Genomic DNA, 135,597 nt, shown 5'->3' on the forward strand with positions numbered 1-135,597 from the left:
TTTCCACTTGCAAATTTGTCCCTCCAGCCGACTCCAAACTTATTAAAACCTTTGGAGTCAACCTTAATTCCTGTCTTTCTCTCACACCTTAAATCCAGTCCATCGGCAAATCCCTGAAGGGATTTAGATTAAAATAATTCCAGAACAGGCTGGGCACGGTGGCTCACACCTGTAATCCCAACACTCTGGGAGGCAGAGGCAGGTGGATCATGAGGTCGGGAGTTCGAGACCAGCCTGGCCAACATGGCGAAACCCCATCTCTACTAAAAATACAAAAATTAGCCAGGCATGGTGGCATGCACCTGTAGTCCCAGTTACTCAGGAGGCTGAGGCAGGAGAATTGCTTGAACAGGGAGGTGGAGACTGCAATGAGCTGAGATCGCGCCACTGCACTCCAGCCTGAGCAACAGAGCGAGACTCTGTCTAAAAAAAAAAACAAAAACAAAAACAAAAACAAAAAAAACCTTCCAGAACACATATTATCTCCTGCACTGCCAAGTGCCCAAGCCACCAAACCCATTGCCTGACTCACTGAAGTAGCTTCCTAACTGTCCTCCTTGCCTTCCCTTAGTCTGCACATAGTAGCCAGTGCTCTTTCAAAAGGTTAAGTCTCGGCTGGGCATGGTGGCTCATGCCTGTAATCCCAGCACTTTTGGAGGGCAAGGTGGGCAGACTGCCTGAGGTCAGGAGTTTGAGACCAGACTGGCCAAAGTGGCAAAACTCTGTCCCTACTAAACATACAAAAAAATTAGCCAGACATGGTGGTGCACACCTGTGATCCCAGCTACCTGGGAGGCTGAGACACAAAAATTGCTTGAACCCGGGAGGTGGAGGTTGCACTGAGCTGAGATCGTGCCACTGCACTCCAGCCTGGGTGACAGAGCAAGACTCTGTCTCAAAAAAAAAAAAAAGTTAAGTCTGGTCATGTCTCTCTCCTCTGCTTCCCCAAATGACTCCCTATCTCTCACAGTAAGAGCCAAAGAGCCAACACCTTTAAAATAGCCTACCAGGCCCTCCATGATCTGGCCCTACTCATCTCTCTCTGACCCCACCTGCTCAAGTTGCATTGACATCCCTGTGGTTCCTTCTGCCAAGAATGCCCCTCCCTCAGATGCCCCCATGGCTCACTCTCTTACTTCCTTCAGGTCTCTGCTCAAATGTCACCTTATCACAGCATCTTCTCTGCCCACCCCAAATAGCAACCCTATCCCTGGCCCACCCCTTCCTATCTCCTAATTCTTTTTCTCTCCATACAACTTACATGTTCATCACCTCTCTCTACTGAGGACAAGGATATTGTTCTGCTTACTGTTCCATTCCCAGAATCTAGTACAGTGTCCCTGGTGTGTTGTAAGCACTTGATATTTATTGAATGAATGAATGAATGAATGAATGAATGAACGTTCAATGAAAACTTGTTAAATAAAGGCATGTGGAAATCAGGATGTTACTTTTTTGGAACATCAGAGTGAGACTTAATCCCTCAATCCACAAACCAAATCCATTTTCCTAGATGTATCAGAGAAAGGAGATTAGTTTGGTACATCACATTCACAAAAGAACGTCAAATATCCCAATGAGGGACCCTAATGTTAAAGTTGGGCCAATTAGGTCTGAGCAGAGTAATTTTTAACTTCAAGATTCATGTTTTGAGGAAGATTTTGCTGAGATGTAGATAACTTACAACTTATTCCCACAAATCTGGAATGCCTAAACTTTCATGCAAGTTGGATTTTGAGTTACTAGGTCATTGGAACTTTGTGCTTTTCAATACTTACACCCTCCTAACACCTTCATATGAAAAGAATACGTATCATCATTCTCTGGTGACTGCTGCACTAATATACAGCACTAAGTAAATAACCAGAGCGCTGGCTTGAAAAACAAACTAAAAGGGATTTAAAGGCTTAAGAACTCGCCTTAATTCAAAGAACATGTTAAGCCCATGTTAAGCCCACTTAACATGAACTTGAATAGCTCACTACTTAATTACAATAGCTCCACTCCTCTACAGCTTTTATTTTATTTTTGAGACGGAGTCTCGCTCTGTTGCCCAGGCTGGAGTGCAGTGGCGCAATCTTGGCTCACTGCAAGCTCCGCCTCCTGGGTTCACACCATTCTCCTGCCTCAGCCTCTGAGCAGCTGGGACTACAGGCGCCAGCCACCACGCCCGGCTAATTTTTTGTATTTTTAGTAGAGACGGGGTTTCACCGCGTTAGCCAGGATGGTCTCGATCTCCTGACCTTGTGTTCCGCCCGCCTCGGCCTCCCAAAGTGCTGGGATTAAAGGCGTGAGCCACCGTGCCCGGCCCAGTTTTAATTTTTTTAAAGGTGAGCCAAAACATTAGTTGTGGAGGTGAAAGCGGGGTGGTACCTTTACAACCAGAAGCTTAAATTTTGGTCCTGGAATCCCTGAGGCCCTTTTAGGAAATCTGAGGTCAAAATTATTTACATGGTACTAAAACATTACAGGTTGAGGGTCCCTAATCTGAAATGCTTCAAAATCCAGAACTTTTTGAGCACTGACATGAGGAGCAAAGGACATGCTCATTGGAGCAGTTTGGCTTTTAGGATTATGGAAGCTGAACTGATAAGCATGTAATGCAAATCTTTCAAAATCTAAAAAAAATCTGAGATCCGAAACACTTCTGGTCCCAAGCATTTCATATAAGGAATATTCAACCTGTAGTTGCCTTTTTCACATTCATTCTCCCAAGTGTACAAAAGTTTGCCAGAGACCACACAATATGCGATATCCCAGAGACTGAATGCAGAAACATATGAGAATCTGTCTTCTAATTAAGCCAAACATTAAAAAAGATTTGCAAAAAGGTAGAACAATGCCACTCTTCTATTTTTTGTTTTGGAAAAGCTATTTTTCATTCAAAAATTTTGTTAGCTTGTAATGAGTTTTTAAATATTTAAAAAAATCTTAGTTTTAATTTCTAACATGGTAAATATTTATATCCTTTTGGAGATTATAACAAAACCTTTTGGGTCCTGAATTTGTCAGTGTAAAGGAAGTGCTTACAAAAAGTTTGAGAATTTCTGCCTTAGATATACTAAATAGTGTACCTTCTGTCACCATTATCAGGAAATATCTGTCACAGCTTCTAGAACTGTGATAAGGTATTTTGCTCCCTTGCTTTAACCACAGCCTTCAGATGTCACTAAATCCACACCAAACCAATGACCAGCAGAGGACTCCCACTACTACTTAAGCTTAGGGTTTTTCTAGTAAACACCCTTCCCCTCTCCCCCAAGTACAAATCACCTATTTGTTGAAGCCCACATCCCATTATCATGAATCAACCACAGCCAGCGCAGTTTTAGTAAATAGTATAAATGTATTTTGTAATTTAAACAAAAGCTTCTGTTAACATTATTGCTAACATGGCTAGACACTGTCACTAAATTTGGTGGCTCTGCTCAGGATGGTCTGAACACATGCAACATTCTTTTTGGAGCCACCTGAAAAACAAGGATTCATCATCCAGCTGAAACCGAAGACAGATTTTTTTTTTACCAAACTGGAGGGAATTTTGAAATGGCTGACCAAATCTGTGGGATACAGAATGTACAAAATTCTCTTTTAGGGTTGCTGGGGTGACAGGGCAGCTCAAAGAGGTAACCATCTATAACATCTGAAACTGAGGTATGAGACCTGTATTACAACTGATAACAAAAAAAAAAAAAAAAAACCGCCATATATTTAAAATGCTGGAGATGGTGAAGACACACACTCGTTTCAAATATTACACCCCCTCCCTCCAACTGAAGCAGCCCATTCCAAGCTGCTTACTTGAAACTGCATGTAACATGTCTTAGGATGAATAGCACCAGCAGGGGCTTATTTAGTGATGGTTAATAACTCTCTCAAACAATAGAGGGCAGGCCAGCTAGTTTATTCAAATTGAATCTAAACCTTAGATCTCTGGCTTAACAATAACAAGAGAAACCTTTATAGACACAATATATCTTGCATTAAATCAGAGACGGTTTAAATCAGTCTTGTAACTTCTAATATTCTGGGCTGGCAACTACAGCATGACAAATGTTTAGTGCAGTTACAAAATCACATTTTACTTTCCTTGGCTAGCAAACCTTAAACAAATCTGAAAAATGCACTGTTTTACAAAGGCTTTTACCATATACCCACTGCTGCCAGTCTCAAGTAATTATGGTTTCTTCATCCCCCAGGAACATTTCTAAATAAGGGGGATTTTTCTTTGATCTGCTCGCCTTGAAGTGTATGTAAGAACTCAAGAGAGTAAGTTGAAAGAATGAAGATTAACTGAGATGCCAAGAAAAGTTTTTATTGCAAGCACAGTGAGCAGAAAGAGATGTCTTCTCACACAAAGTGGCCACAAGGTCTGCCATTAACTAAATCTCTTTGACAAGCCTTCATTGGTTTAAAGCATATGAATTAGCTTCTTGCTATCAGGTGTACATCATTTCTGCCATGTGGGACATTTTCTTGGGAATATACAAGTAATACTCCATGTAGCCTGACAGGTCCTCAATGGTCACATCATCCACGAAGACTCGAGCTTGCTCAGAACAGGATCGGGGAGAGCCAGACAGAGTTCTGGCGTGCAGCGACTGAGAGTAGTCCTCAAGTGTGGATCTTCGTTCTGGAGCCAAGGGAGGGACACTCTGCAGGCCTGAAAAGGAATACACTTCCATATCATGCCATCTCTTACACTGGCATTCCTTGCCTATGCATGTGCATGGCTTGCCCTGGTTTAGCTTGGAAACTGATTGAAAGTCAGAGAGATCACTGGCTTTGAGACTTGCTTGGGGGACTTGGGTAGCGTCAGAGGAGTCTTCCTTCTTACTCTCTGATGGGAGCCTTGGAACAGAAGTTCTCAAAGGCTCAACGACTGCCCCTGTGTGATTAGCATCGAGAGAAGTAGAGCTTTCTCCTGCACTGAACTCTTTAGGGGATGAAATTCCCAGCCCACTGCTGCCATCAGGTGAGTCAGTCTGGCTTTTGTGCTTGAGTTGACTGCTGGAAGAAGACGCTATTGTACTGCAATGTATAAACTTTGGAGGATGAAGGACAGGAGACTTAGAACGTCGACGACGCTGAGTTCTCACTGCTCCTCGTGAAGACTTCCTTGTAGACCTAAAGAGGAAAAAAAATATACAAGAAGATGTTGGGATATGGAGCTGTCCTAAACAGATTCTTTATGACAGTAGGAAATTTACCTTCCCTCAGCTTTATGAGTCTAAGCTCATAAATTTCCTGCAAGAGATGCACCTTCCTCCATTTTCATGCTGCCTAAGTCTTTGTGTCTCAACAACTTCAACATCATCTTATTAGCAAGCTATAGAACGAGGTGAGATAATGGTATTTTTTAACTGAATCACCTGGGCCAAACATTTGGGACAGAACACCTGCCCTGTTCCAACTCTAAGCTTGGGAGCCTTTGACCAGTGGGTCTGAGGGAAGCACCTCAAACATACAACTGAAACCGATCCTGTGAAGCCTAAATATTGTGCCCTAAACCTGAATATAGCAGCTTCAGAACCACTGTGAGGCTAACGTTACAAATGACCATTATGCCATTACTATTAAATAGATTTCTGATTCATTTCTATCATTGGTAACAGCCAATCAATCAAAACCAAAAAACTAACAATATTTACAACCCCTGAGGTTTTCAGATACTGGGAATTACTGGACACACTATGTAAGATAACTATTTATAAAATATTTAAATAGCCAGGCGCGGTGGCTCACGCCTGTAATCCCAGCACTTTGGGAGGCCGAGGCAGGTGGATCACGAGGTCAGGAGATTGAGACCATCCTGGCTAAAGCGGTGAAACCCCGTCTCTACTAAAAATACAAAAAATTAGCCGGGCGTGGTGGTGGGCGCCTGTAGTCCCAGATACTTGGGAGGCTGAGGCAGGAGAATGGCGTGAATCTGGGAGGCAGAGCTTGCAGTGAGCTGAGATCACGCCACTGTACTCCAGCCTGGGCAACAGAGCGAGACTCCGTCTCAAAAATAAATAAATAAATAAATAAAATAAAATAAAATTAAATAAAGAACTGAATGAAAAGAAAAGATACTCAAAACTGCTAAGTGAATTAGAGACAAGAACCAAACAAGACACTAAAAAGCTAAACAGAACACAGTAATCCCATCTTATCCATGGTTTCGCTTTCTACAGTTTCAGTTACCTGCAGTCAACCATGGTCTGAAAATATTAAATAAAAAATTCCAGAAATAAACAATTCATAAGTTTTACATTGCGCCCCACTGTGAGTGGCATGACAAAATCTTGCACCATCCTGCTCCGTCCCACCTGGGATGTGAATCATCCCTTCGTCCAGGGTATCCACACTGTATATGCTACCTACCCATTAGTCATTTAGTAGCCATCTTGGTTATTAGATCAACTACCATGGTACTGCAGTGCTTGTGTTCAAGTAACTCTTATTTTACTTAACAATGGCCCCACAGTATAACAGTAGTGATGCTAGCAGTTTGGGTATACCAAGAAAAGCCACGAAGTGCTTCTGCTGTGGTTAGAATGTGTCACCCAAAAGTTCATGTGTTGTCAACTTGGTCCCGAATGCATCAGTGCTGAGACCTTTGGGGGTGATTGGGTCACAAAAGGACTCTGCCTTCAAGAATGGATTAATCCATCCACAGATTAATGAATTAAAGGGTTATTGAGGGACAGGGATAGTTATCACAAGAACGGCTCTGTTATAAAAGCCGGTTTGGCTACTTCTCACGAGCCCCCTTGCCACGTGATATCCTTCCCCATGTTATGATGCAGCAATGATACACTCACTAGATGCTGGTGCCATGCTCTTACACTTCCCAGCCTCCCGAAATGTAAGAAATAAGTCTCTTTAAAAATTACCCAGTCTCAGGTATTCAGTTACAGCAACAGAAAATGAACTAAGACAGCTTTCTTTAAGTAAAAAGGTGAAAGTTCTTGACTTAATAAGGAAAGGAAAAAAATAAATCGTATACTGAGGTTGCTAAGATCTACGGTAAGAACGAATCTCCTATGTGAAAAATTGTGAAGAAGGAAAAACAAATTTGTGATAGACTTGCTGTTGCACTTCAAATGTGAAAGTTACAGCCACAGTGCATGTAAGTCCTTAGTTAAGATGGAAAAGGCATTAAATGTGTGGGTGGAAGACATGAACAAAAACGTGCTCTGACTGATGGCAAATGGGTTTGATATTGTCTGCAGTTTCAGGCGTCCACTGGGGTTCTTGGAACATATCCCCTATGGATAAGAGGGGACTTGTACACACAGCTAAAGAAAGAATGACTGACGGGAAAATAAATCTGAATTATTTGTAACAGGGGCCAGCAAATTACAGCCTGTGGGTCAGATCTGGCTCCCTGCCTGTTTTTGTACAGCTTGTGGACACTGCTCCAGTGGGCTAGCACTGTGAGCCACAGACCAGGCTAGGGGATCCTCCCCTGTCCCTATTCTCCCTGCCCGCCTTCCTGGCCAGTAGACAAGCTGCACCACTGTCCAGCGCCCGCACTAGCTAACATCTACATGTTGGGTCTCTACTGTTGGCAACTGCTGATCATTGAGAGGCAGAATCTCAGTTCAAGACTCCAACCAATGCTGGGATCTCTGGAGGAGAAAAGAGCATGCTGAGATCTGAGCCTCACTGGGACAGAAAGTAGAACTGACCCTGGCACTACCTGCTACCCACCCATTCCACAAGGTTCTCCTTTCAGGCTAGTCACTCTATCCTGCGACTGTCTCAGCAACTGAAGACAGAATGTGTCCACCAGCCAGGACGGCCAACCCCAGGCAAACAGGGTAGAGTAGGAGTTTTCTCTCTTATTTAAGCACTTATTAATATCCTTGAATTTTTGCTTCTTGGCCTCCAACGGCTAAAAAATTTACCATACGGTGCTTTACAAAAAAAGTTTGTCAACCTCTGACCTAAAAGGCAGTACAGAGACAAGGATTTGGAAAAAATGTAAAAGTTAAGAGAGATGACAGAGTAAGTCTGGAATTTCTGAAGAAACGAATACAGAGAACAGAGGACAAGTGATTTTTATAGACATAATGACCAAGAAATTTTCTGAATTGATAAGAGAATCTATGAACACAGGAAATACACTGGAGCAGGATAAAAAGAAATCCACATAAGAGACACTCTGTAGCAAAACTATAGAATAGCAAAGACAACAGGAAGATCTTAAAAGCAGCCAGAGACTAGAAAGATTATTTCCAAATTAATAACAATTGGATTGAAGGTATGCTTTTCAATACCAATGTAACGAAACCAGAAGACAATGAACTGTACCTAATTTAAGTGCTAAGAGAAAATAACTGTCAATCTAGAAATATAATGTCAACTATATCAACTCTATCTTTCAAAACCAAGGAAGAAATAAAGACATTTTCAGATAAATGAAAGCAAAGTACAGTCTTCTGTATCCACGGATTCTACACTTGTGGATTCAACCAGCAGCAGACTGAAAATACCCCTTCCACCAAGTTCCAAAAAGCAAACCTTGAATTTGCTGTGCTCTAAGCACTATGCTGAGTCTGTGTGAGTGAAGTGCTGTGTAAGCATTGTGGTAGGTATTATAAGTACTCTAGAGATGGTTTAAAGTATACAGGAGAATGAGCATAGGTTGTATGCAAACACTATACCATTCTGTCTAACAGACATAAGCATCCTCAGATTTTGGTATTGAGAGGGGCGTGTGAGTGGGGAGGACCTGGAATTGATCCCCCATGGATACAGATGATTGTTATTTACCAATAGGACCTGATGGTATTTAACATCGGGGGCCCTTTCAAATGTATTTATATGGAGTTATACAATGCAGAGGTCCTATTTACTAATAATAAACCTTCACTAAAGAAACTACTTTAGGAAAAAAGTAAGTGATTGTATATGGGAGGTCTGAGGTGAAAGCATGGTGAGGAAAGAAGATATAAGCAAACAGAAAAATCTAAATAAACACTGTCTGCTTAAATAATAATAAAACCTAGTCTGTGAGATTAAGTAACGACTAAAATATTGGGCAACTATATCATGGAAGTCAGGAGATCAGAGGAAAGGGTTTCTAAGGAGAAGGGCTAAATTACCATTAATTTTTGTCTTTGTTAAAAGCATGCATGGTAAAATCAAGGCTAACAACTACTGAAAGAATAGAAACAAAGTGTGCCATTTCCAAACCACTAGAGGAAAAGAACAAACAAAATCCTTGAAAACAATTGTGTTTAAACAATTGGAAAGGAAAGGAGGAGAGGTAAGGTGGGAAAAAAATAGAAAAAAGCAGGACAAATAAAGTAAAATGACAGAATCACTTCTGAAGATACCAATAATCAAATAAATGTAAATGCACTAAACTCAGCAGTTAAAAACAAACTGATCACATTGAATAAAACAGAAAAAAATAAAACCTAGTCATATGCTATTTATATGAAACACAGCTAAAATACAAGAACACAGAACGCTTGAAAGACTAGTAGGCTGGGTGTGGTGGCTCACACCTGTAATCCTAGCACTTTGGGAAGCCGAGGTGGGTGGATCACCTGAGGTCAGGGGTTTGAGACCAGCTTGGCCAACATGATGAAATTCTGTCTCTACTAAAAATACTAAAATTACCCGGGCATGGTGGCGGGCACCTGCGTAACCCCAGGTACCTGGGAGGCCAAGGCAGAACTGCTTAAACCGGGGAGGCGGAGGGTGCAGTGAGCTGAGATTGTGACACTGCACTCCAGTCTGTGTGACAGAGCAAGAACAAGATTCCATCTTAAGAAAAAAAAAAGAATAGAAAAAGACACACAAGCGAAACACTAACTAGAAGAAAACTTTAAGACAAAAGCCATTATGAGGGATTAAGAATGTCACTACATAATAAAAGTTTCAATTCACCAGAAAGAAAACATTCTAAACCTATGCTATATAAATCCAACAAAATAACCTCAAGATACATAAAGCAAAAACATAGAATTTAAAGGGAAAATAGACAAATACACTTCCATGGGGTAGATTTCAACATACATCTCTATTATTTGTAAGTCAAGTTGACCAAAAAATTGAAAAAAAGGTTCCAATAACACATTTAAAAGCCTGACTTAATGGACAGAGAACCCAAGAATAATTAGAGAAGTCCCAATCTTCTCAAACAGACATAGAATATTTGTAAAAATTGACTATGGACCAGGCCAAAAAAAAGTCTCAGCAAATTCAGCAAAAGAAGGAATAGGTCCTCATCTAATCATTGGGTCTTAGGTTCTATATCATAACCTAACTCTTTTCTGGACACTCAGAAAGGAAAATCCAATACTATTATAATATTGGAATAAAAATCATCTCAATAAGAAGCTCTTACCCGTGCCAACTGTCTTTAGATGCACATGTGGTTTTAGGTTTGGTATCATCTGTTGCTGTTCTGACTGGTGCTCTGACACCTGTGCCTTCTCCAACAGACAGAGATGCTACAGACCTGAAGACAAGAACAAAGTTTACAGCTACAAAAAACTGTAAAATGAGGAGAACATATTGTTCTCACTAGCTCAAATACAACTTTTATCAATACATTTTTTTTTCTAGTTTGGGTTTCTCAAAAATTGCTCAGCTTTTAATGTAAATTTTCCTTCAAAACCAAATCTAGAGTATCCCTAAAAGCCCATGGCTGCAAAATCATAAGCCAAAGAATGACTGGTAAGTGTACCCAGCAGCAGGATATAAATAGACTTTCAGGCTGTTTCCCTGGGGCAGATCAGGCCTTATGGCCAGAGAATGCTAATGACACTGACCATTTATCTTATGCGGGCAAACCAGAGTCATGGAACTAAACTTAGTTTAGGAGACTCCATCTAACTTAACACTGAATACATTTTCAAATATTATGCAACTTTTAGAAAAATATTCTAACTTTTGCAACAAATGAACTTGAAATATTACTCAGAGTTAAATCCTTGCGGTTTAAAATTATACAGATAATATGGGTTCCCAGTAAAGAACGTGAAAAAATCTAAAAGCAAGAAAAACAGAATCATCCATACCTCACAACCCAGAGACTACCAACATCAAACATTGGTGGAAATCCTTCCAGACTTTTTTCACACACACACACACACACACACACACACACACACACCCCTCCTACTATACATGCTATGGTGTTGACAAAAATTCTTTAGAAAGCGACATTAATCTACTAAAATGAAAGGATGTTCAACAAAACATAATTGAAAGTAAAAAGTAACTGGGAATAACCTAAATATCTAATAGAAAAAAAATACTGTATTTCTAAATTATGGCATATCTATATGGCAAAATGTTGGGAAATTATTAGAAATTAAGTGTACAAAGAACTTTTAATGATATGGGGGAATGCTTATAAGGAGAAAGCAGCATGGTTAAACACCTATACATATATTATGATCTCAACTATGTAAAATAAGTATAGGCTATCATGAACCAGTGGTCTAGATGTTAACAGTGGTTACGGTAAACTGTGATTTTTACTTCTGTTTTTATCCTGTTTTGTTTTTGTAAATTTTTCTATAATAAGCATGTATTATGTTACAATCAGATAAATAGGATATTGTTTTGTAATAAATATATAGAGATTTGTCCTAATAAGACAAATACCACTAAGGAAAACCTGTTGAACAGGATCATGCTAAATTCCTGGCAAGGCCTGGTTAGTTTATGAGTCAATCCTCAGATATCCCATTTGTAAACTGGCAACAATATAAAACAACTAGAATGTATGATACACTACTACACAAGTCTTATTCTGCTTAGTCATGCTAATGACTCACCCCTTCTCTTATTTCATTTTCTCAAATATTCTCCTTCCCTTCTTATAATTTTACTCAAGGCAGAATATATGCTACAAATATAATTTTACTCAAGGCAGAATACATGCTACAAATATATAATTTTTTTTCATTTCAGCTTTTACTTTAGATACAGGTGGTACATACACAGGATTGTTCATGGGTATACTGGACCCAGGTAGTGAACACAGTACCCTATAGGTAGGTTTTCCACCCACATTCCGCTCCTGCCCTCCCCACGCCAGTAGTCAGCGGTGTCTATTGTTCCCATGTCCACGTGTGTTCAATGTTTAGCCCCCACTTCTAAGTGAGAACATGCAGCATGTGGTTTTACAAATACATAATTTTTGACCATATATTTTGAAAAATTTTTAAATAATGTTCCAAGTAATTTTTAGGGATACCAAAATGGCTTAATTTTACTTTTTTTTTTTTTGAGACAGGGTCTCGCTCTGTTGCGCAGGCCGGAGTGCAGTGGCATGATCTCAGCTCACTCCAACGTCCAGCTCCCGGGCTCAAGTGATCCTCCTACCTCAGCCTACAGAGCAGCTGGGACTACAGGCACGCACCACCATGCCTAGCTAATTCTTTGTTTTTTTGCAGACGGGTTTCACCATGTTGCCGAGGCTGGTCTCAAACTCCTGAGCTCAAGTGATGTGCTCACCTTGGCCTCCCAAAGTGCTGGAATTACAAGCATGAGCCATCATGCCCGGCCTGGCTTTATTTTACATTTCAACTTCTTAAAACATCAGGAAAGAAGTCCGTGTATCAAGAGTTACTTATACAAAATTACACACTAAGAGATTTGTATGTATAATTGTGGGTACACATTCCTAGTATTTTCCTGATATAAAAAAATTATTCCTATATAAGAAATCACAAAGGATACACTGCAGCCACAATCTGGAACTCTCTGCTTCTCTGCTTTGCTTCTGTTTCCCAAGACAATTTATCAAAGTACTGATATGAACTGGCAAGTTGACCATATTAGAAAACCATCAGGAGGAAAGATATGTTTTTGAAGTAACATGGAAGCAAATATGAGCACCTATAACATCTACTGTGCAAATCTATCAGCATAAATCTTCTCATTTGATAGCCCAAAAATAGTACTAGCAATAGGCAGGTGGCTGTAACAACAACTAACATCTAGTTTTCACTTTGTGCTAGGTACTGCATGCATTTCTTCCTATCGCCTTCAAGGTACCACATAAAGGATGGTTAAGAGCAGAGGTTCTGGGCCAGACGCAGTGGCTCTCGCCTGTAATCCCAGCACTTTGGGAGGCCGAGGTGGGTGGATCACCAGGTCAGGAGATCAAGACCATCCTGGCTAACACAGTGAAACCCCGTCTCTACTAAAAATACAAAAAATCAGCCAGGTGTGGTTGTGGCCGCCTGTAGTCCCAGCTACTCGGGAGGCTGAGGCAGGAGAATGGCGTGAACCCGGGAGGCGGAGCTTGCAGTGAGCTGAGATTGCGCCACTGCACTCCAGCCTGGGCGACAGGGCCAGAATCCGTCTCAAAAAAAAAAAAAAAAAAAAAAAAGAGCAGAGGTTCTGGAGACAGGCTATCTAGGTTCAAATCCTGGCTCTGCAACGTCCTACCAATGTGACTTTTAGCAAGTAATTTAATTTGTGTGAGTCTCATCTGTAAACTGAAATGACAGTAGTACCCATGTCCTAAGGTGTAGTGAGAATTAAATAATGCGCACAAAGTACTTAACCCAGTGTTGAGGGCACAGGAAGTGAATAATAAACTTTAATGATGATGATTATTACTTGTGGGTGTTCTACTCTGAGCTTCCAGTGTTTAGTTTCCATTTATGAAAAGAAATTCTTATATCCATTAAAAATGTTGATTTATTTTGGCCTGGGAGAAAGAATTGGTGTGAGAAGAGTCTTACACAGAACATTTTGCAAAGGGTGAAATACTAACATTCAGAGAGCAGCTGGTATGCAGGTGCTCTAATTAGTTTGGCCAAAGGGTCCAAGGTTATTGATCTCAGTGACAGAACCCTCCTGAATAGAGGTTTCCATAGTGATAGACTGAGCAATCACAGACCATGAAATCTACAATGTCTTCATAGATTTCCACTGAGCCAACCCACTTTTAGTGAAAAATACTGTGATTCCCTTGAGATGTATGATAAAATCCCTAGTGGGACACCGCTTGATAATCTTTGATTAAAAAGAAGTGGGGGGGAAGCCCTCCTCAAAGTGAACGAAACCAAAACACCCAACCTGGGAGGGCAAATGAACTGCTACTTTTCAAATTTAACCAAAGGGTTTTCTTTTTAAACTAAAACAATACTGTGCAGAATCTGGAAGAATGTCGCACTATTAGCATTTATATCTTCTTTCAATAATGAGAAATATTAAAAGAGGAAGAGCTTTTTAGGGAAAAGGGACTATTTAAAATAAGTAAACAAATAATTCCAAATAATATATTACATATTTAATTACCCTGATGCATCCACTCTTAATTTTTTGAAAGCAGTCTGTAGACTCTCCTCCTCTCCATCCTTGGCTTCGGATTTCATTGTGCAAGTTTTTACACTACTTATCGATGTTCCTGTTTACACTAAAAAAGAAAATAAAGTGAGCAAAGTAAAAACAGGTGGGATCAAAAGTATACCTGTTACCATTACTGTTAGAAAAAAAAAGCAAATTTTTATTTCAAAAAGGAAGTTTCAGTGTAGATAACTGGAGACTATAGGTTTTATTTCTTAAAGGGAAACAAATGAAATGATACCAAAAATGGATATGTACTATGACAGAATATAAACTGTTCACATACTTGATGCCAAAATCCTATTACACAATTTTGGAAACTAGATGATCTAAAATCTATGTTTCAGTATACATACTTTTTAACGGGAATCTCCCCAGTTGGTCTAGAAACCTATGAACAAAATGACATCAGAAATAAAAGGGAATAGCTAAAATTATAGCACTCTGATTCTTTAAAATGACACTGAGTATTTGTCTGGCCTAACCCTAGTTAAGTATAACTTTCATGACACATGATAGCATTTCTCTAGAGCAGTCCTGACCCAGACAGCTATGTTCACAGGAAGACACGTTTTAGAGAACAAGACGTTACCACTGTGAAAGCAGAATTAGAAATGCACTCTACCAGTAAGGTTGATACTTCCATTTGTGTTTTTCTTCATAGCCTGGAATAGTGTAATTAATTGTTAAACAAGAAAGAAAATAAATGAACTATACACTTGCAACCCCCTAAAAACTTCATTGTGCACATGAGTGGAAAAAGAAAAGAAAACAAACAAACTTCTCTTTAGCCTAAAGAAAGGTTGAAAGTAAAGAAAAAAAACAGAAATGACTATTGTGTAGACGCACCACTAAATGATCTCTTAACTAGTTTGATTAATCAAAGTCCTCCATATTTTCCACCTGATTTTTATATTTAAACAGAGAAAGGTAGATGAAGAACCAACCAAAGCAACAAGAAACACAACAGAGAAGTCTGTTAATAAACCCTTGAATCTAGTCTCCAAATTATTTTTTCACTCAGGGTTATTAGTACCAAATTTTGAATACAAATTAAGCAAACCAGCATCTATGAACATATCAGAGAGAATCAGAAGAAAAGTACCACAAAAAAAATAGAAATAGAGAATATTTGAAGCAAAAGGTTCACTTCACCTCTTTATTTCTAAGCCTTTACCCGCCCCCCCCCGCCCCCACCCCTCTTGGGCATTCTCAGAGGGAGCAGTGCCTCTCCAACGGCCCTTGGGTCCTCTCTGATTCATATCTGCTCGTTTCTCAAGGTGGCTCCGAAGTTATTGTGAGACCTCTAATATTCCAAAGGTCAAGGTGTCATAATGTTTGATATAAAGTAACCATTATATTATTGTAGTACCAGCGCAAAATAAAGAGGCAAGGAATCAGGACTTTTCACTTTACTTATTTGCGGAAGTTAAGGTATTTTAGGCAGAGCTCTCTGGGGAACACTGAAAACAGTCTCAAAAGAATTCAGCTACTAAAAAAAAAAAAAAAAATTCAGCCAGCCTGCACCTCAACTTCTTAGGACAAAAAAATAATTTAGATACATTCTCGACGTATATTTTGCTGGTTTATTTAAGTACATAAACATGAAGAAACATTATCCACACAATCCCATGCTTCACTAGTCTCTAATTCTCAGTTTAGGGTAGGATCCCCCAAATACACAATCAATTCCTATATACCTGGGGGGAGAGGTGAGCAATCACTTATTTCAATATTTTCAAAGCTTCACATCATCTAAAAGAGTACTATTGCAGGTTGTAAACAAATCCTTCCTGCTGGTAGAACTAAATTGAAGTTTGACTTACAATGTTCCTCAATTACCTTATGATCCGTTAGTCAATGTTCAGCTCTTACCGAGTTCATAAATCATCTGAGCCAATCTCCCCAACCCGCAGACCGCCCCCCAAGTCCTCTTTAGCCCTCTCTGGAAATCAGTCAGCATTTACGTACACATCACATTTAAGTATACACTGCTGAACCCTACAGGCAGAAATTCATTTCTTTCACAAATATTTACAGAATTCCTACCACGTGCATGGCACTAGAATGAATGCTAGGGATAGAAGCCCAAACTCCATTTCCGTAAGGACTAGAATCTCATTCCTGCCCTCCAAGAGCTTACAATGTAACACTGTGCTAAGAGGCTCTGAACCTACATATGTAACTTTTAATTATACCATGCTGACTTAATAGCATGGCAGGTGATCACCCTAGATGTTAATACAAACTTTACATTCCTGTTGACACACTAAAAGATCTATCATCTAAAAACCAAAACAGGCCAGAATTAAAATCTGGCTACAGACTAAAACTTCAGGAATGAAGTTCTGTCTAAACCATTTTCAGACTTCCAGCATTTTTTTACTACTCACTTTTTTTCTCAGTTATTTTAGCCAAGAGCAAATGAGCGTTAGGCATAACCTTAAGAGCTAGAGAAGAGCATGTTTGTAATTATAAAAGGCTCATTATGCTCCTCTGCATCCCCAGATCCCCATTCAAAGAAAGGGCTGTACAACTAACTCCGGACAACAGATATAATTGGCTTGCCTTTCTTCATTAATATTAAATTTGTGGGAGACAGTCTTGGCGTTTTCACTGCAGTGAACTCGTGAAGTTGAACAATCTCCAAAGAGATGAAACTTTAAAAAGCCTATTCGAAGTTAAAGTCAAATCACACCAGGCAATTTAACTTTGCCTCGGATTTTCCACAACCTTACAAAAATTACAAAGTTCTTCTAAGTTCCTCCATCAAAAGGCCAAATTCCTGGTTTTTTCTTTCAACAAAATGGATGCGTCACAATCTTATTTACATCTTGCCGTTTTAACCAAGACCTCCTTGAATCCCAAGCCTAGGTCTACACTTCCAGGCCCCTGAGAAGACCTAAGAACGATCAAGAAGGGATGCGCGGGTAAGCGTTGTCATCACAACATTAAAGATTTCGAAACTCCCAGACCACCAGAAAGCGTAGAGTATGGGGAAGAAAACCAAACCCAGCAACTCTAAGAGGCAAACTAGACCGGGAGGAAACAATCGGCCCCCAGGACAAAAAGCACATTCACACCTCTCCGTGCAACCCACTCATCCCTTTATACTCGCAGCGCTGCAGCCAAAGCACAAAGTTCTTTCTTTTCACCCAGAGTCTGTGCCTGTCGCGGTTAAACATGAACGGAGGAAAATTCCTAGTCAGAACCCAGAGGGGTAGGACGGGGCTTGGAGTGTGGGGACAACGCCAAGCAGGGAGCTGTCCAGGGGCACTGCCCGCCCGGGGTCTCCAGCTGTGAAGTTGCGCTCCTCGGGAGATTCCTGGGGTCAGAACGAGAGGCTGGAGTCGGAGCGAGGCACAAGGGATGCGGGAGAAGAAAGGAGTGGGGCCGAAGAGGTAGCCAAAGAGAATGGGGCTCCGAGGCGAGAGAGAAAGGACTGGAAGGGGCAAAGGGCGGCCAAGGAGGGCGAAAAGGGGAAGCTGCCGCTGGGCGGGAGACGGCGGAGGAGCGAGACGGGGCGGGGGACCGCGGGAGGACGGGAAGGCGGGAAGGGGAGAGAGCGTGGAGCTCGGAGCTCCAGCAGGCACAGGCCGCGGCAGATAAGGGGGCGCGGAGAGGCCCAGGCCCGGCCCAGGCAGGAGGCGTCGGGAGACGACGCGACCCAAGGCGGGCGGGCCCGGGGAAAACCGCCCGCGGCCAGACCGGCAGTGGAAGCTGAGACGCAGTGCTGCGGCCCCTCCCCGTCACGTCAGGGCACTTACCTCCTCGCAGCTGGGACGCTCCGGTGATGCGGGGCAGTCAGTTCAGAGCGTCTCTCCCAAATCTCGGCACCCGACTGACCCGGATCCAAACCAGCCAAGGGGGCGGCCCGCGCCTCGGGAGTCGCGTTGCGCCTGCGCACTCCGGCATGCACCCCTCCCCCTGCTTATGCTCCTCCCACCCCAGTGACTCGGCAGCGCGGCAGCCGACGACTGCGCAGACGCAGGGCGGCGGCCGCGCCTCTCCAACGCCCCGCACCCGCCCCCCTCAGAAGCACGTGCGCCTTACGTAATTTCCTGTTATTCTTCGGTTTGCCTCCTCCCAGTGGCGTGGATTTGCTCCCGACCCGCTTTTGGGGCGTGCCTGCTTCCTCCTCTCTGTTAGGTGAGTGAGTAGGCGTCATTCTTCACAGTAGTCCTCTGCCTCCACCGCCCCGGGATCTCCTTGCGCTCGGTCCTCTACGTGGAGTCACCTATGCAGAGGAATTCCACGGGGCGGGGGCGAGGACAGGGTGCGGGGGTCTTTATGGCAGACAATCCCCGGCTGAGCGCTTGGCCAGAGTTTCTGTGATGCTAGAATCTGGACTGCCTGCGACCTCTCCGGGACTCGGACACCAGCCCTCGCCTCCTGGTGATCTTTTAGGTCCTGCAGAGAAGTGAAGAGGTATTGGACGTGGCCAGGGTCAATAGTGTGAAGCCAGAATTAGAATTGAATTGAAATGCCTTCGGTTTTGATATCTCTGCTGTTTGTCTTGAGGCAACTGCTTTTCCTCCTTTGGGCCTCTCAGTTTTCCATCTAGTAAGTGAGGAAGTTGAACCTTATCGGTGAATCTCGTGTTTTCAGGCGTAGACTCCTTTGAGAATCTGGTGAGAACTGTAGATCCTCTTGCCAAAGAAATGCACCTACACACCAAATTTTGCAAAAAGATTTAGGCAGTTCACCAAAGGAGATGAATTTTAGGATTCTTTACATTTTTCTGATTCTGAATGTTGCTCAGATGGTAGGCGGGAAAAGGTGATCTGTGCAACAGCTGCCACCCGCTCCATCACCAGGACTGGTTCTGCTGATCTAGCTGTGCCTCTCCTCGCCTGCCAATCTCCAGCTCCACGTCTGCACTGCTCAAAGCTTCGTGAGAACAGATGATTTTGCGCAATTGAGTTGGATGGCGTTGATTGTGGCCCACCCCTAGAGTGAGGGTTTTTCCCTGAACCAAAACTGGCCCCATCCACCGTCATTCCCCAATACCTTAGTTGTAGTCAACTAGATAGGCTGCCGAAGATGGTTTAACTGTGTCCAGCTTAACTACAGCCAGGCTTTGGAATGCCTGGCCTATGTCTGTAAATGAAATCTAACAATTTATTGTATAACGTTGTTAAACATGAAGCATGATGTTGGCCCTGGATAAAACATTTTAAATTCTCGTCGTTCATACCAGAGGCTCAGTAACTGACCGGTTGAAAGAAAACTGTTCATTGTAACCTAATGATGCTAGTTAGATAGCATTAGATTATGTTAGAGATCAGATAACTTGTTCTAGCTGCCTTTGTCCTGTCTCACAGTGCTAGTAAGTCAGGATTTAAACTGCCCTTCTCAACATCTCTTGGACAAGAAAAAGCGGGAAATATGATGTATTTATTTTCTCAGACCTTGCCAAGTGAAATGTATCAAAACCAAACATGTCTTTTTAAGCTGCCACTTCAAAATATAACTTAAGATAAAATCTCATATATCCTTGAGAAGGCCTGGCACGGTAGCTCATGCCTATAATCCCAGCACTTTGGGAGGCCGAGGCGGGTGGATCACTTGAGGTCAGGAGTTTGAGACCAGCCTGGCCAACATGGCGAAACCCTTTCTCTACTAAAAATATGAAAAATTGGCTGGGCATGGTGGCGCATGCACCTATAATCCCAGCTACCCGGGAGGCTGAGGCAGGAGAATCTCTGAAGCCGGGAGGCGGAGGTTGCAGTGAGCCGAGATTGCGCCACTGCACTCCAGCCTGGGCCAACAGAGCAAAACTGTCTCAAAAAAAAAAAAAAAATCTCATATATCCTTGAGGGGAAAGAATTGTCTGGATCGTGATTGAATTCCCAGGGCTTAGCACACTTCCTGGGGATTAGTAGATGCTCAATACAGTTTTGGTGAATTCTCATTTTACCTGCTTTCCATCCCTAATTATATTAAATACCAAAAACTAAAAAGTTACAGTATTTCATTTTATGTAAGCACATCTCCATCATAAAGAGTTAGATGCTTTCCAAGAATGTGACTCATTACTCGGGGAGTACTTGGAAGGTGGGAACCTCTTGTGAATGCTGAAGCCTGTTAACTCACACACCTGACGTGGCCTGAAGTTTTAAGTCATTATACATAGGACTGGCTCACGGTGTGATACATCATGACTTGGAAAGAGATAGAAAAGCTACAAAATGGGATGGATCTGAGTGAACAAAAAGCCAGATCGGTGTCCTATACCAGCAATTCCAAGTCTTTTTAACCATGGGAAAAAAACCTGAATTTGTGTGTGGACTTTATATTGAAGAAATCAACTTTGTATTAATGCACATGGTAATGCCATTTAATTAAAAAGCTGTGGTAGATGTAAAATTCCTCTAACAGTGCTTCTTTCTTGCTACAAGTGTCTTGTACATGCTTTAGTAAGAGAGACTTAATTCCATGAATTTATACTGCAAGAACAATTTATATAGGAAGATAATAGTTTCTCTTAAAAAATAACTTTGGAGAAGCCAAGTCCAAAGTAATAAAGAAAATTATTTGCCTAACCATGTGGCTGCCATCCTACCAGTTGGTAATCTGGAAAATATTCTGTTCTTATGTTTTAAGACTCAAATTAATTTATTTCTTACCTCGATATACTTTTTTAAATGACTTAGGGTAGGCCAGGCGTGGTGGCTCACGCCTGTAATCCCAACACTTTGGGAGGCTGAGGCAGGTGGATCACCTGAAGTCAAGAGTTCGAGACCAGCCTGGCTAACATGGTGAAACCCCATCTCTACTGAAAAATAAATAAATAAATATACAAAAATTAGCTGGGAGTGGTGGGCACACACCTGTAATCCTAGCTACTTGGAGGCTGAGGCATGAGAAGCCCTTGAACCCAGGAGGTGGAGGTTGCAGTGAGCTGAGATCATGCCACGGCACTCCAGCCTGGGCTACAGAGCAAGACCTTGTCTCAAAAAAAAAAATAAAATTAAATTAAAATGACTTTGGGATAGAAGATAGTGATAATGATTATTTGTCTTGATTTACAAGATGTTAGCTCATGTAATCTTCATAACCAATTTGTGAAATGTACTTCTATGATGTCTGTTTTACAGCTGAGGAAACTAGGCTCAGAATAGTTAGATAACTTGTCCAAGGTTACATAGTTTGTAAGTGGTAGAACGGGGATTCCAATCTAGGCAGTCTGACTATAGCACCCTGCTGACCGCTGAGTTACACTGCTTTCCTTAGCCTCCCCACCTTCACCTCCTGTATGTACCCAGCTAGACCAGGGATACCTGCTTTCACCTGGAAAATACCACTGGGTTTGAGGAAATTGGCTGCCCAGGGCCTAGGACTGTTCCAGCCACTCTTTCTTTGCATATATTTGAACCCAGCAGGCATATTTCCCTCTCAGGTCTTTTGTATGTATTTCCCCTCCTGGAGCATTGTTTACTCACAGTTCATCTTGTCATTCAAAGTCTCTGCTCATATCAGCTCCCCAGGGGGGTCTTCCTTGGCTTCCCCAGCACCCCCTTCACTGTGTATCCCTTTACCCTGCTTTATCATAGCACTTGTCACTACCTGACAATGTATAGTTATTTTTTGGTCCCCTCACTAGAATAGAAGCTACCCGAGGACAGGGACTTTGTGTCTTTTTTTTAGTCACTATTTTTTTTAATCAAAGATGCACATTTTCCCACAATTTATTAATAGCGGTTAGAAAATCTGAATGTGTCTTATAATCGCCAGTGTGTCCTGGTTTAATTGGTAGTATTTTTTTCTTTCTTACTTGTTCCTACAGTAAGTGGTGAGTCTTTAAAATGATGGTGTCTTAGAATTGATGAAAATACAGTGTATCCCCAAGGCCTGAACTCTATGTGGCACATAGTTGGCTCTCAATAATTACTTGTTAAAGGAAGGCATTGAGTGTTGTGTGCCAGAAACTATTGAAACCTTTTTTTTTTTTTTGAGATCTCGCTCTGTCACCCAGGCTGGAGTGAAATGGCACAATCTTGGCTCACTGTAACCTCCGCCCCCAGGTTCGACTGATTCTCGTGCCTCAGCCTCCTCAGTAGCTGGGATTACAGGTGAGCACCACCATGCTCTGCTAATTTTTGTATTTTTAGTAGCAATTTATATCATTCCAGCAGACTCTTAGAAAGTAGATGGGGAGGGTGGGGAATGTAAGAGAGACCAGTTAGAAGACACTCGAAATAATCTGAGGGAAGACCAGAATGGGAACCATGGCTGAAGGATGGTGAGACCAGCAGGGCTCGGCAGCCTGCTGAGCAGATGTCTGGCCTGAGCCGTGCCAGTAGGTGGCCCCCTTCACTAAGGAAGGGAATCCAAGAAGACTAGGTTTGGGGAGTGTGAGACGGTTTGGTTTTGAACATAAAAGTTTCAAGTGCAGATGAAAGGAGGAATCAGGTCCCAAAGGCTGCAGCAAGGGACTTATCCTGAGGTTTCTCCTTCTGAGAACTGTAGGAGCTATGGAAAGAAATGACCAAATTTATTTTAGAAAGATGACTGGTTTCAGCGTGAGCCGGCATGGTGATCCAGGCCTGAGATGATGGTGATCGAAGGGGCAGGTGGCCCTAAGTATGGAGAACAAGTGAGCCGATTGGAAAGTTGCGTAGATCAGGCCTTGGGGAGAGATTGACTACGAACAGGATGGGCAGTGAGAGAAAGCTGACAATGATACTTTGCTTTCCAGTTTGAGCAACTGAATGGATATTGGTGCCCATCTCAATTAAACTCTGTTGAACCCAGCTGACAGTGAGCAGAGGAAGAACATTTAAATGGAGAATCATAGTAACAGCTAATACTTTCTTTTATTTCTTTCCTTTTCTTTTCTTTTTTTTGAGACAGAGTCTTGCTCTGTTGCCCAGGCTGGGGTGCAGTGGTGCAATCTTGGCTCACTGCAACCTCTGCTTCCCTAATTCAAGTGATTCTCCTGCCTTAGTCACCCACGTGTGCCACCATGCCTGGCTAATTTTTGTTTGTTTGTTTGTTTGTGGAGACAGCGTTTTGCCATGTTGGCCAGGCTGCTCTCGGACTCCTGGCCTCAAGTGATCTGCCTGCCTCAGCCTCCCAAAGTGCTGGGACTGCAGGCATGAGCTACCATGCCCAGCCTATGAGGGCTAATACTTTCATAGCTCTTCCTATGCATCAGAAGACTCATTTTAATTCTCACCACAATTCTATGAGATTACCATTATCACACTCATCTTCCAGATGAGGAAACTGAAGCAAAGAGAAGTTAAGTAACTCACCAAGGTCACACAGCTAACAAGTGGCAGAGCTAGAATTTGAACCTAGGCAGCTTGGTAGAGTCTGTGCTGTCACTGCCTCTCTGTGCTGATATATCTCTAAATTAGTTCAGTTTGGACAGAGTGAACCTGAGAGATCCGTGGGGCAGCCGCGTGGAGGTGTCTAGCAGGCATGCAGATATATGGTTCTGAAGCTCACATGGGAGGTGGGGACTGGAAATAAAGACTGTGGAGTCTGCATACAGGTGGCCATTGAAGCCACAGGAAAGGTCAGGACCCTTAAGGAGAGGGTGGGAGATAATCAGAGGAAAGAAACAAGGGAGCCCTGGAAGGCAAACACAAGCATTCCAGTTGTGGGAAGGACATAGTCCTTTCTGCAAATGAATACACTGCACCTGGCTTATAGATCTTCAGTCAACAGATAGTCCATCCCGCAGAATTTGTTTGGCTCTGGGTACCCTGACAAAATGGAGTTCCTGGAGCCACAGCCCTAAGGACCTGCCTCAATGGTGGTGATCCTCCCCACTTTCTTCTACCATGAGAGTCCACTGGGGGCCTGTTGGCTTCTCTGGGCATCTGTTTTTTGCCCCTCCCTACAACTGAAGAGCCTCCAGCTCCTCTGTCTACCACCCGTCCACTTCGTCAGCTCAGGTCCCCTCCCTGTCTCTACGACCACAGTAACATTTCACCTGGAGCTTCTTCAGGTCCCTCCTGAACTTATTTTCAGCCCTTTACCCGTACATTTCTTGTATCTCCTGCTAGATTCTAAATTTCTGGAGGGCAAGAAAAACCTATTATGTTGACTTTCCCTCCCTCAACTCCTGCTCCCCTGTGTGTGTTAAATGGCCCGACCCCGTTGTCCCATGGGACTTCGCATGCAGTCCACCAGAATAGGAGCTGTACCTACCACAGGAGCCAGTGAGTCCATCAGTCAGTCAGTCATCTCAGCAAATAATTCCAGTTGTCTACTGGCTTTCTGGAAACATGACTGGGGACTGTTGATGCCTTTGACAGTTGATTCAAGCAGCAGGACCTTTCACAACAGCCTCCTGTTTTTGTGGATGGGGAATAGGCAAGGGTTGGGAAGCGGGAATTCGCCGCTCTTTCTTGTCATTCTCTTCATAGCCCCCAAGCTACTGTGGTCTATTGTTTTGATAGTTGCTTTCCCGAAATGTTAACAGGATGGAGAGTAAAGGAGGTAAAGGAGGACTCTGATGCCTCAGCCATGCGCCTGTGTGCCGATTCCCATTAAGCCTGCACCAATTTGATTTCCAAGACTCCAGTCAATCCTCAGAGCTCCAGGAGGGGAGGGGCAGCTTTTCCTGGTAGCTGCTGATCACCAGCAGAGGGAGCCCTAGGACTGCAGGGCCTCTTTCCTTACCGTTGGTGAAGCCCTTCACTGTGGCTTCAAAACTGTGGAAGACCCGGGATTTGTGGATCACTTGCCTTTAGAATAGAATCAAGAAATAAAGCTGCAGAAGAAAGAATCTCCATGTGGTAAGGATTGGAAGGGAGTGTTGAGAGGGGCTTTTGGGGTGCTGGTAATATTGTTCTTTGACCCGATGTTGGTTATAGGAGTGTGTGCTATAATGTGGTATATGTACATTTTTCTGTGCGTATAACTAAACTTCAGTTAAAAGTTTTTAAAACTTAAACATCTCTATGTATACCACAAAATAGGTATCAGGTTAGGGTGAGCGGTTTTTTTCCCTACAATTCTTAACCTTATCTGAGTCACAAGACAGCCCTCCCTCCCTTCCTCCGAGAAAGCCACAGACCACTGGTTAAGGACTTCTCCTGCAGCAGCCGAATAGAGAAAGTGAGCAAAGGACATGAGCAGACGGTTCACAGCAAAAGAAATACAAATAGCACTTAAACTTATGAAAAAATGCTCAATCTCAATCTTCAAAGAGAAGTGCTTATAAAAAGTATGCGGAGATACCATTTTTAACCTGTCAGATTGGCAGAAATCCCAAAGCTTGACAGCATGCCCTGTGGATGGGGCTGGAGGTGGGGGAGTCGGGAGAATAAATAGCAGGACTTTTAATACATTACCAGTGGGATTGTGAAATTGACAGCCCTGTTGATTTGGGCAATATCTACCAAAATTACAAGTCTAAGAGTCTACCCTGTAGATGACATTTGTACCTATATGTAATAATTTATGTAAAAGATGATCCATTGCAACATTGGCTGCAATAGCAAAAGATCAGAAACAACTGAAGTGTATGTACAGGACTGGTGCATCCACAAAGCAAAATACTATATAACTGGGAAAAAGTTTGAGGAAGCTGTGTGTGCGCTGAGGAAAGATCTCTAAGATATAGGTGAAAAAAAGCACGACGTACAGCTAAGAATATATGTTTGTATTGCTTCTATCTTCATAAAGAAAAACTGATAAGCTAGACAAGTAACTAAGAAGTGTTTCAGGAAGTGGTTGGGGGCCAGCAGGAGGGGCCGGGCTTCTGAGTGTATACCTTGTGTTCTGATTTTTGAATCATGTCAGTGTATAACCTGTGCAAAACAAAACAAAGTTTAGAGTTCCTGCTCTAAAGCTGCTGAGCTAAGCCTTTAGGAATTCATAAATTATTATATCTGCCCAATTAAAGAATAGGTGGGTTTGGTTTTTCAGTTTGAACTGAGCTGTGTCTTGGTGAGAGTCTTCAGCTTACTCCACATTTGAACACAGTTCAGGAAAGTGTATTGCAGTTTCCTGGCTCAGCCTAACTCTCAAGAATTCTTTCTTTACCCTCCATATGCTCAAAACCAATCTTGCCCCTCAAGTGTTGACACTCAGCTAGCTATCATTTTTCAAAGTATTTCATTTTCAGCTTATGTATTCATGAGCATCTAACTCTGCCTGAGGGGGAGAAGAGAAGTTTTCACCAGAAAAGTATATCTGTGTTTTCAGAAACCAATAGATATGAAATCTTGCTCTCCATCCCTTATCTTTGCCTGTCTCTATAGCCATCCTTTCTCCTTTCCCTCCTCCTAGCTAAAACCAATCCCAGCTCTCCTCCCTTCTCAGGAAACTCACTTTCTTCTGTATATGCAAACACACATCATGTCTTCTGTCATAGTAAAACCAAAAACAAAAAAAGCAAACCCCAAACCCACAAAGCCCCCTTCTACCCAGGTTCCCCACAGAGCTCCTGTCCTTTTCTCCCTGTTGGAGCCTTAGCCAGTGGCTCTACTTCTTCCCCTCTCCACCCACCCCCCTTCTCTCTCTCTCTGGGTCGGTCTCTCTCTGTCTCTCTCTCTCTCTCAGTGGCTGTACTTCTTCCCCTCTCCACCCACCCCCCTTCTCTCTCTGTGTGTGTGTGTGTGTGTGTGTGTGTGTGTCTCTGTGTCTCTGTCTCACCACCCTTTCTTCAATCTACTGCAACCAGACTTCTATCTCACCAAAACGTTCCTTGCCAAGGTCATGGATAACCTCCTTGTTGCTGAATACAGTGGCCCTAGTCTCATTCTCATGTTGCTTGAGTTTTGAGCCCTGCCTGACGCTGAACACAGCCGCCTCCTCCACTCGCTCTCCTTTCAGTCCCTGTGGCCACTGCTCACAGGGGCACCCTCTCAGCCTCACCTTTTCTATCTCCTCTGCAGGCTCCTCTTTTCTTGCCGGTCTGCTGACCCTCAGGGGCCATGCCTTGGCTGTCTTCTCATCTCACATTCACTTCCAGGATGATGCCGGGTTGGAGAATATGGAAAACAAATCTGACTTGCTCGAGTGAAAAAGGAATCCACTAGAAGAATGTCAGAAAGCTCACTCAACAAAAGGAAAAGCTAAACAGCTAGGCCTTATCAGCCTGGGAGCCAGACCGAGCCCTTCCCAGGTGCCAGGAATCTCTGAGCATTGCCTCAGGCGATTCAGTTCCACACATCTTTGTTCCTGATACATCTCTCCGTACAAGATTCAAATTCCCAGGAAAGAAACTGATTGGCTTTCATGGCAGGGTCATATTTGACCCACTCCTACTCACAGGGGCAAAAACTGTAACTTCCTTTGTATTTTTTCTTTTTCTTTTCTTTTTTTTTTTTTGAGATGGCGTCTCGCTCTGTCGCCCAGGCTGGAGTGCAGTGGCACGATCTCGGCTCACTGTAACTTCCACCTCCCAGGTTCAAGCTATCCTCCTGCCTCAGCCTCCCGAGTAACCGGGACCGCAGGCATGCGCCACCATTCCTGGCTAATTTTTGCATTTTTAGCAGAGACGGGTGTTTTACTATGTTGGCCAGGCTGGTCTCGAACCCTGACCTCAAGTGATCTGCCCGCCTGGACCTCCCAAAGTGCTAGGATTACAGGCACGAGCCACCACACCCAGCCCTGTATTTTCATCTAATCTCATTTTCATCTCAAACTTCCATTCTCCCAACTTGAGGGGATATTTCCTTCTCTTCTGGTTTACAGCGCTCTGTTTTGCACAGATATTCAGTGTTCAGGATCCTCCTCTCTCCTGTGTGCTCCCATCCTCCCGGCGTGGCATCTGGGTATAAGGGGGCAGTGGGTAAGCTTTATGGCTCAGATGCCATTCCCTGCCTGTTGCTGGTCTTCACTCCCACGTGGTCGCTCGGAATTTGTCCCCGGGCATTACGGATTATGGTGGAACCTACCAAAATGGGGTGAACCTGATTTAGTTCCTGAGCAGTACACGGACCTGCTTAGAAAATTGCCTGTCTGTAGCCATGAGGTCCTCATGTGCCACAACCCTCGCAGCTTGTCACCTGGCCTCTCTTTGTCCCTCAGTCCACTTAGCACATCACTGGGACATGTGGACACATCTGGATTACCACCTACATGGCACCCACAGGTCAAGGGGACAACGGGCTGCTGTTACCACAGCTTCGGTGCCAGCTTAGTGCTGTCACGTGGTCAGTGGGGGGCATCTCTCCCTGGGCTGTGCTTGGGAAAGTGGGATCCTACTGTCCCCCAAACCTGTCCAGATGCTTCTTAGTCCTACATAGGAGTTTTCCTTCGAGGAGGGTAGACACTTGCACCTGAACTCTTGTCCTGCTTTTTTTTTTTCCTTGGCAGCACCAGAAGGCTTTTGCCCTGCTTGCTGTACAGGAACTTGTCTGAACCTTATACTGTGTCATCTCCACACTATGGCCTATAGAAAATCTCTATCCTCTCATCCCCAGGTTGTCCTCTTGCTCTGTAAAGGGAATATTTTGAAAGTTAGGAAAACTGTTTCTGCCTCAACGAAGTCACATTTTAACACTAATGTCCACAGACTCAAGAAATCTAATTTAAAACAGAGCCAGGCAATGGCTCCCATTGATTCAGTGGCTGGAGGGAGCTGCAGGCTAACTAGGAATTAGGAATTAGCCACAACAGAAGTGCATTTGGTTTCATCTCAAGAAATATCCTCCTTTACACCTGTCTTGGCAGATGTGCCCACTGCTTGGGTGGCAGGACACTTTGATTGTCTCACCAAGACTGTGTGGAAAGGGGTGGGGTACTTCTCCAAAGGGAAAAGTGGGCTGCTGTCACCCATAAAAGGGGTAGAGGGAAAGGGCAGGCAGAAACAGTAAATGTCTTCCATAGCTTCAGGTCACATCTGCCTGCTGCTGATACCACATTCATATCTGCAGCCCATGTGTCTCCTCGATGCCACACCTCTGTGTCCACAGTCTTCCTATTCAGTCGCCTATGTGGATGTCCCTCTGACACCTGGTGAAACATGATGTGTTTCTAATTGAGCAGGTTATCTTTCCCCCTAAGCCTGGTCTCCTGGCCTTTCCCCAGTCCCTTCCAGTTTAATTGAATCAAATCGAATGTGATTCATCTCCTCCCATCCGTCTGGCTCCTGGGTTATTTAATACCCCCCCAAACTTTGGAAATATTTTAATGTGTTAATATATTATTTTTTAATAAAAAATAATTTTAACAAAAGAAAAATATACCTTTATAGAAAATTTAGAAAATATAAAGACTCAGGCACCTTATCATTTTTATCTCCTGGTTAGCCCTGGGAGGCAGGTACTATTATTTATCCCCATTTTACAGATGAGGAAACTGAGGCTCAGAGAGGAAAATAGCTTGCTGCTTTCACACAGGTCAGAAGGATCTATGCCGGATTTGAGCCCAGGTCTTTCTGATTGCAAGCTGAAGGCGGTCTTGTCTTTGGGATACTCAGTTGAGGGGCTTGGCCTTTGCCTCAGAAGCATTCGACTTGGCCCCTGTCCTTGAGGATGTCCCCTGGCAGCATTTGGTAAAGGTGTTGCGGAGCGCCTAGGAGCCACACTGCCTCTGAGAAGCCCTGCCTCAGATGCCCACCCCTCTGTGTGGCCTTGGGCACACTGCCCAAGCCCCTGTGCCCAGTTTACTCCTCTGAAAAATGGGGATGATGATAGTAATCGTAGGACTTCCCTTAGAGGGCTAGGAGAGGATGAAATGACTAATGTGGTAGAACACTGCCCGGCTCATAGCATCTGATATGGCTTAGATATTTGTCCCCTCCAAATCTCAGGTCAAACTGTGACCCCCAGTGTTGGAGGTGGGGCCTGATGGGAGGTGTTTGGGTCATGGGGGTGGATCCCTCAGGAATGGCATGGTGCCCTCCCATGGTAATGAGTTCACCCCAGGCCCATTTGTTAGAGCCTGGTACCTCCTGCCTCCTCCCTCTTGCTTCCCTCTCTGGCCGTGTTATCTGTGCAGGCCGGCTCCGCTTCACCTCCTGCCATGAGTGGAAGCAGCCTGAGACACTCACTAGAAGCCAGGCAGATGCTGGTGCCATGCAGAACTGTGACCCAAGCAAACTTCTTTTCTGTATACATTACCCAGTCTCAGCTATTCCTTTATAGCATCGCAAAACAGACTAATATAGCATCCAACAACATTAGCCACTGCTACTATTATCATTAGTATTTTAAGTGTGTGCATTTTAATTGCTGGTACACTGTGTGAACTGGCTTGGATGTTTGTCCCCTCCAAATCTCATGTCGAACTGTAATCTCCAGTGTTGGAGGTGGGGCCTGGTGGGAGGTGTTTGGATCATGGGGGCATATTCCTCATGCTTGGCTTAGCGCCATCCTGTGGTGATGAGTGAGCTAATGGGAGATCTGATTGTTTAAAGGTGTGCGGCACCTCCCCTCTCTCTTGTTCCTGCTCTTGCTATGTGACACACAGGCTCCCCTTTGCCTTCCACCATGACTGTAAATTCCCTATGGCCTCACCAGAAGCAGATGCCAGCACCCCACTTCCTATACAGCTTGCAGAACCAAGAACAAATTAAACTTGTTTTCTTTATAAAGACAGACTCAGGCATTTATTTGTATCAGTGCACAAACAGCCTCATACACTGGGCATACGTGTTATATCCTGCTTTCCTTCAATTTACTATTAGCGTTTTTATGTCACAAACTATTCCTCAAAACATTATTTTAATGACTGTATAATAGTCCATCATTTAAATATATTCATAACTTATTCTGTAGTTAACCATCCACCCGTTTCTGGACAATTAGGGGTGTGTGTGGGTGTTTGTTGTAATAAAAAACTCTAAACCAAAAATCCTTGTCTGATTATTTTCTTAGAATTTTACACCTGGAACTCCTGGGTGGGAAGGTATAAACCGTTTAAAGTCTCCGGCAACACACTAATAAATTGCTTCAAAGGAAAGTTCTCAACCGTTACTCTCAGCAGTGTGTGTATTAGGGCCATCCTCACCACACCCTTTCAGGTAGCGAGGTGAGCTTTTTCAAAGTCCACCTTTGTTGCTATTTCTTTACAAGGCAGGTTTTACTACATGTCCTTGGGTTGGTGGGGGTTGGTCCCATGCTCAAGGTGCTTCTACCTATGCTGCCTGTTACAATGTTCTTAAATTAGCTAACAGTCCCATAAACCCTGAGTGGACATATTCACCCTGTTTCCTGCCTGGTCTGTTCTCCTGCGGGTGGAAATATAATTTTCAGTGCTGGAAATTTTTTTTTTTTTTTTTGAGACGGAGTCTTGCTGTGTCACCCAAACTGGAGTGCAGTGGCACCATCTCGGCTCACTGCAATCCCCGCCTCCAGGGTTCAAGCGAGTCTCCTGCCTCAGCGCCCCGAGTAGCTGGAATTACAAGCTCACACCACCACGTCCAGCTAATCTTTTTTGTATTTTTTGTAGAGACAGGGTTTCACCATATTGGCCAGGCTGGTATCAAACTCCTGACCTCAAGTGATCCACCCACCGTGGCCTCTGAAAGTGTTGGGATTACAGGTGTGAGCCACCGTGCCTAGCCAATTCACTGGTTTCTCTGTTTCTCTGTCGCCCCTGCTTTAAGATGTTTAGCATGTGGCCTCGCTCCCTGGTGACAGCACAGTCCCAAAGCCCAGTAATATATTTTAAAGAAGTCTATTAAAGGTACGAGCTTAGCTGGACTGACCCATTATCTGAAATCTGTGTGTGGCCTTCCCAACTTACATTGCCAATACTTGTGCCTGTTTCAACTTGAGATTCCTGTTCGGTGTACTCTCCCTTTAAGTTACCCTACTGCTGGTATCCTAACCTCCCAGAAAGAGAGCTAGAGTTTTATTTTGTTAAAGTAAAATCAGTATTCCCCAGTGCTCTGTATTTTACAAAATGCATTCACACATGACTGCCTTGATCCTCAGAATGATTCTGGGAGTTACTGTGTTTATCTCCATTTTGCAGATGAGCCCCAGAGAGGCGAAGCCACTTGAGCTCGTGAGTGACAGTCAGATGTCAAGCCCTGCTCTTTCTAAAGCGTGCTGCCTTCAGAAAAGAAGAGCCAGAAGGATGGAAATTACTTCAGAAAGATGAATACCAGCTTTGAAGGAATAAAAGCTGACGAGGAATTGAAGGAGTTGAGGCACGAGCTTGAACAGGGTTGCATGTTTGGCCCTTGATTGTAAATGCCCATTGCTGCACCTGTTCCTGTTACTTGGGGAGTTGCAGCAGAAGGAACAGCGGCCTGGGACTCCAGAGAACTGGGTTCCCTCTCATCCCTCCAGGGCCACCACTTCTTGTGGGCCCTTGGGCAAGTCACTGTACTTTCTGAGTCTCAGTTTCCCCATTTGCAGAATGGAAATAACTACCCCGGTCTACCAACTTAGAAGAATTGCTTTGAGGATCTGATAAGGTGGTGTGGATGATGCTGCCTTGGGGGCTTTACAGTCTGGAGCTCAAGGGACCCCTTAAGTTGGGCTTACTTAGTAACTCCAGGGGTGGGCAGAACAGGACTCCAATGAGGGTTTTTTTCTTTTTCCCTTTTTTTTCTTTTCCTATCTCTTAACTTTTATCTTTATTATTTTACAATGCCCTTGTAAGATGAAACAAGTGATGCTGAAATATCTTTTTCTTTTTTAACCTTTATTTTAGAATTGGGGTACATGTGCAGGTTTGTTACATAGGTACAGTGTGGGCTGCTGAGGTTTGGGAGTACGAATGAATTAGTCACCCCAGTGGTGAGCATAGTGCCCGATAAGTGGTTTTTTCAACCCTTACTCCCATCCCTCTCCATTCTTGTGTTCCCCAGTGTCTGCTGTTCCCATTTTTATGACCATGTGTACTCAATGTTTAGCTCCCACTTAGAAGTAAGAACATGCCCAGCACTTTGGGAGGCCGAGGTGGGTGGATCATGAGGTCAAGAGATCGAGACCATCTTGGCTAACAAAGTGAAACCCTGTCTCTACTAAAAACATAAAAAATTGGCCGGGTGTGGTGGTGGGCACCTGTAGTCCTAGCTACTCGGGAGGCTGAGACAGGAGAATCGCCTGAACCGGGGAGGTGGAGGTTGCAGTGAGCTGAGATTGTACCACTGCACTCCAGCCTGGGTGACAGAGTGAGACTCCATCTCAAAAAAATAAAAATAAAAAAATAAAAAGAATGTGGTGTATGATTTTGTTTTCTGTTTCTATGTTAATCCACTTAGGATAATGGCCTCCAGCTACATCCACGTTGTTACAAAAGACACGATTTCATTCTCTTATATGGCTGCCTAATATTCCACGGTGTATATGTACCATATTTTCTTTATCACATCCACTGTTGATCCACACCTGGGTTGATTCCATGTCTGTGCTATTGTGAATAGCACTGCAGTGAACATGTGGGTGCGTGTGTCTTTGTGGTAGAACGATTTCTTTTCCTTTGAGTATAATATATCCATTAATGGGATGGGGCTGACATACTTAAAGTAGAAACGAAAATTGTCATGTGCTCCCCCACGCCCCTCCATTCTACTCTGCAGAGAGACAGCTGCCTGCTGTTTGTGGTTTAGTACACCTCCTTCCAGGCTTTAAATAAACTAAACCCATGCATATTTCTCTGTGTATACTTTTTCAGTACATGTACACGTGCACTTGTTTGTACAGTTTGTTCTTTAAATTTTATAAAAATGTCCCCTATACTGCATCTTGATTTATCCTCCTCATGATTTTAAGACCTTGCTACATCAGAGCTACTTTTCTATTCTAGAAAGAAAGACATGGCCAGGCGCGGTGGCTCACACCTGTAATCCCAGCACTTTGGGAGGCCGAGGCGGGTGGATCACCTGAGGTCAGGAGTTCGAGACCAGCCTGGCCAACATGGTGAAATCCCGTCTCTACTAAAAATACAAAAATTAGCCGGGCATGGTGGCACGTGCCTGTAATCCCAGCTACTCAGGAGGCTGAGGCAGGAGAATCACTTGAATCCGGGAGGCGGAGGTTGCAGTGAGCCAAGATCTCACCATTGCATTCCAGCCTGGGCAACAAGAGTGAAATTCCGTCTTAGAAAAAAAAAAAAAAAAGACAGACACAGAAACTCTTTTCAATGTCTCTTTTCAATGTCTGGGCATTTTACAGGTATGTATATTTAATGTATTATTTAATTTGGGTTATTACCAATTTTTATTATTTTATTTATTTATTTATTTATTTAGAGACAGAGTCTCACTGTCTCCCAGGCTGGAGTGCAGTGGTGCGATCTCGACTCACTGCAACTTCCGCCTCCTGGGTTCAAGTGATTCTCCTGCCTCAGCCTCCCGAGTAGCTGGGATTACAGGCATGCGCCACCATACCTGGCTAATTTTTGTATTTTTAGTAGAGATGGGTTTTCAACATGTTGGCCAGGCTGGTCTCAAACCCCTGACTTCAGGTGATCCACCTGTTTCAGCCTCCCAAAGTGCTGGGATTACAGGTGTGAGCCACCACACCTGGCCTGGTTATTACCAATGTTTAAAATATTACCAATGGTGCTGCATTAAAATGCTTGTCAAACAAGTTTGTCCTCTTGTAAATGTATTTTGAAGTGAAGTTGCTGGTAACACAGATTGTAATATTTGATGAACAGGCAGAATTCCTGGATTCCACTCCCACCAGTGGTGTTTGGGGCACCCATTGGCCTACGGTAGTTCTCAGCCAGAGATGCTTCTTCCTCTGAGGTTCTGCCCCTGAGGGGACATTTGGCAATGCCTGGAGATATTTTTGGCTGTCACAACTTGGGGGATGGTGACGGAGATGCTACTGATATCTAGTGGACAGAAGGCAGGGATGCTGCTTGACACCTTACAATAAACAGGAGAGTCCCCCACAACAAAGAGTTATGTCAATAGTTCCAAGGATGAGAAACCCTGGCCTCCACCAAGATTGCCAGTGGGGGACAGTGTCATTCTTTCCAATCTTGCCAATCTGGTAGTTTGCAAAATGATAATTTATTCTATACCTTTTCAGGATAATAGAGATATCTTTATTTCTTCCTTTATATATTACTTGAATTTGATATAATGAACATGTATGATTTCTATAATTCTTTTGAAAGGCCATTAAGGATTTTTTATTTATTTATTTATTTTTGAGACGGAGTATCCCTCTGTTGCTCATGCTGGGGTGCAATGGCGCAATCTCGGTTCACTGCAACATCTACCTCCCGGGTTCAAGCAACTCTCCTGCCTCAGCCTTCTGAGTAACTGGGACTACAGGCACCCACCACCACGACCGGCTAATTTTTGTATTTTTAGTAGAGATGGGGTTTCACCATGTTGGCCAGGCTGGTCTCGAACTCCTGACCTCGTGATCCACCCACCTCAGCCTCCCAAAGTGCTGGGATTACAGGAGTGAGTCACTGCACTCGGCGCCATCAAGGGGTTTTTTTAAAGGTCTCTACCTCTTGGACCATTAACTGTTGACTGATGTTGCAGTGTGTTCCTAAGACTTAATTGTGTACGTGCCTGTGTGTTTTTCCTTGATGAGGTATAGAAGGAAGTCCTCAGTGCGGGCCTTGAGAATCCATCCGTGCTTCAGGTTCCAGTCTCCCATCCTCTGGCCATCAGAATTCCTCTATTGCTCTTCCAAACCATTTTCACCTGGTTGACACCCAGGCCCAGGGGCCATCTCCAAGAATCACCTTGGCCCAGAGAGACTCGTTACCACTGAGCAGACCTCCAAAACAAAATGTACCTTGCGGCTGACCCTGGGAAACCCAGCACATACACCATGGACTCATCTGCCCAGGGGCACATTTCATGCCCACGTTCATTTCCCAGCTTTGAAACCTGAGATCTATTTGCCCAGTGAAATTCCAGGGCTGTCAGAGCTGAGCCAAGCCCCCTGGTGCTGCTGCGGAGCTGGAGCTGGAGCTGCTGGCATAGGCTCTGGTGGGGCTCACATTCCCTCCTCATCTCCACTATGTCCCGTCAGAGTGGAAATGGAGTGGAGCCCAGTCTCACCCACTCCCACCCCCCACCCCCCCACCCGGCATGGCAAGGACTCCTGGAGCAGTACCGCACTCCTTCCACTTGGTGCAGAGTCAGCCAGAGTCAGCCTGGACGAAGTGTCCACGGGGAACTTGTTGGTATCACTTGGATATTCCCAAGAAAATTTCCCACGTGGTAGAAGTAGCGTAGACTTGCCTGCAGCCCTTGTGAATCGTGTGGAGTGGGCTCCTCCAATAGCCGACGTTCAGAGTGGGCAGACAGCTCCTGGCCCTGGTGCCGGGCACAGGACTTCTGCCAGCAGTTCTGTGTGTTTGATCTGCAGCCCAGTGTGGTTTTCCAGTAAAGCAAAGGTGTATGTGGAGGTTGCGTGGTCTAACGTCTCCACTCTCTAGAATCCACACCAGTCATGTCAGGGGCATGGAGTGTCCAAGCTGTGAGGCCATGAATGCCGGAGACACCTGAGCATTGCTGACGTGGAGAGATGGCAGTAATCGGGAGGGGAGGAGAGGACATAAGGAGATGGGCCTGAGTTCTCAGCCTGCCCTGCTGCCCATCCTGGGCAGATAAATCACTGGACCTCTTGGGCCTCAGCTTCCTCATTAACTGGTTATTGGAAGCATTCACCCTTTTTCAATCTGAAGTTTCCTCAAAAACACTGCCAATTAGAGAAAGCTGGCTAAAATGAACTAGAGATTTAAAGTAGAGTTTAGAGTAAGTCCAGCTCCTGTCTCTTATTCAAAAGTAACCAATGCTCAGAATAGGAAGGAAAAAAAAGAAATACAGCCAAGCAAAAAGTAGCTCCTAAAGAACACCCATGATTCCACCCACCCAAAGGCCGTGGCATCCTGGTGGAAGCCTTCTAGATACGTGGTTCTTTTCCTTTTGTTTTATTGAAATGTAGTCTCACTCTGTCACCTAGGCTGGAGTGCTGTGGTGAAATCTGGGCTCACTACAACCGCCGCCTCTCCTGTTCAAGCAATTCTCCTGCCTCAGCCTCCTGGGTAGCTGGGATTACAGGAGCCCCCGACCATATCCGGCTAATTTTTTGTATTTTTAGTAGAAATGGAGTGTCACCATGTTGGCCAGGTTGGTCTCGAACTCCTGACCTCAAGTGATCTGCCGGCCTCGGCCTCCCAAGGTGCTGGAATTACAGGCGTGAGTCACAACACTTGGTCAATATGTGATTCTTAACCCGGATTAGTAGCCTGCTTTTGGGGAAGGGAGCCCCTGAATTCACTAAAGTTGTGTGTTTGGGTTCAAGTTTCTACCTCTCATTCAATTCACAGAGAGGTTCTTGACTCATTGAAACAAGAACCAGTGTTTTAAGTATTTTCTTTGCATACATATCAAAAATACCTTTAATGAGATCTGACCACACAGGCTATTTTGCAATTTGCTGTTGTCCCTTACTAATATACTGAGCTTAATTTAACAAACCGTCTTTTGTGGGCCCTTTAGGATATTCTAGTTGTGTTGCTGTTACAACGAGTGCAGTGCACATATAAGTTGGGTGAAGAAGAATTAGAGCATAAAGAGAAATCAAGGAAAAAAAAACCATAAAATTTGAACAGCTGACAAAAGTGCTCAAAAGGGCACGAAAGGATGTCAAATTATCCTACAGTGATAAAAATTATCAATAAGAAACACGCAAGGGGCCGGGTGCAGTGGCTCATGCCTGTAATCCCAGCACTTCGGGAGGCTGAGGTGGGCGGATCACCTGAAGTCAGGAGTTCGAGACCAGCCTGGCCAACACGGTGAAACCCTGTCTCTATTAAAAATATAAAAATGTGGCAGGTGTGGCGGACGCCTGTAATCCCAGCTACTGGGGAGGCTATGGCAGGAGAGTTGCTTGAACCTAGGAGGCAAAGGTTACAGTGAGCCGAGATCCCGGCATTGCACTCCAGCCTGGGTGACAAGAGAGAAACTCTGTCTCAAAAAAAAAAAAAAAAAACACAAGGGGCCGGGAGTGGTGGCTCACGCCTGTAATCCCAGCACTTTGGGAGGCTGAGGCAGGCAGATCACTTGAGGTCAGGAGTTCGAGACCAGCCTGGCCAACATGGTGAAACCCTGTCTCTACTAAAAATACAAAAAGTCAGGTATGGTGGCATGCACCTGTAGTCCCAGCTACTTGGGAGGTTGAGGCGGGAGAATCACTTGAACCCAGGAGGCAGAGGTTGCAGTCAACTGAGATCACGCCGCTGCACTCCAGCCCGGGCAACAGAATGAGACTGTCTCAAAATAAAAACAAACAAGGGACTAATATTTTCAACCAATTATATTGAAGTCAACAAATATTTATTGGGCAGATGCTATGAATATTATCTGCCGGACCCTCTGCCAGGTGCTGCAGACTCAACAGGTAGCCGCCACTGACCTTACTGAGCTTACAAACTAGCAGAGACCAACATGGAAGTTATTTCACACTCAGACAGTTTGTGTTTAACCAAACTGCCTTCATGCCCCATGACCTTGGCCACAGCTCTCTCATTATGGAAACTGTCAGGAGGTCTGGGCATAGGCGCGGTTTGATGAATCAACGTTGGCAGGGAGAGACACAGAGGAATCCTGAATCATCTCGCTCCCCATGCTCTTCTCGCGCCATGACCCGGCCTCCCTGCCTTTGGGGAGGCTGCATGTTCCAGCCCTGAGTGGAGGCCCCCTCCAAGCTCACACCCAACCCACAGGTTCTCCCTGAAAGAAGGTCATTCAACCCCTGCATGTTCTTTTCAGAAACAGGATGTTCACTGCCCTCTGCCTCAGCCCCTTCCTGCTTGTTTGAACCTTTTCCTTATATTGAACTGCAACAGCGCTCCCTATAACTTCCTCTGATTGGTCCCAGAACCTCACAGAACAAGTCTGTCATTTTCTCCAACCTGCAGATCTAAAGACCTTTAGATCTTCCTTGGGTGAAGCATGCAATCCCATAGTCTGCTCCTTGAGTGGATGCCGAGGGTCTGTGATGCCCTTCCCTGGCAGGAAGGGCCTGCAAACCCCTGCTGATTCACCAAACTGCACATGCCCAGACCTTCTGACAGGGTATTCATGAGCAGATGGCCACAGCAGGGGGCAGCAAGGGCCAGACACTTGGGGGCCAGCTATGCTGATGACACTGAAAAAACTTTCGCAGCTTCAAGAGCTGGGTGGGGAAGGACGAGAAGATGGGCCAGCCCTGATTGGAGGACCTAATCGGCTGTCCTCCCAAAAGGAGCCTGTGTGCCTTACAGCAGAGCTTCTCACAATTAAAGTGCATGCCAATCTCCTGGAAGTCTGCTAAACTGTGGGCTTAGGGTAGGGCCTGAGACTCTGCATTTCTTACAAGCTCCCAGTGCTGTGCTGATGCTTTAGACTATGCTTTGAGTAGCAAGACCCTGGGGCAGAGGGGAGGATCACAGTCCTCTATGAGAGCTTTAAAAATAGGGAAAGCGGCTGGGCACGGTGGGTCATGCCTATAATCCCAGCACTTTGGGAGGCTGAGGCGGGCAAATGACCTGAGGTCAGGAGTTCAAGACTAGCCTGGCCAACACGGTGAAACCCTATCTCTACTAAAAATACAAAAATTAGCTGGGCGTGGTGGTGGGTGCCTGTAGTCCCATCTACATGGGAGCCTGAGAGAGGAGAATCGCTTGAACCCAGGAGGCAGAGGTTGCAGAGAACCAAGATCATGCCACTGCACTCCAGCCTGGCGACACAGCAAGACTCTGTCTCAAAAATAAGTAAATAGGCTGGGCGCCTAATTATTTATTTATATTTATATATTTTTTATATTTATATTTTTTAAATAAATTTATTTTTATAAATTTATTTTATAAATAAATAGGCTGTGCACCTATTTATTTTTATTTATATATATTTTTTATTTATATTTTATTTATATTTATATTTATATTTATTATTTATTTATTTTATTACAGGCTCTCGCCTGTAGTCCCAACACTTTGGGAAGCCAAGGCGGGTGGATCACTTGAGGTCAGGAGTTTGAGACCAACCTGGCTAACATGGTGAAACCCTGTCTCTACTAAAAATACAAAAATTAACTGGTTGTTGTGGCAGGCATAAGCCCAGCTACTCGGGAAGGCTGAGGCAGGAGAATCACTTAAACCCGAGAGGCAGAGGTTGCAGTGAGCTAAGATCATGCCACTGCACTCCAGTCTTGGCAACAGAGTGAGACTCCATCTTAAAAATAAATAATAAATAAATAAATAAATAAATAAATGTGGATTCCCAGGCCATACCATAAACCAATTAAATCAGAATCTCTAGGGCTGGATTCCTGGCATTGCTACTTTATAAAAGGCCTTAGTTAGTTCTAATGTGCACACAGGGTAAAAAATCAGTGATTGACACCCCTCCACTCCCCGCCACCTTCTCTTTCACTGCTTCAGCTTGAAATCTCTACTGGGTGAGACTGATGACCAGCCCAGTTTGGTTTGGAGCAGAAGCAGTGGTTTTCAGGATCACCTGGGAGCTTTATAAAATGTCCATGTCAGGGCTCCTGCCCCAGACCAACTGAATCAGAATTGCTAGGTGTCAGGGCCAAGAGATTCTTGTTTCACAAAGCTACCCAGATGGTGCTAAGGTTCAGCCACCAGTGTAGAGCCTAATATAAGAACCATCTAGGATTACCACATTCTTCCGCTGAACATTCAGATTCAAAGTCTGGGGTGAGGACCAGGAACCTGTATGTTTAACAAGTGCCATAGGTGATTCTCATGAGATGCAAGGTTGAGAAACACAGATGGAGGAAAGATCCCTGGATTGGAGTCAGTAAGACAGGGCTCCTGGCTGTGTGACTTCTCACAGGTCACTTACCCTCTCTGAGATTCATGTCTTCATCTGTAAAATAGAGATGATGATAATAACTGCGTGAGGCAGAGATGGATCTCTGCCCCCAGAGACCTGTGTTCTCAGTCCATAGGACGCAGTAGGTGTTGGAAAGAGGCTGCCACTCACCAGGGACTGCATTTCCCAGCTCCACTTTGCATTGAGGTGGGGCGACCACATGACTGAGTTGTGGCCAATGAATGTGGGCAGAAGTGAGGAATGCTGCTGCCCATAAAACCCCCATGATCCGCCACTCTCTCTGCCCATCTGCCCATTGGATATCAATGCCTGGGGTAGCTTCAAAGCCCCAAGGGAAAGTTGATAGAACTCTTTGTTCCTCCCCACACCGCTGCCAACTGGACTTTATATGAGTGAAAAATAAACGTCCATGTGTTTAGCTACTGTGACTTGTATCTGTTAAAGTAATGAGTGCTATGTTACCAAACATACTGCCTCTGGGAGTGTGGCAAAAATTAAATGCTCTAATGCAGAGGTTGCAAACAGACAAGGTGTGGGCTTGGATCCACCCTGTAGATATGTTCTGTTATGCCTGCCCCAGTGTTCTTTTTTATATAAATTTATCAATAAATTTTTATTTTTATTTTTTATGAGATGGAGTCTTGCTCTGTTGCCCAGGCTGGAGTGCAGTGGCGCCATCTTGGCTCACTGCAACCTCTGCCTCCCAGGTTAAAGCGATTCTCCTGCCTCAGCCTCCCAAGTAGCTGGGATTACAGCCGCACAGCACCATGCCCAGCTAATTTTGTATTAAGAGATGGGGCTTCGTCATATTGGCCAGGCTTGTCTCGAACTCCTGACCTCAGGTGATCCACCTGCCTTGGTCTCCCAAAGTGCTGGGATTACAGGCGGGAGCCACTGCACCCAGTCGAATTTATTAATACATTTTTAAATGAGCAAATTCACACAAACCTCTGGATTTCCAGGTTCGTGAAAACCCAGAATCGCTGGCACCTGGGTTTGCATTCCAGTGGCTGGACGAGGAGCGGCTGTCCTGTTGAGCGGAACTTGTGCTCCCCAGTTTGCCACAGTCTCCACCACACAGCATTGCTTTATGCCTGGCTTGCCTCACATTCATGACACTTCTCCCATATGCCTACAGCTTCTCGAGTCAGTGAACCCTGATGCAATAGATGTAGAAGTTACGCGTTAGCTGTTAAGATTTTTCACAGCAAAATTCAAGTGACTTCTTGCTCTCAGGAAAGCCATTCTTGCCCAGAATTTGGAAGCAAAATCTTCTGGGTACTCCTTACGGGCTGAAAGATGTTCCCCACCCCGACCCTACCCATATCTGTGGCCATTTCAGCATCCGCTACATGGAGGCAGAGGTAAGAGATGGGACAAGCTCAACTGGATTTGGGGGTCAGATAGACCTGGGTCCCAACGCCAGCTATGCTTGCTTCCTAGCTGGGGATTTGGGGCCAGGCATTTCTTGTTTTCTTTCTTTCTCTCTCTCTTTTTTTCTTGCTCACTTTTCTCTCTCTCTTTCTTTCTTGCTCACTTTTCTCTCTCTCTCTCTATCTCTCGCTCTTTCTTTTTTTTGAGATGCAGTTTCTCTCTTGTCACCCAGGCTGGAGTGCGATGGCACAATCTCAGCTCACTGCAACCTCTGCCTCCCAGGTTCAAGCAATTCTTCTGCCTCAGCCTCCCAAGTAGCTGGGATTACAGGCACCCACAACCATGCCCAGCTAATTTTTGTATTTTTAGTAGAGACGGGGTTTCACCATGTTGGTCAGGCTGGCCTCGACCTCCTGACCTCCGGTGATTCGCCCGCCTCGGCCTCCCAAAGTGCTGGGATTACAGGTGTGAGCCACAGCCCTGGTCAGCATTTACTGTTTTCTGAGTTGCTGTTTCCATCTGTCAAATGTGGACATTAATGCCCTTTCCATGAGATTTTGGTAACAGGTCTAGCTCAGAAGGACACTCAGACGATGTGAATTCCCTTCCCTTTTCCTGCAGTGTGAGGACCAGGATTGGCTTGCCCTCAGTGGTCACGGGGAAATCAAGCAATATCTTTTTTTTTTTCCTAAACAACTTTGATTTAAAAAATTAAAAAAATATATGGAATAATGCATGTCTACAATAGGTATATTAGTCAGCTTGGGCTGCCATAACAAAATATCACACCCCAGGTGGCTTACACATCAGAAACTAAATGAAAGAAGTAGACCAAAAAAAAAAAAAAATCAGAAACTCATTTTCTCATAGTTGTGGAAGCTGCAAGTCCAAGATCAAGGTGCCAGCAGGGTTGGTTTCTGTTGAGGCCTCCCTTGCTGACTTGCAGACGGCAACCGTCTCACTGTGTCCTCACAGGGCCTTTCTTCTGTGAGCACTCCTGTGTCTCTTCCTCTTAGAAGAACAAGAGTCTTGTTGAATTAGGGCTTTGCCCTTATGACCTAATCTAACCTTTATTGTGTCCTCAAAGGCCCTATTTTCATATATAACCACATTAGGGATTACTTCATCATATCAATTTTCGGATGCACAATTAAGTCCATAACAGAAGGAAAATCAGAAACTCCAATTAAGAAAAATAAACAACAGGCCAGGTGCAGTGGCTCATGCCTGTAATCCCAGCACTTTGGGAGGCCAAGGAGGGTGGGTCATTTGAGGTCAGGAGTTCAAGACCAGCCTGGCCAACATGGTGAAACTCTGTCTCTACTAAAAATACAAAAATTAGCCAGGTGTGGTGACACGTGCTTGTAATCCCAGCTACTTGGGAGACTGAGGCAGGAGAATTGCTTGAACCCAGGAGGTGGAGGTTGCAGTGAGCCGAGATTGTGCCACTGTACTCCAGGCTGGGTGACAGAATAAGACTCCATTCAAAAAAAAAAAAAGAAAGAAAAATAAACAACAACAAAAAAGCCCACTCATGATCTCTTCTTACCCTTGTCTCCAATCTCAATATAACCACATGACTACTATTAGACTTTTATTGACTGCCCTTCTACAATTTATATGTCTTAAAAAATTGAATTGTACATACTTTTTTGGTAACCCTTTTTTTTCCTCTTTACATTTTAAAGATTGTAATAACCTAAGCTAAATAGAATTTTTAAAACACCTTACATAATCAATACCTGTTCTTAAAATTTAAACGTATCATGAAATCCTTCCTTATATTTAGTGGATATAAATTATTCCATGGCCAGGCATGATGACTCACACCTATAATCTCAACAATTTGGGACACCTAGATGGGCAGATTGCTTGAGCTCAGGAGTTCAAGACCAGCCTGGGCAACATGATGAAACCCCATCTCTATGAAAAGTACAAAAGTTAGCTGGGCATGGTGGCACAAGACTGTTGTCCCAGCTACTCAGGAGGCTGAAGTGGGAGGATCACCTGAGCTCGTGGAGGTCGAGGCTGTAGTGAGCCATGATTGCATCACTGCACTCCAGCCTGGGCAACAGAGTGAGACCCTGTCTCAATCAATCAATTCATCCAACCATGTTATAGATATACTCTAATTTTTAAATCAAATCCCCTATTGTCTGGACACTTCAAAGTCCATTTTCTATGGACTTAGTGTTCATTAGCTCTTGACTTTAGGCTACTAATATTCATATCCAGATGAGTGTCAGTTTCCCGATGTATATTATAAGGATGATAACAATATCTATCTCAATTACAATAACGTCTATAAAGTGCTTAGCACACTGTCTGACACATGGAAACCCTCATGACTGTTATTATGATTATTATAAATCTGTAGAACCTTGTATACCTAGCCAATGGTTTCTATATGATAAATTCGTAAAAGGTAAGTATATTTGACAGATTTTTGTTAAATTTCACCAAATTTTCTTCCTGAGAGGCTAGGCAAATCCACAATCTGTTATCTGGAATGAATTTTTGAATTTGGCTTTTGTGAGATTTTAGAAAGGTAATGTAGTACTATACTATATATTATGTGAAATTCCCAGTGGGGGCTGGGGCAGCACCTCATAATCAAATACATTAATGTTTCTTTAGAGAGAGATAAATAAAGATCATAGTCTCATATCAGTTCAGTGCAGATGTTGTCACTAAATGAGTTTGTCTTTTTTTTTTTTTTTTTTTTTTTTTGAGACGGAGTCTCGCTCTGTCGCCCAGGCTGGAGTGCAGTGGCGCGATCTCGGCTCACTGCAAGCTCCGCCTCCCGGGTTCACGCCATTCTCCTGCCTCAGCCTCCCGCGCAGCTGGGACTACAGGCGCCCGCCACCACGCCCGGCTAATTTTTTTGTGTTTTTTAGTAGATACGGGGTTTCACTGTGTTAGCCAGGATGGTCTCGATCTCCTGACCTCGTGATCCGCCCGCCTTGGCCTCCCAAAGTGCTGGGATTACAGGCGTGAGCCACCACGCCCGGCCATGAGCTTGTCTTAAACTTGTAACTTGTAGTTGGGATAGAGAGAGAAAACTTTTGATTTTATAACGTTGGACTTTAAAATTGCAGTCAGGGAATTATTGACTTTCATAATTGGCAAGTTTAGTAGGCTGGAGCGGTAGGGTTACTTAAGATAGCAACTCAGTTATTTCATCCAGAGGCCATTTGCTTCCACCTCAGTACCCTGTCACTTGGTGTCCGCTTCATTCAAGTCTGGTTCCCCTCAAGAATGGCTGCCGGGAACAGTGGAGGCTACAGGCTTCCTGGCTGATGTCTAGCAGCCACATCCCATGGCCCGGCGCAGTGGCTCATGCCTGTAATCCCAGCACTTTGGGAGGCCAAGGTGGGCAGATCACCTGAGGTCAGGAGTTCAAAACCAGCCTGGCCAACATGGTGTAACACCGTCTCTACTAAAAATACAAAAGTTAGCCAGGTGTGGTGGTGCATGCCTGTAATCCCAGACACTTGGAGACTGAGGCAGGAGAAACACTTGAACCCAGGAGGCGGAGGTTGCAGTGAGTCAAGATCACACCTCTGCACTCTAACCTGGGCAACAGAGTGAGACTCTGTCTCAAAAAAAAAAAAAAAAAAAAAAAAAAAGAGCAGACACATCCCACAAGCACTGCACAAAAACCTGAGCTTTGCATTAACAGGACCACCAGCGAAATGCTCTGGGCTGACTGGCTCACGTATTAGAAACAATCACTGGAACAAGGGAGGATGGGATCAACCTGATTGGCTTTGACCACTGGGACAGGAGTCAAGGTAAGCTCCACCCCACTCCCTTGGCAGCAAGGCAGCAACATGATGGGGTGGGGTGAGGGGAGGTAGATGTATGTAGAATAGATGTTGGACAGATAACCACAGTGTCCACTGCAGATTTTAGTATGAATTGCTTGTTTCTAATTTTCATTACTACTTATTGATTTGTAGGAGCTCTTTATATATGATGAATATTATGCCTTGATATGGTTTGGCTGTGTCCCCACCCAACTCTCTTCTTGAATTGTAGCTCCCATAATCCCTACATGTTGTGGGAGGAACCTGGTGGGAGGTCATTGAATCATGGGGGCGGGTTTTCATGTGCTGTTCTCATGATAATGAATAAGGCTCATGAGATCTGATGGTTTTATAAAGGGCAGTTCCCCTGCACACACTCTCTTGCCTGCTGCCAAGAGAGTACATGTAAGACATGTCCTTGCTCCTCCTTCACCTTCCACTGTGATTGTGAGGCCTCCTCAGCCATTAAACCTCTTTTTCTTTGTAAATTATCCAGTCTCAGGTATTTCTTCATAGCAGTATGGAAATGGACTAATACATATTTTTATGTAAATTGTGAATATTTCTCCCAGTCTATTGCTTATCCTTTAACTTTATTTTATAATTTTTGTGGTACAAAATTTTTTAAGCTTTGTGTATCAAATCTGTCAGCCCTTCCCCTACTCTTTTAGTCCAAGCAGGATTTGAAGTGTTTTGGGGCGGAAGGGAAAATGATGGGGAGCAGCAGTGCCCTTCAAGACCTTGGAAATAATGTCACCTCTCGGAATTAAAATGACACCCAGTGAATGCAATTAGTGTTCTGGAAAAGAGAATTGAGAGACTGTGTAAAAGTGTGGAACGGAGACTTTAGGGTCACAGCAAACTTCCGTCAGGCTGAGCAGAGGTCATCACCAGGCGCAGGCCAGGGGGCATTCATTGATTGACTTGTTTATTTAATACTGGACACCTACTCTGTGTCAGGCTCTGGGCCGGGAGCTGAAGGCAGAGGTGAACATTACCAAGTCCTTACTCTTATGGAGCTTATATCCCTATCAGAGAGATAAATAATAACTGCATGGCAGGCCAGGTGTGGTGGCTCACATTTGTAATTCCAGCACTTTGTGAGGCTGAGGCAGGTGGATCCCTTGAGGTCAGGAGTTTGCGACCAGCCTGACCAACATGGGGAAACCCCATCTTTACTGAAAATACAAAATTAGCCAGGGGAGGTGGCGCACACCTGTAATCCCAGCTATTTGGGAGGCTGAGGCAGGAGAATCGTTTGATCCTGGGAGGCGGAGGTTGCAGTGAGCCGATATCAAGCCATTGCGCTCCAGCCTGGGTGACAAGAGTGAAGCTCCATCTCAAAACAAACAAACAAAAAAACAAACAAAAAAACCCTGCATGCAGACCCCCTGTTGGTAAGTGCTATGGAGAAAAACAAAGTCATATAAAGGAGTGCTGGGTCAGAGTAGCTACCTCTTTTACATGGGCAGTCAGGAAAGGTTTAGCTAATCCTAAGGTGGCATTCACATGAGCAGAGATATGAAGGTGGTGAGGGAGAGAGCTTGGGGAAAAAAAAAAGAAGAAGAGCATGGCAGGCAGTGGGAACAGCAAGTGAAGAGACCCTCAGCAAAGTTCGGGGCGGCACCCTCTGCCTCTAGGGAAGAGTCAGGAGGCCAATGGGCTGGGGCAGCAGGCAAGGGAGGGCAGAAAGAGATGGGGAGGTGTGATGGGGACCAGACGGGGCCAGATCAGGACCAGACGGGGCCAGATCGGGCAGCACCTTTAAGTCATTAGGACTTCAGCTTTCCTCTGTGTGAGATAAGACACCACTGGAGGATTGACTGTGAGTCACTAAACACCCCTGAGATCTTTGTATTAAACCCTGCCTGGAGAAAGACAGGAGACAGAGACAGTCAGTAAAAAAACTTGGAAAGGCGGCCCCAGAGAGCCAGAAGTCAGCCATGTGTCCTAGCCATGTTCAGGGAGGAGAGACACTGGCTGGGAAATCCCAGAATGGGCCAACTGAACCATCCATCCCCACATCAAGGTGATAACAGTATCCACCTTATTGAGATAATGACAGTGTGGTGCTTAGCGAGGTATTGAGCACATGGAACATCCTCCTGGCTGTTTTATGTCATGATAACATATGATCATATGTGTAATCAGACATTTTTAGTATACAGTCTGCCAGTATAGCTCTGGGTGAGATGTTCCTCAGGCACCCCATCTCATTGTGCCCTGGGTTCACATTCAATGGCAACCACTTGGTGGCTGAGTCCATTACTTACAGAAGGAGGGGAGGAGTAGTCCCACCCTGTGAGGAATACATACTTCAGGCCTTTTCGGATTTCTGACACCCAAACTGGACAATAATTTCACCACTTAAAACTCTCTAGGGGGCCGGGCATGGTGGCTGACACCTGTAATCCCAGCACTTTGGGAGGCCGAGACAGGTGGATCACCTGAGGTCAGGAGTTCAAGACCAGCCTGGCCAACATGGTGAAACCCCATCTCTACTAAAAATACAAAATTAGCCAGGCATGGTGGAGCATGCCTGTAATCCCAGCTATTCGTAGGTTGAGGCAGGAGCATTGCTTGAACCCAGGAGGTGGAGGTTGCAGTGAACCGAGATGGCACCATTGCACTCCAGCCTGGGCGACAGAGCGAGACTCCATCTCAAAAACAAAACAAAAACAAAACAAAAAACAAAACAAAACAAAACACTCTTCAGGGACTCCCCAGTGCCCTCGGCACAATGTGATGACTCCTGCAGGTGGCCTAAGTGGCCTGACAGTACCATTCAGCCTCATGTCTCCACTTTGCCCCCAGCAGATGAGTGGGCATCAGCCGGTCAAGCACTCTACTCTTGTCCCACCTCTGGGCCTGTGTCTCTACCTGGAGCATGCATCCTTTCCACCTTCTTCTCCCCAGCTGGCTATGTCCCCCTCATCCCACAAGCCTCTGCTTCAAGTCCCTGAGCAGATGCTGATGATGACTGCCTGTATGCCCCACTCTTCCCACTCAATGCACATCAGCTGACCCCTAGCTGGCAACACCCATGTTTATTGCCCGAGGGCTTTCTGTGCCACTGGGACCCACTCTGCCAACTGCAGGGCAGGCCTGAAGTGCCAGGGAATTAAAACTTCTCTCAAGAAGCAGCCCTCAAACAAAGACTGACAGGACCTGGTGTATAAATACCCCAGCTCTCTCCCTCCTTGGGCAGGGTAATGCTGAGGAACTTCATGCGGCTCTCAGAATTTTCCTTTGGAATTAAGCCCTGGTCACCCACAGTAGTAACTTGATTGGCAATACACCTTCTTTGGCTGTCTTTCCTGTCTTCCCCACTTGCCTCCCAGGATGTCCTTTTTCTCCAAAGTTAATGATGTGCCCTTGAATACTTGTCTCAGGGTCTGCTTGGCAGGAACCCATACTGAAAGCCATTGCCTCTGAAAAGCCTTCCCTGGCATCACCAGTGCTTAGACGGGGGATCCAGATGTCCCCTTCTGGCTCTACCACACCCCTTTCCCATCCCAGTCACAGCACGTATCACACAGTCCTATCACTGTCCAGGTCCCTATGGAAACACAGATGATTCACTAGGAAAGAAGTTAAATTGGCTTTTATTTGTTTGTTTGTTTTGAGACAGGGTCTTACTCCAGTTGTCCAAGCTGGAGTGCAGTAGCGCGATCTCAGCTCACTGCAATCCTCCCATCTCAGCCTCCCGAGTAGCTGGGACTACAGGTGCATGACACAACACCCGGCTAATATTTTGTATTTTTACTAGAAACGGGGTTTTGCCATGTTTCCCAGGCTGGTCTTGAACTCCTGGACTCAAAGAATCCACCCACCTCGGCCTCCAGAAGTGCTGGGATTACAGGTGTGAGCCACCACACCCAGCCTGGTTTTTAAACAGTTAAAGGAATGGTGAACTTCACTCATAATTAATGAAATTCACATAAAGAATGCCAGCTGACAAATGCAAACAAAAGGACAAAATTAGAAAATCACCATTTTCTAACGATAGTAACTGATTCAGTCAAAGACCATCAATGAATGAGGAACTGGACACCCACAAGGTGCTGGTCAGAAGAGGAGAAATGAATATTTACCTAGAGAGGAGTGGTCACCACCTGAACCCCATGATCAAGCTTGGCATTATTAGTAGTAGGACAGTTAGACACCAGGTAAGGTGAAATGGAGCATATAGCACCACTCGTGAAATATAATTACTTTCTCATCCCCAGAATGTTCCACCTAAATCTAATCCATCCATTGGATCTAAATACTAGTTTTGGGGAAATATAGGAGAGAGTACAGGAAGTTAAAGGACACCACAGTGAAGCAACGTGACAGATCCCAGAGAGGAACATTGTCCAAAACAACTGGCCCAGTCTCTTCATGAGTCAATGCCATTGGGAGTCAAAAAAAAAAAAAAAAAGAGTGAGGACCATATTAGATTAAAATAGACTTAAGACTGCAGGAACAAAATCCATTACATGGTCCTTGATTGGATCCTGGTTGAAACTACCTGTAAAGACATTTCTGGCAAAACTGGAGAAATTTGAATATAAATATATTTTTTGAGACAGGGTCTCACTCTGTTGCCCAGGCTGGAGTGCAGTGGTATGATCTCAGCTCACTACAACGTCCATCTCCCAGGCTCAAACGATTCCCCCCGCCTCAACCTCCTGAGTAGCTGGGACTACAGGCACATGCTACCACGCCTGGCTAATTTTTGTATTTTTTGTAGAGATGGGGCTTCACCATGTCACCCAGGGTGGCCTCAAACTCTTGGACTCAAGTGATACACCTGCCTCGGCCTCCCAATGTGCTGGGATTACAGGCATGAGCCACCATGCCTGGCCTTCATATTGCTAATTTCTTAATATGAAAATTGTATTTTATGTAAGAAAATGACCTATGTTAGATACAAATTATGTTGATACTTTATAAATATCTACTACTGATGTATTTAGTTGGAGAAATATCATGATGCCTGTAATTTATTTCAAAATACTTCACTCCCCAATTAAACACATATGGCAAGATTTTCACAATACTTATATCTAGGTGATAGATATATGGATGTTCATTGAGTTACTTTCATATGTTTGAAATTGTTTTGTAATAAGAAGAAAAAAATAAAAGCAAACTAAAGACATACCATTTTCTACCCATAGATTCACAAAGAAAAAGTTTTAAAATAGGCTGCGTTGGCAAGGGTGTAGGGAAATGGGCACTTTGGTACAACCTCTTTGAAGTGATGTTTGGCAAAGCCATGCCCTTCCATCCAGCAATTCCGCTTCTAGGAATTTAGCATACAGAGTATATAGAAATATGGGCAAATATATATAAATAAGGATATTCACTGCAGCTTTATCTTTATTATAAAAGATGAGAAACAACATATATGTCCATCAATAGAAGTTGTTAAGTAAATTTTTTGTGGTCTATTCATGTAGTACAGAGTCCTACAAAGTATAGGGTAGACGTGTTGTGCTGATAGGAAACTCTTTCCAAGATGTCTTGCTAAGTGAACAAGCCGAAGAGCAGGCCAGTGTCTGTCTGTCTGTCTTATTGCTGTATCTCTGGTGCCTAGCAACGCACCTGGCACACAGTGGGTCCACAATTAATATTAGTTGAGGGAACGAACACACATCTGAGCATGACTGCTGTGAGTCAGGCTCCCTAAATGCCACCAGTTTCAAGTCACTGATAGGGGCCAGATTTTCCACCGCCATCAAATTTCCATCCAACAGGATGGGCACTCCTGGTCCAACTGCTGGCATGCAAACCCGGGTGCCAGCTATTCTGGGTTTTCTTGAACCTGGAAATCCAGATATTTGTGTGAAATTGCTCATTTTAAAATTTGTCAATAAAATAACACTGGGTCAGGCATAACAGAACATATCTGCAGGGTGGGTCCAAGCCAACACATTGTCAGTTTGCAACTTCTGCATTAGCGCATTTAATTTTTGCCACACTCCCGGAGGCAGTATGTTCAGTAACATAGCACTTGCTGCTATAACAGATACAAACCTCAGTGGCTTCACACAATAGAAGTTTATTTTTCACTCATATAAAGTCCAGCTGGCAGCAGGTGTGGGGAGGAACAAGGAGTTTTATCAACCTTCCCTTGGGGCTTTCAAGTTCCTCCAGGCATTGATATTCAATAGGCGGATGGGAAGAGAGAGTGAAGAATCATGGGGATTTTATGGGCAGCAGCATTCCTCACTTCTGCCCACATTCATTGGCCACAAGTCAGTCATGTTGTCACCTCACCTCAATGCAAAGTGGAGCAGTCCCTGGTGAGTGGCAGCCACTTTCCAGCAACTACTGTGTCCTATGGACTGAGAACACAGATCTCTGGGTGACAGTGATCCATCTCTGCCTCATGCAGTTATCATTATCTCTATTTCACAGATGATGAGCCGAATCTCAGGGAGGGTAAGTGACCTGTGAGAAGTCACACAGCCAGGAGCCCTATCTTACTGCCTCCAATCCAGGGATCTTTCCTCTAGCTCAGTGTTTCCCAGCTGTGTTAGACCATTCTCACATTGTGATAAAGAAATACCCGAGACTGGGTAATTTATAAAGAAAAGAGGTTTAACTGGGTAATTTATAAAGAAAAGAGGTTTAATTGGCTCGTGGTTCTGCAGGCTGTACAGGAAGCATGGCACTGGCACCTGCTTGGCTTCTGGTGAGGCCTCAGAAAGCTTCCAATCACGGTGGAAGGCAAAGGGGAAGCTGGCATATCACATGGTGAGAAAGGAAGCAAGACAGAGTAGGGGAAGATGTGCCACATACTTATTTATTTATTTATTTATTTTTGCTTTCTTAATCTGTTCCTGACCACATACTTTTAAACAACCAGATCTCACAAGAACTCACTGACTATTGCAAGGACAGCACCAAGCCAAGAGGGGTCCACCCCCATGATCCAATCACCTCCTACCAGGCCCCACCTCCAGCACTGGGGACTACATTTCAACATGAAATTTGGTGGAGACACAGATGCAAACAGTATCACCAACCTTGCATCTCATGAGAATCACCTATGGCACTTGTTAAACCTACCAGATTGTGACCCTGGGAGCATACAGGATTGAATTTTCCTTCAAGACATACCATGCCCTTTTTTGCAAAATTGAACAGTGAACAACATCAAAAATTTCACAAGAGTGACAAAAAAAGTATGCTGAACCAGGGAGGCTAATGTAGCAACTGAGACTTGATAGAAAATGTAGCTACAGGCTTTGTGGCAGCCAAGGCAAAAAGGGAAACCCAGGGACCACAGAGCATCTGTTATCTGGTAGAAGGAGGTTCACCGGTTCCTTATGAGCCAGGCTTACAGCCTGGGGGATGAGGTACCCAGGAGTCCTTAGCAGCATGATGGATGGGGGTGGGCGGTCGGGGGTGAGAGGGAGGACTGAGCTTATCTTCCTAGTACATCTATTTGCATCTGTTGTCCCAGGGTCTGCTTCTGTATTTCCTCAATGGTAAATAAATTAAAACACAGTATTTATAGTAACGGAAGTATAGGTGTATTAAGGAACTTTGCTGAAGTTCTTATGTATGTTTAGGGCAGACTTTGTGACAGCAAAGGCATTATGGGCTTTCTTTGGGCTCATCTGGTTGTGCCTTGGTAGAAGATGCAACCTTGAACAAATGACTTGACATTTCTGAGCCTCGCCTTCCTCATCCGTGAAAAATGATTATTGTGCAGATGAAATGAGATGATGCATGTAAGGGGCTCAGGTTGATAAATGGTTGCTGTGCCATTGTTTATATTCTTACCATATTATCATGACCTTATGGCTAGGAGCACAGACTCTGGAGCCAGACTGCCTGTGTTCACATCAGCTCCACCACCTACCAGCTCGATGACCTTGGGCAAGGTCACTTAGCCTCTCTGTGCCTCAGTTTCCTTCTCTGTAAAATGAAGCTAATAGGACTATTGTGAGAGCTAAATGGGCTGATAGTTGTAAAGCTCTTAGAACAGTGCCTGGGCATACAGTAAGTGCTATGTAAGTGTCTGTTAAATAAATCATAGTCTGTTCCCTCTGCCCTTCGAGGCCCTTCAGGGGAAAAGTTAGAAGATAACAGCTTCAAAGCGAGACAAGTAATTTCCAGACACTAATTTCTAAAGGAATAGCTCTCTAGAATCCCAGTTAAGAAGTATTTGCCCCTTAGAAGACTGAGAGGCAGGAAAGCGTTGATGAGGGTGGAATCTTTGGCAGGTGCCTGGCCCAATACACTGAGCTGTTTGGGGGGCACGACCCACTTCCTCGGGCTCCTTCCACCCTTGCAGGGAGCCTGACACTGAGGGCTGGCGGCTTTTCTGGCGCGGGCCAGGGGGAGGAGGAGAAAGGAGCTCCCGGGATCCCCTCGCCCCCTCCCCCAACTGCCCGGTGAGTAATGACATTCACGGAGCGGGGAGGGAGGGAGGAGAGGGGCAGGCTCGGCGAGGCCATGTGATGCTGGGCGAGAGAGAGCCGCCGCGCCGGAGCCTCCTTCTTTCCTGCCTCTGATTCCGGGCTGTCATGGCGACCCCCAACAATCTGACCCCCACCAACTGCAGCTGGTGGCCCATCTCCGCGCTGGAGAGCGATGCGGCCAAGCCAGCGGAGGCCCCCGACGCTCCCGAGGCGGCCAGCCCCGCCCATTGGCCCAGGGAGAGCCTGGTTCTGTACCACTGGACCCAGTCCTTCAGCTCGCAGAAGGTAGAGCCGGGCCGGGAGCCGCCTGCGCCGGTGGCCAGGAAGCTTGGGGAGGGGAGCCCCAGGGCTTGAGGGATCTGAGGGCGGCGAAAGACTGGAGGGGGGAACCTGGGGTTTGGGGGTCCCGGAGGTCGGGGGACGCAAGGGTTCCTTCCAGGACTGCTCACCTGGGAAGCGACAGGCCCTGTCTGGGCCCCAGGAGCACAGTTCTCAATTTTAGGAGCATCCATTCTGCCTCTTTCCCTCCCAGAAACAGCCGGTCTGTTGGGGTGCGGGGCGGGTTGGGGGGGCTGAGAAAAGAGACAAAGGCGAGGGGAAGGGAATGGGCACTGCTGGGAAGGCGGCTTGGTGGGGTGGGAGGTGCTGCTGCTGCGGGGAGGGAGAAGAAGCGCTACTTGGGGTCCAGCCTCGGTAGCCCCCTCTCAGTCGCTCCCTGCACGCTGCCGTCCCGGACACTGCAGGCCCCCAGGTCACAGCTCCTCTGCCCCTCTGTCTGCGGGCCGCCTTCTGGCTAGGGCTTGGAGGGTCTGTCCCCAGTCGTCGCCCACCCCCCACTCCGTGTCTTGAGCTGAGAAGGAAGGAGTTAAACCATCCCCTCACACCAGCTCGGCTCAGCCCATCAGGTCTGTTTTGCTCTTAAAGGCACAGAGTGGCCCCAGCCCCTAAAATGCTTCTAGGACCTAGGGGACCTGAGGGGCAGTTGGAAATCCAACTGGATTCTCAGGGTTCCCGCTTCCTGGGGGTAAGGCTGTGAACTGCACCCCTCAGACAGGGGCGCCTCTAGGGGCGCAATCTCCCACCCTGGGCGGTTGTCCCGTCTCTGGGCCACGGATTCAGCACCATGGCCAGGGCCCAGAGGCAGGTCCTGCAGGGGCCTAAGCGGCACCACTGCCTGACCTTCTGACTCCTCTTCTTCCTGGAAGATCCTTTTGTTCCATTCGTTCATTTTCCAGATGGAAAAACAGAATCCATGAAGAGAAAGGGCCTTGGAACTCAAAGACTTAGATTTGAGTCTTGGTCCAGGCTCATTTCATCATCTGGAAAGCGGGATAGTGATACAACAATAGCCACTTCCAATCCCAACCCCTTCTCAGGGTTGCTGATATGGTTGTTGAAGAAGGGATATAACTTAGGAACTTAGTGTTATAGACTGGGACTACTCAAACTTGAGCGTGCATTAGAGTCCCTGGATGATCCTGGTTAAAACCCAGACTGCTGGATTCTACCCCAAGGATCCTGATTCAGTGGGTCTGGAATGGGGTCCAAGATGCTGCCTTTCCAACAAGCGACCAGGTGATGCTGATGAAGCTGGTCCACCAATCATATTGCCCACTGACTCACTGTGGAGCTGTGGACAGGTCCCTTTGCCTGTCCAAAGCCTCAGCTTTATAATCTGTAAAATGGGGTGAATGCAGTAACTTCCTCAGAGGGCTATTATGAGAGTGAAATGTGATATGATGCACAAAAGTACTGATGATGGCAGTGCCTGGCGAGAGGTCAAGACTCTGTTGATAATGAGTGTTATGATTTTTTTTTTTTTTTGAGACAGAGTCTTGCTCTGTTGCCCAGGCTGGAGGGCAGTGGCATGATTTTGGCTCACTGCAACTTCCGCCTCCTGGGTTCAAGTGATTCTCCTGTCTCAGCCTCCTGAGTAGCTGGGACTACAGGCATATGCCACCACACCCGGCTAATTTTTTTATATTTTTGGTAGAGACAGGGTTTCACCATGTTTGCCAGACTTGTCTCAAACTCCTGATCTCAAGTGATCCACTCACTTTGGCCTCCCAAAGTGCTAGTATTACAGGTGTGAGCCACCAGGAGCGGCCGTTATGATGTTATTAAGGCACTAGGTAAAGGAGGGGCCAGAGTTAATCAAGGTCATACTGGAGTCATCCACAAATTCTGCACATGCTTGCACGTGCCAGGCCTCATTCAAGGAGCCTGGGGATGGGGGCTTTGGAGATGAATCAGACTGCCCTTCAGAGTCTAGAACTTCCTCCCCGCTAGAACCTCAGGAAGTGGGCCCCAGCGGCTGGGACCAGACAGGGGGCAGGGAGGTGGCATCTCCCACAACCATATCATGAGGGAGCCTCCTGTTCTTTGCCTCATGAAATATTTCCTATGTAGCGTGAGCTCAGGGCTGAGGTGGCCCCTGAGTCAGGATGAGACCATCTGCTGCAGCCCCACTTTTGACCAAGTCTCTGGCCAAGCTAACCTGGGCATCCTTCTGTCTCCCATACCAGGGCCTTCCCCCTACCCAGGGGCCCATGGTGGATTCTAGAAGCAGTGTAGCTTGGCAGAAAGGGCATGGGCTCTGCAGTCATATAGTCCTGGGTTCTATTCTCGTCTTGGCTACTTACTGGCTGAGTGACCTTGGACAAGTCACTTTACCTCTCTGTGCCTCAATGTCCCTATCTGGAAAAGAGGATTTTACATCCTACCCTGCAGAATTCCTTTAGAAGACATAGGCATATGTTAACTTCCTGGCATGTAGTAGGAGCTTAGCAGATGAGTTTTCTTCCTTCTCTCCAATCCTGAAGGGCCTTAATTATATAAAGAGGGCAGTCCCCCATTGTCAAGCATCTAAATAGCCTGTCTTTAATGGCACATGAAATATGAATGGAAAAAAATAGTCCACCTCTAGGAGTGATGGTGGCTCCATTGGGCATTTGGAGATCATTCCAGACCCAGAGGGCAACAGGACAGTGTGTGGGTCCAGGCCCAGGCTCTATGACCAGACTGCCTGGGCTTCCATCTCAGCTCTACCACTGACCAGCTGGGTAATCCCGTGCAAGCTGCTTAACCTCTCATGCCCCAGTTATATCCACACCTGTAAATTGAGAATATTAATGGTGCCTCCCCAACAGGGTCGTTGTAAGGATTCAGCAAATGTATCCATGTCAATCACCTAGAATAGCACGTGGCACATAGAAAGTGCTCAGTTAAGTGCTGGGTGCTGTTATAAAGGCATGGATTTTGGAATCAGCCAGACATGCGGTCAAACCCCAACTCTGCCATTCCCAGCTATGTGACTTTGTACAAGTGTCTTCTTTGCCTGTCTAAGTCAGCTTTCTCATATATTTGGGGGAGAGGGTTGAGGAGATTGAGTGATATCATGCATGTTCACACACTTAGCACAATGCCTTAAACAATTGCCTGTTAAGAGTGAGCTTTCAAGCACTATCATAGGTCATTGCTTGGGGCCACAGGGTTTGAAGGAGGCTCTAAATGCCTAAGGTCAATGTTAGGATGCTTCTGAGGCTGTTCCTGCCCCCAGCCTCCTCCTCCTTTGTGGGGAAGAATGAGGCCAGGAGGGGCAAAAAAGCATAGAGTCAGGAGACCAAGGTTCTAGTGCTGCCAGTCCCACTAACTGGCTGTGTGACCTGACCCTCTCTGGTCCTCAGTTTTCTCAGCAGGGAAATGAACCAGATGTTTGATACAACGTGCCTCCCTCCTCCTTCACCAGGCAGGAAGAACTGCCCTACCTCTCGGTGCCCGTTGACTTTGGGGCATCCATCTGTCCTCACAACTGCCCCTTTTCAAAAACCAAGACTGCTACTTCCTAGCTGTGTGACTGGGCAAGTTACTTACAATCTCTGTGCCTGCTTCCTTTTCTTAAAAGTGAGGGTACTGGGAGGTACTAGTACCAATTTCATTGGAATTCATAGGGATTAAGATCTAATGCATGTAAAGCTCTACAATAGTGCCTGGCACAGAGGAGGTGATAATAAGAGTTGGCTGTTGTTACTGCTGTTATTTCCACCAGAGTGAGTCTCTGAGGGTCGTCTCTGGCTCCCTGCAGCAAGCCTGGTTCATGGTTCCCTTACTGCCTCCTCTCAGGGTCTGCCCTGTCTTGGATGTACCTCTGGAGGGCCCCTGGCCCAGCCTTCAGATCCCAGGGGCAAGAGACCCAAGTCTGGGGCCTGCCAGAGGCCAGTTCAGACACCCAGGCATGGCAGGAGAGAAGCAAGGGGGTGAAGGATGAGTTCTCTTTCCCACCCTGCCCTTGCCTTTCAAACTCTTAGGGCTGACCCTCCAACTTGTCCATGCTGCACTTGACCGTGTACCGCCTCCCTTCACCTAAGAGGAGCCCCAGAGAGGAAAGCTGATGGGGGCAGCAACGAGATGCATCTCCCTGCTTCTCTGCTCAGAAGCCTGCAGTGGCTCCCCAGGTCCCTCAGGAAAACTCCAGAGTCCTCTCAATGGCCTCAGGCCCTCCTGCAGGGTCCTAACCTTGCTTGAGTCAAGACCTAAGTTGGGGGAAGCTTATGGGCCCTTCTCAGAATAATGTTTTTAATTGAATAAAATAAAATGTATAGGATTTTTAGATTAGAACGAAAACCAATCGTATTGAAGTACGGCGTTATATAATAATATTTATGTTTCTTTATTAACCCCTTATATAACACGGTCTGGTGGCCGGTCTCATAACAACTGTCATGTTGGAGTCGTGATGAGTGCGCATGATATTTTGAGACAACTGCAACAACTGTGAAGTGATGAAAATATCTGATTCCTAGTGGTGACAATATTGCAGGCACTGCTAAACGCTACCCTACTTTATCGCCTACATTCATAATTGAAGAAAATGCTAACTGTCAGTTTGAGATTACTGAAAATAAACATGTAATTTTCCCATCCTAGTTCAAGGAGCCCCTGAATTAATTCATGGACCCCTTGGCCTGGGAGTGTGGATTAAAAGATCCTGTGCACAACCCGGCCAGGCGTGGTGGCTCACACCTGTAATCCCAGCACTGTGGGAGGCCAAGGTGGGTGGATCACCTGAGGTCAGGAGTTTGAGACCAGTCTGGCCAACAGGTGAAACCCTGTCTCTCCTAAAAATACAGGCTGGGCGTGGTGGCTCGCGCCTGTAATCCCAGCACTTTGGGAGGCCAAGGCAGGCGGATCACCTGAAGTTAGGAGGTTGAGACCAGCCTGACCAACATGGTGAAATCCCGTCTCTACTAAAAATACAAAAATTAGCTGGGCGTGGTGGTGTGCACCTGTGATCCCAGCTACTCGGGAGGCTGAGACAAGAGAATCGCTTGAACCTGGGAGGCGGAGGTTGCAGTCAGCCGAGATTGCACCACTGCACTCCAGCTTGGGTAACAAGAGCGAAACTCAAGCTCAAAACAAACAAACAAACAAACAAAAAACAAAAGTTAGCTAGGCATGGTGGTGCATGCCTGTAGTCCCAGCTACTTGGGAGGCTGAGGCAGGAAAATCGATTGAATCCAGGAGATGGAGGTTGCGGTGAGCTGAGATTGCACCATTGAACTCCAGCCTGGACAACTGAGTGAGACCCTGTCTCAAAAAAAAAAAAAAAAAATCCTATGCACAACCCTTTCTGCTCCTACCCTCCTCGTCTATTCCTGACTGCTCTGCTCCAGACACACTGGCTTCCTTGCTATCTTTTGAGTATGTCCAACATGCTTAGAGCCTTAGCACTGGCTGTTCCCTCTGACTGAAGCTCTCTTCCCCAGGTCCCTGTGTGGACCACTTCCTCACTTCTTTCAAGCCTTTGCTCAAGGGCCACCTTCTCGAGAGGCCTGCCCTAATAGACCACCTTAATTAAAATTGCTACCTTTATCCCTGACACCATGGTACCCCGATTCCCCTTCCCTGCTCTATTTTCTCTTTTTTTGGACGCACTCACCGTCTTTTGACAGACCAAATTGCTTACCATCTGCCTGCCCCCACGGACATGTCAGTTCCCTGAGGGCAGGGATCATTGTTTTGTTCACTGCTAAGTTTCCAACAAGACCTGGCACATAGTAGGCACTCAATAAACAAGTGGTGAAAAGTGATGGATTTGCAAGCTGTAAGGTGTTATGTTAAAAAGCCATTTGATTCTGTAAATCTAAAACTGCTCTAAAAATAAGGCCTACTAATTTTTTTAAAAAAAGAATTTGAAATAAACTGAGGTCAGAGATGCTAAGTGTTTTATACAAAGTCACACCGCAACTAAATGACTAGGCAGAGACAACAACCCAGCCCATCACATAAACAAGGGCCTGGGTGAGGAGAGGCAGTGCCTGACCCATGACAATGCGGCACTGTGGGTGATTTTCAGGCACCAACAGGGAAGTTCGTTTACCTAGAGATGGTTGATGTCTGATCACACTAAGTGGTGACCACCTAGGTCTGGTCCAGCCTCCAGGGGGCAGAGATGGCAGATGGCCTTGGTAGCTGAATGCCCTTCCCTTAGGCTTGGCTTCCTCTCTGGGTCCCCTTCCTCCACAGGGTGACACATGGCTCTGGCCTGTAGCTCAGCTAAAGGTGAAAGTCTCCTTGGCCGCCTGCCAGGGTGACCCCAAAGCAGCTCCAAGCAGGATTATCATGCCTCTAAAGATATAGTCCCCTCCCCAAATAGCAGCCCTGATACTTTCATGGGAGACCCAGGGTAGAGCATGGGAGCGGCCCCTGGAGGCAGGTGCCCTGCCAAGATGGAAGGCCAACTGTCTGGCCCTACCAAGGGCAAAGGCCTGGTTTGGACTCTGTTTCCACCCATTCAGAGGTCCCAGCTTGGCCTGGAGGATGGAGGGCCAGGTAAAGACAAGAGAAGGGGGCTTTCTGCTCCAGCCAAACTCCAGTCTCCACTACTCTGGGCTTCTCCAGGGCACAGGCCGCCCATGAGCTCAAATATACACATGCATACCTGCTCCCACGCATGCACACTCACACTGACCGGGAACACACATGGCACACACTCACATGTACACACATGTGCACTCTCACATCCACACTCACACAGTCCTTGAATACTCACACTTACTCATACACTCTTCCATGCACACCCACACTCACACACACGCAGACACGCAAACACATTTGCTCACTCATACACACGCACTCACACTCAGACCCAAACAGATGCTGCCCCCAGGCTGCTCACTCTCTGCAACAGTTTTTCCCCCTCTCTCAGACAGAACGAGAAGCTCCCTCCCACTGCCGAGGAGGGAAGCAGAGCCAGCCCTGTCTCCTGCCTCCTGCAAGGTTGTGAATGTAGTAGTGTCAGCTTGCAGCAGGGCTGCGGGGCACTCTGTGAACACTGAATCCAGCCCCCTTGTTTTGCTGATGAGAAAAAGGAGGCTCAGAAAGGGGCAGTGATAGCTCTAAGGTCACACAGCATTGCTATGGCAGATCCAAGATGAGGACTTGAGTCCCTGCCTCCTAGCCCAGGGTCTCTACCTGCACCATGCGCCCCACCTATAGGACCTGCTCTTGGCTAATGGAGCAAATAAGTCTGTGAATGAATGTTGGGTGTTTCAGGGCAAGTTACCCTTCCCTTCCCATGATCCACCAAACAGGAGGAGGTGTTTATGTTCACTGTGAGGGTGGGGCATGAAGTACTCTAGGACACACCAGGGTGTGTGTGTGGTGTGTGTGTGTAATAAGTGATGCTAGAACTCATGTATTAACCTTCTGTGCTGGGGCTGTCTCCACAACAGCCCATTTCAACCTCACACTTGCATTCCTCACTTCACGGAAGCTAGAAATCAGAGAGAGCAAGTGACTTGTTCAAGGTCACACAGCAAATAAGCAGTAGAGCTAGGCTTCCAAGTCAAAGTCTGTCTGCCTCCAAAACCTGCCCTCATACCAGCAGCTAAGACACATTACCCCTACTGTGTTCCAGGCACCATTCCACAGGGACTAAGGAATTTCATCCTCACAGCGGGCCTCCGAGGCAATTACTATAGGACTCCCACTGGATAAGAGGGGAAACTGAGGCACAAAGAAGTAAAGCTGCCCAGGCATGGTGGCTCACACCTATAATCTCAGCACTTTGGGAGGTCAAGACAGGTGGATCGCTTGAGGTCAGGAGTTCAAGACCAGCCTAGCCAATATGGTGAAACCCCATCTCTACTAAAAATACAAAAATTAGCCAAGTGTGGTGGCATGCTCCTGTAATCCCAGCTACTCGGGAGGCTGAGGTAGGAGAATCGCTTGAACCCAGGAGGCGGAGGTTGCAGTGAGCCGAGATCGCACCACTGCACTCCAGCCTGAGCAACAGAGCGAGACTCTGTCTCAAAAAAAAAAAAAAAAAAAAAAAAAAAAAAGTAAAGCTACTTGTAAAGCCAAGTCATCCAGCAAATAAGTGTAAAGCTGGGATTTGAAACAACACCGTTCAGGTTCTGCCCATGACGCTGCATTGCCTCTTCTGGATGCTTAACTTGTCCCAGGAGCCACCATCTCAGCTGTGGGTGGAGACATTGATGCTCAAGGGGAATGGGCCTTTCCTCTTTTGGGGATACCCTCCCTCTCCCCTGGACCAGAGTGGAAGGTGGGGAGGGAAGCATAAGAATGGGGCCACTTGCCATCTTGCCAGGGGATCTTGGACAAGCCCATCCTTCCTTCTGAGTCTCAGTCCACAGGCAGGGGGCAATAGGACTAGGTGATCTCTAACCATCTTCTAACTTAGAAATATTGGGCTGGGTCAGGAGCATGCCCCAGCCTCAAGGCTCTCTGGCAGCTTCTACCAGCTCAAATGTGTGTCTGGGAGCCCTTAGAAACATAAAGAAAGACTCAGGAAGGGGCAGGCCCAGAACTCCCTGGAAGGAGCCCTCAGGGCAGAGAGCACTGGTTTGGGAGTCAAGAACCTTGCTTCCAGTTTTAAGTCTGCTGCTGAATTGCTGTGTGACTTTGGGTAGATTACTTGCCATCTCTGGGCTTTAGTTTTCTCATCAAGAAAAATGGGGAGATACTGTTCTACCCTCCTCTAGGGGCTGTTGTGAGTTTCCAACCAGGCAACCAGATGAGGTGTTTGGGGGAAATAAAGGGCTCGACTAATGTTGGCAAGTTACTTTTCCCCTCACTTAGTACCCCAAATAATTTGAGAAATTTAGCTGTTGATTATGATAATAATAAGAGTTTCTGACCAGGCACGGTGGCTAACATCTGTAATCCCAGCAGTTTGGGAGGCTGAGGTGGCCAGAGCACCTGAGGTCAGGAGTTGAAGACCAGCCTGACCAACATGGCAAAACCCTGTCTCTACTAAAAATACAAAAATTAGCTGGGTGTAGTGGTGACAGCCTGTAGTCGGGAGGCTGAGGCAGGAGAATCGCTTGAGTCCAGGAGGCAGAGGTTGCAGAGAGCTGAGATTGCGCCACTGCACTCCAGCCTGGGCAATAGAGCAAGACTCTGTCTTAAAAAAAAGGGGAAAAAAAAAAGTTTCTGTGAATTTCCTGGCCAGATCTACTCCTAGGGGCCAGGCTGAGTGCTCAACTGTGATAACGACGATCACAAATTGAGTGCCAATAATTTGTCCCAGACACTGGGTTGGTACTGTTAATACTATCATTTTTAAAATAAGAAAACTGAGGCCCAGAAAGTTTAAGGACTGCCCACACTCACACAGCCAGGAATCCTATCCCAGATGTGTCCAGCTGTCAAATCCAGCCCCTTAGCCACCAGGCAGCACTGCCCTTTGTCCCCCAAGCAGAACTGCGCTCCTCCCTCCACCAGGCACATGCCCCTGGGAGATATCCCCCCAAACCCAGGTGCCCAAGAATGGGCTGAAAGCAATCGTGTCCCCTCCTGTGTGTGACCTCTGACCTCCCTCCCCGCACACCCCCGCCCCACCTGGGCAGAGTGTCCCCTGTGTCCGCCCGCCTTCCCCGCTCTGACCCTGGCGCCTGCAGGTGCGGCTGGTGATCGCCGAGAAGGGCCTGGTGTGCGAGGAGCGGGACGTGAGCCTGCCACAGAGCGAGCACAAGGAGCCCTGGTTCATGCGGCTCAACCTGGGCGAGGAGGTGCCCGTCATCATCCACCGCGACAACATCATCAGTGACTATGACCAGATCATTGACTATGTGGAGCGCACCTTCACAGGAGGTACGGCTGCCTCCCCACCCAGGGGCCCACTCCATACCACAGATCCTCAGGGGTCCCCACAGGCTCAGACGGGGTCCCAGAACTTTGGGAAGTCTGGGAAATTCACTGGAGCCATGGGCAAGGCCCAGTCTCCCCAAAAAGGAGCCACAGAGCCACAGGCAGGGTTCAGATGCCCCCAGAGCCCCAGAGCCACAGGCATAGCTACTGATCCATACAGAGACCTCCCCTCCCCTGGTACTGTAAGGGCATGACCCAGACACCCCCCCACCAGGAGCAGTGGGGCTATAGCCCTTTCCCCCGAGCTCTAGAGTCACAGGCATGGCCCCTTCAGCATGAGTGGCCCCAGACCACCCTCTAGGTCCCCACAGACAGGGTCCAGATCTCCCAGGGGTTACAGGGCAAGGACAGGGCCCAGCTCCCTCTGGAACATAGATTCCCTAGGACCCCATAGGAACCTGAAGACATGTTCCCAGACGCCCCAGAACCCTGAGACAGGGGAAGGCCCAGACACCCCAGAACCCTGAGACAGGGGAGGGCCCAGATACCCCAGAACCCCATGGACAGGGGAGAGCCCAGACACCCCAAAACCCCGCAGGCAGAGGAGGGCCCAGGTACCCCAGAACCTCGCAGAGACCCCGTCCTCTCCCCTCGTAGGCCCTCCTCAGGCTCAGGAACTTACTGCCCATTGCATAGGCTCAGACACCCACTGGGAGGGCATCAGGGCCCAGACATGCACTGTTTTAAAAGAATGTGAGTTGGTTGCCAACATTTAAAAGTCAAGGGGACCCAAGCATTGAGCACCCAGGTTGCAGCTTCTCTTGAATCCCGCAACACTGGGTCTAGGACCCCGCCTGGCAGCAAGTCTGGAGCTGAGAGGAGCTAACCCTCGGGGACAGCTTGGCAGAGCCCAGTGAGGAGAGATGGCCGGGCCACCACTAGAATCCCCTGTCCGCCAGCAGCCAAGCCCGAGCATGGGGGTGCCCAGGGCCTCTGGGCAGAGACATCTTGGGGCTCAGGGATGCCGGGGGCAGGTGGCCGGGGCAGGTGCCCCTCTGGCTTCCCTGCCCAGCCCCTGGCGGTGCCCACAGAGCACGTGGTGGCCCTGATGCCCGAGGTGGGCAGCCTGCAGCACGCACGGGTGCTGCAGTACCGGGAGCTGCTGGACGCACTGCCCATGGATGCCTACACGCATGGCTGCATCCTGCATCCCGAGCTCACCACCGACTCCATGATCCCCAAGTACGCCACGGCCGAGATCCGCAGTGAGTGCCAGGGCGGCGAGACAGCCCCTCTGCTTTCCCCCTTTGCGCCGCTCCTTTCTTCCAAAGGATGTCCTCCCTCTCCTGGGCCTCTCTCTGTCCTCCCCTTCCTCCTCCTTCTCTCCCTCTTGCATTCTCCATTTGTCCCCGCCTCTCTCTGAGTGCTCGGGGTTGGTTTCTCACTCTGCTGGTCTCTCTCTCTCTCTCTTGCTCTTTCTCTCTGTTCCTCTTGCTTGCCATCCCCTTCACCCCCGACTTCCCGGCCTTCCATCTCATTCACCCAGTTTCTAACAGAATATGTCTCTCTCCCTCTCTGCCAGTCTCGCTCCCATCCCCCTCCCCTGTCCCCTACTCTTGTCCTGCCCCCCCCATACACAGACTATGGGGCTGTCTGTCCCCACAAGGTTTGTTCTCCCCGCACGAGTTTCAGCCTTAGACAGTCAGGGCTGTGCTTCGTGGCCAAGGGCTCTGAGTGACCTCAGGGTTAGGATTACCAAGGAAGACTACCCAGATGTGGCAAGGCCCCCAGTGAGGTCTCAGATTGAAGGTTACCCATGAGCATGTCCTGTCCTAATGGCCAGCCTGGACATGCTCACAGCCTACTTCATCCTTTTGTATCTGACACCCAGTGAATGGGTGTTGGATTAAATCAGATAATCCCTCAGCAGCTGTTTACAGACTACGATCCAGGCTTTGAACAAACACCATGGGGTCCTACAGCCAAAAGACACCTGAAGATTCTTAGTAGATAATAGGTGCTCAGTGAATGGTCATGTCGTCCCCCTCAAAGGAATGTGGCTAATGTTCAAAGGCAGGGTTGGGGCGGTGTTAGGTTGTAGAACTCAACCCTGTCCCTTGAGAACCATTGTCATTGAACAAGACTCAGAATTTTTTTTTTTTTTTTTTTGTGAGACAGGGTCTCCCTCTGTCATCCAGGCTGGAGTGTAGTGGCGCAATCTTGACTCACTGCAACCTCCTCTGCCCAGTCTCAAGCGATTCTCCCACCTCAGCCTCCCAAGTAGCTGGGACCCCAGGCACATGCTGCCATGCCTTGCTAATTTTTTGTATTTTTGGTAGAGATGAGGTTTTGCCATATTGCCCAGGCTGGTCTTGAACTCCTGACCTCAGGTGATCTGCCTGCCTCAGCCTCTCAAAGCGCTGGGATTATAGGCATGAGCCACCATATGTGGCCAAGACTCAGGATTTACCTGTACATCCGGCTCCCAGCAACAGCCCCCTCAACAACATTTATGAGGCCCTGGGCAGGGGACTGGGGACAAACAGGAATAGACACAGCTTCTGCCATCCCAGGGTCAAGTTCCATGGAAGGAAAGACAAGTCACCAGCCAATTACAGTGCAGAACTAAGTGAGTTTGAATGCGCTCTCAGGAGGGCGGCCTGGTACTCTATGTCAAACATGAGAAAGCCCACATCTTGGAGATTACCCTGCAGTTACACTTGAACATATGCACCAAGAAGTATGAACAAAGGTATTCACTGCAGCACAGTTGGCAAGAGCAAGAATATCGCTGGAAATTACCCAGCTGTCATGAATTGGGAACTGGGTAAATAAGTTATGGGTACTTCCATACAACGGAATACTGTGCAGATGTTTTTAAAAATTAATAGGTGTATGGAATGCTTCCTAAGATATATTAGTGAGTAGAAAAAAGTGAAGGGCAAAAAAAAAAAAACAACATCTAGTGTGCTCTCATTAGTACTCAGAATGAGGTTAAATGGACACACAGGTGCTTGCACTGCAAGGAGTATTTCTGGAAGGATACACAGAAGCTGCCAATAGTTTGTGTCTTTGGGGAGCAGAACTAAGAGACTGCAGCTGCAGAGGACAGAGATTTACTTTTATAGTACATTCTTCAATCTTGTTTGAATTTCAACAATATACATGTATATCCTGCTCAAAAATAAATTCGTTTAAAAACGTTTAATCTGGTGCCCATGAGTGTTATGAGCAGGAGATCAGGGAGGTTCTGGGCATACACGATGTCCACCCCAGCCTCCGGGGCCACAGAAGCCTTCCAAAATGCAGCAGCGACCGAGGATGTGTAGCAGGTAGAAGGGGAGAAAGAGGGAGAATTATTTCACATTCTGGAGTAGGACAGGGTGTATTGTTTTTGGGGAATGGAGGAAGCTCAGTGTGGTGCAAGTGTAGCCCAAGGTGGGGTGGAAATGGTCGTGGTGTGTGTCTGGGGAGGAGGGTCTGGCAGAATTTGGATTTTGTCCAAAGAGCAGTGGAGAAACGGTGATGGGAAGTGACGTGGTCAGATCTGCATTTTACGAAGATCTCTCCTCTGAGGGAAGAATGAACGGGGTAGGCCCTGGCTGTTGGTAGGCAGGGTCCTGGCCAAGGGCTGGAGGCAGTCCCCAAGGGCTTCTGGGAATTAGGGGCACTCTCCCTCAATCTTGCCCTGAGCCATTTGAAGGTGCCTAGAAGGCACTGGGAGTCCAGAGCAGACCCAGCCCACCCCCTCTCTCCCCATCTTTCTCTGAGGAGGCAGAGAGGATCTCAGGGCTCCAGCCCAGCTGGGGGATGAGAGGAGGGAGGTCCCAGAGTGCAGAAGGAGTAGAAGCCAGCCTGCAGCGACCCCTTAATCAGTCTCAAGTCTTCTCTTGGGGTGGCCTGCCCTCCTGGAGTCTGAAGCCACCACATGGGCAGCGCTGGGTGACACGCAAGAAAGATGCTGTCCTTGACCTTCACATTCATAAAACATCAATGAGACTTAATATAGCCCTGAAGCTGAATGATCTGGGAGTGCGTTTACTGGGATTTGTGTCAGGACAGGAGATGGGGCAGTAGGTGGTGAAATCTCAGATGACAGAAGCTAAACAACCTAAGTCACTCACTCATTTCATTCATTCATTCATTCAACACTCACTGAGCTCCTGCTCTGTGCCAGGCCTGTGTTGAGTTTTAAGGGAACAAAGATGAATCTGACATAGCCACTGCTCTCCAGAAGCTCAAGTGTTAGAGGGAGACATACACATTCAGTGATAACTACGTTAGCACCAAAATCTCCATGTACAGCAAGCAGGCAGGTTGTGGACTCAAGCCCAGGAGGGCTCTTTTCATATAGACAGCAAGGTTAATGGAGTTGTGAATGGCAGCTCTGATTAGCGTGTTTGCGTTCCCTGGCAGAAGTCTGTAGGGCGTAAACTGGGGAACAAAGACATTGAGCGGGCAGACCTCCTACAGGATCAGGAAGGGCTTCCTGGAGGAGGAAATCTTTAGCTGAATCTAGAAGGAAGCTTTCAGGAAAGGAGGATAAGGCTATTTTAGGAAGAAGTAGTAGTATGAGCAGAAGCCTGGAGGTGTGGAGTGGTCTGGCACATTCAGGGAACAGCAAGCATGTACAGTGGCTGAAATGTACATATTGGGACAGGAACAGTTGGGAAAACTCAGTGAAAGATGGAGTAGGTGAGAGGGAGGGCAAGTGGATCCTGAAGGCTCTTTGAAGGCAAGTTGAGGAGCTAGGATGTTATCCGAGGGCAGTGAGGAGCCAGGGATGGGTTTTAAACAGAGTGGCATGGTCAAGTGTGTGAAGAAGATATCTCTGGTAGGGGTGGGGAGAAGGGCCTGTAAGGGAGAGAGGGGAGGTGACAGAGGGTGGGTGAAACCATCTAGGTGAGACATTAATGGGGTCTGAACTAAGAGAGAGTCAGTTAAATGGAGGAGGTTAAATGTGAAAAAATATGAGAAAGATGGAGGAGGAAGAATCAACAGGACCTGGGAATGACTTGATGTGGGGTGAGGTAGTGGGAGGAGCTGAGGGCAAATCCAGGAATCTGGCTGGGCTTTGTGTTGGGGAGGGGATGCTGCAATTTGGGAAGAATGCAGGGGGAGAAGCAGTGAGGCAGGGAAGATGACCAGGTCTAGGGTTGGGTCTATCGGTTTCTGGCATCTACTACTCGTCCTCAAGGGTACAGTCTCCTCCTCCGTGAGGTCTCTCAGCCCCTTGTGCCCCAGGCAGGCAGCCCCTGGGTCCCTATGCCTTGTGTTCACTCTTCCCTACAGTTTACTCATGCTGTACCATAGAGTTTATTTTTATTTTTTTTAACTGTGTATTTTATAATATTGCTGATGTGTATTATTTATTTATTTTTGTATTTTTTTAGAGTAAGGGTCTCACTCTGTTGCCCAGGCTGGAGTGCAGTGGTGCTATCATAGCTCACTGCAGCCTCGACCTCCCAGGCTCAAGCGATCCCCCTGCCTCAACCTCCTGAGTAGCTGGGACTATGGTGTGCACCACTACACCTGGCTAACTTTTTTTTTTTAAGATGGGTTCTTGCTATTTGCCCAAGCTGGTCTTGAACTCCTGGGCTCAAGTGATCCTCTCACCTCAGCCTCCCAAAGTGTTAGGATTACAGGGGTGAGCCATTGGCTGAGATTTCTTTATGTGCCTATCTCTCCCACCAGCCTGAGCTCAGGGCAGGATGGCATCTCATCCATCACTACGGCACAGCCTGCAGTGCTCCCTAAGTGTTGGCTGTCGACAGTATTACTCTTCTGACCAGTGTTTGGATGGGGCCTACTTCAAGTTGTGTAAGGCAGGTGATGGGGGAGCAACCAAGGTATCAGAGGGATGGGACCTTTCCTATTATCTCCCCAGGACATTTAGCCAATGCCACCACGGACCTCATGAAACTGGACCATGAAGAGGAGCCCCAGCTCTCCGAGCCCTACCTTTCTAAACAAAAGAAGCTCATGGTGAGTACCTCCCGGCCTGCTGAGTCCCCTTCCCTACGAGCTCTTCCACGGAAATGAACAATAGGAGAAACTAAGTAGAAGATCAGCTGATGATATGAAATGGAAAAGCCCCTGGCTTGCTTTTCCAATCCTGTCCCCTGCCATTTACTAGCTGTTAGACCTGGGGTAAGCCACTGCTGCCCTCGGGCCTCAGTTTCCTCATGTGTTAGGTTGTGTCTTTAAAAGCAGAGCATTGGCCAGGCATGGTGGCTCACTCCTGTAATCCCAGCACTTTGGGAGGCCAAGGCAAGTGGATCACTTGAGGTCAGGAGTTTGAGACCAGCCTGGCCAACATGGTGAAACCCCATCTCTACTAAAAATACAAAAATTAGCCGGGCATCATGGCGGATGCCTGTAGTCCCAGTTACTCGGGAGGCTGAGGCAAGGAAATTGCCTGAACCTGGGAGGCGGAGGTTGCAGTGAGCTGAGATCGGGCCACTACACTCTAGCCTGGGCAACAGAGTGAGACTCTGTCTCAAATAATAATAATTATAATAAATATATAAATAAATAAAAATAAATGCAGAGCACTGAACAGGGGTTCTTGGGAAAGGAGGTATTGAAGGATTGCTCTGAGGGGGACCCCAGAGGGATGGGAGGGATAAGGAAGAGGAAGCTGCTAAGCCTCAATTGATTCCACAGGAAGCTCTGGAGCACAAATGGCACCACAAAGGTGATCAACCTTGAAGTAAGGGGCCAGCCTTTTATCCCCTCATATCAGTGGGACATTGGCTACAGATTGTTGGAGGGAGGGGTGCGGGCCGGTAACCTCCCAGGTATTTGTGGGCAATGCAGCTCCTTATTGGCTGAGAGAAGGGGCAGCTGTGAGCCACTAGCAGCCAGCCCTCCCAGCATCTGGGTGTAAGAATGTACTAGGGATCTAGGCAGGACAGCCAAGCTCACAGGACTGTTGTAGGCACCAGATGAGGGTGCTTCATAACGGGGGGGCATCCTATACACTTGGGGGGCATTTGGAGGCTGGGTTTGCAGAAGAAGTTCAGCAAAGCTCCTTCCATCCCTGAACATCCTGGCTCTATTGAGGCCAACTCAGCTTCTCTTGGCCCTGTCCTGCCCCCAGGCCAAGATCTTGGAGCATGATGATGTGAGCTACCTGAAGAAGATCCTCGGGGAACTGGCCATGGTGCTGGACCAGATTGAGGCGGAGCTGGAGAAGAGGAAGCTGGAGAACGAGGGTGGGTGCCAGCCCTGGGGGAGGTGGGGGCTGCAGCCCACCCAGCCTACTCTTCCCCTGCCCAGTCTCAGCCTCTTTTTTCCGCAAAAGTCTCAGAGGACCTCCCAGGTGGTTAAGAGGATGGGCTATGGAGTCAGACTAAGGTTCAAGTCATAACTTGGCCACTTCCTAGCTTAGTAAATGTGGTCAGGTTCTCCCCTCTCTGAAATTCAGTTTCCCATCTATAAAATGGGGATAATAGTAGGACCTGCCTCAAAGAGCTGTTGAGACATTGTGTGAAATAATACACGTAGAGTGCTTAGATCAGGGCTTAGCACACAGTAGGTGTTTAATAAAGGTAGGTGAAGATGATGTTAAGAGGCAGCTCATAGATGTCATGGTTAGGGCCAGAACTTGTTCCCTCTCGATGGGTCCAGTGTTGTTTCCAGCATGTCACAACTGATACCACAAGCACAAGACCTTATGTCCCGAACAGAGACATCATCATGCATACTGAATACTCGGTTGCTCCCCCATCACCTCCCTTACACAACTTGATGGCCACTACCCACCACACCATCCCACTTGCCCTGCCCAAGAATGCATTATAGCTCCTTCGTGCTCCAGCCAGACATCCAAGCTCACCCAGACTCTCGTTGACCTTGACTCTTCCTGCTCCCAGCTGGGCCTCTAAACTTGGACATGCCAGCTTCATTCTACCTCCATGCTTTTGCTCCCACAGCCCCTCCCTCCTGGAGCACCCTTCCTACACCACTCCACTCCATTTTGCCTGTTGCACACCATCTTTGCCACAGCCCTTCTTCAAATCTCATTCTGAGCTTCCCATCTTGCTCCGTTTAAGACCTGTGATGAGTCTTGTCTCCTGAACAATGCAAATTTATGGTGCATTTGCAACAGCCTCCTGCACATGCATGGCTATGTGTATGGGAAGGCCGTAGAGCCCAGGGTCTAAACAGATGGGGTTAGAGTAAGAAAAACTTGAAATAGAGTTCCAGCTTTGCTGCCTCAAATATGTAACCTTGGACAAGTTGCTTTCCCTATTGAAGCCTCAGTTTCCTCATCTATAAGATGGGATGGTAATAATACAACTTAACCTTGTCTTGCTGGACTCTTGTGAAAATTCAATATACTCAGCACACTGCCTGTCCCATTACTAGTTTAATACATATGGCAGCTAAAGGGACACACATTCTCCAGATGAGAAAACTGAGGCTCAGAGAGATGAAGTGAGTTGCTCAAGGTCAGGCAGCTCATAGATGTCATGGTTAGGGCCAGAACTTGTTCCCTCTCGATGGGTCCAGTGTTGTTTCCAGCATCTCACAACTGATGCCACAAGCACAAGACCTTATGTCCCGAACAGAGACATCATCATGCATACTGAAGCCAGCTGCCTTAAATCATTTCTGGAAACAAAGCCTGGTATGACTAAGTGAGTAAAAAAAATAACGCACCTCAAAGGGGAACTTTTGGCTGGGCACAATGGCTCACGCCTGTAATCCCAGCACTTTGGGAGGCCGAGGCGGGTGGATCACCTGAGGTCAGGAGTTCGAGACCAGCCTAACAACATGGCAAAACCCTGTCTCTACTAAAAATACAAAAACTAGCTGGGCGGGGTGCTGGGTTCCTGTAATCCCAGCTACTCGAGAGGCTGAGGCAGGAGAATCACTTGAACCTGGGAGGCAGAGGTTGCAGTGAACTCAGATTGCGCCACTGCACTCCAGCCTGGGGGACAGAGAGAGACTCCATCCCCTGCCCCCCAACCAAAAAAAAAAAAGGAACTTTCCTGTTTCTATCCTAACGGTAGCTAAGGGGAGCTGTTGCAGAGTTAATGGCTCTGAGGGGCCAAAAGGCTTGGTAGTTCAGAGATGGGCCTTTGGGGGACAGAGTCCCAGCTCTGCCATGCTCTCGGTGGGTGACCTTGGACATCAAGTATATGTTATTCACTTATGCATTAGTTTCTTAGGACTTCCATAACAAAATACTACAGACTGAGGGGCTTAAACAGCAGAAACCTATTGTCACACAGAGCTGGAGGCTAGACATCTCAGATCAAGGTGCCTGTGGGGTGAGTTTCTCTCGAGGCCTCTCTCCTTGGCTTGTAAGTGGCTGCCTTCTTGCCGTGTCCTTACATGGCCCTTCCCCTGTGCTGCACATGCCTGGTGTCTTTGAGTCCAAATTTCCTCCTATAAATACTTTAGTCTGATTGAATGAGGACCCACCTTAAGCTCTTCATTTTAAGGTAATTATCTCTTTAAAAGCCCTGTTTCCAAATACAGTCACATTCTGAGATTTTAGGAGTGTCCAATCTTTTGGCTTCCTTGGGCCACATTGGAAGAAGAGTAACTGTCCTGGGCCACACATAAAATATGCTAACACTGACGATAACTGATGAGCTTAAAAAACATCGCAAAAAATTCTCAGAATGTTTTAAGGAAGTTTATGAATTAGTTTTGGGCCACATTCAAAGCCATCCTGGGCTGCATGTGGCCCGCGGGCTGCAGGTTGGACAAGCTTGCTCTAGAGCTTAAGGCTTCAACATGTGAAGTTTGTGAGGGTCACAGTCCAGCCCAGAAAAATCTATATATTTAATAGAGCTTACTGTGTGTCAGGCCCTGTTCTAGGTGTTTCACAGATTTCAACTCACTTAATCCCCATAACAACCCCAGGAGGTGGGTAATATCAGCGATCCTGTTTAACAGATGAGGATCCTGTTTAACAGAGGAGGAAGCACTGGCTCTGGGCTCTTTCCTGTTCTATAAAAGGGTGATAGGTTGGGCACAGTGGCTCACGCCTGTAACCCCAACACTTTGGGAGGCTGAGGCAGGTGGATCACTTGAGGTCAGGAGTTCGAGACCAGCCTGGCCAACATGGTGAAACCCTATCTCTACTAAAAATACAAAAAATTAGCTGGGCATGGTGGTGGGCACCTGTAATCCCAGTTATGTGGGAGGCTGAGGCAGGAGAATCACTTGAACCCAGGAGGCAGAGGTTGCAGTGAGCTGAGATTGTACCACTGCACTCCAGCCTAGGCACCAGAGCAAGACTCTGTCTCAAAGAGAAAAAAAAAAAAAAAGGCAGGGGGTGATAACATGAGTGCCTACGTCCCAGGGCTGCTGCGAGGATCAATGAGCAAATGCATGTAAGGGGCTTAGCACAGTGCCCGGCACACAGTACAGAAGTGTTCATATACATTGTGATCCAGAGAGACCCAGGGTCTGAACTGGATGGAGGCTAGGGTGGATGGTTCTGGAGAATAGCCTCAGACATGCATTCCTTGTGGGATTCCTAGGCTGGGACCCTACTGCTGACCGCTGTCCTGAGGTCTTCTGAGAGGAGACAGCATTGCACTGTCCCATGGTGAGATAAGTGGGGTTGCTCAAGATGGAGAGGTGTCGACAGTCCTTGCATCCCTCTGGGGCTGGGGGAGGTAGCAGAAGCCCCAGGGAAGTGGTTATGGATTTTAAAGGTCTGACTGGCTGGGCCCACATGGCCTCGGTTGCTCATCCAGGTTCCCTGAACCTGACTGGGTTAAACACTTTTATGCCTTCCATTTCTTCCCTCGTGGGCAGAGCCCAGTGTTGGAAGGGATTTTAATGTCACAGTTGAGACCCCTTGCATAGAGCCAGATGGCTTTGATGCAGATTCCTGATCAACCACCTCCTAGCTCTGTGACCTTGTGGAACTCACTTCATCTCTCTGAGCTCATCTGCAAAATGTTGATAGTAATAGAATCAAACTCATAGCAGGGTTGCTGGTGGAAGATTTGTTAAGATAGTAAATGTTGAGTATTTTGCACAGTGCCTGGCTCAAGGTAAAATGTTCTAAAAATAATCATTATTACCATTCTCTTTCATTCATGTATTCAAATATTTATTGAACACCTACTAGATGGTAGGTCCTAGGGATAAACTAATGAGTAAAACTCAGACCTCATTCTTGGTTTCATGGAGTTTGCAGTCTTACAGAGGAAAAAGACATTAGTCAAATAATCCCATAAGTAAACACAGAATTGCACACAGCGATAAGTGTTAAGATTGAGAGTAAATGAGCAGGATAAAGTGGATAAAGTTTCCCTGAGAAGGTGATATTCAAAGTGAGACCTGAAGGATGAGAAGGAGCCTGGAGAAGAATCAGGGCAGATATGACCCAGACTGAGGGATGCCATGGAGTGGGAGAGAACTGGGAACTCTTCAGGAATGGTCTGCTGTGTGGGGAGTCCTCGGGAAAGTGGTGGGAATGAGGGGAGAGCTGGAGCGGGTGAGGTGAGATCACGGGCCTCAGAGCCTACATTTACAAGTTTGGATTTTATACTAAGTACAATGGGAAGTCCCTGGAGGGCTTTGAGGAGGGTATTGTATCAGTTAGTTTCTGCTGTATAACAAACCATTGCAAATCTGAGTGACATAAAAGAAGGGCCTTTTATTTGTTCATGATATGTGGCTTGGCAGTATGGGCTGGGCTCAGCTGGGACGGCTTGCCTCTCACACATGGGGAGCGGCTGACCTCATTCCTGCATTTGCGGCCAGCAAATTTAAGACAGTAAATGTTGATTACTTTGCACAGTGCCCAGCTCAAGATGAAATGTTCTAAAAATTATTATTATCACCATTCTTTTTCATTCATTTTTTCAAATATTTATTGAACATCTCCTAGATGCTAGGTCCTAGGGATAAATTAATGAGCAAAATCCAGATGTCATTCTTGCTCTCACGGAGTTTGCAGTCTTAGAAAAAAAAAACTATGAGTCTTAGATGGCAGGAGCAGCAAAGCCATCAAGATGCACACATTGCAAAGTGGCATGTGTACAGGAATGGGAGGAACTCATGGCCCTGTTTGCAGTCTCCATGGGGCTGAGTTGTTCCGGTTTTATATTTGAGAGAATTCCAACTGCTGCGTGAAAATGGATTTCAAGGGAGACAGAGGGGAGGCCGGTGCAGCAGCTCAGGTGAGAGATGATGTTGGCGTGGACTGAGATGGTTGCAGTGGATATGGTGAGGTGTGAATGGGCTTGAGAGGTATTTTGAAGATAAAATGAGCAGGAATTTACATGAGGGTTGGGAGTGAGGTAAAGAGAATCAAAAGTAATTCCTGGGCTGGGCACAGTGGCTCACACCTGTAATCCCAGCACTTTGGGAGGCCAAGACAGGTGAATCACGAGGTCAGGAGATCAAGACCATCCTGGCTAACACAGTGAAACCCTGTCTCTACTAAAAATACAAAGAATTAGCCGGGTGTGGTGGCACGTGCCTGTAATCCCAGCTATTTGGAAGGCTGAGGCAGGCGAATGGCTTGAACCTGGGAGGCGGAGGTTGCAGTGAGCCAAGATTGTGCCACTGCACTCCAGGCTGGGCGTTTGGGAGACAGTGAGTTTGTGACACCCAAGAGAGAATGTCACAGAAGCCATTAGATATTCCAGACTGACTCTCAAAGGAGAGGTCAGAATTTGGAGATTCAGGAGTTCTCAGCCAATACATGGTGTTTAAAGCTATAGAATTGGATGTTTTCATCGAGGAAGAGAGCAGAGAGAGACAAAAAGAGGAATCAGGACCTGCTGTATTAGTTATCTGTGTGGCATAAGAAACTGCTGTCAACCTCAGTGTCTTAAATTTTTTTTTTTTTTTTTTTTTTTTGAGACGGAGTCTCGCTCTGTCGCCCAGGCTGGAGTGCAGTGGCGGGATCTCGGCTCACTGCAAGCTCCGCCTCCCGGGTTCATGCCATTCTCCTGCCTCAGCCTCCCAAGTAGCTGGGACTACAGGCGCCCGCCACTACGCCCGGCTAATTTTTTGTATTTTTAGTAGAGACGGGGTTTCACCGTTTTAGCCGGGATGGTCTCGATCTCCTGACCTCGTGATCCACCCGCCTCGGCCTCCCAAAGTGCTGGGATTACAGGCGTGAGCCACCGCGCCCGGCCTGTCTTAAATTTTAAAATCATTTATTATGTCACACATTTTCTGTGGATCTGGAGTTCTGGAGCAGCTGAGCTGGACAGCTCTGAGTCAGGGTTGCTTGATGCAGGTTGCCTTCAAGCTGTCAGCTGGGGCTGCAATGATTTGAAGGCTTGACTGGGGCCGGAGGATCCACTTCCAAGCTGCCTTATTCATGTGGTTCTTAGCTAGAGGCCTCTATCCCCTGCTGGCTGTCGGCAGGAGACTTTAGTTCCTTACCATGTGGGCCTCTCAATAGGCTGCTTGGGTTTCTTTACAGCATGGCTGCTGGCTTTCCCTGAGCAAGTTATTCCAGAGAAAGAGAAGACGCAGAAGCCACAATGTCTTTTATGATCTACTGCTGGAAGTCACTCTGCCCCATCATTCATTAGAAGTCATGAAATACAGCTGCTATTCAAGGGGAGGAGAATTGGGCTCCGCTGAAGGGAGGAGTATATCAAGTGATTTGTAGGTGTACTTTAAAACTGTCGCAGCTGAACCAGGCAAGGTCACGTGCACTTGTAATTCCAGCTAGTTGGGAGGCTGAGGCAGGAGAATCACTTGAGCCCCAGGAGTTCGAGACCAGTCTGGGCAACATGGTGAGACTCTGTCTCTACAAGAAAGCACAAAAATTAGCTGGATGTAGTAGTACATGCCTGTAGACCCAGCTACTCAGGAGGCTGAGGCAGGAGGATTGCTTGAGCCTAGGAGGTTGAGGCTGCAGTGAGTCGTCTTCTGGGAGACAGAGTGAGAACCTGTCTCAAATAATGATAATAATAAAAACGTAACTACCACATCTATGCAGAGGTTCTCCCACACTAAGCGGGTATCAGCGCAGAGGAGTCAGCAAAGCCCACTGAGGAGTGGCCAGTGAAGTAGGAAGACCCACATGTTAGGAGGAACCGTGGGAGGATTGGGTTTTAAGGAGACAGAATGGTGTCAGTGCTGCTGGGAGCTTGAGCAAGCCAGGATAAGAAAGTGTGCCCTCGGCTTTCTACCATGGATGTCAGCGGTGACCTCGCCAGAAGCATTTCACTGCAACCTGGGGCAAAAGTCAGATTGGAATGGACTGAAGAGTGCATGGGAGGAGAGGAATGAAGGCGGTGAGTGTAGATACCTCTTTTGAGAAGGGTAGAGGTGAACAAAGAAGGTGGTGGTGGCTGAAGAAGGATGTGGGGTGACAGGAGGAATTGTTTTTGGACAGGAGATGTACAAATGTGTTCTCATGCTGGTGGAAACAGTGCAGTAGAAAGGGGGAATCGGGGGTTCAGGACAGCGATGCAGAGGCCACGAAGACAGGAGGGGCGTGGTTCAGGCAGGGGCCCCGTAGAAAACAGAGGACATCTTCAAACAGGGGAAATGGAAGACGGTTCAATAAAGGGACTCTTTACCAAGCCACAGGCAGGATGCAGGGACATCCCAAGGCAGAGAGGAGTACCCCAGGCCTGAAGTCTTGAGATCACAGGGTCATGAGAGCAGATTCAGGAACCTGGACAGAGGTGGTCACTGCCAGCCGTGATGACTCGCAGAGAGGAGCTGAGGGAAGTCAGTCCAACATCACTGTTGCTCTCCCTCCTCTCCCGCCCCTGCTTCCTACTTGCCTAACTTTCCGAAGCCAGAGGGCATGAGCCCCGGGGGGTGGAGCCAGCAAGTGAGTTTCCTGGGGTGCAGAACAACATGGAGAAGGGGGAGGAGCACCTAGAAAGGCAACCTGAAGAGATGTGGAGACGTGGCATGGAGCAGGTGCAGAGGGCACATGGAGGGCTTGGCCGTGGGGTTAGGACACGCCCTGCATTGGTCCGCATCAGCAGTATGGAGCGGTTTTGCAGCATTGAGGTGGGGAGTGTGGGCTTTCATCTCTGAAAGCTGCTATCTTCTGAACGAACCATGAGGTGATGTCATTGGCTGAGAGGGAGCTGGGGAAAGGATGTGAGAAGGGTGAGAAGAGAGGATGAAAAGATGCAATTGTCTCCACAGGGAGCAGGAAGCACTCAAGAAATATAATAGGACCCTGGGCAGCACGGAGTGCCCTCCTGGGCTTTGCGGTCCTGACATTAAAGTGTAACCAGTTGGCCTCATTGTGAGATCGCCTCCAGCTGGCAGACCCAGAGAAGTGCAGAAGGGGCTCATCCAGGCCTGGGGTTTGCAAAGGGAACACACAAGTAGAGGAGAAGAGAGGAGAACAGGGAAGGGATCAGATACCAGATTGCTGCCCAGGCGCACACACAAACACGGACATGCATAGAAGGCCATCAGCATTTGCCTACAAACATAAACATAGGCATGAACATAATAGTGAACATGTCTGAGGCAAACATCCAGATTCGCCTGGGCTTAAACTGCACTCACATGTGTGGTAATCCCACACCACGTGGACACAGATGCCCAGGAGAGTGAATATCCACATGCATATAAACAATCGGCTGCATGGATTTGTGCAGGCAGACACAGGGCAAACATGCAGTCTATGCGGGATACAGACGCATGAAGAGATCTGCACACAGACCTGAGTAAAGAACTCATGTACTGAAAGCGGCCTGAGTTGACGTGGAGATACCTGCTGTGTCTATGCTCATTTGCATGTGGAAATAAGTAGCTTAATAGAGTGGTTACAACCACAGAATCTGGAACCAGATGGCCTAAGTTCAAATCTAGGCTCTGCTCTGACACATATTAGCTGAGGTTTCACTAAGTTACTTAACCTCTCTGTGCCTCGATTGCCTCATCTGTAAAGTGGGGATAATAACATCACCTTTATAGAGTTGTTGGAAGATCCAGGGAATTATACCACACTGTCCTGGTTCGCCTCCTATCTCTTGGGCTGCTTCTTCTCATGTCCCTTGCTGGTTTCTCCATGTTGCCCAGTATCTAAACCTAGTCCCTGGGCCTGTTCTCTGATCTGTCTACCCACACTCCCTTGCTGGTATCATGCAGTCTGCAGCTGGGGACTTACGTCACTTGATCCTTTCACTGTCCGTCACTCCCATCACAATCGCACCTCCCTCCGTACCTAGTGGTGATTCCCTGGTTCATCATTAGGAGAACTTTCGTGCCTGCACATTCAACTCCCTGGCCCTCCATACTTGCTTTGCAAAACCTCAAACCTTGTTGAACCCAGCTCTCCACCTACTCAGCGCCTTCACCTGTGAAGCTATATGTGGCTGGAGAAACACACAGGATGCTGGCAGGACTCACTTTGTATTCATGACTGCAAGCCTTAGGTGACCTCAATGCTGCCCCAAGCCTCCCCCCTTCACTCTCTAGATGACTCCTTTATGCCTTCTTCCTCCTCCGCCCTCCAGCCACCTCCCCCACATCCTCACTCAGAACTGATCACTTTAGGTTAGTGCAAAAATAATTGTGGTTTTGGCCATTAAAAGTAATGGCAATATATCACTGAGAAAATCAAAGCATTAGAAAGAGATCTTCACAGCTCTGATCCCCACAACGACCCACCCACTGTATATCATCAATTCTAAGATGCATCTTTGTTAGACCACATCTTAGCATCTCTGAAACTGGAATGTTTATTCCAGTCAATAGTTTAATTCTCCTTTCTTACTTTTGGATAAGTGTCTTATATTTAATAGTAACTTAGATTTGATGAAATACGGTAGTATATATGCCCTCTTGTTACCAAGGGATGGACTGTTCTTGTCCTTGTCCAAGGATGGAAGGGATTGTCCTTTAAAACCAATCCCTTCCCTAGTGCACCAGATCCCATCCACTCTCATCCCTGTAAGAACACCACATCCGTAATTCTATCCACTCTTCCCCATAGAATCTTTCCCTTCTCTGTGGCATCATCCACAAACACATGCTATTTTATTCCTCCCAACTTATGAAAATGCTCTTGACTTGTCTCTCACTACTGGCCCATCCTCCCCATTCTAGCAAAATTCTGTGGCAGAATGATCTTTGTTCACCATCTCCAATTCCTCTCCTCCCTTTCTCTTTGAACTCCCTCCAAACCAGCTTTTAAGTCAGCATTCTACTCCAGCTGCTCTTGCCAGGGTCGCCAGTCGGTAAACGCAGTCACCAGTTCTCAGGCCTCCTATTTGACCTCAACACAGCATGTGAACACAGCTGAGCACTGTCTCCTCTTCGGAACCCTGTCCTAAGTTGACTTGCTGGACACCACACTCTCCTGGTTCTTCTCCTACCTGAAAGGCGGCTCCTTCTTATCATCTTTGCTGGTTTCTCTTGGTGTCAATATTTAAAGTTTGCAGAGGGACCCCGGGTTCAGTCCCTTGCCCTATTTCCAAGTCTGGCTACACTGATACTGTCCACTCTCCTGGCTTTAAATACCACCTCCACATTGATGGTGCTTCTCTGAGCCTGGAACCTGCATCACTAACTCCCAACTCATTATCTCCCCTCGGGGGCCCATCAGGTGTCTTCTTTGTTTGTTTGTTTGTTTGTTAGTTTTTGAGACAGGGTCTCTCTGTCACCCAGGCTGGAGTGCGGTGGTGTGAAAAAGGCTCACTGCAACCTCGACCTTCCGGGCTCGAGCCATCCTCCTGCCTCAGCCTCCCTAGTAGCTGGGACCACAGGCGCACATGCTACCGATTCAGCTATTTTTAAATTTTTCTGTAGAGAGGAGGGTCTCGCCATGTTGCCCAGGCTGGTCTCAAACTCCTGTGCTCAAGCAATCCTCCTGCCTTAGCCTCCTAAAGTAAGGGAGAGAGATGTGAGCCACTGCACCCAGCCTCATCAGGTGCCTTGAAGATTACCTATTCAAGGATAACCTTCTGATGAGAGCCTTCATTACACTTTACCCCTTTCCCTGTGACTATGAGCCTCTTGAGGGGAGACATTGTATTGTGTCGTGTCTTCATGCCCAGCACATACTGCCAGGTAACCACTTGCTAAATGAATGAATCCGTGACCAAGAAGATGTAGAGCAGAAGGAGGGGGCTCAGGTTTTGACGGTAGGGAGCACTGGACTCATGGAATTCCTGAACTGAAAGGAACAACCTGTTCAAAGGTGCGGGGGCAAGCCTCCCAGGAAAGCAGCCATCACAGGAAGGGAAGGGAGAGGGGAGAGCATTCCGGGCATGGGGTACAGCAGAGACAAAGGCCCGGAGGCTGAAGTGGCAGCTTGTTGGGGAAGACAGTGGACCAATGGGCAATTCATGAGGAGTCAAGATTATAGACATATTAAAGCTAAACTCACTCTTGAAAGGGCTTAACGTCTAGGCACAGGAACTTGGACATTAAGGTGTAGTCAGTGGGGGAGAATTAAAGATTTTTGAGCAAAGAGGAGATGTAAGAGACCAAAGATGCTCCAGAATTTCAGGTCAAAACAACTAGGAGAAAATATTGCACAAACAAGTGTTTTCTAAAAATGCAGGCTAATTTTTTCTTTCTTAATCCCAAATGCAATAGTCAAGCTAAATTTAGATGACACAAAAACATGGTGATAAATAATGTAAAACCACGTTGTGTGAGTTATCCTCTTTTGATTACATCAAAGAAAGAGTATTAGTAAGATGTTAGTGCTTAACCCCTTTATAATATGTGTTTAACATCTGCCCCTTTCTTAAAATCAAAATGAGGCCAGGTGTGGTGGCTCACACCTGTAATCCCAGCACTTTGGGATGCCGAGGCAGGCGGATCATCTAAGGTCAGGATTTCAAGACCAGCCTGGCCAACGTGGCAAAACCCCATCTCTAGTAAAAATACCAAAAAAAAAAAAAAATAATAGCCAGGCATGATGGTGCATACCTGTAGTCCCAGCTACTTGGAATGCTGAGGCAGAAGAATTGTTTGAACCCTGGAGGTGGAGGTTGCAGTGAGCCAAGATTGCACCACTGCACTGCAGCCTGGGTGACAGAGCGAGACTTTGTCAAAAAGAAAGAAAGAAAGAAGGAAAGGAAGGAAGGAAGGAAGGAAGGAAGGAAAAGAAAAGAAAGGGAAAGAAAAAAGAAAAAGAAAGAAAGAAAGAAAGAAAGAAAGAAAGAAAGAAAGAAAGAAAGAAAGAAAAAGAAAGGCAGAAAGCAAGCAAGCAGGGAGGGAGGGAAGAAAGAAAGAAGCCAGTCTTGGGAGCAGATACTTTGACGGGCAGTATTATCCAGCTGGAATTTAATTGCATTTGTTTTGTTTTTGTTATGTTTACTTTTACCATTGCAGATAGTTTATAGTGAATCATTTAATACTACTGTTAATGATACAGTTTATTTTTTCATTCATCAATCATTCAGTAAAGATTTATTGAGCACCTATTGTATGCCAGGCACAGTTCTAGATGCAGAGGATGTAGCCACAGACAAGACAGACCAAAATCCCTGCCCTCGTGGCGTTTCCACTCTAGTAGAGGACAGCAGACAATAAACAAAATGAGAATGTCAAGTAGATGGTGCAATGTGGCGCTGTGTTCTATGGAGGAAAACAAAGCAGGAGAGGGGAGAGTGACTGCTGGGTAAGGTCTTCCTCCACCTCCTTTGCATCTTTGCTCACATGCCAGCTTCTCCTGGGCTTCACAGACCACCAATTTATAATTTCCATTTAAAACTTCCATTTTATTTTTTTAATTTTTATTTATTTATTTATTTATTTCGAGATGGGGTTTCGCTCTTGTTGCCCAGGGTGGAGTGCAGTGGCACAATCTTGGCTCACTGCAACTTCCGCCTCCCGGGTTCAAGCAATTCTCGTGCCTCAGCCTCCTGAGAAGCTGGGATTACAGGTAACCGCCACCATGCCTGGCTAATTTTTGTATTTTTAGTAGAGCCACCCCGGCCTCCCAAAGTGCTGGGATTACAGGCGTGAGCCACGGCGCCCAGCCAAAACTTCCGTTTTAAATTGGCAGTCTGGGAAGCCCAGGAGAAAATGGCATGTGAGCAAAGATGTGAAGGAGGCAGAGGAATGAGCTCTGAGGCTGTGCAGGAGAAGATTGAGGCAGGGGGAACAGCGAGGGCAAAGGCCCTGTGGTAGGAATGTCCCTGATGTGAGGAGTTGCAGGAGTCCAATGTGGCTGGAGAAGAGTGAGGAAGCGGGAGAGAAGCAGACTCTGAGGTCTGAAAGGTACCTGGGGGCTGGATCACACAGGGCCTTACAGGGCTTGGGAGGGTTTCCGCTTTTACTCTGGCCACAACAGTGCATCATCATTAGAGGATTCTGAGAAGGGAGAAGTGACATTCTCCGACATTTAAACTTTAACATGACCACTTTGGCTGCTGTGCTAAGAATAGACTCTAGGGGACAAGGGCAGAAACAGGGAAACCTTTTAAAAGGACATTGTGATAACTTAGAAGATAATGGTTGTTTGGACAAGGACGGTACAAGTAGAGGCAGTATCAGATTCTGGAAGATATCCAAAGTTATCTGAAGACAATGCTGATGGAAATTGCTGACAAATTGTATGTGGGGGTGAAAAAGAATTCATGGTGGGGCCGGGCGCAGTGGCTTATGCCTGTAATCCCAGCACTTTGGGAGACCGAGGTGGGCGGATCACCTGAGGTCAGGAGTTCAAGACCAGCCTGGCCAACATTGTGAAACCCTGTTTCTACTAAAAATACAAAAATTAGCCAAGCATGGTGGTGCACACCTGTAATCCCAGCTATTAGGGAGGCTGAAGCGGGAGAATTGCTTGAACCTGGGAGGTAGAAGTTGCAGTGAGCTTAGATTGTGCCACTGCACTCCAGCCTGGGCAACAGAGTGAGACTCCATCTCAAAAAAAAAAAAAAAAAAGAAAAAGAAAGAAAGAGAATTAATGGTGGTTCCGAGGCTTTTGGGCGGAGCAACTGCAAGGGTGGAGGTTCCATTACTGAGATGGGGATGAGCATGGTGGCTCTGGGGGGAATTCCATTTTGAGTTTGAAATGCAGAGCAGACACCAAGTGGAACTGTCAAAGGAGTAGTTGTATATGTGTCTGGAGTTTCATGACACATATTTGCACTTTATTTATTTATTTATTTGAGACAGAGTCTCACTCTGTCACCTAGGCTAGAGTGCAGTGGCACTGTCTTGGCTCACTGCAGCCTCCATCTCCCAGGTTGAGGCAATTCTCCTGCCTTAGCCTCCTCAGTAGCTGGGATTACAGGTGTGCACCACCACACCCAGCTAATTTTTATATTTTTAGTAGAGATGGGGTTTCACCATAGTGGCCAGGCTGGTCTTGAACTCCTGACCTCAAATGATCTGCTCACCTTGGCCTCCCAAAGTGCTGGGATTACAGGTGTGAACCACCATGCCTGGCCACGTATTTGCACTTTAAAAGTCAGCTGATGTATCAGCTGTAAAATGAGGATAAGAAAACAAAAGAATAAAAAAAAAGAAAAACAGTCGATTTAAACAAAAAAATAATAATAGAAGTAGCATGAGGATATGGCAAAAATCACTGAAGTTGTACAGGAATGAGTAACCCTCAGAAAATACTGGGGCAGGCATGCAGAAGCCAGTGGAGCTCATGGAGAGAAGCAAGTGTGTGTGTTAGGGGAGGCTGATCCCCTTGCCTCCTCTTTCTTCCACTCTAGGGCAGAAATGCGAGCTGTGGCTCTGTGGCTGTGCCTTCACCCTCGCTGATGTCCTCCTGGGAGCCACCCTGCACCGCCTCAAGTTCCTGGGACTGTCCAAGAAATACTGGGAAGATGGCAGCCGGCCCAACCTGCAGTCCTTCTTTGAGAGGGTCCAGAGACGCTTTGCCTTCCGGAAAGTCCTGGGTGACATCCACACCACCCTGCTGTCGGCCGTCATCCCCAATGCTTTCCGGCTGGTCAAGAGGAAACCCCCATCCTTCTTCGGGGCGTCCTTCCTCATGGGCTCCCTGGGTGGGATGGGCTACTTTGCCTACTGGTACCTCAAGAAAAAATACATCTAGGGCCAGGCCTGGGGCTTGGTGTCTGACTGTCGGTGTCTCTGTGCTGTGTGATTCCCCGTGAGCTCTCAGTAACTCACTGTCTCATGAACACTTGGACAGCCCTCCCCGCCCTTCGTTCTGAGTAATAATACCGTCAGTGTGAAAACATTCCGTAGTTTAGAAGTAGACGTTGCCAATGCTGTGACTCAAGGCCACGGCTCTACTAAAAGAGAGAGAGGAAGCGAGAGAGAGAGAGAAAAAACAAAAAACAGAAAACACGAATGCCTTTTCTATCGATTCAAGGTCTCAAGATGGAACTGTGGAGACTGGTTAGGATCTGAGGTGAGTCCCAGGATGTTTCGTCCACCAGGGCCCAGATTCTGGGAGGTGCTGGGGACTCAGAGGGCCTGACCCCTCACCTCCCCTTCCCTCTTGCCCAGGGAACTCTTCCACAGGACAAAGCCGACATCAAGACTCAACTCCTCTAACCGGTACCTCTGAATGGGGCTGGATAACCGGAGACCCCATGGGAGGTCCCTGAAGATCAGAAGGGGCTTCACGCTTCTCCTGGACATGGACTAGCTTGAGCCAAGGCAGTGGCACCCAAAAACCAGGCTGCAGTGGGGACGGATACCATGAGCACACCCTCTCATTGTCCTTCTGATTTGGTCCATGTGTTGGGTTTGGCCTTAGTAGAAATCTCTGAAGGCAGCAGCCATCATCCTCTTCCTACCTTGAGTTTTTCTACCCTGTGAGGTGGGACTTTCAGTAAAAGCCATGTTGACCCTCTCTCAGAAGGTCAGTCCAGCCCAAGTGCAGGGGCGGATCTGGAGGTGGACAAACCTAGGTCCCCCTCCTAGCCTCTGTCCAAGCCATCTCCTTCAATATCCCCCCCTTCCTGTCACTCCCGGGGCTGTCCCTGTACTACACGGTGCCATGGAGCCGGGGAGAGCGGGGAAGTCTCTGCATCCATGCCACCCACCCCAGTCGGGTCTCACTTTCCTGTGCCTTTTGCATGTTGGGAAAGGGTCTTGGTGTCACTGCCGCTCATGCATAGAAACCACCAAAAGCCCCAATAAAGCATCCAGGAGGAACAGTTGCTTTTCATTTCTAAACCTGTGCTGTCCATCTAGTTCTCATTGCCAAGTGCTGGAGCCAGAAGGGTAGAGATGTGAGGTTTCAGTCTCAGTTCTTCACAAGAGCAAGCAAGAGTTGACTGCCTGTCTCAAGTTGCTGGGTCTGGGGCTGGCTTCCAGACTGACTTTCCAGGGCTCTGACCTTAACATCAACCCAGCTCATTTAGGCTCAGCCCTTTACAGGTTACAGGGCATGTGTACAACCCTTTGTTCTCATTAACCTGTGCAAGGGCCAGGTGTAGTGACTCATATTTATAATCCCAGTGCTTTGGGAGGCCAAGGCGGGAGAATTGCTCCAGGCCAGGAGTTCAAGACAAGCCTGGGCAATATAGCGAGACCCCATCTCTAGAAAATAAAATAAAATAAACCTATATATGGACCTCAGGGGGCACCCAGGGCACATGCCCCCCACCCCAATTTCCCAGAGGGAAAAATGTATTTAAAATGCCCAAAGAACATTAAATCAGGAGTATAATGTGTAGAATATAAGGCATGGTTTTACTTATTTTGCAATAAAAAAAAGTATTAAGAATTTGCACATCTTTTTTCATCAAGGTAAAAAGAAAGCTTAGTCATCCAGGGCCAAGACAGGGCAAAGGTGGAACTTAGAGACCATGAACACTGTCTGGCACCATCCATCCCCTTGGCTAATCAACCATTCACACAGGCTGGGTGTGGGCTCACGCCTGTGATCCCAGCACTTTGGGAGCCCAAGGCGGGTGGATCACGAGGTCAGGAGTTCAAGACCAGCCTGGCCAACGTGGTGAAACCTCGTCTCTACAAAGAATACAAAAATTAGCTGGGTGTGGTGGCGCATGCCTGTAATCCCAGCTACTCAGGAGGCTGAGGCACAAGAATCGCTTGAACCCAGGAGGCAGAGGTTGCAGTAAGCCAAGATGGCACCACTGCATTCCAGCCTAGCAACAGAGCGAGACTCCATCTCAAAAAAAAAAAAAAAAAAAATCAAACATCCACACAGACTCTCCCCATTCTTCATTCAACTTCCACTCAAGAACAACAATATAATACTCAATCCCCACAGGATTTACTGCCTCCTGCAATGAGGACGTGCTAAACCTCTCTCCAAAAATGAGACTCACAAAGCCCCATCGGTCAGTAACATCACTCTGGATAACGGTGGATTCTCTTCTCATTCCTCCTCTAGCTCTAGAGATCACACCCACACCTCAATCTACTATAATATTCAGATGAAAACATAAATTTGACCATCACTAGCATTCCTTATATTCAATTACACACACACACACACACACACACACACACACACCCCAAGCAAAGAAAATACTCAGAACTGCTATAGGTCTCATTTCTGTAATTGATTCCAAGGCCACTGTTGATATTTACAGTTTCTCTTTTTTCACTAGCTATTCTAGGTTCTCTTTGCCCTCAGCCAGCACCTCAGTTAGTTAGCGTATTTAACCTGGTGACATGACTCAGACTCTGGTGGTCCTTAGATTGCTATGGTCTTCCATTACTATTGGATGTGGAAGTATTATGGGGCACTGCAGACAATCCCCTATTCTTCCATGCTATCATTGTGCAGGAGCAACCCAGTTTAGCCCTGGTAATCAGCTCAATTACCCCAGCCTGTAGAGAAACACACTACTTTGCCTGTAGTTTCAAGGGTATGAGGAGCTCAAAATGGCCAAGTGGCAGTCTCAACTTCTAACTTAATTGAACCATTGAATTATTCCTCAATAGATGTACTCCTCCCTTAGGAGCTATAATTTCTAAGCTATCAAAATCCACAGTGTCAGGGATGGGAAGCAACAGTTTTATGAATGGGTTATTTGTATAATAGTGAGAGTCACTTCCACTTCCACCTTGGCATTGTTAGACCCGTGTTCTCTGGCAGTGGGAGAAACAGCACTGTGGTTGGTTCAAAGTACATACTGTATCCTGTAGGACAGCACTCCACATTGCAGTGTCTCCTGGCTGCCACTGTACCAGTCTTCAAGAGACCATTTCAGTGTTCGATAAGACCAGCTGCTTCTAGATAAGAGAGTACTTTCTTCTAGATAAGAGAGTACATGGTAAGGCCACAATATCCCATGGGTATAACCACATTGCTGAATTTCTTTTGCGATAATATCAACTCTTTGGTCAGAAGCAATGTTATGTGCAATACCAACACTGGAACCAAGGCATTCATAAGTCCATGGATATAGTGGTCGGAGAAGGCAAACCCATAGAGAGAATAAGTGAGTACAAACTGCTGCTTCCTCTGTGATGGAAGGGGTTCAATATGATCTATCTGCCCTCAGAGAGCTGGTTCCTATGGCGAATGGTGTCATATTAGGAACTGTGCACACGGGGCACTCTGCAGTGGCATTCACTAAATCAGTCTTAATCAGAGGAAGTCCGTGTTGTTGTATCCATCTATAACCTCTAGCTCAATTACCATGGCCCTTTTGTACATCAGCCTATTGAGCAAGCACTGGAGTGGCTGGGGAAAGAGAATGACAGACAGCTACAGAACAAGGCATCTTGTCCATTGGTTTCTTGAACAATGGTTTCCTCTGCAGTGGGTACTGTTTGAGGGAACATGTGCATAGGACACAAATATCCTCCCATTCTGTGTCCACTGTTAGGGGTCCATCCACATTCCTTCTCCCACAGAGCTCCTGGTTACCAATCTTCCAGTCTTCTTTCCATGTTCATAAGCATCCGGCCAAACCATCCGTCCCATGAATATGTACAGATTTATATTCCTGGACTTCTGTCTCTATCTTGATAGGGCAGACAAGCAGACATACTGCTTGAAATTCTGTTCACTGCGAGGATTTGCCTTCTGCAATGTCTTTCGGGGAATTCCTGTAGTGCTGCAACCATCCACTTCCAGGTGGTGCCAGGCCTGAGTCTTTCTTCCTCCATCAACTGATTATAGGGCATTTGCCAAGAGGCCTCTGGTGTTGACTGAGGAAGAGGCAGCAATGTGGTGAAATAGATGCCATCGTCTGAGCTGTATCACTTTCACTTGATGATAGAATGATGCTGCCATATATGCCTAGCTTTATGGCTTGATGGATCAGATGATACCAAGTTCATGATGGGGAGATCAGGTTGCATAGTCACCTGGTGTCTCCTGGTCAGGCGTGTAGTCTTTACCAGGGCCCAGTAGAAAGCCAGATGTTATTTCTCAAAAGGACCATTATTGTTTGCAGAAGAGGACATGACTTTGTCCCAAACCCTAGGGATGTGCACTGAGATTTTCCTATTAGGGCTTGCTGGAAGCTCCATACTGGATGCCTATGTCATATGTGATTTAAATACCACTGGATCTGCTGGGTCATAAGGCTGAACTCGCAGAGCATCTTATACTGTAGCCTGAATTTGCTTTGGGATCCATTCTAAACTGGCAGTCTTATGGGTTACTCAGTAAATGGTTTGGAGCAGTGTACACAAATGGATGTATTGCCAGGTACAGTGGCACATGCCTGTAATCCCAGCTACTTGAGAGGCTGAGGCAGGAGGATCACTTGAGCTCAGGAGTTTGAGACCAGACTGGGCAATTTAGTGAGACCCCCATCAAAAACAAAGACAAAAATAAGAACAAATGGGTGTATGTTGCCTCCCAAATCCAAAGAGGGCCACCAATTGTGCCTTTTTCTTAGTAGGAGGTGCAGCAACTTATCTTTCACTTGGAGGGGATATCCTGACATTTCCTAGATCCCTGGGTTGCTAAAAACTTTACCAGGTTTCCAGAACTCTGAATGTTCATGGGGTTTACATACCACCCTCTGGCATGCCTGGGTCTTAGTGAATCATCTGGTGTACTTGATGCGTCCTGCTCATTAGTTACAGCATGATGTCATCAATGTAGAGGATCAATGTTTTGTTACAGATAATCAAGATAATCAAGGTCTCTACACACTAGATTATGACAGAAAAAGAAAAGCTGACATAGTCCCATGGAAGAAAGTGATATGCTACTGCCCTGCCAATTAAGGCAAATGAGGCTGGGCATGGTGGCTCACACCTGTAATCCCAGCACTTTGGGAAGCCGAGGCGGGTGGATCACCTGAGGTCAGGAGTTCACGACCAGCCTGACAAATATGGTAAAACCCCATCTCTACTAAAAATACAAAAATTATCTGGGTGTGGTGGCGTGTGCCTCTAATCCCAGCTGCTCGAGAGGCTGAGACAGGAGAATTGCTTGAACTTGGGAGTTGGAGGTTGCAGTGAGCCGAGATTGCGCCACTGCACTCCAGCCTCAGTGACAGGGCAAAACTCCATCTCAAAAAAAAAAAAAAATGACTTTTGGTGATTCTTATCAATTTGATATACAGAATAAACATTTTCTAGACCAAGAGCTGGATACAAAGTGCTAAATACTGTGTTGATTTGCATTAATAAAGAAACCACATCTGAAAAAACTGCGGTTTGAATTACCACCTGAGGGGGTTCACAGTAAAACCTTATCCTTCTTCTGAACCCATCCCTTTTACAGTATTGCTTTTAGTTTACTAGTCTAGTGTGTGAGGTGGTGGTGGTGTGAAGTTCCAGGAGCTTTCTCTTCGTCCTTTTACCTAAGTAGTCCTCATTCCATGGGTCAAGGAGTCCTGTGTAGGCTCCACTAGCTGTTAAATTTGTTTGTTCCAATAACATATTCAGGACCTGGGTTAAAAATCACAGATGGGTCCACAGAGCCACTGGTCCACTCGCTATGAGATGTTTTCAAACCAAAACTCCATTTATCACCTAATCCCAATAAGCCTCATTAAAAATTATTTGTTAATTTATTTACTTTTACATTTCTGTGGTATATATGGGGTACATGAGACACTTTGATACAGGAATACAATGCATAATAATCATAACAGGGTAAATGGGGTATCTATCACCTCAAGAATTTATCCTTTCTTTGTGTTACAAACAATCCAATTATACTCTTCAGTTTTTTGTTTGAGATGGAGTCTCGCTTTGTTACCCAGGCTGGAGTGCGTGACACGATCTCGGCTCACTCTGCCTCCCAGGTTCAAGTGATTCTCCTGCCTCAGCCTCCCAAGTAGCTGGGACTACAGGCACGTGCCACCACACCTGGCTAATTTTTTGTATTTTCAGTAGAGACGGGTTTCACCACTTTGGCCAGGCTGGTCTCGAACTTCTGACCTCAAGTGATCTCCCCACCTCATCCTCCCAAAGTGCTAGGATTACAGGCATGAGCCACTGTGCCTGGCCTCTTTAGTATTTTTGTTTTAAAATTTTGTTTGTAGAGACAAAGTCTCACTATGTTGCCCCAGCTGGTTTCAAACTCCTACACTCAAGCAATCCTCCTGCCTTGGCTCCCCCAAATTTTGGGATTACAGGCGTGAGCCACCATGCGCAGCCTTTTAGTGTTGACACCCTTGTTGAAAATTAGTTCAGTGTAGACATACTGATTTAATTCTGGGTTCTCTATTCTTTCCCATTGGTCTATCTGTCTGTTTTTATGCCAGTACTATGCTGTTTTGGTTACAGTATAATTTGAAGCCAGGTAATGTGATTTCTCCAGTTTTATTCTTTAGCTTTGGCTATTCTGGATCTTTCATGGTTCTATATAAATTTTAGGATTATTTTTTATATTTCTGTGAAGAATGTAATTGGTATTTTGATAGGGATTGCACTGAATCTGTAGATTGCTTTGGGTAGTATGGACATTTAAACAGTATTAATTCTTCCAATCCATGAACATGGAGTATCTTTCCCTTTTTTTGGTATGTCCTCTTCAACTTCTTACATCAATGTTTTGTAGTTTTCATTATAGAGATCTTTCACTTCTTTGGTTAAATTAATTTTTAGGTTTTTATTTTACTTGTAGCTATTGTAAATGAGATTATTTTCTTGATTTCTTTTGCAGATTGTTTGCTGTTGGCATACAGAAATGCCACTGATTTTTGTACATTGATTTTGCATCCTGCAACTTATCAGTTCTAAATTTATCAGTTCTAAGAGATTTTTGGTGAAGTCTTTTGTTTTTTCCAAATATAAGGTCATATTATCTGCAAACAAGGATAATTTGACTTCTTCCTTTCCAATTTGGATGCTCATTACGTCTCTCTTTTGTCTAACTGCTCTAGCTAGGACTTCCAGTACTATGTTGTATAACAGTGGTGAAAGTGGGCACCCTTGTCTTCTTCTAGATCTTAAAAGAAAGGCTTTCAGTTTTTCCCCATTCAGTATGATACTGGCTGTGCGTCTGCCATACATGGCTTTTATTGTCTTGAGATATGTTCCTTCTATCCTGTTTTTTGAGTTTTTTTTATCATGAAGGGTTGTTGAATTTTTCAAATGCTTTTTCAGCATGAATTGAAATTATCATGTGGTTTTTCTCCTTCATTCTATTGATATAATGTATCACACTGATTGATTTGCATATGCTGAACCATCCTTGCATCCCTGGGATAAATCCCACTTGGTCATGATTAATGATCTTTTTAATGTGTTGTTGGATTCTTTTTGCTAGTATTTTGTTGAGGATTTTTACATCAATGTTCATCAGGGATATTGACCTGTAGTTTTCTTTCTTTTTTTTTTTTAATGTGTCTTTGTCTGGTTTTGGTATCAGGGTAATACTGACCTCATAGAATGAGTTTGGAAATAAGCCCTGCTTGTGATTATAGTAGCATTTTGGGTCCCCAGGGAATAGCTTCAAATCAGAGCCAGTGTAGAATATACCTTGAAAGCTCTGGGTATTTCCCTCTTTCTTGAAATTTCTTCCTTTTCTCTGGGATACACTCAGGTAAGTGTTAGGCTCCTCTGAAGAGCTTAAAGGAAAATAGTTTATACTTGTGACAGTCACAGGAACTTTTCTCAAGGAGATCTAGCCTTCCCTACATTTCATGGGCCCCAGGGCACTGAACTGGGTAAGAGATTACTTCTGCAGGACAGTTCTCTGGGTGTCCTTGGACTGATCCAGTTCTCCCCACTTTCTTGTTTACAATTCTCTAAAACAACAGTAGAATGTGCTGGAATGTAATATCTTGACATAGGAAGGGACTAGCCAGAACTTCCTGGGCTCTGTTCCAATCCCCCCAAAGCCCGCCCCGAACAGGATGTCCTTCAGTGCTTTAGCCCAGTGATCACATTGCCCTGGGTCATAAAACCCAAGCCAAGCTACTTCCAGGGTCCCACTGCTGCAGTGCAAGTGAGGCATACACAGTCAAGGCATTATCCACCTTGGGCAGCATTCCTGAGGCTTGGGGGACCAGGCTTCTGTTGTCCTTTGCTCCTATCTGTAAGTAATAAATCTGCTTCATGTAACTTGTGAATATGAGTGTTCTGTCCCACCGGACTCAGACAAGTTGGTAGCCAGTGCATGGTGAGCCTGTTTCACCACTTTATTAGTCTGTTTTCATACTGCTGATAAAGACATAGCCAAGACTGGGCAATTTACAAAGGAAAGAGATTTAATTGGACTAACAGTTCCACGTGGCTGGAGAAACCTCATAATCATGGTGGAAGGCAAGGAGGAGCAAGTCATGTCTTACATGGATGGCAGCAGGCAAAGAGAGAGCTTGTGCAGGGAGACTCCAGCTTTTCAAAGCCATCAAATCTTGTAAGACTTACTATCACAAGAACAGCATGGGAAGGAACTGCCTCCATGATTCAATTAGCTCCCACTGGGTCCCTCCCACAACACGTGGGAATTCAAAATGAGATTATGGTGGGGACACAGCCAAACCATGTCTCCACTTAAAGTTAGGTCTCTGCTCACTGGACCCAAAGTTTTTCTGACTATACAGAGCAAGTAAGACTTAAACTGCTCAAATGTTTGATTTCTAGGGACAATATGATGAATTCACCTCCAGTAAAAGTCCCTGTGGGTCAAAATATTCCAGTGGTTGCTATGGCTCTGCTGCTATGATGGAGTTTGCACCCAACTCATCTCTGGCAGTAAGTGCTGCCACTTAGACTCTGCCACTCCTCATCAAAACCAGGAAGCCCATTTCAGTGGTGGCACTTCCCACTGTCACACCTAGGCTATAGAGGAAAGTACTCCAGGGCTTTTGAATGGTACTAGTGCTTTCTCTGCCAGTGCTTGCTCAGTGACTTAGTGAAAGGAGTGTCCTCTGGGCCCCCCTGGTGGACTTAAATGATAGGGTTATTTAAGGTGATAGGGTCAGGGTCAAGTCATACATAACAACTGGCTGTGGTGGGGCACCTGTAATCCTAGCTACTTGGGAGGCTGAGATGCGAGGACCAATCGAGCCCAGGAGTTTCAGATCAGCCTGCGCAACATAGTGAGACCCTGTCTCAAAACAAATTAAAATTAAAATTAAAAAAGAAAGATGTCACCCCATGATATTTTAAAAAACCGTACATAGTAAATCCATCCCAACATTTCTATTTCCTTAAAACTTCGAATTCCTCCCTTAATAGTATCTTAGGGAAATTCTAGCATCTCAACTTCAATGAATGTAGACCACCACTAAGTCCAGGTTTCAGTCAGTCAATCCAGGAAACCATTAGAGTCACTCGCAAATGCTGAGATAACATATTAAATCTAGACTCTCCAGAAAATGCATGAATATCCATAAATTTAACCCAGCCTAATATGGTTTGTTCTTCTTGGTCTGGCATCTTTATGTTCCATTGCCACACATACTCCCCCAGGTCTCTGTCAACATACATCAACAAAACATTTTTATTCTTTGGTATCATAGACTCTCTTTGGGTCAGACTTTGAACTTGCTCTCCTGGGGTGTGTAAGGGTCTGGAAGCAGTGAAGGGTGCTGGAGTTGGCCTTGAGGTGAGGCACCCCCTTGCAGGAAACTGTCTTGGATGAGGTCATTACGAGTCTTCCAGCAAGAGAATGATCTTCTCAGAAGAGGAGGAGGGCTGCTTCCACTGTTAAAGAGGACCTGGGTTGATTTGGAGGTTCAAGGTTGGCAGATTCATCTGATTTTACCCACAGGGGTCCAAACTGTATGTGAATAATGGAATGGAGCCCATGAGCCTGCCATTGCTACTGAATGACTGGGGGCACTGCTGTCGCTACTGAAGCTCATGTTACTTCACTGCTGCTGCTGAAAAAAAAAAAAACAGAAACCCCCACTCCTGCTGATTGCTAAAATGCTTTTCATGTTGTTAGAGCCCAGGATCATCTATAGTCACCTTCAGTCACCCACTGCCACTGTCAGAGCCCATTTCTAGAATCAGAGAAAAAATTAAAAATGTCCTCGTTTCCTCCACCTCCCAATCTCCACCAGTGTCTTCCACTAGCAGAGCCCAGAGGAAAGCAGGATGAGAAATGCACAATGCAGGCTTCCCATCCTGGGGATACAGAGGAGCACGTGGAGGGGAAGGGTGGAGGTCAGAGTCAACGGGCATCGCCCAGGACACTAACCCTGCTGAACTTCAGGTCCCTCGCCTCAAATACAAAGTTAAAAATTCACCCCCTACTTACCTCTGCAGATTATGTTGAGGAACTAAGATAATGATTGTGAGATTACTTTATAAATTAATCAAGTGCTGTACATTTGCAATAGAATGTTATTATTCCAGTTATTATTACAGTTGCATGGGTTATTTATATTGTTGTTGTAATAGGTACTGGGACTGCCACCCTTGCTCCCCCAGTGGCTGGGAGGATTGGCTGTTAATGGCTCACAGCTGAGTCCCTCTTGGGGCACTGCCTCAGCTGAAGGGAGCTGTCTCATTCAAGGTTACTCCAGTTCCCTAAGGGTAGCTTACATCCAGCGACTGGTAGGTACAGAGATAGAAAGGTCTGACCCTCCTTACTTCAATTTAGGACATCTCTGAAGGGCCATCCGAGACCCACAACTCTCCACAGGATCAGCTAAGGTTCTGGAACAACTGCATCATAGTTCAACTTCTCTCTCTGCCCTTCCCTGCTTGTCTCACTCCCTTGCAGGTGATGTTTCCAAGAGCACTTCCCAATAAACCTTCTAAATGTAAATCTCATCTCAGAGTCTGTTTCTGAGGAAACCATGCTAAAGCAATTATCGTGGTGCTTTCAAGTACCATCACAAACATCTGACCCTTAAGACCACCCTAAGATGCAGAAAGGGCACAGAGTGTTACACATACTCCTTGTTCAGATGAAGAAGTTGAGGCTCAGTGAGATTAAGTAGCTCACCCAAGGTTGCACACAAAGTCAAGGTGGAGTCAGATCTGAGCACAGCTCTCTTGACTCTCTGACAGGTGTTTTGACCATTTCACTTCCAGGGAGAAAGCACAGATGCCTGTTTGGGGGGTCCCAAGGATTAGAGCTGGGAGGATGCTTCCAGTCAGCCTCTTCTGTCTGCTGGAGCAGAAGCAGATTAGTGTTGCCCTGGGCTCGGGATCCCTAGCAGGAGGACAAGGAGGAGAATCCATTTACAAACACTCCGGAAGCACCTACCCTGGGCCAGAGTCATTAAATAGGACCCAGTCCCCACCCCCAGGGAGCCTCCAGCTTTGGGGCTGAAGAAGAGAGCAATATTGCTTGAAGGTAAGGGGAACTCTGGAAGCAGGATGGAAAGCAATTTTGGCCAGAACAATAAGTGAAAGACTGATCAGCAGGAAGAGTCTGCTGAGATTTGGGGATGACTGCCCACAGCAAAGACAGAGAAACTCCCATCTCGGTTTGGAGACAGGGAGGGTCTTCAGTTGTTAGAAGAGCTGGCAACTCTTCCTAGAATCTGTGGAAAGACTGTTGCCCAAATGAGCTGTCTCCAATAAATGGCCAACACACAGTAGCTTTTCTAAGGATATCTGCATGAAGAGAATGAGGAACCCCAGCTTGGAGAAGTGGGAATAAAGGAGATGGAATACAGGGGCTGGGAAGTGCAGAATCATTAGGGTGAACGCTGAGCTGTTTTAACAAGAGGGAAGAAACACCTGGAGCTTAAGAGCGTAAAAGTTCAGGTATGGTGGCTCACACCTGTAATCCTAGCACTTTGGGAGGCCGAGATAGGCAGATCATGAGGTCAGGAGTTGAGACCAGCCAACATGGTGAAACCCTGTCTCTACTAAAAATACAACAATTAGCCGGGCATGGTGGGAGTCACCTGTAATCCCAGCTACTCGGGAGGCTGAGGCAGAAGAACTGCTTGAACCTGGGAGGCGGAGGTTGCAGTGAGCTGAGATGGCGCCACTGTACTCCAGCTTGGGCAACAGAGCAAGACTCCATCTCAAAAAAAAAAAAGAGAGTAAAAGTTCAGTTATCTTGGGGAGGCTGAGGCAGGAGGATCGCTTAAGCCCAGGAGTTCAAATCCAGCCTGGAAAACAAAGTGAAACCCCATCACTAAAATCTTTAAAAGGGGTAGGGGAAGTTCAGTTATCTCCCATTAACAAGTTCAGTGGTGCAGACTGGCCGGTGTCTGTTTGCTGACTGTTACTCCACCTTCCAGTGCATTGTCTTCATCTGCATGGTCAAAACTCGATCATGAGAAGCCGGGTTTTATGTGATAGGACAGGAAAGAGACGATGGAGGAACATATGCCCAATAGTTTAAGGCCTAGACTTGAAAGAGCAACATATCACTTCCGCTCACATTCCAATGGTAAGAATGGAGGGCCTCACCCAGCTGCAAAGGAGGCTGGGAAATGTAGTATCTGGCTGGGTAGTCTATTGCTAAGGAAGAAGAGAACAGATTTTCCTGGACAGCTAGCAGCCTCTGGCATAAGGAATAACTGTGAATGAGAAGAAGATCAGGTAGACTGCTGGAGAAAATGGCAGACTCTGGCTGGGCGCGGTGGCTCACACCTGTAATCCCAGCACGTTGGGAGGCCAAGATGGGTGGATCACCTGAGGTCAGGAGTTTGAGACCAACCTGGCCAACATAGTAAAACCCTGTCTCTACTAAAAATACAAGTTAGCCAGGCATGGTGGTGCCCGCCTGTAATCCCAGCTACTAGGGGGAGGCTGAAGCAGGAGAATTGCTTGAACTGGGAGGCGGAGGTTGCAGTGAGCCGAGATTGCGCCACTGCACTCCAGCCTGGGCAACAAGAGGGAGACTTTGTCTTGAAAGAAAGAAAGAGAGAGAGGGAGGGAGGAAGGAAGGAAGGAAGGAAGGAGAAAGAGAGAAACAGAGAGAGAGAAGGGAGGGAGGGAGGGAGGAAGGAAAGAAGAAAGGAAGGAGGGAAGGGGAGAGAGAGAGAAAAGAGGAGAGGAGAGGAGAGGAGGAGAAAGAAAGAAAATGGCAGACTCGGTATGGGCTGGAAGACATTGGAAACCCCTCACCCACCTGTTCTACATATGGGACACCAAGGCCCTGCATGGGGTGATGTCTGGTTTGGTCAGGATCCCACTGTAAGAGGACTAGAGCCCTAGGAGTCCTTTCCCTGGTCCCATTATTTTTATTTTTATTTTTAGAGACAGAGTCTCACTCTGTTGTTGCCCAGGCTGGAGTGCAGTGGTGAGATCATAGCTCACTGCAGCCTCAAACTCCTGGGCTCAAGTGATCCTCCCATCTCAGCCTCCTGAGTTGCTGGAACTACAGGCGTGCACCACCATGCCTGGCTCCTGGTCCCATTCTGTCTCTCAGAACATCATGGAGAAAATCCAGAGTGGGAGACAGGAAGTGTCAATACATAGGCATTTACCCAGAAATCTGTCAGCTGCCCAGCCTTCTATGAGTTGCCATCAGGTGCTTCAGAAATGAAGACGACGGTGGCTATCAGAGTTCAGTAGTCTGATGGACAACACTGCCAGGACTGTGGTAGTAGGTGTCCCCAAAGTTTAGACTGTTAAGAAAGGTCTCTCCATCATTACAGGATTCCTGCTGGGGAGGACAGTAAGGGCTTCTAAAGGGCATATTTTCTTTAGCTCATTGGTTCCTCACTGCCAAAGTCACAGACTCAATTGCCTAGATCACATCAGCTTATCTCCAAAGACCTGTTTGGTTCCTTTCTAGCAACCTACATTACCTAAAGGCCTTAGTTTTCTCATCTCTGAAATGGAGCTGATAATAATAGCTTCCATTCATTGACTACTAACTATGCACTCTGAAATTTACATAAATTATTTCTAACCCTGAGAAGTGCAGTTTTTATGTTTCATGGATGAGAAAACTGAGGCTCAGAGAGTTCAAGTACTGAAGGTAAAGGCAGTAGATTAGACTATTCGTCTTCCCCAATTGGATTGTACATTCCTGGCCTTTGACATGAAACTTTGCAGGACCTCCCACTGTCGGTAGAGTTTATTCCCTGCCCCATTGATGCGCCCACAGAAGGTTAGAGGAAGGATGTGTCAGGAGCAGAGGCCTTATTTTATTTATTTATGTATGTATGTATTGAGATGGAGTTTTGCTCTTGTTGCCCAGGCTGGAATGCGGTGGCACGATCTTGGCTCACTGCAGCCTCTGTCTCTTGGGTTCAAGTGACTCTCCTACCTCAGCCTCCCCAGTAGCTGGGATTACAGGCACACACCACCATGACTAGCTAATTTTTTGTATTTTTAGTAGAGACGGGGTTTCACCAATGTTGACCAGGCTGGTTTCAAACTCCTGGCCTCAGGTGCTCTGCCCACCTTGGCCTCCCAAAGTGCTGGGATTACAGGCATGAGCCAGCGCGCCCAGCCAAGCAGAGGCTTTAAATGTGCTGTATGGTTTGGCCAAGGTTTGGGTGCCTCAGTGGTCTTGATGAGAAGAGCATGCCCCCATACAGTTGCTGCCCTTTAAGCCTGGACACCAGAATGAAACAAGTGGAACAGCAGAGCCCAGCTGTGGCCTGGAGCCAAGTGTAGCCAATGGGCAGCCTGATGCGGAACTCACCAGCTGAGGCCAGCCCATACCAGCAGAGCTGCAGTTGATCTGTGAGCATTTGTAAGCCTGTGAGTTTGGAGGTGGCTTGTTGTAAAGCATTATTGTAACCACCCAATGGGTTCACCTTACCCACTACCTAGACACACCCAATGTATCAAGACAGAAGAATTGCAATGAAGAGAGGGTAATTCACCTAGAGCCAGCTGTGCAGGAGACCGGAGTTTTATTATTACTCAAATCGGTCTCTCCAAGTATTCAGGGATCAGAGTTTTTAAAAATAATTTGGGTTGCTGGGTGCAGTGGCTCACATCTATAATCCTAGCGCTTTGGGAGGCCGAGGCGGGTGGATCACCTTGAGGTCAGGAGTTCGAGACCAGCCTGGCCAACATGGTGAAACCCCATCTCTACTAAAAATACAAAAATTAGCCGGGTGTGGTGGCACGTGCCTGTAGTCCCAGCTACATGGGAGGCTGAGAGAGGAGAGTCGCTTGAACCCAGGAGGCGGAGGTTGCAGTGAGCTGAGGTCACACTGTTGCACTCCAGCCTGAGTGACAGAGTGAGATTCCATCTCAAAAAAATAAAGTAAAAAATAAATAAGAAAAATAAAAATAATTTGGCAGGCAGGGGCTTGGGAAGTGGGGAGTGCTGATGGGTCAGGTTGGAGATGGAATCATAGGGGGTTGAAGTAAGGTTTTCTTGCTGTCTTCTGTTCCTGGGTTGAATGGCAGAACTGGTTGAGCCCAGTTACCGGTCTGGTTAGTGTCAGCTGATCCATGGAGTGCAGGATTTGCAAAATATCTCAAGCACTGATCTTAGGTTTTACAGCAGTGTTGTTATCCCCAGGAGCAATTTGGGGGTGTTCAGATTCTTGGAGCCAGGGACTGCATGACCCCTGAAGTGTAATTTCTAATCTTGTAGCTAATTTGTTAGTCCTGCAAAGGCAGACTGGCCCTCAGGCAAGAAGAGGGTCTTTTTGGGAAACGGCTATTATCAATTTTGTTTCCGAGTCAAACCATGAACTGAGTTCCTTTCCAAAGTTAGTTTGGCCTACACCCAGGAATGAACAAGGACAGCTTAAAGGTTAGATGCAAGATGGAGTCGGTTAGGTCTGATTTCTTTCACTGTCATAATTTCCTACTATAATTTTGCAAAGGCGGTTTCATTATTACAGCAATCTCTAATACAATGGCAGAGCTGGGATATGAAGCATCAGATGTGTTAGGAGCCAAAGCCTTTGCTATTTTCTCTATGGTGTAGGTTGTTGGTAACTACAGGTGAGAAAATACAGTAAAAATGTCAGACCCTAAATAAAAAAATGAGGAACAAATGCTTGTTATTAATGTTATTCATGGTTGCTTTATTATTATATTGATGATACTAAGTCATTTCAGGGTTGTTGGGGGATATTTAGGAACTATAGTGCCCAGGCTTCTGAGAGAGACATCCTTAGGCAAAAATATAATATTACGTAGCCCCCATAGGTGCCTGACATTTTAAAACTTATATTTTCCAACCCGTGACTTCATTAAGGCAATTAAAGATGGCCAGGCACGGTGGCTCACGCCTGTAATCGCAGCACTTTGGGAGGCCGAGGCGGGCAGATCACCTGAGGTCGGGAGTTTGAGATCAGCCCGACCAAAATGGAGAAACCCTGTCTGTACTAAAAATACAAAATTACTCGGGCGTAGTGGTGCATGCCTATAATCCCAGCTACTCAGGAGGCTGAGGCAGGAGAACTGCTTGAACCCAGGAGGCAGAGGTTGTGGTGAGCCAAGATCGCGCCGTTGCACTCTAGCCTGGGCAACAAGAGCAAAACTCCGTCTCAAAAAAATAAATAAATAAAATAAAAAAGACAATTAAAGACTAGTGTGGCAGAAAGTATTATCCTCACTTCGTAGTTGAGTAACCAGCTCAGAAAAACGAAGTGATTTGCCCAAGATCATACAGCTGAGGAGCTGATTGGCAGATCTGGAACGCGGTCTGCTTGGCTCCAGGTCGAGTGCTTCTAATAACTCCAGAAGAGAGTCCACTTATGTCCCCATCCATTCACCCCATACCACTCCCATCAGCACGGCGGGGGGTGTGCCTGGCAGATGGAGCATGATCAGGAAATGCAGGCAGAAGGCAGGAAGGGCTGAGAGGAGTGGAGGGTGGAAAATTAACTACAGCAGCTTGTTAGGGCAGGGCCCCAATAACTTTTTCTTTTTCTTTTTTTTTTTTGAGATGGAGTCTCACTCTGTAGCCCAGGCTACAGTGCAGTGGTGCCATCTCTGGTCACTGCAACCTCTGTCTCCCGGGTTCAAGCGATTCTCCTGCCTCAGCCTCCTGAGTAGCTGGGATTACAGGCAGGTACCACTGTGCCTGGCTAATTTTTGTATTTTTAGTAGAGATGGGGTTTCACCATGTTGGCCAGGCTGGTCTTGAACTCCTGCCCTCAAGTGATCCGCCCACCTCAACCTCCCAAAATGCTGGGATTACAGGTGTGAGCCACTGCACCCGACCCCCAATAACTTTAGAAATTAACAGGCTAACCAGAGGTGGCTCCCAGGCTCCCACCCACCTACCTCCTAGGCACTCCCACACCCCAGATGCACATGCCCTGGGCAGCCACACCCTGACAGAGAAGACATGGCAAGTGGCAGGGCTCAGTGAGAAGGCCCCCAGCCTGGTCCCCAAAACTAAGCAGCCCAGGAACTAGTGCCAGGCAGCCCTTAGCTCACCTTTGGGCAGATAGCACCTCAAATAAGATGGGGACCTACTTAACCTTAGCCAAAAGGACACCACAGACACAATGTGCCCTTTCTTTTTACAGCTCTCCTAAAAAACAGTTCTTATTCTCCCTCATCCCCTAGTGAACCCTGAAACCAGACTGCAGAGGCTGGAGCACGGGGACCCGGCCTTCCACATTCACTAACTGCACTTTTTTCTTTTTTTGAGACAGGGTCTCGCTCTGTCACCCAGGCTGGAGTGCAATGGTGCAGTCTTGGCTCCCTGCAGTCTCCCGAGTAACTGGGACCACAGGCGCATACCACCATGTCCGGCTAATTTTTTTTTTTTATTTTTAGTAGAGACAGGGTTTTGCCATGTTGCCCAGGTTGGTCTCAAACTCCTGAGCTCAAGCGATCCGCCCTCCTTGACCTCCCAAAGTGCTGGGATTACAGGCATGAGCCACTGAGCCTACCCTGATGGTATATTTTGACTACCCATGAGTCAATAAAAATTTAAAAGTCACATGCATGGGTTTTTTCCCCCTGATTTTAAAGTAAGTTATGGTTCTGCTGGCACATCAGAGATTTACTGTGCACTTGAAAGACATTTATATAGTACCTCCCACGTGCTAGTTCCTGTTCTTTTTATTTTATTTTATTTATTTATTTTTTGAGACCGAGTCTCACCGTGTTGCCCAGGCTGGAGTGCACTGGTGTAATCTTGGCTCACTGTAACCTCTGCCTCCTGGGTTCAAGTGATTCTCCTGCCTCAGCCTGCTGAGTAGCTGGGACTAAAGGCACCCACCACCACGCCCGGCTATTTTTTTTTTTTTTTTTTTTGTATTTTTAGTAAAAATGGGGTTTCTCCATGTTGGCCAGGCTGGTCTCAAACTCCTGACCTCAAATGATCCGCCCACCTCAGCCTCCAAAAGTGCTGGGATTACAGGCATGAGCCACCATGCCCGGCCTCACTAGTTCCTGTTCTGAGTACAAGTGTTAATTCATTTAGTTCTCACAACCCTTTAAGGTAAGTTCTTATACCCATTTTACAGATGAGGAAACTGTGGCCCAGAGAGGTCAAGGAACTTGTTAAGGAACAGCCAGAGTGTGACAGAGTAAGGATTTAAACTAACGCAGTCCATGATAATCTCTCCATTCCTTTGCTTTTCTAAATGCTTTATATAAACCATCTCTGCCTGAGCTGGTGACAGTGTCAGGGTAGATTCGGAAAACACCCTGCTTTTGACCCTCAGCACACTTTGGGGACTCTCCTTTCACTGTCTATGCCCAGCTAGACTGTAGACCTGCTGAGGGCAGGTCTGTGTCTCTCTGAGTTAATGGTGCATCCCCTGTGCCTAGTACTGAGCCTGGTATACCTGGTGCTCCTCAGCTGTTGGGGCAGTGAATGCTGAGTAAGTTGAGGCACTATTAACCCCACCACATGCTTCAGAAACTGATGCTCAGAGACATTGACTTGGTCAAGAACACACGGCTGTGAGTTATAGCCAACATGAGCCTGTGGCTTTCTACCTCCAGGTTCTACACTAGACATATACCACTTATTCTTTTTATTCCTCCTCGCCTTCTTTGTGGTGGTGAGATCACTTATTCTTTGCAGTGACTGCATTTATCACTAAAATGGAGTTGCTATAACCGATGGGCATTTAGGTTCTTGATAATCTTTCACTCTTACAGACAGCTGTAATGAAACCTTCGTCCTTAGCTTTGCTCACTTCTTGAAGCATTTCTAAAGCCCAAATCCCTAGATTGAAATCACTGGGTCTACACATTTTAAGTGTTTTTTGTTTTGTTTCGTTTTGTTTTTGAGAGGGAGTCTCACTCTATTTCTCAGGCTGGAGTGCAGCGGCACGATCTCGGCTCACTGCCACCTCTGCCTCCTGGGTTCAAGTGATTCTCCTGCCTCAGCCTCCCAAGTAGTTGGGATTACAGGCGCACGGCACCACGCCCGGCTAATTTTTGTATTTTTAGTAGAGACAGGGCTTCACCATATTGGCCAGGCTGGTCTCAAACTCCTGATCTCAGGTGATCTGCCCACCTCGGCCTCCCACAGTGCTGGGATTACAGGCATGAGCCACCGCGCCTGGCCTACTACTAGTGAGAGGTGACAGCGTGCTGGCAGTCCTCACAGCCCTTGCTCGCTCTCGGCGCCTCCTCTGCCTGGGCTCCCACTTTGGCGGCACTTGAGGAGCCCTTCAGCCCACCGCTGCACTGTGGGAGCCCCTTTCTGGGCTGGCTAAGGCGGGAGCCGGCTCCCTCAGCTTGCAGGGAGGTGTGGACCGAGAGGAGCGAGCGGGAACCTGGGCTGCGCGCGGCGCTTGCGGGCTAGCTGGAGTTCCGGGAGGGCGTGGGCTTGGCGGGCCCCGCACTCGGAACAGCCGGCCGGCCCTGCCGGACCCGGGCAATAAGAGGCTTAGCACCCAGGCCAGCGGCTGCGGAGGGTGTACTGGGTCCCCCAGCAGTGCCAGCCCACCGGCGCTGCGCTCGATTTCTCACCGGGCCTTAGCTGCCTTCCCGCGGAGCAGGGCTCGGGACCTGCAGCCCTGCCATGCCTGAGCCTCCCACCTCCTCCATGGGCTCCTGTGCGGCCCGAGCCTCCCCGATGAGCGCCGCCCCCTACTCCACGGCGCCCAGTCCCATCGACCACCCAAGGGCTGAGGAGTGCGGGCGCATGGCGTGGGACTGGCAGGCAGCTCCACCTGCAGCCCCGGTGCGGGATCCACTGGGTAAAGCCACCTGGGCTCCTGAGTCTGGTGGGGACGTGGAGAACCTTTATGTCTAGCTCAGGGATTGTAAATACACCAATCGGCACTCTGTATCTAGCTCAAGGTGTGTAAACACACCAATCAGCACCCTGTGTCTAGCTCAGGGTTTGTGAACGCACCAATCGACACTCTGTATCTAGCTACTCTGGTGGGGCCTTGGAGAACCTTTGTGTTGATACTCTGTATCTAACTAATCTGGTGGGGACGTGGAGAACCTTTGGGTCTAGCTCAGGGATTGTAAACGCACCAATCGGCGTCCTGTCAAAACAGACCACTAGGCTCTACCCATCAGCAGGATGTGGGTGGGGCCAGATAAGAGAATAAAAGCAGGCTGCCCGATCCAGCAGTGGCAACCCGCTTGGGTCCCTTTCCACACTGCGGAAGCTTTGTTCTTTCACTCTGCAATAAATCTTGCTGCTACTCACTCTTTGGGTCCACACTGCTTTTATGAGCTGTAACACTCACCCCGAAAGTCTGCAGCTTCACTCCTGAAGCCAGCGAGACCACAAGCCCACCAGGAGGAACGAACAACTCCAGACAAGCCGCCTTAAGAGCTGTAACAGTCACCGCGAAGGTCTGCAGCTTCACTCCTGAGCCAGAGACATCACGAACCCACCAGAAGGAAGAAACTCCGAACATATCTGAACATCAGAAGGAACAAACTCCAGACGCACCACCTTAAGAGCTGTAACACTCACCGCGAGGGTCCGCGGCTTCATTCTTTAAGTCAGTGAGACCAAGAACCCACCAATTACGGACACGCTAGGTTGCTATCTAAACAGGTGCGACCAGCTTACCTCCCTTCTCCTAAGGTATGAGAATCCCTGTTTTCTGTACTGTGTGTGTTCAACTTTAAAACTCCCCAGAGACTGTATTCGAGGTTTCTGGGACAGTTTCTAAAGGTGTTTAAACTGTAAAGGATTTCTCCTAACAGAACCTACCTTCTTGACAGCTCTCAAAAATGTTTTTATTTTTGAGACTTTTTAAAAGAGCTGGCCAGGCACAGTAGCGCACTGCTGTAATCCCAGCACTTTGGGAGGCCAAGGTGGGTGGATCACCTGAGGTCAGGGGTTCGAGACCAGCCTGGCCAACATGGTGAAATCCCGTCTCTACTAAAAATACAAAAATTAGCTAGGCATGGTGGCGCACGCCTGTAATCCCAGCTACGTGGGAGGCTGAGGCATGAGCACTGCTTGAAGCCAGAAGGTGGAGGTTGCAGTGACCCGACACTAGCAACTGCACTCTAGCTTGGGTAAGACAAGACTATGTCTCAAATAAATAAATAAATATTACAAATAAATAAGACCTCTGCAGTTTATTCCTCTGGGAATTAGGTCCAGCTCCCCATGTCCATTAAACCTATGTGAACATGCGCAACCAGGCCTGAACTACATTTGTGTGTTGATGTAGAGAAAAAGGAGGCAGGGCTGCAACAAAGTCCACCCAGAGGTCTGCTTCCCCCATCATTCACCAAGAAACCAGCTGCCACAACAGCTCTGAGTGGGAGTTTCTTTTCATGTTGTTTCCAAAAATAAAAGCCATAGTCAGCTTGGGAAGAACTTTTCATCAAGCAGAACAGAGAAACAGTAGAAAAGATTCAAAGAGTTGGTGAGATTATCCAGTCCAACCCCATCGTTTATTACAGGAGGAAATTGAAACCCAGAGATGTTGAGTGACTAGTTCAAGGTCACACAAAAGAGTGGAAAAACCAGCAGCAGAACCCACCTCAAAGCCAGGTGCTCTAACTTCCAGCTGAGCATCTTAGTCCATTTTGTGCTGCTATAACACAAGACCACAGACTGGGTAACTTATAAAGAACAGTGACTTCTTACAGTTCTAGAGGCTGGGAAGTCCAAGATCAAAGGGCTGGCATCTGGCTAGGGCCTTCTTGCTACATCATCCTATAGTGGAAGGCAAAAGGGCCAAAGATTTTGGGGGCTAGGGGACAAACTCATCCTTTATAAAGATGCTCCTCTCATGGTAACAAACCCACTCCCCAAATACTGGCATTAACCCATTCATGAGGCCAGAGGCCTCATAACCTGATTACCTCTTAATGGTCCCACCTCAATGCTGTTGCATTGGGGATTAAGTTTCCAAGACATGAACTTTGGAAAATATATTCAAACCACAGCACTGAGTGCTCTTTATGTTACAGCAGGGAGTATCTATGATCTCCACTCACAGTCCTTTAAGGCTAACTTCCTTCCAATCTCAGTTGCTTTTAAAAATGACAGGAAAGTGAGGCTTCTTGAAAATGGATGTCCGCATAAAAATCATGGTAACATATCTATGAGCCTTTGTGTGTGCTGTCCCCACTGCCTTGGATTCCCTTCTCTGCCTAACTGCTTGAACTCCTCCTCATCCATCAAAACCCAAAGAATTGCTGCCTTCTTTGAAAATATTCCCTGACTCTCCAGGGCCTCTGGTTGTTCCCTGCTTTATGTTCTTGGCCCTGACCTTGCCCCAGCACTCAGAACCCTTTATGGCAGGATTGGTTCTTCTCCATGAGAGTGAAAACTCTTCCAAGGCAGAGATGGACCAAATTCATCTTTGCAACACCAGCACACAGCTTAAGCTACAAAAGGATGGACTTTGAACCACAATCTCCACGCGGAGGGGAGTTTATCATTCCACCCCAGCTCCCAGCTCACAGTGTGAGCCCAAGAAGGGTTTGTTGCTGCCAAAGGAATCTGAACAGGGAAGTTCTGCAACAGGAGGGGATTCTGATCCTGGAGCCACGGAGCTTTCAACAGACACTTCCTGGACGTGCCAAGCAGGTCAGGCTGACAAACGAGTGGGCACTAAAAGGCACAAGAAGCTCTCACATGTGTACAGGCCTCCAGGACTACAAAGCACTTGCAAAGGTGACCTCATCTGAGTAAACTTTGAAAGTGCTCTTCAGTGTTGCTTCTGTGAGGCCTACTTCACTTTTTACCAAGAGAACTGCTCCCAAGTCTGGCTGATCCTGACCTCAGGACTGTAAGACATGAAGGTGGCACACAGGGAAGGAGTAAGTCAAGCTAATAAATACATGTCTGAACATGCATTTATATTACAAGACATACGGGGAAAAACAGGAGCAACTCTAGCCATAAAATAACCCGTATATGACAAGTTAAATTGAGAAAGAATTACCTACTTTCACGAAGTGCGCTGAGGTTTATTGGGCTCTGCGCTTCCTTAAGAGTATTAGAAAAGAACACACAAAATGCTGAAATATGGGATTTCATTATCTCAGTTTACTTTAATTTGCTTGTTTACACACACGATCTGTGTGTACATAACAGTGGCAAGAGCCATTCTCTAAATACAATCTGGTACCCAGACTATGACAGATGCACGTGGAAAATGAGGCGTCAGTGAATTAATCTCAACATAGAAAGGCAAAATAAGCATGGCAGTATTCTATGATCACAGATGCCCCCAGAGCCTGGGGGTAACCGACACTTTTCAACATAATACAGGACAATTTTAACAAAAGACCCAGACTCCAAATGGCACCCAAAATATATTCGTTTCTCTGCCTTCTCTAGAGGAGTCAGAAAGTTCTAAAGGCTTACTCAAGAAAAAGGAGGCAGGGAGACTATGGCCTGCTAAGCACAGATGCTGAGCACTTTACATGCACCATTTCTCTTCATCTCCACCTGACAGACGATGAAAACGAGGTTTGCCATGATCACACAGCTATCAGGAGTGGTGCCAAGATATGAACCCACATCTCATGTTTGCTTGAGCCCAAATCCTTTCACTTATGTCAGGCTGTTTCACATAGGAATAGAAAGCATGCTCCCAAGGAAGAGGCAAGGGGGCTAAGCATGGACAAGTGGCGGAAGCCTCATCGATACAGAAGGCTCTGCAATTGACACTTTCCACATACAGTTAATTTAGTGCTGAGCCCGCATCAGACCCACGTGGGATAAATATCTGGAGATTTAAGTGTCACAAATGAACTTCTGGGGTCACCCTGTGCCTATTCCCTTTTGGTGCTGAACATGACACTTTGGAGAGCCTTTTTTTTTTTTGAGACAGAGTCTCACTCTGTCGCTCAGGCTGGAGTGCAGTGGCGTGATCCTAGCTCACTGCAACCTCTGCCTCCTGGGTTCAAGCGATTCTCCTGCCCCAGCCTCCCGAGTAGCTGGGATTACAGGCGTGTACCACCACACCTGGCTAATTTTTGTATTTTTAGTCGAGACGGGGTTTTATCATGTTGGCTAGGCTGGCCCAACCTCAAGTGATCCTCCCATCTCAGCCTCCCAAAGTGCTAGGATTACAGGTGTGAGCCACCATGCCTAGCCTAGGAGAGCTTTCAATCCCTTCAACAAGCCCCTGCCATCTACTCCATGGCCACTCCCACCACTGGTTTATGGGCATAGGCAACAGAGGGTCACATCTTACCAACGCCTCCAAAGCACCATGGTGCCACCTCCCATATCTCATCACCTGTGTTTCTGCTCCTTTTGGGTGCAACAAATCATGACTCATTGTGATGGATAAAATTAACCTCCAACTTGATGGGATATGAAATATTTAAAATATATCCTTATAGTAAAAGATTTTACACCGAAGATTCATCCTCAACCACTTAAGCTTCAGTGAAGCCAGTCAGGTGTAGTGCTTCTCAGTTAATGCTACTATTGGACTTGATTGGAGAGAGGGGCATCAAGGCGGCCTTAAGGGTGATTACCCCAACAGCAAGGGGCTCAGTTTGAAAGGCTTAAGGAGACAGTCTGGGAGAGAAGAGGGGATATCTTATCACAGGGCGTGGAACTGTGCCTTTGTGGATGGAGGTGACAGGATTTCTAACCCTTCCCAGCATTGTCACAGCAAAGGCCACAGAATGACAAAGCTGGAAACTGAAAAGTGCTGCAAAGGGGAGAGAAAAAGGAAACTGATTTCAAGTCCAGCTGAACAGGCCCAGGTATGGTTTGGTTTAGTTTGGTTGGTGATGCAAGTAACAGGAGGGAGGGACCACAGCCATGCCACCCTTCAATAAGGGTGATTTTGCAAACAGGTTGGCTTTTTGCCATCAGAGGGAGGCATTTTACTTCACTTCTGAATTATCATAATCTTGTCCAACAGGTACAGATGCCCTGGGCCACAGCAGAGTGATCAGTGCACTCAGCACATGACCCTGAAGCACACTGTTCAGTCTATACCACTGATATGTGGTCAGGGACATTTCGGTGCAAGAACGCATTCTGCAAAATTACCTTGATTCACCTTAAAATTCAACAGGCTGTTACTAAAATGCCTGCTTTCTGGTTTGATTATCTTATTTATTTATAGAAACCAGGGTCTCACTATGTTGCCCAGGCTGGTCTCAAACTCCTGGGATCCAGTAATCCTCCCACCTCAGCCTCCCAAAGTGCCAGGATTATAGGTGTGAGCCACTACACCTGGCCCAGGTTTCATTGCTAACAGAGAAAACAGCCCCATGAGGTGGAATTTAAGACTGTAAGACCAGAGTTTGGTTCATAACAAGTACATTAGTGTTCTAAACCAACCAACCAATCAACCAGCCAACCAACCAACCAACAAACCCTCAAAACAACCTACATGTGCCAGAGTGCAGCACTGGCCTTGTGAGTTATTTTCAGGAGTTTTATCAACAAAGAACAAATGTCACAGTTCTTATCAAAAACTGTAAAGGATTCGCTCAAAATAGAACAGAAAAAAAGTAATCTTATTGCTCCAAAAAAACCAGCATATAGTAATAGAAAACATGGACAGAAAATGATCATAGTCCATTACGTATGAATCATCCAATACTTGGTCGGAGAGGCACTGCATCTAAAAGGGCCTGTTTTGGTGGCTAATCGCAAGTCAGTTGCAATATTTAAACACTTCATGGATGAAACAAATATTACAACCAGAGAGTGTCCTTCAGGCATCAGGCTGTTTTTATAAAGAACCCTGCCTGAGCCGGGCGCGGTGGCTCATGCCTGTAATCCCAGCACTTTGGGAGGCCGAGGCAGGTGGATCACCTGCGGTCAGGAGTTTGAGACCAGCCTGACCAACATGGAGAAACCCCATCTCTACTAAAAATACAAAATTAGCCTGGTGTGGTGACGCATGCCTGTAATCCCAGCTACTCGGGAGGCTGAGGCAGGAGAATCGCTTGAACCTGGGAGGTGGAGGTTGCGGTGAGCCGAGATCGGGCCATTGCACCCCAGCCTGGGCAACAAGAGCAAAACTCCATCTCAAAAAAAAGAAAAAAACCCTGCCTGAAATAGATGCCTATGCAAAACTGACCAGTGGGAAATACTGTTTTGTTTTGTTTTTTCTTTTTTGAGGTGGAGTCTGCTCTGTCACCCAGGCTGGAGTGCAGTGGTGCGATCTCAGCTCACTGCAACCTCCACCTCCTAGGTCCAAGCAATTCTCCTGCCTCAGCCTCCTGAGTAGCTGGGATTACAGGCATGTGCCACCACACCCAGCTAATTTTTGTATTTTTAGAAGAGACGAGGTTCGCCATGTTGGACAGGCTGGTCTCGAACTCCCAATCTCAGGTGATCCGCCTGCCTCGGCCTCCCAAAGTGCAGGGATTAGAGGTGTGAACCACCATGCCTGGCTGGAAAATACTGTTAAGTAACAGCAGTAAGAGCCGTGAAAATCTAAAGACAACTGGAACCAGGGAGAAGGCAGCAAAGGAGTCCCAAGGCTCTGGCCACTCCTTTAGCCACACCATAAAGGCTTTCCTGATTCTGCCCTTTTGCTGAGCCTTAGGTCCCCACTCTAGGGACAAAAGGAGTGTTCCAGATAAAGGTCAAGTCTTACCAGGGACAAAAAGTGCCTAACTGGGAATGGTGGTGCTTGCAACACTGGTGATGTCGCCAAGAATAGTCTGAAGACTAAACTCACTCCCCAGACTTCAGCACCACCCACCAAAACTGCCTGGTACACTTTCCCTCTGAAGTAGGATCAATAATTTAGCCAAATAACTAAGCAAAATATATATTTGAAAAATAGATTAGCCATTGTCCTTCTGTCCCCCCTCTGTTACTCTTTTATTTCTTGTAACTATCTTGCTTCAAATTCAAACTACAGCTCTGGGGAGGAAGTCCTGGGGAAAAGGCTTTCGGATACCAAAACCCGTATGTCCCGTACCAGCTCAGCAAACCAAACAAGGTGCCAAACACCTTCTGGGACAAGTTGTGGAAATAAACAGCTGTGCACAGAAACATCAACACCCAGATGAAAGTCAGAATGCCCAGGGCCACAACCAGGGTGGTGATGGCGGTGTGGAGGCAGTGGCTTCGGTCCGTCTTCACCTCATGCAGCACAGACATCTCTTCTACAATCATGAGGGCGCAGAAGGTCAGCAGGAAGGAGTGACCTGAGATGTCAAAGCCATGCCAAAAGCCCCCTTCCTGGTGGCACTGCTGCTTGCTCTGGTGTTCCTTTCTGACCCCCTCCAGGGCTGGGGACTGGTAGCAGCTGCCCGTGTAGTGTTCGATGTTGGAGAAGATGGAGGTGCAGATGTACCAGATGGCCGTGCCCACAAGCAGGGTGCTCAGCCGCCGCAGGACCAAGCCAGCCTTGCCGGTCAGATGGTAGTTGGTGAGGGCAATGAAAGGCAGAAGGAGACAGAACGTCCAGGCCCAGGCCACTTTGACAAAATACCTGACAGAGGAGGAAAGTGGAAGTGAAGAGAGGGAACACGGTGGAGAGGACACCATGTCAGGACTCAGGTCTCTACACTGTCAGGGGAGGGAAAATGAGAAAACTGATCAAAGCTACAGCTCATAGCAACTATCATGTTTTAGGTACTTACCATATACTTCACTTACTAAGTACTTTATTTATTTATTTATTTATTTATTTTTGAGACAGAGTCTCGCTCTGTCACTCGGGCTGGAGTGCAGTGGCGCAATCTCAGCTCACTGCAACCTCCGCCTCCCGGGTTCAAGCAATCCTCCTGCCTCAGCCTCCCAAGTAGCTGGGATTACAGGTGCGCATCACCCCGCCTGGCTAATTTTTGTATTTTTAGTAGAGAGGGGGTTTTACCATGTTGGCCAGGCTGGTCTCGAACTCCTGGCCTCAAATGCTCCGGCCACCTTGGCCTCCCAAAGTCCTGGGATTACAGGCATGAGCCACTGTGCCCAGCCCTCCCCTCCTCCCCTACCCCACCCCTGTGTAAGTACTTTAAATGTATTAACCAGGTAATCCATTAACAACTCTATGAGTTGGCCGGGCGCGGTGGCTCACGCCTGTAATCCCAGCAGTTTGGGAGGCCGAGGTGGGCAGATCACGAGGTCAGGAGATCGAGACCATCCTGGCTAACATGGTGAAACCCTGTCTCTACCAAAAATACAAAAAATTAGCCAGGCGTGGTGGCGGGCGCCTGTAGTCCCAACTACTCGGGAGGCTGAGGCAGGAGAATGGCATGAACCCGGGAGGCGGAGCTTGCAGTGAGCCGAGATTGTGCCACTGCACTCCAGCCTGGGCGATAGAGCGAGACTCCATCTCAAAAACAAAACAAAACAAACGAAAAAAAACAACTCTATGAGTTAAGTACTGTTAATATCTGCCTTTAACAGAGAAGAAAACTGAGACAGAGGGAAGTGCCACACCAAAAGTGGAGGCCAGAAGCGGAGGAGCCAGGATTCAAATCCAGGATCTGTCGTCTTAAGCACTATGTTATTTACTTAGGAAAATAATATAAATAAATAATAATAACTGAGCATTTACCAAATGCCAGGAGCTTTCACACACATTCACTTTCCCATAGAGCACTCACATTTACCCTGGGAGGAAGGTGCCATTGTTCCATTTTATAGACAAGAAATCTAAGGCTCAGAAAAGTTCAGTACCTTGCCAGGGTCACACTCACACAACCAGCATGAACAGATTAAACCACGGTTTGGATAGCCCCCAGACTCATGCTGTTTCTCCCATACCATATGTGGTTTTTTATTTTTTATTTTTATTTTTCTGAGACAGGATCTCACTCTGTCCCCCAGGCTTGCGTGCAGTGGCACAATCACACCTCACTGCAGCCTCAAACTCCTGGGCTCAAGCAATCCTCCTGCCTCAGCCTCACAAATAGCTGGGATTACAGGTGTGTACCAATGTGCCTGGCTAATTTTTTTTAATTATTATTTTTGTGGAGATGGGGCCTTGCTATGTTGCCCCCACTGGTCTTGAACTCCAGGCCTCAAGCAATTATCCTGCCTCAGCCTCCCAAAGTGCTGGGATTATAGATATGAGCCATGCACCTGGCCTGGTTCTTTCCTAATGGCAGAAACAGTCTTACAACAATGAGCTTTACTTTAAGCCAAAGACACGGGTTCAACTCTTGACTCTGACTTAACTTATTATACCTCCTACCTCTCCAGCCCTCAGTTTCTTCAGCTATTAAACAGAGCTGGGGGGACCAAATGATTTTTTTTTTTTTGAGACAGAGTTTTCACTCTTATTACCCAGGAGTGCAGTGGCACGATCTCGGCTCACTGCAACCTCCGCCTCCCGGGTTCAAGCAATTCTCCTGCCTCAGCCTCCGGAGTAGCTGGGATTACAGGCACCTACCACCACACTCGGCTAATTTTTGTATTTTTATTTTTATTTATTTATTTATTTTGAGACAAAGTCTCACTCTGCCATCCAGGCTGGAATGCAGTGGCATGATCTCAGCTCACTGCAACCTCCGCCTCCCAGGTTCAAGTGATTCTCTTGCCTCAGCCTCCTCAGTAGTTGGAATTACAGGCACGCACCACCACGCCAGGCTAATTTTTGTATTTTTAGTAGAGATGGGGTTTCACCACGTTGGCCAGGCTGGTCTTGAACTCCTGACCTCAAGTGATCCACCTGCCTTGGCCTCCCAAAGTGCCTGGATTACAGGTGTGAGCCACTGCGCCCAGCCTGGTTCTTTCCTAACGGCAGAAACAGTCTTGCAACAAGGTCTTACTTTAAGCCAAAAGACCGGGGTTCAAATCTTCACTCTTACGGGTTCAAATCTTCACTCTTACTTAACTTACTATACCTCCTACCTTTCCAGGCCTCAGTTTCTTCAGCTATCAAACAGAGCTGAGAGGACCAAATGATTTTTAAGGTCCCTTCTATATCCCAGGATTCACTAGTTCCCTCTCATTAATCAGCACAGAGGCTTGGAACAAAACTCCAGGATCCATGACTACCTTCAAACAACAGGGGTGTGTTGTCAGCCAGGCCACTTGGCTCCCAGCTCACCTAGGCCAGAGGAAGCAGCAGCTGCCTTGTCCGCCTCCCCAGCGTTCACGAAAGGTGGCTGACCTAAACCCAGGACAGAGACTTGGGGCCACTACCACTCTCATGATCTATTCTTAGCCCAGCCTCTCAGGGTGGGTGAGGAAGGAAGGTGGACCAAGGACAGAAGGACTTTTTTCTAGGTTCCAATGGATTCTCAGGCACCACCCCCAGGCCTGTCACTAAAATCTTCACTGGGACTGATAAGGAAGATCTTGCCAGAGCCAAGACCCGTCAGGCATTTGAGGAAGCTGCCTGTGAAAGGAACCAGGGTTTTAAGCAGATAACCAAAGTTGGGCTGACTTTCAGGACACGCCAGAGACACTTATTCTGGAAAACACTTAGGCTCACATCAAGGGAGCAGTTTTATCTTTCAGAGTTTCCCTTTATGACCGCAACAGAGTTTTTGTGCAATAAACTTACTAACCGGGAGTTTTGAAAAAAGCAAGTAAGCAAGCAAAGGAGTGGATGGGTGGAGTTAAGGAGATGTCTCAAAGCGCCCAGCTGGGATTGCTTTTCTGGGCCACTGCCATGCATTCTGAGTGGCTGAGATGATCCAAGGAGATCCAGGGGAAAGGGCACAGACTAGGGGGTTCCAGCCCTCTGTGAGTATCTCACAGGCGGGGGCTCTGCCTGTCACAGGCTGGGGCGAGGCTCTTCCACAGGTCGTAAAGGGATTCTGTCACGCGCTGGAGGGATCTGATCTGACGCAGGGTGGGGTCTGCGCGGGGTCTGCCACAGGCAGGCAGGACAGAGGTGAGATGGCATCTCCCAAACAGGGCAGGGGTCAGCTCCTAACTCCAAGGGGAGGCGGGGGAGTGGTGACAGGGGCTGGTTCATCCCCACCCCATTCCACACCCCTACATATACAGAGACACACACGACCCCGCTTGTCACCACCTGCCCAGTCAAGCTCATGCTGCCCAAAGTGGGTCTGCAAACACTAACTGCTAGTGACACCAGCTACCCCGGGGCCTCCCAGGCGTGACACGCGTGCAGATGCTGCTGTCACGGCTAGGAGGAGGACCTCCCCTCCAATGACTCGTCCACCACGGCAGCTAGCACCGGCTTCTCTGGGCGAGGCGACAGCGGGCCGGCTCGGGCGGGGACAGCGGAGGACCGGGGTGCACTCACACGTTGAGGACGTTGCGCTTGTTGCTGAGGTAGCTCTCGGGCAACGGGGACAACTCCTTGAGGAGGGAGCCCGCCAGCATGGAGGCCACCAGGGCCCAGGGCAGGTAGCGCCGCACGGCCGCCCGCACCAGCGTCCCCCGCAACAACCACTCGCAGCGCTCCAGATGCTCCATGCCGGATCTCGTCAGCCACCGTCCTCCTCTCCGTGCCCTCTCGGCCACCGTATCGCCCTTCGCCCGGACCTGCGCCTCCACCTCCCTTCGAGCGCATGCGCACTGCCCGCGAGTCCCACAGCTTGAGGCGTGCTTGGGCTCCGGAGCCCGCGCGCTCCCCCTCGTGGCCGCTGCTGCCTCTGGCGCGTGACGGTCCCCGAACTCGCTCGTCTCCTCTGCGCTCTCCTGGCCGCCTCCTCTCCCCGAGCCTCCGCGTCTTGCTCTGGTCTGGGAAAAAGCGCTTGTGAAAGTATTTGCTGGAGGCTGGAAGAGGATAAATGTAGCCCTGGAGAATTGGAGCAGTAGTCACAGCATCATTTGATCTTTCTTGGAGCCTCGGAGACACCTCTGCCATCTGAGTCTTAGTTTTCTCATCTGTAAAATGCGAGAGACAAGAGGAGATCAACCTTTCCCAAAAGCTAGTTTATGAGCTCAGGGGTTCATTACGTTGGCACACGTAGAGGGACATGAGATGAAGTTTCCTTAGGAATAATTATTGTATTTATTTATTTATTAGTTAGTTGGGGGGGGGTCCCTCTCTGTCGCCCAGGCTGGAGTGCAATGGCACCGTCGCAGCTCACCGCAACCTCAAATTTCTGGTCTCAAGCAATACTCCCACCTCAGCCTCCCGAGTAGCTGGGACCACAGGCGGGCACCACCACACCTGGCTAATTTTTTTTATTTTTATTTCTGTAGAGACAGGGTTTTGCTTCGTTGTCGAGGCTGGTCTCAAACTCCTGGGCTCAAGCGATCCTCCTGCCTCGGCTTCCTAAAATGCTGCAATTACAAGTGTGAGCCACCACGCTCTGCAGTTATTAAATTAATTAATTAATATAATTAATTTATTTAGAGACATAGTCTCGCTCTGTTGCCCAGGCTGGAATGCAGTGGCGCGATCTCAGCTCACTGCAGGCCTCTGCCTCCCAGGTTCAAGCGATTCTCCTGCCTCAGCCTCCCGAGTAGCTGGGATTACAGGCACGCACCACCACACCCAGCTAATTTTTGTATTTTTAGTAGAGATGGGGTTTCACCATGTCGGCCAGGCTGACCAACTCCTGTCCTCAAGTGATCTGACCTCTCCAAATCTTAACCTCAAGTGATCTGCCAGCCTTCACCTCCCAAAGTGCTGAGATTACAGGAGTGAGCCATCTCACCTGGTGCAATTATTACATTTAAAGTTTAAATTTCTAAATTTATTTTCACCTGGGCAACACAGTGAGACTCAGTATCTATAAGAAATAATTTTAAAAACTAGCTGACTTGGTGGCTCAGGCCTGTGGTCCCAGCTACTCAGGAGGCTGAGGTGGGAGGATTGCTTGAGCCCAGGAATTTGAGGTTGCAGTGAGCTGTGATGGTCCCATTGCACTCCAGCCTGGGCCACGGAGCGAGACCGTCTTAAAAAGCACACAAAGAAACACAAAACAGCTATCTATGCCTGTTGGATGAAAATGCTGGATGCTGGGGGTTAATGGGGAGATCACATGAAGTTGTTGGAGACTCAGTTGCTCAGTTTATCACAAAACTAACCCCTCACCCCTGGTTAGGGCTGGGTGTCTATTTCAGTTCCCAACCTTGGACTCATTCCCTTACCCCAATGTTAGTTTCCTGTGGCAGCTCTAATAAATTACTATAAACTCAGTTTATTTTTATTCCTTTTTTTTTCTTTAGTTTTAAATAGAGATGGGGTCTCACTATGTTGCCCAGGTTGATCTCGAACGCCTGGGCTCCAGTGATCCTCCTGCCTCGGCCTCCCAAAGTGCTAGGATTACAGGTGCGAGCCACCGTGCCCAACCCTAAACTTGTTTTAAACAACAGAAGTTTATTCCAAAAGCCACAAACCCAGCCAATACACACATATATAGTCATATCAAGAGATGGGCATTTTAGGCCAGACGTGGTGGCTCACGCCTGTAATCCCAGCACTTTGGGAGGCCAAGCTATTTTGATCTTGGCTCACTGTAACCTCTGCCTCCCGGGTTCAAGGTAGTCTCCTGCCTCACCCTCCCAAGCAGCTGGGACTACAGGCACATGCCACCACACCTGGCTAATTTTTTTGTATTTTTAGACAGGGTTTCGCCATGTTGACCAGGCTGGTCTCCAACTCCTAGCCTCAAGTGATCTTCCTGCCTCTGCCTCTCAAAGTGCTGGGATTACAGGCGTGAGCCACCACACCCGGCCCAAAGAAAAATTTCTATCGAAATATTCATCATCACTAGCTGCCCAAAATAATTTTGTGTCTCTATACCAAGGACAGCTACCACACTGGGAAATGTTAGCCTGATTTATGCCTACAATGGACTAATGTTTATAGTCTCATGCAGAGAATCAACAAATTAATGAAAATAATAATTCCTTAAAACCATCTTAAGATGACCTTCATATCTGTAAATTGCATTTATCTGATTAGAGTTCTTATATAGCAAGATGCTTCCAGGCCTTCAGAATGCTTGGTTTAAAAAATAAAATATAGTGATAATTATACCAATTTGGCATTTCATGATTGGGAATAAAAACTACATAGCCAGAAAGGGGTTATTTATGAAGGCAGCTTGTAAATAGTATCTGATACCATCTCTGTCTCCTTGAGTTTGTCAGGTGCTCAATTACTGTGGCTTTCCTTAGCAAACAGCATAAGAATTAAGAGCAGGGATGCTGGGTTTGAGTGCCGGTTCTCCTCCTTATTAGCTGTGTGGTTCCTCCAAAGAAAATCCAGATACGTCCCCCAACCCAAGAAGGAGGGAAAGACTGCTCGGTGAATATAAACACTAAATATCACCCCGAGGGACTGTCCAAAGAGTACCTTCTGAAAGGTTCAGGATTTGTATTTTTGAGAAAGGAAATGGGTTTGTTTCCTTTGAAACTGCAGTTTCATTCCTGGAGAGTTTTCTTTCCCTCCCTCCCTTCCTTCCTTCCTTCCATTTTCTCTTTTCTTTTTTTCTTTTTCTTTTTTTTTTTTTTTTTGAGACAGGATCTTGCTCTGCACTCCCAGGCTGGAGGGCAGTGGTGCGATCATAGCTCACTGTAGCCTTGAACTCCTGGCCTCAAGCAATCCTCCTGCCTCAGCATCCAAAGTGCTGGGATTACAGGCATGAGCCACCACGCTTGGCCACCATGGCTGGAGATTTTTGAAGACTGGGTTAAACTCAACCTGAAAAAATTGTTGCAGGTCTCTAGAGAAGTTTTTGTATTTAAAAAAAAATTGAATCAGTATTGGGAAATACATATTTATGTTGTGAGTGAAATGATGTGCTGTAGTCAACTCATACCAGCCTGCAAGAGCTGATGATTAAATTTTCAGAACTTTTGCGGGGTGATTGTCAAACACAGCCATATTAAGAACTGCATTATAGGGCCTGGGCCTGTTGGCTCACCCCTGTAATCCCAGCACTTTGGGAGGCCAAGACAGGTGAATCGCTTAAGCCCAGGAGTTCCAGACCAGCCTGGGTAACATAGGGAGATCCCATCTCTACAAAAAATACGAAAATTAGCCAAACATGGTGGTGTGTGCCTGCAGTCCCAGCTACTCAGGAGGCTGAGGTGGGAGGATGGCTTGAGCCCAGGAGACTGAGGCTGCAGTAAGCTGTGATCATGCCACTGCTCTCCAGCCTGAGTAACAGAGCAAAATCCTCTCTCAAAAAAAAAAAAAGTTACATATATAAAAAAACAAACTGAAAATACTCAAAACTCATTAGTTACTAATTATTTTACTATGTTTTATTATTATCTATGCTCTTGGGGTAACTTACATCTATTGTTCCTGTATGGTAAGCTCCTGCACAACTCTTCCCAAATCTATTCAGTGATGTCACATTGAGAGCTTGAAATCAGCCACAGGGGGAGTATTTACACTATGGAAATTGGCAGGTGCTACAAATCAGGGATTTATTTGGTTTGTCTACATTGAGAGTCAACTCCATTTGTCAAAACATGGTTGAATTGAAACCACAGGTTGCCTATGGTTACAAGAATCCAACAAAAATCAATAAAAGCATTCTGTGAGAATCAATTAGCTATAGTTATAACAAAGAGTATTTATATATTTCTTTTCTTTCTTTCTTTTTTTTTTTTTTAAGACAAGTTCTCACTCTGTTGCCCAGGCTGGAGTGCAGTGGTGTGATTATGGCTCACTGCAGCCTTAATCTCCTGGGCTCAAGTGATCCTCCCACCTCAGCATCCCGAGTAGCTGGGACTACAGGCGGACTAAATCAGCCATCACCTCTAGCTAATTTTTGTACATTTTTTGGTACAGATGTGGTTTTGCCATGTTGCCCAGGCTGGTCTCAAACTCCTGGGCTCAAGCAATCTGCACATCTCAACCTCCTAAAGTGCTGGGATTACAGGTGTAAGCCACCAAGCCTGGCCATATATTTTATTATTTGTAAATAATGTGCTACACATTAAGAAACATTTATAATAAACATAGGTAGGTATATGCTTATACATGTTTCCCTAGAGAGCCAATAGTAAACCTTTATTTTATTTTATTTTTTATTTTTTTGAGACAGAGTCTTGCTTTGTCTCCCAGGCTGGAGCGCAGTGGCACGATCTCGGCTCACCGCAACCTCCACCTCCCAGGTTCAAGCGATTCTCCTGCCTCAGCCTCCTAAGTAGCTGGGATTACAGACATGCATCACCACACCTGGATAATTTTTGTATTTTTAGTACGGATGGGGTTTTACCATGTTGGCAGGTGTGAGCCACCACGCCTGGCCTTAATAGTTAAACTTTTTTTTTTTTTTTTTTTTTTGAGACAGAGTCTGCCTCTGTCGCCCAGGCTGGAGTACGGTAGCGGCGATCTCGGCTCTCTGCAAGCTCCGCCTCCCGGGTTCACGCCATTCTCCTGCCTCAGCCTCTGAGCAGCTGGGACTACAGGCGCCTGCCACCACTCCCGGCTGATTTTTTGTATTTTTAGTAGAGACGGGGTTTCACCGTGTTAGCCAGGATGGTCTCGATCTCCTGACCTCGTGATCTGCCCGCCTCAGCCTCCCAAAGTGCTGGGATTATAGGCGTGAGCCACCGCGCCCGGCCAATAGTTAAACTTTTATCAACAAATCACTGGTTGTGGCCTAGTACACACATAAAAATTTATATAGTGTATAAGCAAATATATATGCTAATAGGAATATAGAAATAGTTTTATGTCTGGGCGCGGTGGCTCACGCCTGTAATCCCAGCACTTTGAGAGGCAGAGGCGGGCGGATCACCTGAGGTCAGGAGTTTGAGACCAGCCTGGCCAACATGGTAAAACCCTGACTCTACTAAAAATACAAAAATGAGCTGGGTGTGGTCGCACATGCCTGTAGTCCCAGCTACTCAGCAGGCTGAGGCAGGAGAATCACTTGAACCCGGGAGGTGGAGGTTGCAGTGAGTTGAGACTGCGCCACTGCACTCCAGTCTGGGTGACAGGGTGAGACTCTGTCTCAAAAAAAAAAGAAAAGAAAAAAAAGAAAAAGGAAAAAGAAAAAAAGAAATAGTTTTATGACAATTTATGGCAGAATTTTCCTCTACCATGTGTGAAGTACTCTGATGTTTTCTACTCAGAAATTTAATTCAATTTTTTAAAATGCTGGTCATGACCCACTGAAATGATTTTATAACCCACTAAAGGGTAAGAACCTGTAGTTTGGAAAACACTGCATTAAGAGAGTTTGAGGCATTAGAAAACAATGCTCCTACACTTCCCACCAGAGGATAATAGAAGACCACAAGTTTCAGGGTTCTGCCCTGCCTGAGACTTCAGTGGGACCACCTAATTGTTGGTTTTCACCTTTCATTTGTCTATTCTACAAATACTTATTAGAAGTATATGGTATCTGCACAAATAAATGAAAAGATATCCAGTGTTCATGGACTGGAAGAATTAATATTGTTAAAGTGCCCATACTGCCCAAAGCGAGCTATAGATTCAATGCAATCCCTACCAAAATGCCAATGTCCTTTTTCATAGAAATAGAAAAATACCTTCCTAAAATTCATATGGAACCACAAAAAACTCAAATAGCCAAGGCAATAATGAGTAAAAAAACAAAGCTGGAGACATCTTACTACTTGATTTAAAACTATACCACAAAACAACAGTAATTAAAACAGCATAGTAATGTCATAAAAATAGACATAGCAACCAATGGAACAGAGTAGAGAGCCCAGAAATGAACCCATGCATATATGGTCAATTGACTTTTGACAAAGATGCCATGGATACACAACAGGAAAAGGACAGTCTCTTCAATAAATGATGTTGGGGAAAACTGGATATCCATATGCAGAAGAATGAAACTGGATCCTTATCTCACACTATGGACAAAAATCAACTGAAAATGGAATAGAGACTTAATATAATACAAGAAATTATAAAACTACTAGAAGAAAACATATGGGAAAAGCTACGCAACATTGGTTTAGGCAAAGATAATTTGACCCTGAAAGTACAGGCAAGAGAAGCAAAAACAGACAAAGGGGATTACATAAAAATAAAAAGCAGGCCAGGAGCGGTGGCTCACACCTGTAATCCTAGCACTTTGGGAGGCCAACGCAGGTGGATCACCTGAGGTCAGGAGTTTGAGACCAGCCAGGCCAACATGGTGAAACCCCGTCTCTACTAAAAATACAAAAATTAGCTGGGCATGGTGACGGGCACCTGTAATCCTGGCTACTCAGGAGGCCAAGGCAGGAATATCACTTGAACCTGGGAGGCAGAGGTTGCAATGAGCCGAGATTGCGCCACTGCACTCCAGCCTGGGTGACAGAGTGAAACTCTGTATAAATAAATAAATAGCTTGTGCACAACAAAGGAAATAATTAACAGAGTAAAGAGACAATGCACATATTGGGATAAAACATTTGCAAACCATAAGTCTTATAAGGGATTAATGTCCAAAATATAGAAAGAACTTAAACAACTCTATAGAAAGAAAACAAATAATCTTATTTTAAAATGGGCAAATGGCTGGGTGTGGGTAGCTTCCACCTGTAGTCTCAGCTACTTGGAAGGCTAAGGTGGGGAGATGGCTTGAGCCAAGGAGTTCGAGGCTGTAGTGAGCTATGATCACTCCACTGCACTCCATCCTGGGCAACACAGTGAAACCCTGTCTCTAAAAAAATAAGAAAAAAGAAAAGGCAAAGGATCTGAATAGCTATTTCTCAAAACAAGACAACATAGAAATGGCCAACAGATATATGAAAAAATGCTCATCAACATAACTAATCATTAGGAAAATGCAAATTAAAACCACAATGCAATATCACCTTATACCTGTTAGAATGGCAATTAGGCTATTATAAAAAAGACAAAAGATAAGTGTTGATGAGGATGTGAAGAAAAGACAGCACTTGTACACTGTTGGTGGGAATATAAATTAGTACCAGCATTATGAAAAACTGTATGGAGGTTCCTCAAAAACTAAAAACAGGATTACCATATGATCCAGCAATCCCACTCTGGGTATTCACCCACAAGAGTTGAAATCAGTATGTCAAAGAGATGCCTGCACTCCCAAGTACATTGTAGCACTGTTCACAACAGCCAAGTTACAGAATCAGCCTAAGTGTCCATCACTGAGTGGATGGATGGATAAAGAAAATGTGGTATATATACCCACTGAAATACTATTCAGCCTTTAAAAAAGGAAAGAAATTCTGTCATCTGTGGCAATGCAGGTGGAATTGGAGAACGTTATACATATTTAAATAAGCTAGGCACACAAAGACAAATACCTTGTGGACAAAGACAATACTTATATGTGGAATCTAAAACAATCCAACACGGCCGGGCATGGTGGCTCACGCCTGTAATCCCAACACTTTGGGAGGCCGAGGCAGGCGGATCACCCGAGGTCAGGCGTTCAAGACCAGCCTGACCAACATGGTGAAACCCTATCTCTACTAAAAATACAAAAATCAGCCCGGCGTGGTGGTAGGCGCCTGTAATCCCAGCTACTCAGGAGGCTGAGGCAGGAGAATCGCTTGAACCTGAACTGGGGAGGTGGAGGTTGAAGTGATCCGAGATTGTGCCACTGCACTCCAGCCTGGGCGACAGAGCGAGACTCCACCTCCAAAAAAATAAAAAATAAAAAATAAAACAATAAAACAATCGAACACATAGAAGCAAAGAACAGAATTACGGTTACCAAAGGCTAGGGGGTGAAGCGGGAATGAGGAGATGATGGTAAAAGGGTACAAAGCCTTAGATACACAGAAGGAATAAGTTGATTTTTTTTGAGGGCTATTGCATGGCATGGTGAATATAGTGCATAATAGTGTACTGTACATTTCAAAATCATTAAAAGTAAATTTCAAATGTTCTTGCTATGAAAGATGATAAGTATTTGAGATAATGAATATGTAAATTAGCTTGATTTAATGATTCCATACTGTATTCATAAATCATAACACCACTTTGTATCCCATAAATATATACAACTATAATTTGTCAATTTACAATAAACTTTTTTTTTTAAAAAAAGAAGTACATGGTCTCTGACCTCAAGGAACTTAAAATCTAGTGAAAGTGATAATCATTAAGTTATTCAATCAACTAACATTTATTAGCTACTTACTCTGCACCAAGCATTGGGCTAGATGTTGGGACTTCTAATGTCTTAGATAGGTGAGTTTCTTTAATAACCGCAGATTTTTCACCCTTTAGGAACATAGTTTCCCAGGTTTGAGGCAGAATATTCAACATGAGGCTGGATCATCTTGTCAACCAAAAGCAAGGAAATGTTAAAGCAAATAAGGAGATCATTAGGCTGAGGTTGTCTCTGTGCCTAGAGCTCTTATGTAAACAAACCAAAACTGGGAGGCATTTCTTGTAACTGACATAAAACCAAAATAAAACAAAACAGTCTCAGTCAATCACAAACAGCCAACCAGCTGATTGGTTGTGTAACTAGGGTCTTCCCATCACACCATACCCAAATAAGACAAATGCCTAGTTGTAGCCAATTAGGTGATTTCTGCTTTTTTTTTGCTTCTGTGGTCAGCCTGTAAAAGCTTGCTGCTCACACAGCTAGTAGAGTGAAGCTCTCTGAACCTCTTCCAGTTTTGAGTGCTGCCCATTTCATGAAGCATTCTTTGCTCAAAGAAAGCCTGTTAAATTTATTTTGTCTAAAGTTTTTATTTTAACAGTTGCCGTAAGCTCTCTAAGACTGCTAAGGTCAGGAGAACACAGGAATCAATAGAAAACCCTCCCACAGGCCAAAGATGGGCAACTTGAACATAAATAATAACGGCAATGAATGGAAACACACAAATAGGTTTAAATCCATGGGTTCACAATGGTACTTTAAAAACTAATGCCCACTTTCAGAGGAACCAACTCATTATTTTGAAAACTAGTAAACAAAAGTAAAGAATCAAGTAATTTTTTTCTGTCTTTCCTATGTGAACTGAACCACTGAGCAGCCAAACAGTAGGTGAGCTTCTTTTTATAGAAATATCTCAATAAATGGCTGGGCATGGTGGCTCACACCTGTAATCCCAGCACTTTGGGAGGCCGAGGCGGGTGGATCACAAGGTCAAGAGTTCAAGATCAGCCTGGCCGACATGGTGAAACCCCTGGCCAACATGGTGAAACCCCATCTCTACTAAGGATACAAAAATCAGCCAAGCCTGGTGGCACGTGCCTGTAATTCCAGCTACTTGGGAGGCTGAGGCAGGAGAATCACTTGAACCTCGGAGGCAGAGGTTGCAGTGAGCCAAGTTAGAGCCACTGCACTCCAGCCTGGGTGACAGAGCAAGACTCTGTCGGGAAAAAAAAAAAAGAAAAAAAAAGGAATATCTCAATAAATGAAGAAGGAATGATAGAATTAGAATATCACCATATGTAACATGCAAGTAAAAATTTAAGTTTGCGATACTGAGTCACATTCACTAAAGAAGAGTGAGTTGCAGATACTCATAAACAGAAAAATCTTTTTTTTGTTTTTGTGGTTTTTTTGTTTGTTTGTTTTGAGACAGGGTCTTGCTCTGTCACCCAGGCTGGAGTGCAGTGGTGAGATCTTGGCTTACTGAAACCTCCACCTCCTGGGCTCAAATGATCCTCCCACCACCATGTGTCACCATGCTTGGCTAATTTTTAAAGCTTTTTTTTTTTTTTTTTTTTTTTTTTTTGTAGAGACAAGGTCTCACTATGCTGTCCAGGCTGGTCTGGAACTCCTAGGCTCAAGCAATCCTCTTGCCCAGCCTCCCAAAATATTGGGACTACAGGCACAAGACACTGCACCTGGCTGAGAAAAATTTAATAAAATAAATATCAGCAGCACTTTAAATCTCTAAAAATTCACCTTATAAATTTTAAATTTTAAAAATCAAATAATCAGAATTTTGACCTTTGCTCAGAATTTTATATTTTAGGCTTCTTAGAGTTGGATTTTGCAGAAGCACATGGCTTCACGTTTACTGTGGAAATGAACTATAACCAAAAATACATCTGCCTCAAAAAAGCAACATTTTCTTATTGCCAACTGTAATTTCAAACTCCATATATATGTCACTGTTTTGGCAAGAGTAGTCTCTGAGTCTCTCTTAGGCAAATAAAACTTTTTGAGTTTTTAAAAAATCACTTTTACTTGTCTTTTTATTTTGATGGCAGTTTGAGTTTTTGAAAAACATAAAATCACTAAATTTGTGGAATTGTTACATGAAAATCATCTGAGGTTATGATTGTGCTTTGGCCAGGTTGGACATTTATATATATATATAATATTATGTATTATTAATATATGATTATATATTATATATTAATTAGTATGTGTATATATAAAGATTAAAGTAAAAGGAAATTTAAGTTTAAAATGCTTCTCATAAAGAATTTTTCTCTTTTTTTCCCTTAACCCAAAGGAGTATATCATAAAGAATTTTTGGGCTGGGTGTGGTGGCTCACACCAGTAACCCCAGTACTTTGGGAGGCCAAAGTGGGAGGATTGCTTGAGCCTGGGAATTTGAGACCAGCCTGGGCAACACAGCTAGACCACATCTCTTAAAACAAACAAACAAAAAAAAATTAGGCCAGGTTCAGTAGCTCATACCTGTAACACCAACACTTTGGGAGGCCGAGGCAGCAGATCACTTGGGGTCAGGAGTTTGAGACCAGCATGGCCAACATGGTGAAACCCCATCTCCACTAAAAATACAAAAATTAGCTGGGCGTGGTGGGGCACGCCTATAGGCCCAGCTACTCGGGGGGCTGAGGCACGAGAATCCCTTGAACCTGGGAGGCAGAGGTTGCAGTGAGCTGAGATCGCACCACTGTACTCCAGCCTGGGCGACAAAGCAAGATTTTGCCTCAAAAACAAGACAACAACAACAAAAAAATTTGTCAAAGTGGTGTCATATGCCTAGCCATTTGGGAGGCTGAGGCCGGAGGATCACTTGAGCCTGGGCAGTTGAGGCTGCAGTGAGCTGTGATTGTGCCACTGAACTCTTGCGTGGAAGACAAAGTGAGACCCTGTCTCAAAAAAAAAAATTGTTCTTTATAACCATATTAAGTTAAAATGCCAGTGATTCATAAGGGGATTAAATTCTGCTGGGGTAGAATACTAAAAAATGAGAGTGTTTATTTCCATTTTAAAGTAAATTGGTGGCCAAGCAAAGTGGCTCACGCCTGTAATCCCAGCACTTTGGGAGGCTGAGGTGGGCAGATCACTTGAGGTCAGGAGTTCGAGACCAGCCTGGCCAACACAGTGAAACCCGATCTCTACTAAAAATACAAAAATTAGCTGGGCGTGGTGGCGTGTGCCTGTAGTCCCAGCTACTTGGCAGGCTGAGGCACGAGAATCACTTGAACCTGGGAGGCAGAGTTTGCAGTGAGCTGAGATTGCACCACTGCACTCCAGGCTGGGTGACAGACCGAGACTCTTGTCTCAAGAATAAAAAATCAAGTAAGTTGGTTACAGGGAGCTATGATTTCACCACTGCACTCCTGCCTGGGCAACGGGGCAAGACCCTGTCTCTAAAATACATAAATAAACACATAAATAAATAGGCTTGTGTCACTTGGTTAAATGGCAAAATGTAGGAGGTCTTTATGGGTTAGGAGTATCCATCAAAGATTCCATTTAAAATATACTTTATAATTTACTTATTTGTGTGTTTATTTTCTGTCTCCCCTGGAATGTCAGCTCCAGAGGGTAGGTAACTTTATCTGTCTTGCTCATTCATGCATCCCAAGTGTCTAGAACTGTGTTCTAGAAGTTTGTGGTTGAATAAATTAAACAATCATTATTAACACAGTGATCTAAAGGAAATCATTTTTTCTTTTTTGAGATGGAGTCTTGCTCTGTTGCCCAGGCTGGAGTGCAGTGGCTCAATTTCGGCTCACTGCAAGCTCTGCCTCCCGGGTTCACTCCATTCTCCTGCCTCAGCCTCCCAAGTAGCTGGGACTACAGGCATCTGCCACCACACCTGGCTAATTTTTTGTATTTTTAGTAGAGATGGAGTTTCACTGTGTTAGCCAGGATGGTCTCGATCTCCTGACCTCGTGATCCACCCACCTCAGCCTCCCAAAGTGCTGGGATTACAGGCGTGAGCTACCGCGCCCGGCCAGGAAATCATTTTTAAATTTAAATTGCTTCTTTACAACTAGAAGAGAAACAATGGAAAATAATAAAAAATTATGAAATTATTATTTTGAGCCAGGTGTGGTGGCTCACGCCTGTAATCCCAGCACTTTGGGAGGCTGAGGCGGGTGGATCACGAGGTCAGGAGATCGAGACCATCCTGGCTAACACAGTGAAACTCCATCTCTACTAAAAATACAAAAAATTAGCCAGGTGTGGTGGTGGGTGCCTGTAGTCCCAGCTACTCGGGAGGCTGAGGCAGGAGAATGGCGTGAACCCGGGAGGCGGAGCTTGCAGTGATCCGAGATCGTGCCACTGCACTCCAGCCTGGGCAACAGAGCGAGACTCCGTCTCAAAAAAAAAAAAAAAAGATATTATTTTGGAGTGATGCAAAGAAAAAAAAAAGAAATTATCATTGTTTTAATCTTAAGGAGTTCCCAAGATTATACATCTGTGTGAAAGGGATTTTCTGCTCTATCAAGTCTGAAAGATGCTGTGATAAAATGACAATGGTTTAAGTAGAGGGTGCTTGGGGTCAGGGAAGAGTTCTTGGAAGGGATGATTTCTGTCTAAGTCGAGATCTGAAGGATTGGCCAGAGGAACAGTGGGAAGCAGTCATTCCAGGAAAAGCAACCAGCAGGTGCCCTTGTGTTGGCTGATGTGCATGAAATAATTCACTCTGGGTTGGGAGTCAGGGGCAGCAGCCCAGTAATTCTCCCAGTGGGAGGCCCTCTTTGTCCACAGCTACTGGCCAGTGAACAGGAGGATTCATCTCCAGCACCAGCTCCTTCCTTCTGAGTTCTCCTCTGCAATGCCTCCCCCATTACTAACCTCTAGCCACCTCTCCTTCTGCCAGGAAGGGACGACTAGCCACTCCCTGGGGTGAGGCAGCTGAGCACAGCTGGTGTCTGCCAGAGGCCAGGCTGCCTGACTGCCCAACTGGGAAGGGCTTGTCTCCACTGACTGTTCCCTGAAACACACACAAGCCCAGGCTACCCATCACCTGGGCCCATCTGGGGCACAGGGTCAGCAGGGCTGGCGGCTTTACTCAGTTGCAGGCTGAGTGGCAGGGGGGGTTCCTGGGACCCTACACATCCCTGGCAGTCTTGAAGACCCTCCAGCTTCCTCCTCTGGTCACTGTCTCCTGCAGACTCCAGTACCTCCTATCTTAGACAGGTCATGGCCAGGGAGGAGAGGGAAGCTTTTGTTACCTGAAAGACCAATGGTAGGTCAGGCAAGGTGGCTTATGCTTATAACCCAGCACTTTGGGAGGCTGAGGTGGGAGGATCACTTGAGCCCAGGAGTTCCAGACCAGCCTGGGCAACAGAGAGACCCTATCTCTACAAAAAAAATTTTTTTTAATTAGCTGGGCTCAGCCGGGTGCAGTGGCTCAAGCCTGTAATCCCAACATTTTGGGAGGCTGAGCAGATGGATGTCTTGAAGTCAGGAGTTTGAGACCAGCCTGGCCAACTTGGAAAAACCCAGTCTCTACTAAAAATACAAAAATTAGCCAGGTGTGGTGGTGTGCGCCTGTAATCCCAGCTACTCGGGAGGCTGAGGCACGAGAATTGATTGAACCTCAGAGGCAGAAGTTGCAGTGAGCCAAGATCATGCCACTGCACTCCAGCCTGGACAACAGAGTAAGACTCTGTCTCAAAAATAAAATAAAATAAAAAACAAGCTGGGCATGGTGATGCACTCCTGTAATCCCAGCTACTTGGGAGGTTGAGGCAGGAGGATCTCTTGAGCCCCAGAGCTTGAGGCTGCAGTGAGCTGTTATCACGCCACTGCACTCTACCCTGGGCAACAGAGTGAGGTGGCTCAGGCCTGTAATCCAGCACTTTGGGAGGCCGAGACGGGCGGATTGCTTGAGTCCAGACGTTCGAGACCAGCCTGGGCAACATACAAAACCTCGTCTCTACCAAAAAATACAAAAATTAGCCAGGCATGGTGGCATGCACTTGTAGTCCCAGCTACTCAGGAGACAGGTGGGAGGATGGCTTGAGGCCAGGGGTTCCAGGCTGCAGTGAGCCGTGATGGCACCACTGCACTCCTGCCTGGGTAACAGAATAAGACTCTGTCTCAAAAATAAATACATTTTTGGCTGGGCACAGTGGTTCACGCCTATAATCCCAGCACTTTGGGAAGCCAAGGCGGGTGAATCACTGGAGGCCAGGAGTTTGAGACCAGCCTGGCCAACATGGTGAAACCTCGTCTCTACTAAAAATACAAAAATTAGCCGGGCGTGGTGGCAGCTGCCTGTAATCCCAGCTACTTGGGAGGCTAAGGCAGGAGAATCACTTGAACCTGGGGCAGCAGAGGCTGAAGTCAGTGGAGATTGCACCTCTGCAATCCAGCCTGTGCAACAGAGCAAGACTCTGTCTCAAAAAAAACAACAAATAAAATAAAATTACAAAAAATAAATAAATAAATTTTTAAAATAAAATAAAATAGGCTGGGCATGGTGGCTCACACCTGTAATCCCAACACTTTCAGAGGCTGAGGCAGGATGACTTGAGCTCAGGAGTTCAGACCAGCCTCGGCAACATAGTGAGACCCTTGTCTCAACAAAAAGTAAATTTTTAAAAATTAGCCCGAAGTGGTGGTGTGGCTGTAGTCCCAGATATTGAGGAGGCTGAGGCAGAAGGATCGCAGGAGTTCCAGGCCGCAGTGAGCAGGCCTGTGCCACTGCGCTCCAGCCTGGGTGACAAGGTGAGAGAGACCCTGACACAAAACAAAACAAATAAAATAAGATAAAATAAAATAAAAAAGATATCTTCAGCTGCTCCTAGTAGCTTGAGAGATAGGTCACGCAGTGTCACCATCCCCATTTAACAGATGGGAAGGCTGGCTCAGTTTTGAGGCCACAGAAGAGCAAGGAGGCCCTAAGGGTCTCACAAGTCCCTTCCCGCCCTTACCCTGTTGAATTCTTAGGGTCTGGCGCCAGGACACGGCCGCGGGGCCCTAACTCCCGGCCCGCTCAGGAATGTGGGGCGCCCGCGGGCCGGTGGCAAGGCGCGGGGGCGCGGGGGCGGGATGGGGGGAGGGGCGCTGACGCCGAGCCTTTTCCGCTCCAGCTGCGCGGGCCGGCGACACAGCAAATTCCGAGGGCACACCTGGCTGTGCAGCTGTCCCGGGACGAGGATTTCCCAGTCCTCCGGTCGCCAGCCCCCCGGGGCACGGCCTTGACCCCGGGACTGCGGGGCCCCGCGCGGCACAGGAGCTGGGGGCGCCCCCTGGGGTTAAGCGCGCTAGGCCAGCCCTCGCCCTCCCCGCTGCCAACCCCAACCCCCTGGCACCGGGTGTGGAGGCAGCTCTGCCTCTGAAGGTGGTCCCGGTCCGCGTGGCCTTGCCAGCTCCACCTTCCAGGAACCTCCTCCCCACCTTTTCAAAGGGCGCTAGTCCTTTCCAGCACCCAGGAGGGTGAGGGACTCCCTAACTCAGCCCTTGATAACCCCTTACTTAATGGGAGGGCAAGGATGAGGAGGGGCAGCTCAGGGGCCCTCTTTGGTTCTGCGTTCTAGGGGTCCATGGGAAATCAGTCCTAGGAAGATGGACTGGGATGAGGGGCCCCCCCTTCCCTGAAGGGCTAGGCTCTCCCTACCTCCTTCCCACCCCCATCCCCCAAGCCCCTTAGGGCTCCAGGACCCAGCACAGGGCAAGGCCTCCAGCCCTGCAAAAACTGGCCTCTGTTTACCTCTGAGCCCATCTCTCCATCCACCTCTTACACTCTTGACCCTCTAGGTCCTCCCTAACCTGACCTTCTTCAGTTCTTTTTTGTTGTTCTTTTTTGTTTTAGGGGCTTTTTTGTTTGTTTTTGTTTTCGTTTTGAGACAGGATCTTGCCCCATTGCCCAGGCTGGAGTGCAGTGGGGTGATCTCAGCTCACTGCAGCCTCTGCCTCCCAGGTTCAAGCCGTACTCGTGCCTCAGACTCCTGAGTAGCTGGGAATCACAGGTGCGCACCACCACTCCTGGCTAATTTTTTTGTATTTTTAGTAGAGACAGGGTTTCCCTATGTTGGCCAGGCTGGTCTTCAACTCCTGAGCTCAGGCAATCCGCACACCTTGGCTTCCCAAAGTGCTGACAGTCTTTAGTTCTTTTTTTTTTTTGGACACAGAGTCTCACTCTATCACCCAGGCTGGAATGCAGTGGTGCCATCTCGGCTCACTGCAGCCTCCGCCTCCTGGATTCAAGCGATTCTCCTGCCTCAGCCTCCCAGGTAGCTGGGATTACAGGTGCAGGCACCACCATGCCTGGCTAATTTTTGTATTTTCTGTAGAGATGGGGTTTCACCATGTTGCCCAGGCTGGCTGGTTGCCAGGTGATCCACCTGCCTCGGCCTCTTAAAGTGCTGGGATTACAGGCGTGAGCCACCACACCGGGCCCTTCTTCAGTTTTTAAAATGAATCTGATTCCCTCTAGCCTCAGAGGGTGGACCCAGTGGTTCCCTCTCCTTGCTCTGCC

At 46.6% G+C, this 135,597-nt stretch overlaps 3 protein-coding genes and 2 long non-coding RNA genes across 19 annotated transcripts, besides 17 other annotated features; 2 read left to right on the forward strand and 3 right to left on the reverse strand.

Moving 5' to 3' along the window:
* Nucleotides 1–3,326: 3,326 nt before the first annotated feature.
* Nucleotides 3,327–19,198, reverse strand: OSER1 (oxidative stress responsive serine rich 1). Of its 8 annotated transcripts, XM_047440192.1 has the most exons (6): nt 17,400–18,159; nt 14,942–14,981; nt 14,673–14,707; nt 14,269–14,386; nt 10,349–10,462; nt 3,327–5,127 (listed from the first exon to the last, which is right to left on the reverse strand). In XM_047440192.1, exons 4-6 carry the CDS (start codon nt 14,343–14,345, stop codon nt 4,440–4,442), a joined length of 879 nt encoding a protein of 292 aa, XP_047296148.1. In that variant the 5' UTR covers nt 14,346–14,386; nt 14,673–14,707; nt 14,942–14,981; nt 17,400–18,159; the 3' UTR covers nt 3,327–4,439. The 8 variants fall into 8 exon arrangements, with proteins under 8 accessions (XP_047296148.1, XP_047296147.1, XP_047296146.1 ...); XM_047440191.1 differs by lacking the exon at nt 14,942–14,981; XM_047440190.1 differs by lacking the exon at nt 14,673–14,707.
* Nucleotides 11,118–12,317: an enhancer, noted in NCBI's record as "MED14-independent group 3 enhancer chr20:42832370-42833569 (GRCh37/hg19 assembly coordinates)". NCBI's record gives its function as "activates an origin of replication core promoter dependent on BRD2, BRD4, P300/CBP and CDK7 cofactors, and independent of MED14, by STARR-seq in HCT116 cells {active_cell/tissue: HCT116}" and the evidence as "EXISTENCE:reporter gene assay evidence [ECO:0000049][PMID:35650434]".
* Nucleotides 17,569–18,188: an enhancer, noted in NCBI's record as "NANOG-H3K27ac-H3K4me1 hESC enhancer chr20:42838821-42839440 (GRCh37/hg19 assembly coordinates)". NCBI's record gives its function as "activates a minimal SCP1, AML or CMV promoter by ChIP-STARR-seq in naive H9 embryonic stem cells {active_cell/tissue: H9 hESC(naive)}" and the evidence as "EXISTENCE:reporter gene assay evidence [ECO:0000049][PMID:30033119]".
* Nucleotides 17,569–18,561: a biological region, named in NCBI's record as "NANOG-H3K27ac-H3K4me1 hESC enhancer GRCh37_chr20:42838821-42839440".
* Nucleotides 17,848–17,917: a silencer, noted in NCBI's record as "silent region_12939". NCBI's record gives its function as "represses an Ori minimal core promoter by ATAC-STARR-seq in GM12878 lymphoblastoid cells {active_cell/tissue: GM12878}" and the evidence as "EXISTENCE:reporter gene assay evidence [ECO:0000049][PMID:35858748]".
* Nucleotides 18,113–18,561: a silencer, noted in NCBI's record as "fragment chr20:42839365-42839813 (GRCh37/hg19 assembly coordinates)". NCBI's record gives its function as "represses an EF-1alpha promoter that drives an FKBP-Casp9 reporter gene in an ReSE screen in K562 erythroleukemia cells {active_cell/tissue: K562}" and the evidence as "EXISTENCE:reporter gene assay evidence [ECO:0000049][PMID:32094911]".
* OSER1-DT (OSER1 divergent transcript) lies at nt 18,348–33,415 on the forward strand. Of its 3 annotated transcripts, none has more exons than NR_038339.2 (3): nt 18,348–18,465; nt 22,276–22,391; nt 32,209–33,415. It is a non-coding gene; the product is annotated as an OSER1 divergent transcript (long non-coding RNA). The 3 variants fall into 3 exon arrangements; NR_038338.2 differs by lacking the exon at nt 18,348–18,465 and adding an exon at nt 18,470–18,744; NR_038337.2 differs by lacking the exon at nt 18,348–18,465 and adding an exon at nt 18,474–18,879.
* Nucleotides 22,609–22,698: a silencer, noted in NCBI's record as "silent region_12940". NCBI's record gives its function as "represses an Ori minimal core promoter by ATAC-STARR-seq in GM12878 lymphoblastoid cells {active_cell/tissue: GM12878}" and the evidence as "EXISTENCE:reporter gene assay evidence [ECO:0000049][PMID:35858748]".
* Nucleotides 39,187–39,816: an enhancer, noted in NCBI's record as "NANOG-H3K27ac-H3K4me1 hESC enhancer chr20:42860439-42861068 (GRCh37/hg19 assembly coordinates)". NCBI's record gives its function as "activates a minimal SCP1, AML or CMV promoter by ChIP-STARR-seq in naive H9 embryonic stem cells {active_cell/tissue: H9 hESC(naive)}" and the evidence as "EXISTENCE:reporter gene assay evidence [ECO:0000049][PMID:30033119]".
* Nucleotides 54,398–55,196: an enhancer, noted in NCBI's record as "H3K4me1 hESC enhancer chr20:42875650-42876448 (GRCh37/hg19 assembly coordinates)". NCBI's record gives its function as "activates a minimal SCP1, AML or CMV promoter by ChIP-STARR-seq in primed H9 embryonic stem cells {active_cell/tissue: H9 hESC(primed)}" and the evidence as "EXISTENCE:reporter gene assay evidence [ECO:0000049][PMID:30033119]".
* On the forward strand, nt 54,487–88,335 carry GDAP1L1 (ganglioside induced differentiation associated protein 1 like 1). 6 transcript variants are annotated; one of them, NM_001256738.2, is made up of 6 exons: nt 54,487–54,590; nt 64,541–64,733; nt 65,822–65,995; nt 70,618–70,715; nt 71,833–71,947; nt 86,345–88,335. In NM_001256738.2, exons 2-6 carry the CDS (start codon nt 64,628–64,630, stop codon nt 86,686–86,688), a joined length of 837 nt encoding a protein of 278 aa, NP_001243667.1. In that variant the 5' UTR covers nt 54,487–54,590; nt 64,541–64,627; the 3' UTR covers nt 86,689–88,335. The 6 variants fall into 6 exon arrangements, 5 of the variants coding, with proteins under 5 accessions (NP_001243667.1, NP_001243666.1, NP_076939.3 ...); NM_001256737.2 differs by lacking the exon at nt 54,487–54,590 and adding an exon at nt 54,696–54,902 and having other exon boundaries at nt 65,765–65,995; NM_024034.6 differs by lacking the exon at nt 54,487–54,590 and adding an exon at nt 54,696–54,902.
* Nucleotides 55,557–55,851: a silencer, noted in NCBI's record as "tiled region #13448; HepG2 Repressive DNase unmatched - State 12:CtcfO, and K562 Repressive DNase matched - State 12:CtcfO". NCBI's record gives its function as "represses a minimal TATA promoter and a strong SV40 promoter by Sharpr-MPRA in HepG2 and K562 cells {active_cell/tissue: HepG2 | K562}" and the evidence as "EXISTENCE:reporter gene assay evidence [ECO:0000049][PMID:27701403]".
* Nucleotides 79,633–80,142: an enhancer, noted in NCBI's record as "OCT4-NANOG-H3K4me1 hESC enhancer chr20:42900885-42901394 (GRCh37/hg19 assembly coordinates)". NCBI's record gives its function as "activates a minimal SCP1, AML or CMV promoter by ChIP-STARR-seq in naive H9 embryonic stem cells {active_cell/tissue: H9 hESC(naive)}" and the evidence as "EXISTENCE:reporter gene assay evidence [ECO:0000049][PMID:30033119]".
* Nucleotides 81,777–82,071: a silencer, noted in NCBI's record as "tiled region #2613; K562 Repressive non-DNase unmatched - State 21:Repr". NCBI's record gives its function as "represses a minimal TATA promoter and a strong SV40 promoter by Sharpr-MPRA in K562 cells {active_cell/tissue: K562}" and the evidence as "EXISTENCE:reporter gene assay evidence [ECO:0000049][PMID:27701403]".
* Nucleotides 88,336–95,113: 6,778 nt separating the features above from the next.
* LOC124904910 (uncharacterized) lies at nt 95,114–98,743 on the reverse strand. Its single transcript, XR_007067597.1, has 2 exons — nt 97,906–98,743; nt 95,114–96,832 (listed from the first exon to the last, which is right to left on the reverse strand). It is a non-coding gene; the product is annotated as an uncharacterized LOC124904910 (long non-coding RNA).
* An 11,484-nt stretch (nt 98,744–110,227) lies between these two features.
* Nucleotides 110,228–118,590, reverse strand: FITM2 (fat storage inducing transmembrane protein 2). Its single transcript, NM_001080472.4, has 2 exons — nt 118,364–118,590; nt 110,228–114,628 (listed from the first exon to the last, which is right to left on the reverse strand). The coding sequence occupies exons 1-2, from the start codon at nt 118,534–118,536 to the stop codon at nt 114,013–114,015; spliced, it is 789 nt and encodes a 262-aa protein (NP_001073941.1). The 5' UTR covers nt 118,537–118,590; the 3' UTR covers nt 110,228–114,012.
* Nucleotides 117,437–118,166: an enhancer, noted in NCBI's record as "H3K27ac-H3K4me1 hESC enhancer chr20:42938689-42939418 (GRCh37/hg19 assembly coordinates)". NCBI's record gives its function as "activates a minimal SCP1, AML or CMV promoter by ChIP-STARR-seq in naive H9 embryonic stem cells {active_cell/tissue: H9 hESC(naive)}" and the evidence as "EXISTENCE:reporter gene assay evidence [ECO:0000049][PMID:30033119]".
* Nucleotides 117,437–118,202: a biological region, named in NCBI's record as "H3K27ac-H3K4me1 hESC enhancer GRCh37_chr20:42938689-42939418".
* Nucleotides 118,113–118,202: an enhancer, noted in NCBI's record as "active region_17921". NCBI's record gives its function as "activates an Ori minimal core promoter by ATAC-STARR-seq in GM12878 lymphoblastoid cells {active_cell/tissue: GM12878}" and the evidence as "EXISTENCE:reporter gene assay evidence [ECO:0000049][PMID:35858748]".
* Nucleotides 118,167–118,896: an enhancer, noted in NCBI's record as "H3K27ac-H3K4me1 hESC enhancer chr20:42939419-42940148 (GRCh37/hg19 assembly coordinates)". NCBI's record gives its function as "activates a minimal SCP1, AML or CMV promoter by ChIP-STARR-seq in naive and primed H9 embryonic stem cells {active_cell/tissue: H9 hESC(naive and primed)}" and the evidence as "EXISTENCE:reporter gene assay evidence [ECO:0000049][PMID:30033119]".
* Nucleotides 118,493–118,642: an enhancer, noted in NCBI's record as "active region_17922". NCBI's record gives its function as "activates an Ori minimal core promoter by ATAC-STARR-seq in GM12878 lymphoblastoid cells {active_cell/tissue: GM12878}" and the evidence as "EXISTENCE:reporter gene assay evidence [ECO:0000049][PMID:35858748]".
* Nucleotides 131,494–132,046: an enhancer, noted in NCBI's record as "OCT4-NANOG-H3K27ac-H3K4me1 hESC enhancer chr20:42952746-42953298 (GRCh37/hg19 assembly coordinates)". NCBI's record gives its function as "activates a minimal SCP1, AML or CMV promoter by ChIP-STARR-seq in naive and primed H9 embryonic stem cells {active_cell/tissue: H9 hESC(naive and primed)}" and the evidence as "EXISTENCE:reporter gene assay evidence [ECO:0000049][PMID:30033119]".

The sequence above is a fragment of the Homo sapiens genome, chromosome 20 (assembly GCF_000001405.40).
Source record: "Homo sapiens chromosome 20, GRCh38.p14 Primary Assembly".
NCBI classification, from domain to species: domain Eukaryota; kingdom Metazoa; phylum Chordata; class Mammalia; order Primates; family Hominidae; genus Homo; species Homo sapiens.

Coding starts and splice junctions, on each gene's coding strand:
- OSER1 (XM_017027873.2), bottom strand. CDS start 14,345: ATGAAATCCGAAGCCAAGGATGGAGAGGAGGAGAGTCTACAGACTGCT. Junction 10,463..14,268: donor TTAAGAGTGGATGCATCAGG/GTAATTAAATAT, acceptor TCTTGTCTTCAG/GTCTGTAGCATCTCTGTCTG. Junction 5,128..10,348: donor TCTAAAGACAGTTGGCACGG/GTAAGAGCTTCT, acceptor TTTCCTCTTTAG/GTCTACAAGGAAGTCTTCAC.
- GDAP1L1 (NM_001256737.2), top strand. CDS start 54,723: ATGGCGACCCCCAACAATCTGACCCCCACCAACTGCAGCTGGTGGCCC. Junction 54,903..64,540: donor AGTCCTTCAGCTCGCAGAAG/GTAGAGCCGGGC, acceptor TGGCGCCTGCAG/GTGCGGCTGGTGATCGCCGA. Junction 70,716..71,832: donor CTAAACAAAAGAAGCTCATG/GTGAGTACCTCC, acceptor TCCTGCCCCCAG/GCCAAGATCTTGGAGCATGA.
- FITM2 (NM_001080472.4), bottom strand. CDS start 118,536: ATGGAGCATCTGGAGCGCTGCGAGTGGTTGTTGCGGGGGACGCTGGTG. Junction 114,629..118,363: donor AAGCGCAACGTCCTCAACGT/GTGAGTGCACCC, acceptor CTCCTCTGTCAG/GTATTTTGTCAAAGTGGCCT.